The sequence below is a fragment of the Gorilla gorilla genome, chromosome 9 (genome assembly GCF_029281585.2).
Source record: "Gorilla gorilla gorilla isolate KB3781 chromosome 9, NHGRI_mGorGor1-v2.1_pri, whole genome shotgun sequence".
NCBI lineage: Eukaryota > Metazoa > Chordata > Mammalia > Primates > Hominidae > Gorilla > Gorilla gorilla.
This window is the reverse complement of record NC_073233.2, coordinates 8,381,443-8,503,338: the sequence shown is the minus strand read 5'-3', so window position 1 is coordinate 8,503,338 and position 121,896 is coordinate 8,381,443. Positions and strand designations below refer to the sequence as shown.

Here is a 121,896-nt window from a genome sequence, read left to right as displayed (position 1 = left end):
TGGGGAGGCATGTTAAAACATCAAAGACTTTTGAGTTCAAAGATGTCAGAGGGCAGAGGTTGCGGGCCCCAGCTGCCCTCTGTTTAACCTCAGACCCAAAAGGGAAAAGGGAACCGAAGGGGGAGCGGCCCTGTCCCTGGCCCCATCCCCGGCCCCTCTCTCGCCTCTGATCCTTCTTCCTGGCTCTCTGCAGACAGCGAGAGTGAGAGGGCCCCAGTGTGGCTTCAGCCTCCGCACAGGCCCTCTCTCCCCTCCCCTTTTTTTGCAAAAGCAATGGAAAACAAACACGCTCTCCTGCCCCCCCAACTCCCCACCTCCCATCCCCAAAATCAACCCAAGAACTCCGCCAGCCTGCTCAGCGCAGCGGGAAAACCGGAGTGGTTGCCTGCGACCCAGAGCGCCACGCGAAAAATAAATTCCTTGTTTTATGATGGGAGGGGAAGGTGGGGGAGGAGAAGGAGACAGAGAGAGAGAAAAATAATTTTTATTATTTTCTGTTATCATTTTCCTAGGGCTGTTTTGCCTGGGTACCACAGTCAGCTGTGGCCCAAGGCCCACCCCTGGGCCTAGGGCAGAAAAGGGCTGGAAGAGGTGGAGGAGGGGCCAAAGGAGGAGGAGGAGGAGGAGGAGGCGAGGAGTGTAATTGAAGCTGGCTGTTGGCCCAACCACCAACTTAAAACAATAAAGCCAGAGGAAGTCCTGCAGGACAGAGAAACAGGGCGAGGGGGTGGGTGGCCAGGGGGGCAGGATGGAGAGGCCAGAGTCGCGCTTGGGACCCAGCTTTCCTTGTAGGGAGGAGGCCCCGTGTCCCAGAGGGCACAGGGAGCTGAGGGCTTTGGATAACAGAGAGCAGGGGCGGTCAGTGGCATGGGTGGGGGTTTGGCCTTAGTAAGCAACCTGGGGGCTTGCAGGCCAGGGAGTCAGCCCAGGAAACGGCCCTAAAGTGGGGCTCCTGGGAACAGAGGGACATACTCTTCGGGTGCCCCGGGTAGCTCCAGAACTGGCTGGGTTGGTTGGTCCAGGGGTCCCATGGCCTGGGCCTCCTTCCCTGGTACTAGGGCCATGGATGCTGATGGGTAGGGGTGGAGGGGGCCCTTCTAAAGAGGACTGGCTGCATCCCCATGGGACCTCAGGCCAGGGTGCACTGCCCACCTTCCAGGCCACCCTTGTAGGGCTGGGAGGCCCAGAAGGAGGGCAGCAGCCCTCTCCCCAGCCTGCCACCCACCACGCCAGAGGCCCTCAAGAGGATGGGTCCATGCCAGATCCCCTGCCCACGCCAGACCCCAGAGCCGCGCCTGTGTTGGGCAGGGCGGGTGCTGCAGCACCTTCTGCGGGGCTGCAGCGCTGGAGCCAGTGGAGTTCGTGGCCAGACCCCAAGGCAGTCCTTCCCGGAGCATCCAGGTGCACAGGACAGGAACCTGACTCCCTGTGTGGGCAGGAGCTTCATGCACCCTGGAAGCCCAGGGCCCCGGCCACCCCATCCCCATCAGCCCACAGGCGCCTTCCCAGGCAGGGCTGGGCTTCCAATCCCATCAGGGAGACTCTGGCCAAGCTAATGCTTCCCAGGCCAGGCTCCCCAGGGGACAAAGCGGGCAGGGCTCATGCCCAGCTGCTCACGCCCACGTCCCCAGCCTGTTCTCCGTGTGCCGCTCCCCTCCCGGGCCTTAGGGTCCTTGTTCCCACGACAGAGGGCCTGGCCCCTCTGAGGACCTCGGGCTCTGGAGACAGCACCTGTTCATGCCCAGCTAGAGCCACAGCAGGGCGACTTGGTGAAGGGTCCCCAGGGCATCCAGCACCCAAGAGCAGGGAGGGGCCTGAGAGGCTGAGGGGCAATCTTGATTACCCCCAAAGCGAGGCACAGTGGGACTCCCTTTGGAGGTCAGGGGTGCCCATGGAGAGACCAGTCCTGGGAAAAGGGGCATTTTCAACTGGCTGACGAGGAGGGGTGGGAGGCTGGAGGAAACAGGCCAGGCAGGCCAGAGGTGGTGGGAAACGGAGCGGGAGGTGACGAGTTCAGTCTTCTTGGACTGCTGTCAGAAAGTACCACAGCGTGAGAGAGAGAGTCCGAGGTCAAGGTGCCGCGGGGCGGGTTCCTCCTGAGGCCTCTTTCCTGGGCTTGCAGACCCCGCCATCTCCCTGTGTCCTCACGTGGCTGTTGCCCTGTCAGCGTCTGTGCTCTGATCTCCGCTTATAGAAACACCAGTTGGACGGGCTCAGGGTCATCCTAATGATTCCATCTTAACTTGGTACCTCCTTAAAGATCCACCTCCAGACAGGCCCATTCTGAGGTTGTGGGGTCAGGACTTCCGTGCCTGGGCAGAGACACAGTGCAGCCCTTAGCAGTCCGTGCTCCCAGAAGCCTCGCCATGGGGCCAGGAGAAGGCCAGGCAGGCACAGGTGAAGGGAACACCAACCATCTGCAGGTTGCTGGGAAGAAGGGCAGGAGGGGAGAAGGGCCCGGGGAGCGTGGCTCTGGGCAGCCAGGCCACCTGTCCCACGGGTCCTGGAAACAGCAGCCCAGAGCCCAAGTGTACCAGGCCACGAGGACTCGGAGGGAGAATGTGGGTGAGGGCGCGGGTGGCCGCCAAGAGTGAGGTCCAGAAACGCACAGGGGGCCCAGGGTCCTGGCTGGGAAGGCAGAGGCGGCCTCCCCTCGGCCAGCAACGGTGCAGATGCAGTCGGGCTGAGCAGTTGGAAGCCACGGCGTGGGAAATGGCCCAGCCAGAGCCGGATGTGAGAGGGGACCCAGGAGAGGCTGCACGTGCAGAGACGTGGCCCATCCACCCGGATCCTGCGGGCCTTGGAGGATCCAGACCCCTGACTCACAGTCACGCCACAGGCCAGGTGGGGACCCGCCCGGGGAAGAGACAGGAACTGGGGAGCTGCCTCCAGGTTTCCGAGCGCGCGCGGACAAACGGGTTCCCGGCGGCCGGCTCCGGGCTTCAGGTCTCCCTGCCTCCCCTAATTGTCCCCGCATGAGGCACAGAGGAGGGAAGTGAGTTAACGCAGAAGTTTCCTCCAAGAAAGCTCATCAGAAAAGCCCAGATGGAAAAATCCGCCTCCATGGAGCCCTTGGAATTGGAAGTGATTTCTTTCTGGAAATATGTACCCTGAGGGGTGAGGGAAAGGACAGGGCCTGCACGTTCGTCAAGACGGAGACTGTTGGCTCCACACACCGTGAGCCCCCTCCCCAGGGCCGCCTCAACCCTTTCCTTCACCCCCTCTCACATCCCCTCAAGGGGAGGGTCCTGCCGGCCAGTCCGGGTCAAGGTCCACGGTCCAAGGTGGGGACGCAGCCTCTGCCTGTGAAAGAGCTCCTCCCCAGACCAGCAGGGCCACAAAGCCTGGGACCTTCCACCCTCAGGGTCCTCCCCACAGCTGCCCTCCCTCTGCCAGACCAACAGGGTCACACGGGCCGGGACCTTCCTCCCACAGCCACCCTCCCTCTACCAGCCTGCACCTGCCACACCCCATCTCCATGGAGGGGAAGTCTCCCTGAGTTTAATCCGAGTGCATGCTGTGTGTGCCCGCAGCAGGCAGCAGTGGAAAGCACTAAAGTGTGGCTCTGCCCCCACCCCTATTTATGGACAGAGACACTAGGGCTGGGAGCGAAGAAATGATTTGCCCCCAGGGCAGCACGTGTGTCAGGACAGGGTAGGCGCTCCTGTGTGGAGAGGTGCCCCCCTTCCCTCTTGCCCCTCGTGTGGTCCTCCCTCACTGTACTCACCCCAAGATGGTGGGGTGCAGCCGACATGCGTGCATCTCTGCACAGTCACCATTCTGGGAGGGTGGTCTGAGTATGGTGTGGGCAGGGTCTCCTCCAGGTGACTGGAGACCCAGGCTCCTGCAGCCTTGTGGCTCTGCACTCCTGAAGCTGCTGGAGGTAGAGGGAGCAGAACGTAGAGGATCCTTCTGGAGACTGTTACGGACCAGATCTGAGAACAATGCAATCACTTCTGCTCCCAGTGAGTGGGCCGGGCTCCACGCACAGGGCCGGAGGACACGTGCAGAGAGAGTGGTCCTCACTGGCCCTCACTGGCCCCGGCGGCAGCATCCACCTCCCACCTCCAAGCCCTTGTCCTCGTCTCTCTGCCAGCCCTGCTCCTGTCTCCGTGATGATGGCCTTTTCAGGCGGGGCTGGCCCCACTCGGGGCTCATGAACGCTCTCGGCCCATCGCTGGGTGCCCCTATGTGCTGGGCTCCGAGTTCTGGGACAGGGCCCAGCTCTGCTGCTGGGGATATAACAGATCCAAAGAAGACAGTCTCCGTGCTCAGGGAGCTTCTGGGCTGGGTGGGAAAAAGGGCTCCACCGGGAGCAGTTGGGTGCCAAGTGCAGCTGCTCCCCAGAGCCTGGCGAGCAGGAGGCAACCCCACCACAGGAGGCCATGTTGACCCAGTCCCTGGGACTCTGAGTGCAGCCTTGGTGGCCAGCTTGAACCATGTGCAGTGGACGCTGGGCAGAAAGGGACCTAGTGGTAAAGACCAGATGGGCAGCCCGGCACAGACAGCAGGAAGGGCCACAGAGACAAATGCCCCATTTCCTGGCCAGCCCCACGCGGGAAGGTGCGCATGGGGAGGGAGGGAGGCAGGAGAGGCAGCCGCATGGCCCAGCCGCGGGTGACTGTGGACCTTGCCCCAGCCTTTCCAGCCCCAAACCCCCCAATGTGCAGCCTCAGCCTTCAGGAATGTCCTGTCCATGGCTCAAGCTGCCAAGGGGAATGGACAGGGCCCAGGAGCGGGGGCCCAGGCAGGTGGCCGGCGGCTCTGACACTTTCCTGGCCGAGGTCTGCGTCCCCTGCGGACGTTGCTGGGGCGGTGTGGTGGGCTCCAGCGTCTGGGGGTGTGGGATAGTTTCCAGGCCCCAGCCCATCTGCTCAGGCCCCACTTGGAGGGCCTGTGTTGTTGAGATGTCTGAAATATTTGTTTTCTAAAGGATTAGCTTCCAGATGATTCTGGAAGGGGCCAGGAACGATTGGCGTGGAGGGAGGAAGGAGGCCCTCGCTCCCTCTTGAATCTGGACCAGGAAGGCGTCCTCTGTGCCTTGAAAAGCCCAGGCCACGTCCTCCTTTCTCTAAGCCTTAGTCAGTCCACTTGCTCATCTACTGATCCTTTCATTTATCCAACAAATATCCCTTGAGCTCCTGCTATGAACCAGACCCACGGCCAAGGGCTTAAAACCCCCCCTGGTCAGATAGCCCTTTCTCACCAAGCAGGGAGCAAGGGGCTCTCCTCCGCGGGGCATGTCCTGCCCAAGCCCCTGCCCTGGCCTTCACGAAGCCACTCCGACATGTACACCCCTCCCACGTGGTGCCTGTTCTCTGGGACCGCACTGTCAGCCCCAGACAAAGTCTGGGCCATTTGTCCCCTCTGTCCACATCCCTCTACTCACGACCTCTAGGAGCCTGGCGAGGAAGAGGAGGGCCAGCCACCTTTCCTACCAAGAGACTTCTCCAGTCTTCCTGGCTCAGATCCCACTGGCATTGGCGTGCTGAGATTCCAGATAGTGGCCACTCCTGTGGGTGGAGGATGGGGGTCCTGGGGAAGAAGATGGCCCGGACCAGCCTGGCTGGGGCCTGTCCACGAGTGGGAGAAAGAGGACCTGAAGACAGCATGGCTTGTCTTTGACGGGGGAGGGTCTGGCTCTGGGGGGCTGTGAGTGTTTTGGGAGAGACGAGAAGGCAGCCCTGGAGAGGGTGTCCTGGGGCCACCTTGCTTGATGTCAGCGTGAACCTAAGGAAGCAGGGGTAGGAAAGTGGGGATACAGGAGGACTTCAGAGTCAGGAGGAGGAGAAGTCCCCTGAAGAGAGTCTCTAAGAACTGTTAGCACAGAGAACAAGAGAGAGAGAGAGAGAGAGAGATCCCAAAGAGAAGACCAGCAGACAGAAAACAAGGCTGGAAGGGACAGAGGCCCAGGGACACTGCGTTCCCAACTTGGAAGCAGCAACTGTGTCCAGCCCAACAGACACCTCACAAACCAGTGGGGTCCTTGAGTGAGAACACAGAGCTCGTGGCAGAAGGTGACAGTCTTCACCCCAAAAGGAATAGCTGGATCCACAGGCCCTGGATGGCCGGCAGCAGGGGCACCAGGCTGAGATGTGCTGGTGGGGGAGGCCAGCAGAGACCAGGTGGGGAGGAGGGCTGTAGGGTCAGCAGAGGCTGGGGAGAGGGCTGCGGGGTCGACAGCAGAGAGGCCAGGAGCCAGCTGTGTGTTGCCAAGATGGCAAGTCACCAACACCATGCATGACATCCTCAATGTGACTGACAGCCAGGACCAGCCCCATTAAAACTCCAGGCCTCCAAAGACAGGCCAAGGCCCTCAGACACACCCAGAGGTCCAGGGGCACAGGCAGGCACAGGCCGGGTGTCAGCGGGCACAGGATGAGCCAGAGCTGCTCCGCAGGGACCCCCCAGAGCCTCCCATGTGTGTATTCTGGGGCCCACCATGGCAGGCTGCCTCAATCCTGCCCCTTTCCAACTCTGAACTCTGAGCAGCTAAGAGCTCGCCAGGCTGTGCACCACACCGTGAGCTCAGGCCAGAGGGGAAACCCCACAGCAGGCCCAGCCCACACCATGCACAACGTCCTCAACGTGGGTGACAGCCAGGACCAGCCTCACTAGAACTCCACACCTGGATTTCCCCAGGACTGTCTCTCTTCTACCTGCCCTGGAGGTGAGTCCCAACCCCGTCTCCTTTCCCTCAGCCAGCCAGTGAGGAGTTGCGTGAACGCCGGCTTCCCTGCTATTTTGTGGCTGATTCCCAGGGGAACTCTCTCGTGCAGAAAAGTGAGGCTCAGAGAAGTGGAGGGGCTCAGGCTTCTCATCAATCCTTGCTGGATGAGCAACTACTCCCAAGCCAGTGACTTAAAAGAGCCGTGACGTGAGCTCTCACAGCTCTGCAAGCCAGGATTCGGGGCAGAGCTTAGCTGGGTACATCTTCTGCCCGTGGGTGACCGGCCAGGCTCCGCCATGCGGCTGCCATCCACCAGAAGCTGGGCTCAGCCGGTCGGTCCAAGTAGCCTTGCCCTCTGAATCTGGCATTCTGGTGCCCTTTCTAGGAACTCTCTCCACACGGCTAGCTTGGGCTTCCTCACAGCATGGCATTCTCTTGACAGTGAGAGCCGTACGTGGCTTTTCATGGGGAAAAAAAAACTAAGGCTTCTTAACGGTCAGCTTTGAAGTCCCAGAGCAACATCCCACTGCATTTTATTGGTCAAAACGCACCCAGATTTCAGGAGAGGGGAAATAGATCCATCCTCCTGGCGTGAGCAGAGGTGAAGGTTCCTTGCAAAGGGAGCACGGAGTAGGGAAAAGACTGTTACCGCGTCCCTGTAAGTGGCATGCACGGGTGCCGCAGAGGCAGCTGCGGCTGGGTCAGTGCACCGACATCAAGGAAATGGCAGCAGACAGAGTCATGGGTCAAACCGTCAGCCTCGTGACATTTCGCTCCATTCCTTCTTGGGCTGAACATCTTATTTTGCTCCATTTTGTGATCCCTGAGATGAAGTGGCTCTGTCAGGATTCAATCAGAGAAGCACCACCTCCTCACGGTCAAAGGGCAGGGGCTTTGTTGGAAGGGATCGGACCTTCTGCCGAGATGGAGCTCCAGGCTGTCTGTGAGACGCTACTGCCCAGCTCTGGGGCTGGGCCTGAAGCCAGCAGGACAGGTGGTCAGGAAAGAAGATGGGCAGGAAGTGGGAGGGGGCAAGGGCCACCTGGACTTCGTGAGGCCACACGTGAACCCACGTGGACAGTCCAGAGCCCTACATCTGTCTCTTACCACTTTGTGCTACATTGAATAATGTTCCCCGGAAATTCATGTCCACCCAGGACCTGTGAGTGTCCCCGGAAATTCATGTCCACCCAGGACCTGTGAGTGTCCCCGGAAATTCATGTCCACCCAGGACCTGTGAGTGTCCCCGGAAATTCATGTCCACCCAGGACCTGTGAGTGTCCCCGGAAATTCATGTCCACCCAGGACCTGTGAGTGTCCCCGGAAATTCATGTCCACCCAGGACCTGTGAGTGTCCCCGGAAATTCATGTCCACCCAGGACCTGTGAGTGTCCCCGGAAATTCATGTCCACCCAGGACCTGTGAGTGTCCCCGGAAATTCATGTCCACCCAGGACCTGTGAGTGGGGCCTTCTGTGGACAAGGGCTTTTGTGGGTGCAACCAAATAAAGACAAAGTCACACTGAATTGAGGCGGGGGGAAGCATCCATTCAATGAGTGTCGTCCTTGTAACAAGAGGGAAATTTGCACACAGAGACAGACACACAGTGGAGGAGGCCGTATGAAGACAGAGGCAGAGACTGGAGCAACGCAGCCACACACCACAGGACGCCTGGAGCCCCCAGAAGCCAGAAGGGGCAAGGAGGGGCCACCCTAGGGCCTTGCGAAAGAGGGCGGCCCTGCCCTCCTCTGGGTGGTGAACCTCTGGGCTCCAGAGCTGTGAGAGAGTCCATTCCTATGGCTAAAGCCCCCCAGTCTGTGATCACTGTCACAGCAGCCCCAGGAGTCAAACCCCTCCAATCCCAAAACACAGGGGACATCCGGAGGAGCAAGCACCCCTCACCAGGGGGCCACAGACACCCGTGGCCCAGGACTCAGAGGAGCTGCAGGCTTAGGGCCCAGGGCCAGCAGGCTGAGCCAGGGACGGTGACACCAGGCATGCGCAGCAGCAGCACCCAGGCAGCACCCCAGCAGATGCAAATGTGGTGGCCGCTTCCACCCACTGGTCACGTTGCAGCCGGGTGAGTCTGCGAGGGCTGCCGCAACAAAGCGCCACAGACCAGGAGGCTTAAATGAGGGAAATATATCCTCTCCCAGTCCTGGAGGCTGGAGTCCGAGATCAGGGCTGCTGCAGGGCTGGGTCCTCCAAGGCCTCTCTCCTTGGCTTATAGATCCTGCCTTCTCCACGTGTCCTCACGGGGTCATCCCTCCGTGTGTGTCTGTGTCCTCCTCTCCTGTTCCTATAAGGACACAGTCCTATGAGACTGTGCTCACCCCTGCTCACATCAGGAGAACGGTCCTGTGTCTCCTCTCGGGACCTCATCTTCATGCCTCCCCCTTGGTTACCCCACGGTCAGGACTCAGCCACCAGCGTGAGCCCACACACCGGCTCTGGAGTGGTGGGCACAGGTGAGAGGGAGGTACAGCTGCCATGGCCAGGAAACCCCAGGACGGTCCTGAATGGGCCCAGAGCTGGCTTTTCTCTGTCATGGAGAGAGACATGAGAGGGTCATGAGGGTGAAGATCGCCAGCTCCCAGGGTCAGGGCCCAGCCTCCTTCCATCTCACTGCTCCGGCCTCCTCAGTTCCTCATGGAGTCTGTTTAGTGCCTCTCCAGAAAAGATAAGTTGAAGCCCTGACCACCAGCATCTCAGAGCACGAACTCATTTGGAAATAGGGTCATTATAGACGCAATCAATCAGGTCAGACTGCAGTAGGGCAGGCCCTGAATCAAACATCATGGTGTCCTCACAGGTAGAGGAGAGGCACGAGAGAGCAACGCTGCATGAAGGTGCAGGATGAGAGCATCCTGGAAGATGGGCACGGCTGGGGTGACAGGTCTGGGAGCCTGGGAACACTGGGAAAGTCGGCCAGCACTGGAGCCTCCCTTAGAGCTCGAAGAAGGAGCCAGCCCTGACCACCCCGACTCTGACCTTCTGGCATCGAAACAGGGAGAGACGCATTCCACGTGGTTGTTCCAATCAAGCCAGGTTCTGGGACTTCCTTATGGCAGCCTCAGGGAACTGGCAAAGCCCAAGTGGGCTATCCCATTACTTATATCTGGGTAGGTCCCAGCCACAGGGGAGAGAGAAGAGAAAGCCCCTCTATCTAATGACACGCTGTACCCGTGTCTCACCCGGGTGACGTGCCGTACCCATGCCCCTATCCAGGTGATGTGCCGTACCTATGTCCCACCCGGGTGACATGCCATACCCGTGTCCCACCCGGGTGACGTGCTGTACCCGTGTCCCTATCCAGGTGATGTGCCATACCCGTGTCCCTATCCAGGTGACGTGCCGTACCCGTGTCCCACCCAGGTGATGTGCTGTGCCCATGTCCCACCCAGGTGACACGCTATACCTGTGTCCCTATCCAGGTTATGTGCCGTACCTATGTCCCACCCGGGTGACATGCCATACCCGTGTCCCACCCGGGTGACGTGCCGTACCCGTGTCCCTATCCAGGTGATGTGCCATACCTATGTCCCACCCGGGTGACGTGCCATACCCGTGTCCCTATCCAGGTGATGTGCCATACCCGTGTCCCTATCCAGGTGACGTGCCATACCCATGTCCCACCCAGGTGATGTGCTGTGCCCATGTCCCACCCAGGTGACACGCTATACCTGTGTCCCTATCCAGGTGACACGCTGTGCCATGTCCCTATCCGGGTGACACTCTGTGCCATATCCCTATCCAGGTGACACACAGTGCTCATGTGTCTATCTAGATGACAGCACTGTGCCCACATCTTTATCCCGGTGACAGCACTGTGCCCACGTCCTGTCTTGGTGACATCACTGTGGTTATATACCTGTCCATGTGACATCACTGTGCTCACATCTGCCTCCAGGTGACAGCGCTGTGCCCACATCCCCACCCAAGTGCTCTGGGCACCTTGGCTGGGGCTCTGGCCACTTTCATGTTGGTGCCACCCTGTGTGTGGATCATAGCACCCAGGCACTCACCATTACCGTGGCCAGCACAGACCAGACCCAACCCCAGTAGTCCTCAAAACTAGGTCCCCTGCCGCGTGCGGTGGCTCACGCCTGTAATCCCAGCACTTTGGGAGGCTGAGGCGGGCGGATCACAAGGTGAGGAGATCGAGACCATCCTGGCTAACACGGTGAAACCCCGTCTCTACTAAAAATACAAAAAATTAGCCGGGTGAGGTGGTGGGCGCCTGTAGTTCCAGCTACACGGGAGGCTGAGGCAGGAGAATGGCGTGAACCCGAGAGGCGGAGCCTGCAGTGAGCCGAGATCGCACCACTGCACTCCAGCCTGGGGGACAGAGCGAGACTCTGTCTCAAAAAACAAACAAACAAAAAAAAAAAAAAACTAGGTCCCCTGTGCTGTGCTGCTGTACCCCAGCAGTCGCTTCACTGGCAAGACTACTCTTAGCAGGTGGAAGCAGAAACTCCGCAGCTCCCGGTCAGTCCTATACAAATGCAAATGCCCCATTAGAAAGCAAATAGCCCGAGGTGTTTGCCTGCTCCCAGGCAAAATCTCCCAAATCTTCCTCCGGGAATCAGTGAACAGAAGACATGTCCATCACCCCCAGGAGAGTAGTGTCTGAACCCGTCTAACCGCCCAACAGGTTCTCCCTGCCGCCAGTCTGGACAGGGCTGCTTTATCACAACAGGTGAATTGCAATAAAGTTTAATTCACACAGAGTCGGCCGTGCAGGAGACCAGAGTTTTATTATTACTCAAATCAGTCTCCCAGAAAATTTGGGGATCAAAATTTTTAAGGATCATTTGGTGGGTAGGGGGCCAGTCAATAGGGAGTGCTGATTGGTTGGGTCAGAGATGAAATCATGGAGAGTCAAAGGCATCTTTTTCTGCTGAGTCAGTTCCTGGGTGGGGGCCACAAGACTAGATGAGCCAGTTTATCAATCTGGGTGGTGCCAGCTGATCCACCCAGTACAGGGTCTGCGAAACATCTCGACCACTGATCTTAGGTTCTGCAACAGTGATGTAATCCTAGGAGCAATTTGAGGGGGTTAAAAATCTTTCAGCCTACAGATGTGTGACTCCATGACTCCTAAACCATAATTTCTAATCTGTGGCTAATTTGTTAGTCCTGAAAGTCTAGTCCCCGGGCAGGAAGAGGGTTTGTCCTGGGAAAGGGCTGTTATTGTCTTTGTTTCAAAGATAAACTATAAACTAAGTTCTTCCCAAAGTTAGTCCAGCCTGCACCCAGAAATGAATAAGAAGGAAAGACAGAGTTGGTTACGTCAGATCTCTTTCATTGTCATAATTTTCTGTTATAATTTTTTTTTTTTTTTTGAGACAGAGTTTCGCTCTTATCATCCAGGCTGGAGTCCAATGGCTCGATCTTGGCTCACTGCAACCTCCACCTCCGGAGTTCCAGTGATTCTCCTGCCTCAGCCTCCCAAGTAGCTGGAATTACAGGCGCCCACCACCATGCCCAGCTAATTTTTGTATTTTTAGTAGAGATGGGATTTCGTCAGGTTGGCCAGGTTGGTCTCGAACTCCTGACCTCAGGTGATCCACCCACCTCAGCCTCCCAAACTGCTGGGATTACAGGCATAAGCCACCACCGCCGGCCGATTTTCTGTAATAATTTTTGCAGAGGCGGTTTCACCAGGAGAACCAAGCATTAATGCGCTGTGGCTGATGTGTAGTAGGGCGGCATTTCCCAATGGGAGAACCCTGGGGCTGTCTAGGAGCCCATGCATGGCTGGGAGCCTAATCCCAGGGACACCACCGATGACAGCTCCCATAGCACGTAGGACAGTGGATACTTGGAGGCAAAGAGAAATCTCTGTTCTGCAGTGGTCATGACTTGGACCCCGAAGAACTTGAGCCCAAGGTCCAGAGGGAGACCCTCCCAACACGGCCTCCAGCAGGAACAGGGATCATGGGAGCCTACCAAGCACAGCGCACAGGTATTTCTGGAGGCTTCCCATTCAGTCTTGGATGCCAACCTCACCAAGGGCGGCCCATCTTGCTGACCTCACCAAGGGAGGCCCGTCTCACCGCCCTGATGGCGCAGAATCGGCTGTACGTGTGGAATCAGAAGTGGCCGCGCGGCGGCAGTGCAGGCTCACACATCACAGCCCGAGCACGCCTGGCTGGGGTTCACCCACAGAAACGTCCCAGGTCTCCCAGGCCAGGTGCCGCATTGGTTCCCGAGGGTTGTCAGAGATAGACACTCATGCGAGTAACATCGGGCTACGTGTTTGATTCACCCCAGGGTGCACTGTTGAAGGTTGGGGAGATTGGAGGAGATACTTGGGGGACAATGAGGTGTCCCAGTTCCTTGGATGATGGGGATCTCGGCCTCAGCGTGAGACCCCTCCTACAGGGTCTCTGGCAGGCACAGAGCCTGGGGGCTCTTGCATAGCACATGTGTATTTCTGGAGGCTTCCCCTTCGGTCTCACTGCCCCGATGGTGCAGAATCGGTTGTAGTTGTGGAATCGGAAGTGGCCGCGCGGCGGCAGTGCAGGCTCACACATCACAGCTCAAGCCCGCCCCAGCTGAGGTTCACCCGCGGAAACGTCCCGGGTCACGCAAGCTAGGTGCCGCAAGGTTCACGGGGGTCGTGAGGGATAGAACACTCATGGGAGCCACATTGGGCTACGTGTCTGATTCACCCCAGGGTGCACTATTGAGGGTTGGGGAGATGAGAGGAGATACTTGGGTGACAATGAGGTGTCCCCATTCTTTGGATGATGGGGATCTCGGCCTCAGCGTGAGGCCCCTCCCACAGGGTCTCTGGCAGGCACAGAACCTGGGGGCTCTTGCGTAGCACATGGGTATTTGTGGAGGCTTCCCCTTCTGTCTCACCACCTGGGTGGCACAGAATCGGTTGTAAGTGTGGACTCAAAAGTGGCCGCGCGGCGGCAGTGCAGGCTCACACATCACAGCCCAAGCCCTCCCTGGATGGGGTTCGCCCGCGGAAACGTCCCGGGTCACCCAAGCCAGGTGCCGCAGGGTTCTCGGAGGTCTTCTGGGAATAGGACGCTCATGGGAGCCACACCACGTCTTCATATCGGGCCATATCCACAGCCCCGTGGCCCTGGGTCACACTCTGAGGCCTTCAGTGTCATGGCCTGGGACTCAAGTCACGCCTACCCGTGTGATGAGCACAGCGAATTCCGCCAAAAGTTTATACTTTCCACATCCATCCCAGAGCACAGATCCGACTAAGGACAGCCCCCAAATCCCGAGCCTTTTTCTGAACTGACAATTGCCTCCCCAGTGAACACTCTGAGCTCGTCGATCTTAAGTGGCCAGACATTAACATTCCCATTCAGTGCAGGTTTGAGATGCTAATTTAGGAGCTTGAGATGCTAAAGAGCTGGGAGCGCCACTGCTGCTTTATTCTGGGGTCTAGGATCCTTGTGTTGCCTGAGATAATCTGCGAATATGGGTGCAGCAGACACCCCGCGGTTTGTGGAATCGATAAAGGATGGGGATCGATGGTGTTTGCGCACCGTGCGGCCTGTGCCCAATTGCCTGCCTTGTGCTGTGGAATCTGTACACCTGGCCAACATGTGCCTGTGTGAGCCTGACGGTGCATTTTCCAGAGCCTCACCTCGGCTCTGCCCTGGAGGCTCTGTGCTGCTGGAATCAGACTCAAGGACCTCATCAGAGGACCGTGGCCCCATATCACCTGGGTCAGGCACTGAAGTTGGGACAGGAGAGCAGAGACTTCCAAAATGAGGGATCCCTGTGTTCTGAGGTGATCATGACTGGGACCCAAGGACTCAAGCGCATGCTCCAGAGGGAATCGTTTCCCACAAGGCCTTTGGCAGGAACAGGGATCCTGGGAGCCTGCCAAGCAGAGCGCACAAGTGTTCCTGGAGTCTCGCTGCCCAGATGCCACGGAATCAGTTGAAGGTATGGAAACACAGGTGGCCACGTGGTAGCAGGGCAGGCTCAGGCGTCATAGCCCAAGCCCGGCTACCTGCGGTTTGCCTCCAGAAACATCCCGGGTCAACAGGCCAGGCACCGCATTGGTTCGCGAGGGTCATCCGGGGTAGGACCCTTGTACGAGCCACATCGGGCTACGTGCCTGATTCACCCCAGGGTGCACTGTTGAAGGTTGGGGAGATGAGAGGAGATACTTGGGGGACAGTGAAGTGTCCCCATTCTTTGGATGATGGGGATCTCGGCCTCAGCGTGAGACCCCTCCCACAGGGTCTCTGGCAGGCAAAAGAGCCCGGGGGCTCTTGCATAGCACATGAATATTTCTGGAGGCTTCCCCTTCAGTCTCACCGCCCGGATGGTGCAGAATTGGTTGTAGCTGTGGAATCGGAAGTGGCCGCGTGGCGGCAGTGCAGGCTCACACATCACAGCCCGAGCCCGCCCCAGCTGGGGTTCGCCCGCGGAAATGTCCCGGGTCACGCAAGCCAGGCGCCGCAGGGTTCACGGGGGTCATCAGGGATAGGACATTTATGGGAGTCACATCGGGCTACGTGTCTGATTCACCCCAGGGTGCACTATTGAGGGTTGGGGAGATGAGAGGAGATACTTGGGGGACAATGAAGTGTCCCCATTCTTTGGATGGTGGGGATCTTGGCCTCAGGGTGAGACCCTTCTTGCAGGGTCTCTGGCAGGCACAGAGCTGAGGGGCTCTTGCATAGCACATGTGTATTTCTGGAGGCTTCCCCTTCAGTCTCACCGCCCGGATGGCGCGGAATTGGTTGTAGTTGTAGAATCGGAGGTGGCTGCGCGGCGGCAGTGCAGGCTCACACATCACAGCCCGAGCCCGCCCCAGCTGGGGTTCACCCGTGGAAACATCCCAGGTCATCCAAGCTGGGCGCCACAGGGTTCACAGGGGTCGTGAGGTATAGGACACTCATGGGAGCCATATCGGGCTACGTGTCTGATTCACCCCAGGGTGCACTGTTGAAGGTTGGGGAGATGGGAGGAGATACTTGGGGAACAATGAGGTGTCCCAGTTCCATGGATGATGGGGATCTCGGCCCTAGTGTGAAACCCTTCTCACAGGGTCTCTGGCAGGCACAGAGCCCGGGGGCTCTTGCATAGCACATGGGTATTTCTGGAGGTTTCTCCTTCGGTCTCACCGCCTGGATGGTGCGGAATTGGTTGTAGTTGTGGAATCGGAAGTGGCCGCGCGGCGGCAGTGCAGGCTCACACATCACAGCCCGAGCCCGCCCCAACTGGGGTTCGCCCGTGGAAACGTCCCGGGTCACCCAAGCCACGCGTCGCAGGGTTCACGGGGGTCATCTGGGAATAGGACACTCATGGAAGCCGCACCAGATCTTCAGGTCGGGCATTATCCACAGCCCCGTGGCCCCGGGTCACACTCCGAGGGCTTCAGTGTCATGGCTTGGGACTCAAGTCACGCCTACTTATGTGATGATCACCGTGTGTTCCACCAAAATCTTACATTTTCCACATCTATCCCAGGGCACAGCTCCGACTCCGTCTAAGGACAGCCCCCAAATCCCCAGCCTTTTCCTGAACTGACAATTGCCTCCCCAGTGAACACTCTGATCTCCTCAGCCCTAAGTGGCCAGACATTAACATTCTCATTCAATGCAGGTTTGAGGTGCTAATTCAGGAGCTTAAGATGCTAAAGAGCTGGGAGCGCCACTGCTGCTTTATTCTCTGGTCCAGGATCCTTGTGTTGCTGGAGATAATCCACTAACGTGGGTGCAGCAGACACCCTGCGGTTTGTGGACTCGGTACGCGGTGGGGATCCTGATGGGGTTAGGATGCTCGATGGCTCGGGTGTGCTCCACGCTCAGGGATCATCATGTCCGGCCGGCGGTAGTTGGCACGTGGAGAGGTGAATTTGCCCACAGGTGTTCCCCGTGCCTGCGCATTGCCGGCAGCACCACCGGATCCTGCGCTAGCCCCTCCCACAACGCCTGGAGCAGGAGCGAGGGGCCTGGGGAGCCGCCTTGCCTGGTGCATTTGTATTTCCGGAGTATTTCCTGAGTCTCCCCTTGGGTCTTGGGTGCTGTCCCCAGTAAGCCCATCTCCCAGTGATGGCACAGAATCAGTTGTGGCTGTGGATACAGAAATGGCCGAGAGGCGGCAGTGGTGACTCACATCACAGTCTGAAGGTGACCCAAGGCTGGACTCCACTTTTAGCAAAATGTGGGAGTCTGCCTTGGTCTCCTAACTTGGGGGTCCACTCATGGAAAAGCCTGAGAATTTTCATGCCATGGAAATTCCCCCATGTTGTGGGGTTCACCCACGACAAAGCCCGGCGGTCAGTGCTCAGCAGGCAAGCACTCAGCCCCTCCCGGTGGGGCCATGGGAACAGAGGGTTTGCCGAAGGCGCGGCCAGCCCTTCCACATCCCAGAGGGCCTGCTGGGTGATTGGACCCGTGAACTCTGGGTCCCTTGGCCCTGGTGCCCCCCTTCACGGCTTTGACACTCGAGACTTGAGGTGAACCCCAGGGACCGCAGGGCCCCAACAACCCTCACCAGAGGCCAAGGTGGTGACCGACGGACCCACAGCGGGGTGGCTGGGGGAGTCGAAACTCGCCAGTCTCCACTCCACTCCCAACCGTGGTGCCCCACGCGGGCCTGGGAGAGTCTGTGAGGCCGCCCACCGCTTGTCAGTAGAGTGCGCCCGCGAGCCGTAAGCACAGCCGGGCAACATGCCGTCTTCAGACAGGAAAGTGGCCGCGAAGGGGACCGGGGTGCCCAGCGGCTGTGGGGACTCTGTCCTGCGGAAACCGCGGTGACGAGCACAAGCTCGGTCAACTGGATGGGAATCGGCCTGGGGGGCTGGCACCGCGCCCACCAGGGGGTTTGCGGCACTTCCCTCTGCCCCTCAGCACCCCACCCCTACTCTCCAGGAACGTGAGGTCTGAGCCATGATGGTGGCAGGAAGGGGCTCTCTGTGCCATCCGAGTCCCCAGGGACCCGCAGCTGGCCCCCAGCCATGTGCAAAGTATGTGCAGGGCGCTGGCAGGCAGGGAGCAGCAGGCATGGTGTCCCCTGAGGGAAGACAGTGGTCTGGGAGGGAGAAGTCCTCGACCCTGAGGGAGGTGATGGGGCAATGCTCAGCCCTGTCTCCAGATGCCAAAGGAGGGGTGCGGGGAGGCCGTCTTTGGAGAATTCCAGGATGGGTGCTGGGTGAGAGAGACGTGTGCTGGAACTGTCCAGGGCGGAGGTGGGCCCTGCGGGGGCCGTCGGGAGGGCCCTGCTCTGATTGGCCGGCAGGGCAGGGGCGGGAATTCTGGGCGGGGCCACCCCAGTTAGAAAAAGCCCGGGCTAGGACCGAGGAGCAGGGTGAGGGAGGGGGTGGGATGGGTGGGGGGTAACGGGGGAAACTGGGGAAGTGGGGAACCGAGGGGCAACCAGGGGAAGATGGGGTGCTGGAGGAGAGCTTGTGGGAGCCAAGGAGCACCTTGGACATCTGGAGTCTGGCAGGAGTGATGACGGGTGGAGGGGCTAGCTCGGGGCAGGGCTGGTGGGGCCTGAGGCCAGTGAGGAGTGTGGCGTAGGCGCCCAGGCATCGTGCAGACGGGCGACATCAGCTGGGGACGATGGGCCCGAGCTAGGGCTGGAAAGAAGGGGGAGCCAGGCATTCATCCCGGTCACTTTTGGTTACAGGATGTGGCAGCTGGTTGGACGAGGGGAGCTGGTGGGCAGGGTTTGATCCCAGGGCCTGGGCAACGGAGGTGTAGCTGGCAGCAGCGGGAAGGTGAGGACCCCATCTGCCGGGCAGGTGAGTCCCTTCCCTCCCCAGGCCTCGCTTCCCCAGCCTTCTGAAAGAAGGAGGTTTAGGGGATCGAGGGCTGGCGGGGAGAAGCAGACACCCTCCCAGCAGAGGGGCAGGATGGGGGCAGGAGAGTTAGCAAAGGTGACATCTTCTCGGGGGGAGCCGAGACTGCGCAAGGCTGGGGGGCTGTGGGCCCATTCCAGGCAGAAAGAGCAAGAGGGCAGGGAGGGAGCCCAGGGGCGGCCAGCGTAGGGTCCAGCACGTGGGGTGGTACCCCAGGCCTGGGTCAGACAGGGACAAGGCAGGGGACACAGGACAGAGGGGTCCCCAGCTGCCACCTCACCCACCGCAATTCATTTAGTAGCAGGCACAGGGGCAGCTCCGGCACGGCTTTCTCAGGCCTATGCTGGAGCCTCGAGGGCTGGAGAGCGGGAAGACAGGCAGTGCTCGGGGAGTTGTAGCAGGACGTCACCAGGAGGGCGAAGCGGCCACGGGAGGGGGGCCCCAGGACATTGCGCAGCAAGGAGGCTGCAGGGGCTCGGCCTGCGGGCGCCGGTCCCACGAGGCACTGCGGCCCAGGGTCTGGTGCGGAGAGGGCCCACAGTGGACTTGGTGACGCTGTATGCCCTCACCGCTCAGCCCCTGGGGCTGGCTTGGCAGACAGTACAGCATCCAGGGGAGTCAAGGGCATGGGGCGAGACCAGACTAGGCGAGGCGGGCGGGGCGGAGTGAATGAGCTCTCAGGAGGGAGGCTGGTGCAGGCAGGGGTGAGGAGCGCAGCGGGCGGCGAGCGGGAGGCACTGGCCTCCAGAGCCCGTGGCCAAGGCGGGCCTCGCGGGCGGCGACGGAGCCGGCATCGGTGCCTCAGCGTTCGGGCTGGAGACGAGGGTGAGTTTTTCCCCCTCTGCCACCCTCAGCCCCCACCCGCCCCTTCCCACACAACCAACACGTTCTCCCCACACGACTCTCTCGTTCTCCCCACAGCCAGGTCTCCAGCTGGGGTGGACGTGCCCACCAGCTGCCGAAGGCCAGGACGCCAGGTCCGGTGGACATGCCAAGCAGGACATGACATGGTCTGGTGTGACGGCGAGGACAGAGGAGGCGCGTCTGGCCTTCCTGGTGAGCGTGTCTGCCCTCCCTGCGTCAGGACGCGGCCCTGCCCAGACCGCCCCGCCGGGCCACCATCTCACTGCCCCCACCTCTGTCTTCTACAGAACACCTTAGGCTGGTGGGGCTGCGGCAAGAAGCGGGTCTGTTTCTTTACTTCCTCCACGGAGTCGGCACGCTATGGCTGCCCCTCTGGGCTCCCAGAACCCACAACATGAAAGGTGAGGGGCTTCCTGCCACACTTGGGGTGGGGGGCACGCGAGAGGAGCTGAGTGGGACCTCACTCCTTCCCCATCCACAGAAATGGTGCTACCCAGCTCAAGCCTGGGCCTTTGAATCCGGACACAAAACCCTCTAGCTTGGAAATGAATATGCTGCACTTTACAACCACTGCACTACCTGACTCAGGAATCGGCTCTGGAAGGTGAGCACCAGCGCTCCTTCCGGAAGCCTCTAGGCCCCCGAGCACCCTGCCCCCATCCCACCCACGTGTCGCTGTCTCTAGGTGAAGCTAGAGGAACCAGACCTCATCAGCCCAACATCAAAGACACCATCGGAATAGCAGCGCCCGCAGCACCCACCCCCCACCGGCGACTCCATCTTCATGGCCACCCCCTGCGGCGGACGGTTGGCCACCAGCCACCACATCATCCCACAGCTGAGCTCCTCCAGCGGGATGACGCTGTCCCCACCACCTCCCTCTTCTTCTTGTTCATCCTTCTGTCTCTTTGTTTCTGAGCTTTCCTGTCTTTCCTTTCTTCTGAGAGATTCAAAGCCTCCACGACTCTGTTTCCCCCGTCCCTTCTGAATTTAATTTGCACTAAGTCATTTGCACTGGTTGGAGTTGTGGAGATGGCCTTGAGTCTCGGTGCGAGTGTGCGTGAGTGTGAGCCACCTTGGCAAGTGCCCGCCCAGGGCCCGGCCGCCCTCCATCTGGGCCGGGTGACTGGGCGCCGGCTGTGTGCCCGAGGCCTCACCCTGCCCTCACCTAGTCTGGAAGCTCCGACCGACATCACGGAGCAGCCTTCAAGCATTCCATTACGCCCCATCTCGCTCTGTGCCCCTCCCCACCAGGGCTTCAGCAGGAGCCCTGGACTCATCATCAATAAACACTGTTACAGCAACTTGTCTCAAGGACTCTGGAATCCGGGCTGTGGGCATGATGTGGGGGAGGCCAGCCTTGGGCAGAGGGGGGCTGGGGGGCATGGGGAGGAGTACATGAAAAGGGGGATGGGGGTTCCAGGGTTGGGGATTCTGGGATGGGTGTGGCGCAGCACACACCAGGGGTGGGGTGAGCAGAGGGTGTGTGGACCTCAGGGGTGCAGGGCAGGCGGTCAGCATGCAGTGATGGCGGTGGAGGGGCTTCACAGACTGGGGGAGGCCTGGGCTTGCAGAGGGGGCCTGCGCTCTGAGGCAGGGGTCGGGGACCACCAAACCATCCCCGAGCGAGTGCCTCCTGTCGCCCCAAAGTCCCATCAGAATGACGCCTTGGTGCTGGCCCCAGACCCCTGAAGCCCGGGCTAGGTGACTGGGGTAGGGCTGGCCATGGCCGCTCTGGGAGGCCCACAAGGTGCTCTGGGCGACCCCACCCCAACAGGGGCACGAACCCCGCGCCAGTCCTGTTCCTGCTCCCCTTTTGCTGTGGGTGGGAGCCGGGGCCACCCCGGAGGGACGGCCCTGCACAAGGAGCCAGGGGGTTGGGGGGGAGCCGGTGGGCTTCTCAGTGGGCAGGTGGCCTTGGGGCAGAGGTCCTAAGGAGGCCAGGGGACCAGGAGGAGGGAGGAAGGAGTTGAGGGTGGCCACAGGGAGGAGGTGAGGGAGGAGCGGGAGGGCCCAGGGTGAGGGGCTCCCAGGGTCTTGCTGCTGGATCTCCAAGAACCCCGGCGTGCAGGGGTTCGCTCCCCAGGTGCCAAGGCAGCCCACTCATGGGCTCGGGGTCAGCTTCCCCGCAGAGGCCAGTGGCCGGCAGCTCCCTCAGCCAGGCCTCCCAGCTCCCGGCCCCTCACTGTGCAGGCGCTGGGAACACAAGGGGCAGCCCCTGGAAATAAGGGTGGGGTCCCGGCCTCCCCATTCCTTCCCCCTCCCCCCTGCCTTCCACCCCCATTCCCAGTGCACAGAGCTGTCAGGAAAATTCCTCCCCAACTGACAAAGAACAGACAGGAAGGCGGTTAGGGACGCCCCTCCCCTACCGGCCCAGCCGCCCTTGGGGTCTTGGTGTCCAGGGCGGAAGAGCAGGGTGGTTCCCCACGCCCCTTGGGTCTGGCCTCCCCTCTGCACCCTCTCTTGCCCCCTCCCCATCCAGCTGTGGGCCCTGCGGACTGTCAGAGACCGAGGGGTTTCCAGGGACACACTTGTGTGCTAAAACCTGGGCGGGTGGTCACCCCCCAGGATGCATGTAGACATCCGGTGAGGGAGTCTCTTGAAGCCTCTGGGATGGTGCCCCTGGGACTGGCTGCCATCTCATGGAGGAGGTCAGAGGTCGCTGGGGCCAGCCCAGGGTGAGGCCGCATTCATCTTCCTGACCCTACAGGCCAATTTGACTTACCCAAGTGGGTTTTGGCCGGCAGGATGAAGTAACCCATCCATTACATGTCAAGAGTTAGGTCTATAAACGGCCTTTATTATAAACACCCAACTCTGCAGGAGGTTTACAAAGCGGGGCTCAGGAGATAAAAGCCGGCTTCCCCAGGTGGCGGCTGCAGGGTGCAGCAGGCAGCCCCAGGGGTGCCCAGGGTGGCAGGGCAGGGGAACCGTAGGGAGGGGGAGAGGGGCACCCAGAAAACCTCTCCTGGGGAACATGGAAGACTGCCCACTTCAAATCCCTGCCTGGGGAAGGACACATGGGAATGGGGCCAGGGGAAAAGGCGGGCCACCTCGGGCCTTCGTCACCTGCGTCAGCTCCTAGGGATTGTCTCCTCCTGGTCACCTGGAGAGAACAGGCGTGCTGGACACGTCCACATCTCTGGGCCCAGGGGTGTATGAATGACACGTTTGCTCTGGAGTTTCCACCTGGGAGCTGCATGGGGACAGGGCTGCTCCTTCTCACACCCGCTGGGGAAGGGACACAGGCCTCTTGGTGGCCCCCACCATCTCCCAGCACTGCCCATGGCTGTGCCCACGCTGGTTGCCCCCTGAGAGCAGGACGTGTACGCAGGGGCAGCGCCTACCTCTGGGCAGCCCAGGTTTCTCTGCTCCCTGCAGCGGAACGGGCTTCCTAGGGCAGTTCCCGGGGTGGTGTCCCTAGGGCAGCCCCTGAGTGCTGGATGGGTCTGGGCCACAGGCCCTGAAACAGGGAGGTGGTGGGGGCAGCGTTCAGGGGGCTGAACCTCAGGGTGAGGCGGGCAGGCGGGGAGCCACAGGCCTGGGGGCCCCGCAGCAGGTGCTCAGCCTCGGAGCCTCCTGCCGCACCCCGGGGCGGGGGCTGGGAGCCCGCCCAAGCCCCTAGCTCTGAGCGACCTGCCAGGTTGGAATGTGTGTTTATCTTTGGCCCAACCCGATTTCCTGCTTTTTAGAAAAGGGGCTTAGAGAGGGTTGTTAGACAGGCTCCGGGCACCCCAACACCCAAAGGCACTTTGAAAACGCCCCTGCACTGACTTCAGTGCGGAGAAGCAAACGGGCTGGAATTTCACTCCCGAACCCCAACATGGGGGTGGCGGGGCCGGGGTGAGGGTTGTGGCTGCCTGCAAAGGTGCCAGGAAATCTGGGGAGGGAGGAACTTCCACCGTTCAGGGAGACCCTGAGGGTGCCCCGGCTTCTGGCCACATCCCAGACCCTGTTAGGCACCGAGGTCTTCACACCCAGACCCTCCACCCACCCAAGTTTCTGTGGCACGTTTAGGTTGAGTGAAGACCAAGTCATCCAGTTAGAGAAGAGGACTTGAGGCGTGTGCTGCTGCTGTGGCCGCGCTGGACCCTCAGTGCACGCATCTCCTGGCCAGTCCCCTGTGGCCCTGTGGGCCGCCGGATGGCCTGTGCAGCCATACACACCCGGGGCACGTGACCTCAGCTATCTCGTCACCGAGGACGTGCATCCACAGCTGTGCATCTGTGCCTGGGAGCGGGGTCTCCACTTGCTGGGTCTCTGCCTGCTGACCAGTTAGCCTGCCCTTCCGGGCTGTGGAGGGCGTGGGTCCTGTCCGGCCCGGAGATGCTCCGCGGGGTGTGTGTGTGATCGTGGCCCTGTAGCGGGGTGGTGTTCCCTGGAGGGTGGACCCCTGAGCCTGGCTGTGTGTGGTTCGTGTCTCAGCATGAATTCCGTGACCCAGGAGCACGTTTTCAGGCAGGGATTAGGGGCAGCTGGGTGTGGGATGCAGGCAGGGCACTTGGTATACCACCGAATGAAGACAGAAAATCCCAACTCTACGAAGGAAGTGAAGTCCCTTCAACAGGGATAAAGCGATGTTTGGGGTCTGACTACGACGCACCCTGGGAAGTCTCAAAGAAAACAGTTGGGGCCTCAATGAGGGTAGCCCCCGCTCCCCGACCCCGAGCTCCCAGGAAGATAAATGATTTCCTCCTCTCTAGAGATGGGGGTGGGATCTGAGCACTCAGAGCTAAGGGCACAGTGGGTCCGGGCGGGGGCCCTCCTCAGCCCTCCCAACATGGGGGCCAGGAGGTCAGCCCCTCAACCTGGACCCCGGCTGGGTCTCAGGGAATGGCCTCCCCCAGTGGCCCAGCTTGCTCGTGTTTTCAGATGGGTGTGCACGTGTGTGTGTGTGTGTGTGTGTGTGTGTGTGTGTGTGTGTGTGTGTGTGATGCCTGACAAGCCCCAGAGAGCCAAAGACCTGAGTGGAGATCTTGTGACTTCCCAAAAGGGGGATTGGAAGGTTCGAGAAGGAGCTGTGGTCAGCCTTGCTCTCCCTTAAGGCTGCGGTAACCACACTAGGCATAGCATAGGCCTGCGCCCCGTCCCTCCTTCCCTCCTCCGCGCCTCTCCTTTCTCCTTCTCCCCCCTCTACCCCGCTCCCTGGCCTGCTCCTGGTGACACCGTTGGCCCCTTTCCAGGGCTGAGGGAAGCCAGCGGGGGCCCCTTCCTGGAAGCCCACCTGCAGGCCGGCTTGCTGGGAAGGGGCTGCTCTCGCGGAGGCTCCCGCCCGCCCTGCAGCCGTTTCCTGGAAGCAGTCGCTGTGGGTATTCTGTTCCTTGTCAGCACTGTGCTTGCAAAGAAAGCAGACACTGTGCTCCTTGTCCTTAGGGAGCCCCGCTCCATCACCCAACACCTGGCTGGACACAGGCGGGAGGCCGGGTCCGCGGGGAGCGGCGCGGGGCTGGGGCCGGACCAGTAAACACACACGGGCGCCAGGCACTGCAGGCTCCTCCTCCTCCTCCTGCCCAGCGCCTCTGCTCACAGGCACGTGCCAAGCCCCTAGGCCAGGAGGCCCAGCAGTGGGTGCAGAGCAAGCTCCTGGGAAGGGGATGCAGGGCGGACCCCTGGGGAGAAGGGCTGGCAGGGCTGTGGGGGACGCTGACCGTGGGCCCCACATTGCAGAAACCTGGCTGCCTGGCTGGAAGATGGGGGAGATGCCAAGCCTCTGAGGCAGCACAAGCAGGGTGCATGGAGGCTGGGGCGCGGGGAGGCTGCACTGCAGCATGCACCCCAAAGCCCAGAGGGAGTGGAGACCAGGCCCTGGAATCGAGAAGTAGAAAGGCGGCTTGGAGGCCTCGGAACCGGCTGACCTCCAACAGAGTGGGGCCGGCCCTGGAGGCAAAGAGGTGCCCGGGGTCCGGCCCTGCCTGGGGGAGCTATGTGTCATGGGCAGCCCCAGGATATGTAGCCAGCTCTCAGCATATGGACCCAGGGCAGGGCTGCAAGGCAGGGCAGAGGAGACAGACAGGGGAGCAAGGAGCAGAGAGGGGGCCTCAGGCTCTCCCAGGAGGAACATTCTCCCGACAGGAGGAAGAGACGGCCCAGGGGTGACTGTGGGGAGCCGTGGTGGCAGCTGGGGTCGTGGCAGATGGGAGAGAGGCTGGCAAGGTGAAGGTGCAGAGGTCAGGGCTCTGGGGCCCACATGCCTGTGGGAGCGGCAGGCCCAGGGCTCTCCGCCACTCCCCACTCCCACTTGGCTCATAGGCTGGGCCCAAGGGTGGGGTGGGATGAGCAGGAGATGGGGCCCAGGGGGCAAGCAGGGCCCCAAAGACATTTAGAAAAACCGGTTTATGCAGGCAGCATTCAGAGCAGGCGGCGTGCGTGGCGGGGGCCCTGGGAGCACAGAGAGGCACACGTAGGGCCCCTGAGGGGCTCCCCATTGGCCGGCAGTGACATCACCCCTGTGTCAACAGTGATGTCTGCAGCTCCGGCCAGCCAGGGTTTATGGAGCGAGACCCAGCCCGGCCTGGGCCCTCACTCCCCAGGCCCACACACTAGCCCACTGTTCAGGGTCCAGGGTGGCGGCATGGCCTGGGGGTCCTGGCACCGCTGCTCCTCTGCCCACCCTAACTTCCCGGCATGGCGGCTGCTCCCTCTGAGCGTCCCCAACCAGGAAGTGTGGGGCCAGCAGGCCTGCCGTCCTCCTCCTCTTCCCTCCAGAGAGAAACTTGGAGGTCCTGGGGCTGGGGGCGCTCATAGCCCTGTGACACAGGTGCATGGGGTCAGGGGTCCCAGAATGGCCTCTGGGAAGGACCTCAGCTGGGCCAGCGGCTCTAGGCTTCAGGGGTCTGTCTGCACAGGGGCTAGCCCCTCCCAGACCTCTGTGAAGCCAGTACCGGCCTCCCCTCCCTGCCCCGTGCTCTGTCCGGTGCTTCCTGGACTGCACTGCGGGCCACTGGTGAGAGGGTGGACAGGGAAGGGCCGCCATGGTGCCTGTTCCTGCCCACCTGGCTGCGTGGTCCTCTCCAAGTAGGGACAACCCTTCTGAGGGCATGGGGGCACCCTGGGGTTGCCAGGGCCTCCCAGAGCCCTGTGAGCCCCTGGGGGGTCTGGCCTGATGCCCCCCTCCGCGTCCAGGGCAGGCTGTGGCCCAGAACCCCAGCTTCCCAGCAGGCCGGTGTGCGGTGGTGACCCAGGAAAGGCCTCGCCTCCACTGAGGGACCACCGACCTCTGCCAGGCCACAGAGACCCCCAAGGAGTCTGAAGGCTGGAGACCCGAGGCTGGGACCAGGTGGGACTTTCCCACGGAGCCGCCCCCAGGCCCAGCTGGGGACATGTCCCCCTTCTCTCCAGACACACCCTGCCTGCCACCATGACACATCGGCCTGTTGGGGGTCTCTTTTAAGTGCTTGCCACTCTGAGGTGACTGTCCCTTTCCAAAGAGGTTTCTGGGGCCCAGGTGGGATGCGTCGGCCTGAGCAGGAGGATCTGGGCCGCCAGGGGCTGGGGACTGTCTCCTGGGGAAGGAAGCGCCTGGGAGCGTGTGTGCTGACCCAGGACCGTCCAGGGAGGCCCGTCTGTGGGGCAAGCGGGAAGGGAGCGGCTGGAGAGGCTTGGCCGCCCCCGCCCTGCCTCCCATTCCTTAGCTCCATGCCTGTCAACCTCTGTCACCCAGTGAGTGATGTCCAGGGGCCCTGGAAAGGTCACAGCATGTTTGAGCGGGGTGAGAGAGAGGGGAAAGGCGGGGGCGGGGAAAAGTACATGGAGGAAGCTCTAGGCCCAAGGAAGGAGAAAGGGGTCTGGGAGGGAGGGAGCCACTGGGGCCGCCGGGAAGGTCCCTGCCTGCTGCTGCCACCCAGAACCCTCGCCTCTTAGCTAGCCCCCGCAGCCCCAGCCTTTCTGGCCTGTGCCCCTCTCCCCCATCCCCAGCTGTCCTGTGCAACCAGGCCTTGGACCCAAACCCTCCTGCCCCCTCCTCTCCCTCCTCACCCTCCCCATGCAGTGGTCTCCAGCCTGGCTCTGCCCTGCCGCAGGTCCCCTCCCCTCATTCCAGGCCTAGAGCCTCCAGTCCCGGTGGCCCCCCGCCCGAGGGTGAACGGCCTCACCCTGGGTCGTGGGACAGAGGGCACGTTCACCAAGAGTGGCTCCCAAGGGACACGTGGCTGTTTGCAGTTCACAGGAAGCATTCGAGATAAGGAGCTTGTTTTCCCAGTGGGCACGGAGCCAGCAGGGGGGCTGTGGGGCAGCCCAGGGTCAAGGCCAGGCTGTGGGGCTGCAGCTGCCTTGGGCCCCACTCCCAGGCCTTTGCGGGAGGTGGGAGGCGGGAGGCGGCAGCTGCACGGTGGCCCCAGGCGAGGCTCTCAGCCCCAGTCGCTCTCCGGGTGGGCAGCCCAAGAGGGTCTGGCTGAGCCTCCCACATCTGGGACTCCATCACCCAACAACTTAATTAAGGCTGAATTTCATGTGTCCTGTGACTTGGGTAGACAAAGCCCCTGTCCAAACGGGCTGCCAGCCTAAGGCAGTGGGGACGGCGTGGGCGGCGGGCAATGGGGGAGATGGACAACATGACCGAGGGTGTGCGGGCGATGGGGGGAGATGGACAACAGGACCGAGGGTGTGCGGGACACGCATGTCACTCATGCACGCCAATGGGGGGCATGGGAGGCTGGGGAGCAGACAGACTGGGCTGGGCTGGGCGGGAAGGACGGGCAGATGGGATCCCAAGGACGTGGAATTTCGGACCTTCTGCCCCCGCCCTCTCTGCTGAGCCTAGGAACCTCTGAGCAGCAGGAAGGCCTTGGGTCTAGAGCCTAGAAATGGACCCCCACGTCCACCTGCCCAGCCTAGACCCCCAGCATTGAAGGGTGGTCAGAAAAAGCTTCCCAGACGTCCTGTGAGAGGAAGCCACTAAGCGGGATGGACACCATCGCCCACTCCACCCGGCCCTGCCCAACCCTGCCCAGTCCAGCCCAGTCCAGCCCAGCCCTGCCCTTCCCAGCCCTGCCCAGCCCAGCTCATCCCTGCCCTACCCAGCCTAGCCCTGTCCTGCCCTGCCCAGCCCAGCCCAGCCCAGCCCAGCCCTGCCCTGCCCTGCCCTGCCCTGCCCTGCCCTTCCCAGCCCTGACCTTCCCAGCTCTGCCCAGCCCAGCTCGTCCCTGCCCTACCCAGCTCAGCCCTGCCCTGCCCTGCCCAGCCCTGCCCAGCCCTGCCCAGCCCAGCCCTGCCCTGCCCTGCCCTGCCCTGCCCAGGTCTGCCCAGCCCAGCCCTGCCCTGCCCTGCCCAGGTCTACACAGCCCAGCCCTGCCCTGCCCTGCCCTGCCCAGCTCAGCCCTGCCCACCCCAGCCCAGCCCAGCACAGCCCAGCCCAGCATGCCTTCTCTGGCTGGAGAGCACAGGCTTGACCTTAGAAAGAGGCTGGCAACGAGGGCTGAGGCCACCAGGCCACTGCGTGCTCATGGGTCAGACAAGCCCAGAGCCTGCTCCCCTGCCACCCATCGGGGCTGTCACTGCCAGCATGCTGTGGATGTGCGTGGCCTCAGGGCTGCTGGCTCCAGGCTGTCCCCGCCCTGGCTCCCAAGGCCACCCCTCTTATGCCATGAACCCTGTGCCACACCCACCTCTGAGCTGTCCCCGCTCCTGCCACCTGCACCCGCTGAGCAGCCCCCTGTGTGTTTCATGAGAGTCTTAGCAAGGAAGGGGAGCTCTTCAATCTTGCCAGTCAGGGTGCTGTCTGCTGAGTAAGTGTCCCCATGCTGTGCCCCAATGTCCCCATCCTTTGGCAAACAGCCATCAGCCTGTGGATCCTGCACTCCCATGCGGTGGGAGAGGGAGACCTGGGCTCACCTGAGCCTCCCCACAAGCCAGGGAGAGGGGCTGCCCAATGGCGGGAGGCCCCCATGGGTCCCAAACGGCAGCTGCCTGCACTCCTACCCAGGAACTTTGTCTGTTATGAACACTAAGGAATAAGGAAGGGGGTGAGAAAGAAGGAAGAAAAGGCGGTGGGGGGCATTGCGGGGGGCGGGGAGGGTGTTTGGAAAGTTCCAGAAAAGAGTCACTTCACCAGAAAGGCCAGAAGCTCCCCGTGCCCCCAGCCCCTGCTCGGCTCCGAGGTGAAGGACTTGGAGCGTCGACGCTGGCGTGGGGACCAGCTGTTCTCCTTGAGTTTGCTTCCTTCAGTTCCTTCTGGGCCTCGCCCACCTCTTCCTGCCACACACACACTTTTTTCCTTTTTAAATTGTTTTATTTGGGGCCAGGTGTGGTGGCTCACACCTGTAATCTCAGTATTTTAGAAGGCCAAGGTGGGCAGATTGCTTGAGTCCAGGAGTTGGAGACCAGCCTGGGCAACATAGTGAGACCCCATCTCTACCAAATATCCGCCAGGTGCGGCGGCACGCACCTGTATTCCTAGCTATGTGGGAGACTGAGGTGAAAGGATCGCGTGAGCCCAGGAGGTTGAGGCTGCAGCAAGCCATGATCATACCACTGCACTCCAGCCTGGGCAAGAGAGTGACACCCTGTCTCAAAAAAAAAAAAAAAGTAGAAAAATTTATTTTAAAAAATTGTTTTAACATTTGAGTGCTACAACTGTCCAAGGAGGAGCAGACGGCCCGTGTCAGACAGCCTGAAGCCTGACCGTCTGCGATCAATGGCCCCGTGGCCAGCTGTGTGCAGCAGTTTGGCCTGGCCTGATGCCTCTGTCCTTGGCACCAGCTCACAGCCCGTGCCCATAACAGACCTGGGGCACTGAAGGAAGGGCAGATCCAGCCCCCACCTGCCCTGGGTCTGAAGATCTCCCAGGAGGCTCCATGGGGTGCCTTGAGTGGGAGGGGCTGGCCGATAGCCTTGAGGAAGTGGCACGGACATGCAGAGAGGGGCATGTCCCAAACTCGGGGCGCTGTGGCCTCCAGCTGCCAGGAGGTAGATGTGTTCTGACTTCTGGGTTCCCACCACCAGAACTGCAGGGGATATGACAGCAAGCTGGACTTGGGGAGACATCTCTGCTCGAGTGCACGTTGGCCTGATGACGACTGCTCTGGGGTTCACGGGTTCCAGGCTCTGCCCGGGAGCCTCATGCAAACTGGTCCCGTTCTACAGACGAGGAAACTGAGGCACAGAGTGATTACGGCTGTCCCTGAGCTCCTGCAGCCAGTAAGGTGATACACCAGGATGTGTTCCCAGGTTGTCCGCTGGGCTCAGTAACACAGTCTCAACTGCCCTGTGACACTGCGTGTGTCTGTGCTCGTGGGGAAGGTGACCAGAGGCCCCCTTTCCTCCACGCGGTGAGCCTACCAGCAAGGAGGCAGTCCTCAGGTGTGAGGATGAGCCTTGTAGTAGGCACAGAGAAACAGGAGGAACCTTCTAGAAGGTGAAGCCTCCCACGGCTGGGACTCTTGGAGAAGGGCGGATCTCTGTCCACTCCTGCCCACTCCCCAGCACAGACAGAGCAAGCAGGACAGAGGGCCCAAAGTCCCAGGACACTGCAGAGCTCAAAGGAGGGCAGAGAGCATCGCCCCACATGGGCGCCGGGAGGAAGGTGGGCGGGGTGCTCAGGGGCCCCTGGCTGTCCTGAAGTTTGCCTCAGAGAGGTGTGGGCTTCTCCTCCCTCCCATACACAGTGTCTCTGAGGATGAACTGCCGCGTGCCCGGCGGGGATGCCATCCCTGGCCCTTGCTGAGTGCCTCTGGGACGAGGTCAGCTGAGCCTGCCATCCTAACTCAGATACCATCTCACTCTCCAAGTCCCTTCTCGGTGAGACGGGGGGACTTGCACCCACCTCCCAGCCCCCACACACCTGAGGGGGTCCCCGTTCCCCTACCCTGTGGCTCCACCACGCCCCACGCATCCTACCTGAGGGACAGAGGGGACTGTGAGATGCCCCCCACAGGCTGGTTTTCCTCTTTCACCCATAACGGGCCCAGCAAATTCTCACCTCCAGAGGCCAGGTCTGCCCCGCAGGTCTTAGGAAATACAGCCCTACTTCCATCCAGCACACCAACCCAAGGAAGTGCCTCGGAGTCCTGGGGCCCGAGGGGGGCCTGGCCTTGGTCTCACAGCGCCAGCTCCACCTGGAGAGGAGTGAACTCAAGCCAGGACGCCCCATCTCCACAGCGGAAACCGTGTTGCCGGCTGCTCCCTCCTGGGGACTCTGGGCCTGGGGTTCCTGTGGGAGTTGGGGGGATAGCTGAGTCCTATGGAGGTGCCCCTCTCCTCCCCGCCCAGTGGAGCTTGGGGTGGGGACAGGCGAAGACAGGGTGAGAAGCACGGGGCATTCCCCCTCCACATAGCGCTGAGAAACTAACGGAGCATCCAGAAAACGGTGCCCACTTCCGCGTGGAGGCGGATATCACGGGCACCAGCTCCAGGTGACCCTAGCAAAGCCGGAGAACAAGGGCCAGGGTGTGCCACAAAGCCCGTGTCCGCTCCCTCCCACCTGGGACCACTGTGGCGAGGGGAAGGGAGCGTGGTGGCCCTCTCCTGACTCCTGAGGCCTGAAGTCCAAGCTCCCGGCCCTCAGGCAGGCCAGGGTCTAGATACCGCTGCCCCAAACACACCCCCCCGTCCCAGCCCGCAGGCTTCCTGCAGGATCCCCCGGTGCACCTGGGGGCTGAGGAGAGTGAGCAGGGCGCAAAGAAGCTTCGTCGGGAGGGCGGTCCCCACCCGCCTTGGACCCCCGGGGATGGTGTCCTGGGGCCTGGGCTCAGATGGGGCCTGGGCTCAGATGGACCCTGGGAGGAACGGTGCAGGGGCTGTTTTTTGCTCCAAGAGGACATTGCCTCAGCAGAGGGCTGCCGAGCTGGGAGGACCCACAGTGCAAGGCCGCACAACCCCCTAGGAAGCCTCAGAGCCTTCAGGTTCCAGGCTGAGGCTGTGGGCGTGGACCCTTGTGCAAACCCCACTGGAAGAAAAACCTTACAGCTCAGGAGGAGGGGCCCCACCCGCTCCCAGAGCCCATAAACGAGGGGTGGTGCCCACATGAGGCCTGGGGAAGGGTTGGGGCTGGGACACCCCCTCACCGCCCCCAGATACCCCAGGCAGCCCCTCCCTCCACAGAGAGACCCACTGGGCCTGACCCTGCCCTGGGCACAGGGTCGAGCCAGGGACGGCCCGTGGGAGAAAGACGGCTTCATGGGCCGCTGGCCAGGCCAGGTGCGTCCTTCCCCAGTGCTAGGTGGCAAATGGGGTGGGGCCAGAGCCTTCTGGCTAGGGAAGACACTGGCGTGGTTGGTGTGGCAGGGGCAGCGAAGGAGGGTCAAAGGCCACTCTGGCCTGGAAGAGTCCCCAGCCACCTGGACGGGGGTAGCCAGGCCTGGTCCCTGCCCCCACTCTCCAAGGGGTCGGGGCAGCCGGGCAGAGCCAGTAAGTGTTTGTTTTCAGATGACATTTGTAAAGAAAAACAGCCTCCCACACTGCTTGACCCTGTGTCTGGAATGTGGGGAGGCAAACAGCTGTGCCCTTCCCAGACCCTGCACAGCCCCTGGTGGGGGCAGGGCCCTGGTGGGAGCAGGGCCCAGAGGTACAGCCTGGGGAGGCACCGGCCATTGCGGTTGGAGCGCGGCAGCCAGGCTCTGGGCTCTGTTCCGGGCCTCACTGTGTCCCCAGTGGGGTGCCGCCACCACCCCCGCAGCCTGGGCCCCGCCGGTCAGACACCCGCAGGGACAGCTTGTCTTGGCTAGCTGGCTACAGCACCTCGCTGGAGTCCAGCAGACACGCGCTCCCGTGCGCACGCTGCGCCCCAGGCCAGCCCTCACGCCGCTGCTCCTGTCAGGCCCCCTGCCTGCCGTGGGCTGCTGGCTGCCTTAGCCTGCCCCAGCTCTCTCCGCGCCCCTGCCTCCAGGGAGCCCTCCTCGAGGACTCCAGCCACCCAAGCTCAGCAGGGCCAGCCCGAGCCCCTGCCCCACCCAGCCTGTGTGGAGGGTCCTCAGCCCCCTGATCCCCCAGACCCTCCAGGCAGAGGCTGGGTCCCTGGGGCTCGGGGAAAGCCGGCTCCATGGCCCCTGGCCTGGATGATTTCCCAGAGGCCCGTCCCCTGCCAAGTGTCTGGTGACCCTTGTTCCTGCCTGGCTGCCCATGGTCCTTTGTGCGACCCCCGCCCACAGCCCAGGAGCTGGGCAGGAGACTCCGATTGGGCGGCAGCAGAGCCATCCTAGGGCTGCCCCTGACCCTGGCCCTGACCCTGCTCTGGAGCCTCGTTTCCAAATCTTGCCTCATGCTTTCGCCAGACCCCCGTGGCCCCTTTCCCTGACCCTGGAGTGCCCCTGGGGCTTCCTGGAAAAGGCCTCTCCTTTGCTCACTGTTGGGTGCCGGACTTCACCAGCATTGACCACCCGAAGGCGCAGGGACACCCCCCCAGTCCCTCTCCTGGGGGTCCCATCACCAGCTCCCCATGGGCAGGATATCAGAAGAATTCTCTGCACAGGTGCTCCGCCCCTTCAGGCACAGGGGAGGGCGGCTCAGGGGCCAACGGCAGACATTGGTGCCTGCCCCTGCAGCGGGGTGCCCCGTGCTGAGACAGCGCGCACGGGGGACACTCCGGGCCTCGGTCCGCCCTCCATGTGGCAAATGAGGTGCTCGGCGGGGCTTCTTAACTCTTCACCCTGGGCTCCCCACGAGTCCCTTCTCTTCCCCTTGGGGGCCCCGGCCCCAGGTCCCCAAGGCCTAGACCTGCCTCTGCCACCCTCAGAGCAAGGATGCGCTGCAGAGGGAGAGGGGCTGCAGCTCGACCCCAGAGCTCCAGCTTCCTGTCTCCCAGCCCACAAATCACTAAAGGCCGTGGGTCCTGGGACATCAAAGGCCCAGGAAGCTCCTTGTGTTGAGTTAAGCATAGTGGAGCAGAGGCACGGAGCTGGCATTTCCCACGCTTACGACCACTCTGCTACGGGCTGGGGTGGGGCTGGGAATCAGCTTCCCCTGCGCCCCGCCATCCCTTGTCCAGAGGGACCCGTGGGAAGGCCAGGGTGAAGAGGTAAGAAGCCCTGCCGAGCACCTCATTTGCCACACGGAGGGCGGACCGAGGCCCGGAGCGTCCCCCTTGCGCGCTGTCTCAGCATGGGGCACCCCGCTGCAGGGGCAGGCACCAACATCTGCTGCTGGCCCCTGAGCCGCCCTCCCCTGTGCCTGAAGGCCCAGCACTTCCAGGGCTGCCCGAGCTGAGGGCCCGTGCAGAGAACTCTTCTACACCCCACAGAGGAGGCTGAGCAGGCCCCAGGGGGCCACCACACAGCCATGCCTGCCCCTCTCCTCAGTGGGTGTAGAAAGCTCTTAAATGGTGGAAAAACAAGGGCATGGCCACATTTCACAGGCGCAGAAGGTTCCAGAAGGAGTGAAACAATGGCATGGAGGGAGCAGAGCCCGGGCCGGTGGGGGCACAGGGATGAGGCCAGTGAAGGCCACGGGTTGGGGGGTGCCCTGAAGCCAACGACCCCATCCTTATCACCTGTGTCTCTCTGCACACAGCGTCTCGTCTGCAAAGTTAGCTGAGCAAACGCCAGGAGCCAAGGGTCGAGGCAACGACATCCATGGGGCCACTCCACACCCCCTCTGCCTGCCCCCTCAAGACCTGCTTTCCTGGTTGAAATCCAACTCACGACTTGCTCCCGGGGGCCCAGCAGCCCTACCCAATGGAGCAGCTGCACCCACAGTGCCCAGCTTCCCAGGGGGACAGGGGCTTGGTGAGCCTTCCTGCCCCCACTGGAGCATGGCCGGAGTGATTTTCTGCTTCTGCTGCAGATCACCCTGGTGGGAGCAGCTGTAATCGCATTATCCCCAGTTATGCCTCCACTGGGCACTGGGGTAGGGACAGGACTGCCAGGACACGACTCCATTTACCTAACGCCAGTGGAGCCCTGGGGGCTCTCCTAGGTCCACGGGGAGGGGTGGCCATCTCTCTAGGCCCAGGGACCCCAGGACAGGGGTAGAAAACCACGGGAGAGTTAAGGAGTTAAGGCCAGAAGGGGCCAGTCTGGCCAAGTGGGGCAAAGCTGTCCACCGTTGGGCAGGGCATGACTGAGGGGCAGTGTGGGGAACAGCTGCTCATCTCACCCAGGCCCATGCCCGTGATGAACGGTGTGACTACCCCCAGGATCAGTCGGGAAGCTTGGCCCAGGAGCCTGTGCAGACCTAACAGCCAGCTCCAGCCCCGAGGCAGGGCAGCTGTGCTCCAGAGGGCTCCCGGGGCCGCACTGTCCCTCCCAGGTGGACACCCTCGTGGCACGTACGCCCCTGCTCTCAGCCCTCTCCTTCACTGGATGGAGAGACTCGGGACCCGCAGAGGTGGGTGGAGGGCAGAGGAGGAGCTGGTCTGAGACGCAAGACGTGGCCTGTGGATTCTAGGAGCAACTGGTGGCTTCCAAGGTCCCCCACCCACTCAACACATGTTCCCAAACCCCATTTTGCAGATGAGGATGATAGGCTCAGCACAGGGGCCCATGTCTCTGTCACCAGGCAAGGTGGGGGGCTCTAGGGCCAGAATCGCTCCCACCTCCAGCCGGGGGTCAGAGGTCTCTGGTTAGCAGCCGAGGCGAGCGGGACACAGGCTGAGGGATGGGGACAGCTGCTCGCCCGGCACAGACAAGGCTCCCCTCCCCATGCTGGAGACCCCGGCTGCCCCATCAGTCACGGCCCACCCAGGACCATGCAATCATCCTCCACTTCTCCTAATCCTCCTGCCAGCTTCTTCCCAAGAGTCCAAGCAGTTGGATGCATTTTCTAAATTCTCAGGCCACTGCTGTTTCCTCCTCAAATTCCTTGTCCCCCACCCGTGGCCCCCTCCCAGCCATGGGAAAGGACTGCTGCGGCCTCCCCACAGGCCTGTGCACGGGTGGGGCTGCGTCCAGGCAGCTGTGAGGTACCGGGGATCCAGGGGTAAGAGCCCCGATTACAGGGGCGTCATGGGAAAGTGGCGAGGGGAGGCCACCCAGGGCCCCCACCACAGCCCCGCTCCACATCCTCCCCTGATCTCTGGCCCTGGAAAGAATCAGATGGGACCCCCAGCAGCAGTCACTTGAGTCCCACTGCCACCGGCTGTGCTGAGGATGCCCACTGGGCCATGCTGTGGCCACCTGGCTTGCAGTGTGGGCACCAAGGTATTGGCCCAGATTCCTACCCATCAGAGCACCAGCACAGGGCCGAGCCAGTGCCACAGAGCCCCTGGGCGGCAGCACGTCCTGCACGTCCCATAGACCGGCCTGCCGGGAGGGATGGGTGCTGCCCAGGGCTCCGTGCCCTCCCGGAAGGGGCTACAGTGGGGCTGTTTGCCAGGTGGTGGCTCTGACGCAGGAGAGGACAGATGGGCAGAGCCCAAGGGCAGCCCTGGCCAGGTGCATACAGTGGTGGCTGTGACGCCCTCTCCCACGCCTGTCTCTGGGTCCAGGAGGAGTGATGATCTCCAGGCTCCAGAGGACTAGGAACAGCAGGCAGGCTCGCTGCTGATAACGGGGCCTTCTCCACCTGGTGGGGAGTGATGAGGCAAGACCGGATGGCAGGCCCCAGGCCTCTCCTCTCCAGGGACGGCCATCATCTCCTCGCCTGTGCAGGTCTCAATCAGTCAGTGATTACGCAACCAGCCCTTTATCGCCGGTTGTGAAGATCTGGAGGACATGCGAGGCCCCGGGGCCACAGCCTTCCCGCATGGCTGAGCGGTAAGCTGTGCAATTAGCCCTCAGGCCGCCGTCGCCAGGCCCTGCCTTTGTTCCTCCACCTGCCGCCCGCCCGACGCCTCCCACAACCTGGCCAGCCTGCTCTTTCTCCCCCTCCACTCTGACCCCTTCCTCCTCAGGGCCCTGACATGCAGCTATCTGGCACCCAGTTTCAATACCCTTTTCTTTTTTTTTTCTGAGACAGAGTTTCGCTCTGGTTGCCCAGGCTGGAGTGCAATGGCTCGATTTCGGCTCACCGCAACCTCCACCTCCCGGGTCCAAGTGATTCTCCTGCCTCAGCCTCTGAGTAGCTGGGATTACAGACATGCGCCACCACGCCCAGCTAGTTTTGTATTTTTTGTAGAGACAGGGTTTCACCATGTTGGTCAGGCTGGTCTTGAACTCCTGACCTCCGGTGATCCACCCGCCTCAGCCTCCCAAAGTGCTGAGATTACAGGCATGAGCCACCGAGCCAGGACTTCTTTTCTTTTCTTTTTCTTTTGTCCCACCCTCAACTATCCGTTTCATTAAAAAATTCAGAATTCTCTCCCCTGCCTGCCAGGATGGGACCCAAAACTCGGGCAATAAGCCTGCCCGAGTTGTGGCCCTGGGCCTGTCCCCGACAAGTCACCCTACGTTTTCCATTCCACCATCCTCTCTGCACTTCAAGCACCGTGAACCCTCTCCCACCTGCCTGACCTCGCCGTCTCCAAAGGAGGACCCTTCTTGTGTCATCCCACCCTCTCTAGGCCCGCCGTCTGCCTGGGGGCTGCCCTGGTGGCTGTGCTGTGTCTTCCACTGCTGTGCGCACGGTGCTGCCTGCTCTTTGCCTCAGAGGCACTGGAGCCCATGGGCTCGGGGGGGTGTGGCCTTCGAACACTGTGAGTCCCCACATCTTGCCTCCAGAGGCCACAGCTGGCCTGGGCCAAGCCTGGGCCACTTCCTCTGCAGTGACCAAGGGCAGGGCTGCCTCGAGGGTTTCGGGGCAGGAGAGAGGGAACAAATCTCCTGGAGGCAGATGGGGGCCGCAGGGAGGCTGGAGGCCTCGAACCCCTCCCAGAGAGCCAGTGGAGGGATGTTGCCTGGCAGATGGGAGATGGCAGGCGGGTGCTCCAGGGGCTCCTCCCTCCTTGTAGCACCTTGGACATGTTTTGTTTTATTATGGTGAAAATATGTAACAAAACTAGCCATTATAGCCATTGAGCCACTGAGCCACGGAGCCACTAAGCCACGGAGCACACACATCGGTGGCACTCAGTCCATTCTCACTGCTGTGCAGCCATCGCCACCATCCACCTCAGAACTCCTCCCTCTTCCCAAACTGAAGCTCCCTGAAGGTGCCCAGCCTCCTTGCCAGTAGATGAGATGGGGAGGCAGCCCTGCTCGACCAAGGAGGCAGAAGTCTTGACTGTTCTCCCTACCGTCCCACGGGAAGCACCTGCAGCAGGGCCCTGGCTGGACAGACGGCCACAAGGGGTGTGGTGCAGTGATCGGGTGCCCTGGCCTGGGCAGGAGAGTGGCGCCCTTGGCCTGCCCAGCCCCTGCCCTGCGGCCCGCCTGACAGCCGAGGGGAGCTTCACCTTCCAGCCTCTGGCTGTCATTAGCTGCTCCCGGTGGGAGGTGGGACCGGCAGGGGAAGCTCAGTCCCACAGCCAGTGAGGATCCAGGCTCACGCGGAACCACCTGGACCTCATTATTCTTAAGTGGTCCAGTCTGAAAGTTTGGGAAGAGGGGAGAAAAAACTGCCAATCCCCAGGCCTGGGGAGCCCCGCCCCCTCTTCAAGCCAGCACTGAAGCCCCGGGGGCTTCAGCCACAATGGAGAGCTAAACCGGGCCCACCCCAGGGCCCAGGAGGGGCATCTGTAGAGGGTTCAGCCCCAGGAGGACTTGGAGGTCAGGCAAGCCAACAGGAGTTCAGAGCTTAGGAGGGGTGAGAGGTCAGACTCTGGTCCTTTCTCATCACCTGGGGTCCGTCTGTCCTTCCAGAAGGTCACCTGGGGTGTCTACAGTCAAGGCCAGTCTGACAGGTGGGATGGTGCTTCCCAGCGACCCCACCGTGAGGAGAACCCTGCTGCGTCTCCCGGCTCTCCACCCCCAGCACAGGCCCCGGGAAGCCTCCAGCTGATGACGACACCAGGACGGTGCTGAGTGGACTCTGGGGCCAGCATCACAAGGCACCCAGAACCCCAGACCACCCAGCCACACCCCAGGCTACGAGGAGGGGGCGCTCCGGCGAGGCTGGGGTGCCTTCAAGGTGCATCCTAGCAACATCCTCCACCTGCAGGAGGGACACTCGGTCACAGCTTGAGGAGGATGTGCTCAGACGGCATAGGAAGGATTTGCTTAGACCCCTTGGGGAGGATTTGCTCAGACCCCGTGGGGAGGACTTGCTCAGACCCCGTGGGGAGGACTTGCTCAGAACCCGTGGGGAGGACTTGCTCAGAACCCATGGGGAGGACATGCTCAGAACCCATGGGGAGGACATGCTCAGACCCCGTGGGGAGGATTTGCTCAGATCCCGTGGGGAGGACATGCTCAGACCCCGTGGGGAGGATTTGCTCAGATCCCGTGGGGAGGACTTGCTCAGACCCCATGGGGAGGACTTGCTCAGACCCCGTGGGGAGAATTTGCTCAGACCCCGTGGGGAGAATTTGCTCAGACCCCGTGGGGAGGACTTGCTCAGACCCCGTGGGGAGGATTTGCTCAGACCCCGTGGGGAGGACATGCTCAGACCCCGTGGGGAGGACTTGCTCAGACCCCGTGGGGAGGACTTGCTCAGACCCCGTGGGGAGGACTTGCTCAGAACCCGTGGGGAGGACATGCTCAGACCCCGTGGGGAGGACTTGCTCAGACCCCGTGGGGAGGACTTGCTCAGAACCCGTGGGGAGGACATGCTCAGACCCCGTGGGGAGGACTTGCTCAGACCCCGTGGGGAGGACTTGCTCAGAACCCGTGGGGAGGACTTGCTCAGACCCCGTGGGGAGGACTTGCTCAGAACCCGTGGGGAGGATTTGCTCAGACCCCGTGGGGAGGACTTGCTCAGACCCCGTGGGGGAGAATTTGCTCAGACCCCGTGGGGAGGACTTGCTCAGACCCCGTGGGGAGAATTTGCTCAGACCCCGTGGGGAGGACATGCTCAGACCCCGTGGGGAGGATTTGCTCAGACCCCGTGGGGAGGACTTGCTCAGACCCCGTGGGGAGGATTTGCTCAGACCCCGTGGGGAGGACTTGCTCAGACCCCGTGGGGAGGACTTGCTCAGACCCCGTGGGGAGAATTTGCTCAGACCCCGTGGGGAGAATTTGCTCAGACCCCGTGGGGAGGACATGCTCAGACCCCGTGGGGAGGACTTGCTCAGACCCCGTGGGGAGAATTTGCTCAGACCCCGTGGGGAGGACATGCTCAGACCCCGTGGGGAGGGCTTGCTCAGACCCCGTGGGGAGGACTTGCTCAGACCCCGTGGGGAGGACTTGCTCAGACCCCGTGGGGAGGATTTGCTCAGACCCCGTGGGGAGGACTTGCTCAGACCCCGTGGGGAGGATTTGCTCAGACCCCGTGGGGAGGACATGCTCAGACCCCGTGGGGAGGACTTGCTCAGACCCCGTGGGGAGGATTTGCTCAGACCCCGTGGGGAGGACTTGCTCAGACCCCGTGGGGAGGACTTGCTCAGAACCCGTGGGGAGGACATGCTCAGACCCCGTGGGGAGGATTTGCTCAGACCCCGTGGGGAGGACTTGCTCAGACCCCGTGGGGAGGACTTGCTCAGAACCCGTGGGGAGGACATGCTCAGACCCCGTGGGGAGGACTTGCTCAGACCCCGTGGGGAGGACTTGCTCAGAACCCGTGGGGAGGACTTGCTCAGACCCCGTGGGGAGGACTTGCTCAGAACCCGTGGGGAGGATTTGCTCAGACCCCGTGGGGAGGACTTGCTCAGACCCCGTGGGGGAGAATTTGCTCAGACCCCGTGGGGAGGACTTGCTCAGACCCCGTGGGGAGAATTTGCTCAGACCCCGTGGGGAGGACATGCTCAGACCCCGTGGGGAGGATTTGCTCAGACCCCGTGGGGAGGACTTGCTCAGACCCCGTGGGGAGGATTTGCTCAGACCCCGTGGGGAGGACTTGCTCAGACCCCGTGGGGAGGACTTGCTCAGACCCCGTGGGGAGAATTTGCTCAGACCCCGTGGGGAGGACTTGCTCAGACCCCGTGGGGAGGATTTGCTCAGACCCCGTGGGGAGGACTTGCTCAGACCCCGTGGGGGAGAATTTGCTCAGACCCCGTGGGGAGGACTTGCTCAGACCCCGTGGGGAGAATTTGCTCAGACCCCGTGGGGAGGACATGCTCAGACCCCGTGGGGAGGATTTGCTCAGACCCCGTGGGGAGGACTTGCTCAGACCCCGTGGGGAGGATTTGCTCAGACCCCGTGGGGAGGACTTGCTCAGACCCCGTGGGGAGAATTTGCTCAGACCCCGTGGGGAGGACATGCTCAGACCCCGTGGGGAGGACTTGCTCAGACCCCGTGGGGAGAATTTGCTCAGACCCCGTGGGGAGGACATGCTCAGACCCCGTGGGGAGGGCTTGCTCAGACCCCGTGGGGAGGACTTGCTCAGACCCCGTGGGGAGGACTTGCTCAGACCCCGTGGGGAGGATTTGCTCAGACCCCGTGGGGAGGACTTGCTCAGACCCCGTGGGGAGAATTTGCTCAGACCCCGTGGGGAGGACTTGCTCAGACCCCGTGGGGAGAATTTGCTCAGACCCCGTGGGGAGGACATGCTCAGACCCCGTGGGGAGGACTTGCTCAGACCCCGTGGGGAGGACTTGCTCAGAACCCGTGGGGAGGACTTGCTCAGACCCCGTGGGGAGGACTTGCTCAGACCCCGTGGGGAGGACATGCTCAGACCCCGTGGGGAGGATTTGCTCAGACCCCGTGGGGAGGACTTGCTCAGACCCCGTGGGGAGGATTTGCTCAGACCCCGTGGGGAGGACTTGCTCAGACCCCATGGGGAGGATTTGCTCAGACCCCGTGGGGAGGACTTGCTCAGACCCCGTGGGGGAGAATTTGCTCAGACCCCGTGGGGAGGACTTGCTCAGACCCCGTGGGGAGAATTTGCTCAGACCCCGTGGGGAGGACATGCTCAGACCCCGTGGGGAGGATTTGCTCAGACCCCGTGGGGAGGACTTGCTCAGACCCCGTGGGGAGGATTTGCTCAGACCCCGTGGGGAGGACTTGCTCAGACCCCGTGGGGAAGACATGCTCAGACCCCGTGGGGAGAATTTGCTCAGACCCCATGGGGAGGACATGCTCAGACCCCGTGGGGAGGACTTGCTCAGACCCCGTGGGGAGAATTTGCTCAGACCCCGTGGGGAGGACATGCTCAGACCCCGTGGGGAGGGCTTGCTCAGACCCCGTGGGGAGGACTTGCTCAGACCCCGTGGGGAGAATTTGCTCAGACCCCGTGGGGAGGACTTGCTCAGACCCCGTGGGGAGAATTTGCTCAGACCCCGTGGGGAGGACTTGCTCAGACCCCGTGGGGAGAATTTGCTCAGACCCCGTGGGGAGAATTTGCTCAGACCCCGTGGGGAGGACATGCTCAGACCCCGTGGGGAGGACTTGCTCAGACCCCGTGGGGAGAATTTGCTCAGACCCCGTGGGGAGGACTTGCTCAGACCCCGTGGGGAGGACTTGCTCAGACCCCGTGGGGAGAATTTGCTCAGACCCCGTGGGGAGGACTTGCTCAGACCCCGTGGGGAGAATTTGCTCAGACCCCGTGGAGAGGACATGCTCAGACCCCGTGGGGAGGACTTGCTCAGACCCCGTGGGGAGGATTTGCTCAGACCCCGTGGGGAGGACTTGCTCAGACCCCGTGGGGAGGATTTGCTCAGACCCCGTGGGGAGGATTTGCTCAGACCCCGTGGGGAGGACTTGCTCAGACCCCGTGGGGAGGACTTGCTCAGACCCTGTGGGGAGAATTTGCTCAGACCCCGTGGGGAGGACTTGCTCAGACCCCGTGGGGAGAATTTGCTCAGACCCCGTGGGGAGGACTTGCTCAGACCCCGTGGGGAGAATTTGCTCAGACCCCGTGGGGAGGACTTGCTCAGACCCCGTGGGGAGAATTTGCTCAGACCCCGTGGGGAGAATTTGCTCAGACCCCGTGGGGAGAATTTGCTCAGACCCTGTGGGGAGGACTTGCTCAGACCCCGTGGGGAGAATTTGCTCAGACCCCGTGGGGAGGACTTGCTCAGACCCCGTGGGGAAGACTTCCTCAGACCCTGTGGGGAGGATTTGCTCAGACCCCAGGCAGGCATCATGGGTGCGCCCAGCCCGGACCCCAGACTGGTAGCTCCTACCACACGCGGAGTAGCAGAGGCTGGCAAGAGGGACTCAGGACTCGGGCTGGGGACAGAGGGCCCTGCACAGCTCTGGGGTCCTGACCCAATCCTGCATTTCCATAGAGAGCTGCCTGGGCACCCATGCTGAGGGTCCCTGCACCCCCTGGTGTATCAGGGACCCTTCCCCCACCCCCTATCCCCCGCCGCTGAGACACAGGAATGTACAGGATGGCTGTGAGGGGAGAGGCAGGCCCAGGGTGCAGCAGGCAGGGCTGGGCAGGGCTGGGGATCTGCAGGAGGTTGGCCCTGGAGATGGGACATGTCTGGACCCTCGGTGTCATCACTTCTATGTTTTGACCACTGAGCAAATATACACTAAATGAAGCACAAATTAGCCAAGGGGACAGTCGACTCTGTCCTTTCTTCTTAATCCCTCTGGCTCAGGGTTTCCCAGCCTGGACAGCCTGTCCGAGGGGAAGGCTGCCCAAGGGCACACGGGCATCCGTCTGGGGACATTCAGGCAGTGACCAATCCCTGGCCGCCCTGGTGTGTGCCCGGCAATGTGGGCCTTTTCCCAGCCAGCCAGTCGGGGAGCGGCCGCTGTGGGTCCCTGAGTCTTAGCCAGAGGGTCAAGGATAGGACAATGATGGAGACCCGCATGCGGCCGCATCCATGGGTAAAGGAGGCGGAACGGAGGACAGCTCTGCCATCCCCTCAGCCAGCCATGAAAAGCAACCCTTTCCCCTAAGGCCCCAGCACCAACCTGGAGGCCACCATGGGCTGGAGCCCAGCACAGCCACCATCACATCTTGGCTGTCCAGCTCAGGACAGCCAGTTCCAAGGCATCCAGGCTGGAGCTCCGGGGGCGGAAGAGCACAAGCTCCTGAAGAGCCTCTGGTCCAGCCCTGGCAGCGAAGGGCCAGGTGAGAGCCTGTCGAGGGCTCTGAGGACTCCAGGAGGGACTGGCTGAGGACACCGGTGGGGGTAATACCTCCCCCTCCAATGGCCGCTCGCAGGAGGCAATTCCCAGAGCCCCGCTCCATGGGCCACCAGGTACCCAGAGCCTCATTTAGAAATGGCCATGCCTCCCCACAGGCCCCCGCTCGGATCCTGGTGCTTCAAATGTCCTGTTGTGGTCCCAGGGAGGAGCAAAACCCCCTCCCAGTCAGGAAGCATCCTCAACCGCATCTAATTCCAGATGCTACCTCCCACCTTGGCTTTCCAGGAGACGGAGAACGGAGCCGGCCCCTCCCCAAGGCCCCGAGGCCCAGCAGGGCACCCCTCCGAGCAGATAAGCTCACCCCTGTTCCCAGGACAAGCAAGCTCCTGCTGAGGCTCTGCTACTGCTAATTGGCCCTTGGGATAAGCAGACCTGTCCAGGAAAGAACCCTCTCCCTGATCTCCCAGCCCCAGCCCCATCCGGCCGGGAGTTCTGACTTAAGCAAATAATCAGTCCAGGGAATTGGAGGCTCAACAGAATCGTCCTCCAGGAATCTGGTCTTCGTTCCTCCACCCTCCTCCTCCCGTCTCCGCCCAAGGTCTTGAGATCAACAGCAAGGTTTTGCACTCGTAGGGGCTTCCCCGAGACACCCTCCAGCCTCAACCCAGAGGAGATGGGTGCCTGGGCCGTGACCCCTCACACAAGCGGAACAAGCCCAGAGAGGACACGGGAAGCCATGCGCCCGGCCAGCTGGGGTCTGCGATGGACTCAGTGGGGTCCGGCCCTCCTCACTCCAAGGGGCGCTGGGAGCCGACCCGGTGAGGGAGGGCATCCTGGGAAAGTGACAGGAATCAGGGAATGGCCCTGGGGCTCCGGACCTCTTCTGATGGAGTCATTCAAGGCCCTTGGCAGAGCTGGGCATCCTCTGAGCCCCGGGGAATAAGGTCCCCTCACTCCACCACAGAACAGCATCTGGGCACCTACCTGTTGGCCATGGGCAGAGCAAAACTCTCTCCTGGACCCCAGCGCCCAGAGCCCTGGCCTTGGGAGGGAGCTGTGCATCCTCAGGAGCCCCCCCGGGCTGCCCCCCACCACCCTGCAGGCAGCTCACCCTCCCACCCCACCAGCTGCAGGTGCGGACACGTGTCTTCTCCTTCCCCAAATGCTCATTCTGTACCTGCTTCGGGAGGGCAGTCCTGCCTGCTCACAGCCCAGCCCTGCCCGAACTCCTGGCCATGCGTGGAGACACACGGGCGTTAGAACATGGCATCCCGGTTCCCTTCTATGTTCAGGAAGACGACACCCATCTGGCTGAGGGGATGGCAGAGCCCCTCTCCCCACAGCCCCCTCTGCAGTGCAGCTCTCCTTTCCTCTCCCCGCATGCCTCTTCTCGAGGGCGGCCCCTTCTCTCCATCAGGATCACCCTTCCTGGGCCTCTGGGGTGCACCGGGCGGGCGCTGTTTCCCCCAAGCCCTCCCTTCCTCCCTCGGGGTGGGGCCCTTTCCTCCAGGCTCTTCTCCGTCTCCTGGTCTCTGCCATCTCCCAAAACCCATTCTATTTCTCCACATGTCTACCTCGTCCCCCATCCGTCTCCATTCTCCTAGTCTCCCGCCTGCCAGGCCAGCCCTGGCACCAGCCACTTGGCAGCCTCCTCCTCCTCCTCCTCCCAGAACTTTCTCTTTCCTTCCTGGTCCCATCTCAAACTGCAGCAAGCTGGTCGGAAGGTGAGACCAGGCTGGGAAGGAGCTCTGGGCCACGGAGATGGTGGCCGGGGGAGGTATGGGAGGTGGGAGGGCAGGCGGGCCAGGTGGGGAGCAGGGCATCTTGCCATGGGAAGGGCTGGAGGAAACACTGCATCCAGGGATGGCCAGAGCTCGCCTGGAGCCCCTGAAGGTCTTGCTTTTAGAGCCAAGTGGGGCTGCTGTGTGGCCAAGCCGGGCGAGTGGCCCCATCCCGGGTCCTGGGCTCCTGGCGTCTGCCCTGGAGCCCACCATGTTGCAGTACTGCGTGGCCATCCATTGCTGCTCTCTTCACTGTATAACCGGGGGTTCCCTCTGTGCCCCTCAAAGCCCCAACTTGCCTGGACTTTGGGTCTGCAGCTGGCGCATGGGAATCTTCCCACATGGCAGCGTAGGGTGACTATGGAGCCGACACCAAGGCTGCCAAGGTCTTACTTGAGTAGAAGACTTCCATCCTGAGCGATCCTGTTGGCCGGTCCTCCGGATCCAGCCTTCCTGGGGCTGCGGCCACCCACAGGGCTCCAAGCGGGTCTGGGGTCCCTGGTCCCCCAGGTTGACCACCCCTTGCTGCAGCTGCTCCAGAAACAGAGGGTGCTGCCCTGGCCATTTTGCTCCTTGCTGGGTGTCTGGGAGGGCTGCGAGGGGAGGAAGAAGGGCAGGGAGAGGTGAGAGACCCGAGAGAAGGGGGAAGGAGTCTCAAAGGAGGGGAGGGAGGGCCGGCCAGCACTGTGGCGCAGTGTGCAGGAGGGGAACATGGCAATGCCCGGCACGAGGTGGGGTGCGGGGCAGCCCTGGAGCCCTGGCTGCCTCTCCCAGCAGTGGGTCCGGCACTAGCTAGCCAGCTGAGCTTGCTGTGTTTGGAGTCTGCAGAAAGTGCTGCCCCGCCAAGCCCCACAGGCCAAGCCAGGCCCGAGGGACAGGAAGGAGCATGGGGCCTTCACTCGCTGCCCAGCCCGGGGCACGGCCGGCCCATCTCCCATTTCCAGGGCATCCGGGGACGGGCACGCCCCGGATACTTACTGCCCTGTCACTGGAGGTTAGCATCCTCCCTCGTCCGGTGCCCTGCCCAGGTGGCTGTTACCTCCCCTACCTCCCCCAAGACCCTGAGCAGGGGGAGAAAGAAAGTGGACAGAGGCACCAGACCTCCTGACCTGAGTGTGGTCCCCGCTTTGTTCCCCCTTCCTCTGCCCCCAGTTCTCACTGCGAAGGAGGAGAGGGCTCACCTGGGGTGGCCCCACGTGCCTGCCAGCCTTGGTCCAAGACTGCAGAGAAGGGGCCCTGAGGAGGTGGGGAGGAACCCAGAGGCAGACCCTGAGGGTCTTCCCTGAAAGAGGAGGGCTGGTGGGCAGCAGGAAGATCCGGAATTGTGCCCTCAGCTGCCCTCTCTATCCTGACGTGTCACCCGCTAAGGGTCACGGGCCAAGGAGGGACCGGGCAATGTCCGGGAGCCATAGAGTTGGGATGGCCTGGCCAGGCTGGGTGTGGGGTCTGTTGGGGATCCCAGGTGAGGGGAAGGAATTGGGAGTGGACCTGGGCCCGAGGCAGGTTGGGTGGCTGGTGCAAGGCAGAGGGCTGGCCCCGGGGGCATTCTGTCCTGGTTCCTCTGTCCCCTCATCCAGTTCGTGAGCATCCCTCGTGGAGCGGGCCCAGGGAGATCACGGGCAGCGGGCGGGCAGATGGAGTGCAATATCCCCCAAGGAAAGTGTGTTGTGAGGTGGTGGAGGGCAGGGCCGGAGAGGCCCCAGCTGCGGAGCAGGACGCTGGAGGGCGCAGGGCAGCCGAGCCAGGGCCCGGGGCAGCCGGAAAGTGGCACTGTGTTCTTTCGGGCCGGACCAGAGCCCAGGCAGTGTCAGGAGGTGGATGGTGTGGAAGAGAGAGGAGTTCCAGGGGCGCACTGGGGGGCCCTCTGTGTGGCTGGAAGGTGGAGGGGCGCTAGGTGGAAGGGCTGGCTTTGGGCTGGTGGCTTGGGCTAAGGCAGCCTTGCAGGGGCTGGCTCCTGAACCCACGCATGGCGAGAAGTATGGGCTGGAGCAGCCACAGCATTGGGGAAAGACAGATGGGAGGGCTGGACAGGAAGCAGGGCTGTGGCCAGGCCAGGGCCCCGGGAGGACAGGGACGAGTGGTGGACGTGAGGGTGCAGAGGAGCAAAGTCCAGGACTTGGCCCGGATTGGGATGCTCAGGAGGCTGGGGATGCTCGGAGGAAGGCAATGGGGGAGCCCGGCTGACTGCCCCACCCCTGCCACCCTCAGCTCCCTCTGCCCGCCAGGACTCCCGGGCTCCATCAGGTGCCCCAGCACCCTGGCTGCGACATAACGAGGTGGGACAGTGTCAGCAAGGTGACTTCTCGTGCCCCAGTGTTTGCAAATCCCCAAAATGACCCAATAGACACGCTCAAGGCTGGATTTTCCAAGAGGGCCCCTTCAAGCACCAAAGGACACAAAGAGCAGGCCCTTCTGAGTCTGCGGCCCACAGATGTCAACACGGACCCCGCACCCCAGGACCACCTTGGGCACAGAGCGGCTGGGCCCAGGAGGCTGGCCTCTCCCGGGGATCCCACGGCTGGCCTGCGGTGCTCCAGCAAACACGTGCAGGGCTTTGCAGAGCCCCGCACAGAACAAAGAACAAAATGGGGAGAGCAGGGCCTGGGCTGAACGGACCACGGGCGGGTGGGCGGAGGGGCACAGCGGCATGGCACCCACTGCCAGGCCGAGGGCAGCTGCAGGGGGCTGGGCTGGAGCAGACCCGGGGTGGGGGTGGGGGCTGGAGGAGGCTCTCACGGCCGGAATCAATAACTCACACTGGGGGAGGGCGGGAGACGTTTGTGGCGGAGCGGGGAGGGGGTGCCGGACAGGGTGTCCCTCCACCCCCAAGTTCAAAGTTTTATGGCAAGCAGGCTTGACTTCCTCCCGCGTCCCTCCTCTCCAGGTGTTATTTGAAAAAAATACTTTTCAAACTACATGCTGAAAACTTCAGCATGAAAATTTAATGTCAGAAACTCTGTAATCTCTTTCCCAGAGATAAGACCCAGCCCCTCGAGGAGGGGCGAACTCGATCCCTCTAACACAGAAAGCAGACGCCAGGCCGGGAAGGCAGGGGCCTGGCGGCCTCGCTGGGGGAGGCTCAGGCTCGTGCTCCCTCCCTCCCACCCGCGGCTGGGAGGGGGTGACTGAGAGAGGCCCTGCAGGGATGGAACTGCAGGGCTGGGGCGAGGGGTCCTGCAGGAGGGGCCGTCCTAGTGCAGCCTGCAGGCTTCGGGCCTTCGGAAAGCACATCCTGCCGCTCTCCCGCGTGCACCCCGCTCCCCGGAACTTGGAGTGGGTGCCGCTGCTGCCAAGGCTCGGGTTTCCATGACAGCTGAGGCCCCTGGCCCTCTCACTCAGACCCTAACTTAGGCCTCGCAGAGGGCTCAGGTTGTGGACAGCTAAGCTGGGGAAGGACAACGTGGCCACCACCGCCCACGGCCTTTCTGACCGGCAGTGCCGCCCTGGGTTGGGTGGTGGGGGCGTCCTGCACACACAGCTCCTGAGGTCAAGCCTGGGTGTGGGGGTCTTGGACTCTGAGCTGCCAGGCCCGCCAGGTCCAGGCCTCAGGGAGAGGGGAACAGAGCTGCCACACACCCAGCTCTTGACTCGATTTCTCTGTGGGTGACAGACATAACTTCTCCAAGCTGTTTCCAACAGCCCCCACCCTGAAGACGGCCTCCACCTCAGACATCAGACAACGCCCCGAGCCCCCCCTGCCCAGGGCCGGGAGGGCAGGCTGCCCGGAAGGAGGGTGGGGCTGCCCGGGGGCTGGGTGTGCGCTCCAGACCTGTGTTCTGGGACTGCATTCCGGGGGAGGGGGTGGTGGGAAGGCGCCATGTGGAGCAAACCGGCTGGGCTGGGGGCAGGAGGCCCCCCAAGCGGGGAGAGGGAGGCGTCCGACCGACCACACTCCTCTGCTGCCCCCACCAGGCAGGCCGAGGCCGGCGTCCCTGGAGACCGGGACCTGGTGGCCCAGCCCAGCACTCCTGAATGAGCCTGAGGCCCCCGTGTCCTGAGAGGCAGGGGGCTCCCTCCTTTGTAGCGGAAGGAGACACAGGCCTCCTAAAGGGGCCGGACGCCTGCCCAAGGCGGTAATCGCCTGGAAGCTCCCAGAATGTGGGTGTGGGAGAGGCCAAACTGCTTTCTCCCCAAACCCCAAGATCCTGGGTGACCCTGAACCCGGGCCTGGGGACTTGGCCATGTCTGCCCAAGCCCCCTACCGGCACCCCCATGTGCTTTGCGTGGTCCGAGCCCAGCGGGTGGGGCAGGGCTGGCTTGAGGCTGCCGAGAGGGTTTCTCCCCCACCGTCCTGCCCCCTCCAGGGGACGTGGAGAGCCAGACTGGTCTGTTGTCCTGTGTTTGCCTGCCTCTCCCGGTGTTGCCGTGGTGATGACACCAGGCATGGCTGGGAGGGGTCATACCTCAGGCAGACCAAGAGTCCTGCGTGTCCACCACAGACGGCACCCCTCAGGATGCCCACGCCCTGGCCCCCGGCTCCCAGGCCTTGTCGAGAATGTTCCATGAGCCTGATGGACAGGCACGAGGTCCAGCGTGTGAGGCCCAGCCCGCTGCTCCGGCGCCTGCCCTTGCATCCCCACAGCACCCCGCCCAGCCACCCTGTCTGTCCTCGGGGGCCCCCCAGCCGTCTCAGGTCCAGGCTGCTGGGTGTGAGAAGCGCCCTGGGTTTCTGCTGTGTCCCTGCCCCCTGACGAGGAGCGCTTCTCTTCCTGCACCCACAGCCCCACACAGCCCCTCCACGCCCCAGAGTCCCCCAGCCAACCCAGGGTCCTATCTGCTGCTTGCAGCTGAGCCTGCGGCGGGGGACCCCAGGCAAATATGAGGAAGCCTGGGCAGAAGGTGGCCCCTGCAGAAGCTGCTGCCCACGTGCCCCCGCCCCATGCTGCCAGGAGAGGCTCGGACCTCAGCAACTTGGGGGTGGCAGAAATGGTCTCTGCATGACCAGTGCGGCCCCTTCTTAGCCCCTTCCTGGGGGTTCCGGAGGGCCTAGCAGCTTCCCTGGCTGGGGGCTGAGGGGCCTCCGGGCGGCGACTCTTGGAAAAGCCTGAGGTCAGAAGAGTTCAGAAACGGCCGTGCTGGCTGGGTCCTCTTGACTGATGCGGACAACTGTGTCCCATCTCCCTGAGCTATTTCTGTTTTCGCAGGAGTCAGGGGAGGGCTGGAACTCCGGCTTCCCGGCATCCCGGCGGGCAACCAGATACCCTCAGATAAAGGGCATTCCTGGAGGCCTTCATCACGCTCCCCGGGCAGCTGCTGGCCCCTCACCCTGCACAAGTGGGCATGTCCTCCCTGAGCCCCGAGGGAGGCTCGGAACACATAGTTTCCCTGTTATGTACCAGCTGAGGGGCCCGGGTGGATTTAGCTGGGGTGAGGCCCAGGGGCCCAGGCGAGCAGGGGATGTTCTGGTAGGGAGGACATGGCTGAGATGGGAAGAGCAGCTGGTCCTAAGCCCCATAGGGCCCCCCAACAGGGCCCCCTCAGGGCCCCGAGCCTGGGTTTTATTTTGGGAGGCACCTTCTAGAGCGTAAGCTGCCTCATCCCGCGGGCACGCGTGGGGTCGCCCAGGACCTAGGAGACCCTTCAGCCGGCTGTCCAGCTCCAGGACTCTGGGTTCCCGGGAACCCTTGGGGGCTGATGTTCTGAGCATGTTTGCCCCGCAGTGTTCTCAGCCACACCTGCACCCTAGCAGGATGCCAGAGGGCTTTTCCCAGACTTCAGAGCTGAGGCCCAGGCCTGGCGGGCGCCCCCTCCTCCAGCAGGACGGAAACCAACCATTCACTCAAGCCACGAGCACCCCATGGGCTGCCCTGAAGAGCTGTTGGGAGGAGAGGGTCCATGATCCCAGGCTCTGAAGACCTCTGTGCCCAGCAGCGGGGCCTCTGGAGGGTGAGGAGGGATGCGTATCAGGAGCAGTCCATTGCCGGCTGGTGGGGTTTGTTTTGCTAAACCGAAAGAAAAACAGCAGCAGCAGCACAGAGCCCCGGGGCAGCTGACCTCCTGAAGCCAGGCAGGGTGCCTGGGCAGGGCCCCGAAACCACAGAGGAGCCCCAGCCAGCCCTCTGGGGAGCAGGGTCAGGCACCCCGACAGAGGGTGACCAGGACACACGACCCGGCGGCCCTGCAGCCCCCCAGCACCTCCTCACTGGGGACCAGCCTGTCGGCAGGAGGCAGCCCTGGGGGTCGGGGACACAGTCCCAAGGAAGGCTAGGACCTGGAACGCTCCTTAAGGGAGTGAGACACCCCTGGGGGGCAGAGCTAGGCCCTGACCAGGGTGGGGAGTGCGGAGGAGCTGAGCTGGCTCCAATCGGTGCATGGCTGGCTGTCTAGGGGCAGCACAGAGGGAGGTCCCATCCCAGGCCAGCAGTGGCAATGCCATCTCTGAAAAACGGTCCGTGCCATGAGGCCTGAGCCTCCGGTGCCCTTGCCTGGCATGCTCTGCCACACCGTGGCCGTATGAGGGACAGACAGCGCGGGACAGAGTCCCACCTGGCAGGGAGGTGGCGGGCTTGCCATGCGCCAGCAGGCACCGGGGGAGGAGGGGCTGGGTATCGGGGGCGGGGACCCTCAGGGCGAAGCTCGATGTTAGGCGGACTTCTTCTGGAGGCCTGTGTCTCCTGGGCAAGCATTATCATCTCCACGTTTTATTTTATTATATTATTATTTATTTATTTATTTATTGAGACAGAGTCTTGCTCTGTCACCCAGGGTGGAGTGCAGTGGTGCAACCTCCACCTTCCAGGTTCAAGTGATTCTCCTACCTCAGCCTCCCGAGTAGCTGGGATTACAGGCGACCACCACCACACCTGGCTAATTTTTGTATTTTTAGTAGAGATGGGGTTTCTCCATGTTGGCCAGGCTGGTCTCGAACTCTTGGACTCAAGTGATCCACCCACCTCAGCCTCCCAAAGTGCTGGGATTACAGGCATGAGCCACTGCATCTGGCCTCGTCTCCACATTTTAGACAAATCAAGACAAAGTGACAGCCAAGGGCCTCAGGGTTGCAAGGCAGCAGCTCAAAGTGGAAACCCGGACTCCTGGCCCCTCACCTAGGCCGCACACCCACAGCCAGGCCTCCCTCCCAGAAGCCGCCACCAGGCCTGCTCCTGGGCCCCAGCTTCCTGTGCTCCCGGTCCAGGCGGTGGCCATTGTCTGCCAGCCATTAGGAACCAGCTGGGGGAAGTGCCATGCCCCAGCCCCTGGGCAGCCCATGTGTCCCTCCTACACCCGTGGGCAGGGCCCTCGAGTCCCAGGTCCCAGTGGCCAGCCATCGGTCCTCTCACTAACCGCAGGATGGCCACTGAAGGCCAGAAGGTTGGGGGCCTTGGGGGCTACCCGAAAATCTCTCCCACCATGGCCCAGGCCCATGGGCGTTCTGCGGCTCCAGCCTGTGGCTCGGGGTGGGGGGTTGGGGGGCTGGGTTTTCTGACCCCGGTGGTGGTGAATGAACAGCAGAGCCCTGTCTGCGCCCCTGGCCTGCCGGCTCGCTGGCCTTCCTAATGAGCCTGTGTTTCCAGAGCCCTTTGATCTGGGGCTTTAATGACCATCCCCTACCGAGGAGCCACCAATCAATGGGTCCGCCCCCTCCCCAGTGTGTGCACAACCAAAGCCGGGCTTATCCAGGCCCCCTGACCGGCAGCCCTGAGGCTGAGGGCTCCCACTCCCGCCCGGGGTCACCAGGATGTTCTCAGGTGGCATTCCAGGTGGGACGAGCCCAGCTCCTCATCAATGCCTCGATGCCCACGGCCAGGCCCAGCTGCCCTGGGGTCATCTGGGCACCTTCTGGCCCATGATGGGGGAGGGAGTGGCCGAGCGGCGCTGGCTCCCACCTTCGGGCACCGGGGGGTCTGCTCGGAACATGGAAAGAAGACAAGACATGGTCTCAGCTCTGACTCAGGGCATGGGAGCAGCCTGTGCTTCACACGGTCGGTCCCCCACTCTGCTTGGGGGGCCCTCCCCCCGAGCTCCATCCTGGGTGGGCCAGGGCCCTCTCCCCGTGGGGTCTCCAAGCCCCAACACTCAGTCCGCAGTGTCCGGCGGGTGTGCCATCCATACTGTCCCGCTGGCAGGAGCCGTGCCCTCCGCTGGCCCTGAGGAGACCGCTGCTGCTGTTCCCGCCACTGGGGACACCCTGACTACCAAGGCCGGCTCTCCTCCCGTAGTTAACAAAGTGGGGGGCGCAACAGGCTGTGTCTCCAATGTGGCGATGGGGGGACCCACGCTGTCCCTGCCGATGGGGAGGCGAGGGCCGCAGGGCAAGGCGGGAGCCCCAGGGGGGACTGCGGGGGTCCAGCTCTTTGGGGCCACCCTTCCCCCAGGGCACCCCTCACTCGCGCCCACGCACGCGCAGACGGGAAATGAGACCTGCGAGGCTGGGCTCGGCCCTCCCCCTCTCTGGCAGCAGGCATGGGGTTTTATGAGTGCTACAAATCAGATCTCACACAGTTTGGGGCTGACACGGTTTTGTAAGAATTATTTAAGGCCCTGGCCGCCGGTAAAGTCCCAGGGAGAATGGGGCAGGGCGCACCCAGCTGCTGGGGCCGTCGGAATTCCAAACACTTCGTAAAGCTAAGGTATGAGCCGCGAGCACCTTGTTCTGTTTAACAGGCTGCTTCACCCCTGCCCTGGGCCGCGCGAGGGCTGCCGGGAACACCTCCCCCAGGCCAGGAGGAGGGGGCCGCCTGCAGCTGTGAAAGCTGGGGCCTGCCTGGGCGGCCCTGGCTCCAGGCTGAGAAGCTGAGAGGGAGTGAGTTGAAGGGTTGGCCCCACTAGCATCTTCTCCCAACCCCGAAGCACTGCCCAGGGTCCTGCTGTCAACCCCACACACGGGGCCTGAGCCGCTCCTGGTGGTCTCCTGTGCTCCATCCTGGGCCCGGCTCGCTCCTCCTGGGGTCTGCGGCAAACTCCCGCAGGCCGGGACCATGCCCAGTGCCCACACGCTGGGAGCACGGCGGTGTCCTGGCCTGGAATGGGCCTCACTCGGCATCTGTGACTGGTCAGTTCTGCCGGCCGAGCCTGCTAACTGGGCCAGGTCACGGGCTCAGGCTGTCCTCTGGCTACTTCCCTACTACTTCCCTTCAGTGGGCCCAGGCCAAGGCGGGGAGCGCAGATGTGCCCAATGTCACCACTGCCAGAGGAGGGACGGCCATGTGGGTGGCCCGGGGCACCCCAGGTACACCCCAGGAAGCTGCTCATGGGTACCCATTGGTGAGGAGGGTGCAGGGGGAGGCACACGCCAATTCATCAACCTCAGGGATGCGTTCAGGTTTCTATCCTGGGATATTTGAGCACTTCCATAATTATCCAAATACCAGTGTCGTCTCGTACTGACAGACAATGGCACCCTTCCTTCTGCGACCAGTGCTAAAACCCATGACACTGTCATCACGCAGAGTGCTGAGCAACCGTGCTGAGAATACGGGACGCATGGACACGAAGCCCTCCCAGTGAACCTGTGGGAAGGAGGCGAGCAGCATCGCGTGACCGGGGCTGGCCCGGCTAAGGGGGCTCTGCGCAGCAGGGCCATGGGCTCCCCAATCTGGAGGGGAGGTTGCTCACTCATTACCTGGCCTCTCCACCCACTGAGCGCCCTGAACCAGGCCTCTGCCTCAGGGGTGCCCTCAGGGGAACTCAGAGGACTGTGCAAAGGTGGGCTTCGAGTCCCTGATGCTGCGTGGAGGGCCTCTGCCGTGCAGATGCCAGGCAGGAAGGAGTGGAGAAGCAGGAAGGGGCGTTACTGTCGGACCCAACGGGCCCATCCCTTTCCAGCCCCCAAATTCCCTGGGGTGACGGGGCCTGGACCTGTGGACCCGTCTCTGCGGGAAATGTTTGCTGCAGGCCCCAGGGCTGCACCCTCCTGGGACAGGCTGCGGACCCTGCACATCTGAGCTTCTATGAATTCCACGTAGAATTCCATGGGATTTCTGGAATCTTCTGTCTCATGTCTCTCAGTGAGGGAGGATGGCAAAGAACGTCAGAGGGAAGGATGGGGTAGCGGCTCTGTCCTGGGCCTGAGGGACGTCTCTGAAGGCCAGCGCCCCCAGCCTCCCACCATGGGCGCCCCAGAGCAGGGGTCACTCTAGCCATGGGGTGAGCCCCCTAGGGTCTCAGCTTTGCAGAGCTGGGCCCAGGCCAAGGCAAGGAGTGCAGATGTGAGGGGGAGAACGGTGGGGGGTCTCCCACCCTCTCGCAGAGCTGGCCTTGTGCAGGGAGAATGCAGGCCTGGCCGGCCCTCCCCATTGGACACAGCGTCAGGGCCCCAGCGTCCACGGAGGCCAGGGCCAATCAAAGCCAGATGTCGGAGAAACAAGAAAAGCTGACTATTTTGACTAGAAAAAGCCCTATTTACAAAGAAATAATGAAGCAATTTGGGGGGACTGGTGCTGGGGATGATCTCAGACAGGGTGGGGTGGTGAACGCAGACGCCCAACAGGTCACTCAGGGCCCGCGTGTCCCCACCCGGCGTGGTGTGGTCTCAGGCCTCGCAGGGTGCGGCTCCTGCCAGGCTGAGCTGGGTGGGAACCTTGAGGGACGTCCCCTCAGACACCCAGACCCAGGAAGCAGCCGTATCTGGAGGCGCAGGAGAGGCTGGAACACGGGGGCCCCAGCAGTCCTGTCCACCCGGCATGCCATGGCAAAGTGCAGCATCCACTATAGAGAGCATCCTAGGGCAGGCAGAGGGGTGGAAATATGGTCAAAGAGAAGAATTCTTGGCCTTGAAAGGACTCTTAGCCGGCTACGGAGATGAGACGGGCACTCACGTACACTGTAGCCCAGGCCCTGGCCACCACACACAAGGCACTGCAGGCATCGTGCTTGCTCCCAGGGCCCCAAGACGCAGAGGCGACAATGCAGGGAATTCTGGGGGTGCGGAGCTGTGAGCGGTGCTGGAGATAGAGAGGAGGGGACTGAGGGTGCGGCACCTGGGGAGGAGGACAGAGACACGAAGATGGAAGAGAATGACAGGGAAGGGAGCATGCACAAGGCGGCCAGAGCCCTGGGGCTGGGCACCTCGGTCCAACCCCTGAGCCCCAACCCGAGCCCCAGCCCAGGCCAAGCTCCCAGCGCCCTGCAGGAACCGCCTGGGGGCCAGCCCAAGAGCAACACACCATCCGCATCCACGCCTCTCCCCAGCTTCCAGGCCACTCGGGAGCCCACCTGCGCCCCTCGTGAGAAGCGGCCCAGGAAGATGTCGCCTTCATGAGCACACCATCCAGAGCTTCACAGGAGGGACGTCTGTGGAGCCGGCCCCATCCCTCGGCCGCCCTCAGGCACCTCTAGAGCCTGGGACAGTCACTTCCTCAGTGAGGCCACAGCAGCCTCACATGCACACCCCAGGCAAGAAAATGCCCGATCCCTCCAAGAGGAATGGCAAGTTCACATCCACGTAAAAATGTGCACACACGTGTGCACCACAGCCTTGCTCACGAGAGCCAAAAGGCAGAAGCCGCCATGTGTCCACTGATGGACGGCGGATGAACACGCGGACCGTTCACCCAGTGGAGCACGACTCAGCCACAGAGGGAAGGAGATCCTGGCGCAGGCTGCGACATGGGTGTGCCCTGAAGATGCCACACCAAGTGAAATAAGCCAGACACGAAAAGCCACACAGACCCTGAGTGGTTCACTCCTGAAACATCCAGAACAGGCCAATCCAAAGCAGACCAGTCGTAGCCAGGGGCAGAAGGGAGCAGGGAGCTGGGAGCTCCAGCTAAGGGGTGCACGTTGCTTTCTGGGTGATGAAAATGTCCTAGTAGGCTACACAACTCTGGGAATATACTAGAAGCCATTGAGTGGGTGGATTGTAGGGTATGTGAACTTCATCTCAATAAAGCTGTTTTTTAAAAATAGAAAAGAGCATCCCAAGGCCAGTGCTCTCTCAGATCACTGCAGCCACAGGCCTCCTGCTCTGGGGGACCCACCATGGCCAGGCAGGGATGCCAGGCGGTGCTTGGCTCACGCCACCTGCCCACTCAGCCAGGCCCTGGCCAGGAGCACCCACCAAACCCCGAGGAAGAGGATGGCAGCCTGGCTTTCCCACCTGGCCAAGCTGACTTCCTGAATCGGGCAGTCACTCACTCACTCGTTCACTCAGCTAATACGGCTGATGGTTGCAGGAAAGGTGGGAGGTGGGAGGGCAGTCCCAAGATGGCAGCCACTACAGCTACCTTCAAGGGGCTGGCCTTCTCCAGCCTGTCCTCACTTTAAGCCCTGGGGTGGACCAGGAGGAACCGCTGTGTCCCTGGCTTTCGTCCCCTGCTGGAGGCCAGAAGATGGGAACCCCCAGTGCAGACAGGCGACCGCGAATGTGACTTCAGGTTCTAGACTGCAGAGGCGTGTGTTGGCTTGAGGCAGAGGGGCCCAAGGAGGTGGGTGGGGGCAGAGGAGGAGCCCAGGGAGCCAGGGCCAGGAAGAGCCCACTCCTGCCCCAGCACCTGGTTGCTCATCTGCCGCCAGGTACGGAAGTGATGCCATAGATGGGACACTATCAAGCCGCCCCAAGAACACCGCCAGCTCCCAAAGAGGAGAACCAGATGCCCCAGATGCCCTCAGGAGGCATCTGGAGGAGCAGGAGAGGCTGGAACACGGGGCCCCAGCAGTCCTGTCCACCCGGCATGCCATGGCAAAGTGCAGCATCCACTATGGAGAGCGTCCTAGGGCAGGTGGAGGGGTGGAAATATGGTCAAAGAGAAGAATTCTTGGCCTTGAAAGGACTCTTAGCCGGCTACGGAGATGAGACGGGCACTCACGTACACCGCAGCCCAGGCCCTGGCCACCACACACAAGGCACTGCAGGCATCGTGCTTGCTCCCAGGGCCCCAAGACGCAGAGGCGACAATGCAGGGAATTCTGGGGGTGCGGAGCTGTGAGCGGTGCTGGAGATAGAGAGGAGGGGACCGAGGGTGTGGCACCTGGGGAGGAGGAGGACAGAGGACAGAGGGGTTTCTGCTCCATTCCGGCAGCTTGGCTCTTACCTAGAGCTGCCAGGGCATGGGCTCCTGTGGGCCGTAGAGCTGGGCCCATCGTGGCTATAACTCATCAGCACAGAGAAGTGGGGCCGTCCAGCTATGAGCACAGCCCGGTGCAGTCCCGAGGGCCCTCCACCCCTTCCCATGCACGCAGCGTGGCACTGCCTGGGCCTTGCATCACCCCTGCATGGCAACAAATGAACATAAATGGGGGCACGGAGCAGCGCTGTCGGCTCTCTCCCTCGTCCTGTTGCCTTTGTCTCTGGCTGTCCCCGACCCTGCTCCTAGCTGGAGATGTCCACGAGGGGAAGGGCTGTCATGTTGGGGGCGACCGAGGCAAGGCTGCGGGCCCACTTGCTATCTCTTGGGTCAGGGTCCCTCTCCCACTCCTGCCACGCTGAGGATGTCCAGACACAGGCAGGAGTGGTCCTGTCAGCCTTGGGAGATGAATCTTTCCGGGCGAGTTCCTTCTGCAGGAACAGCCTGTTTGGCTTGGACAGGGGTCTTGCCCAGGTGTGGGGGTGGTGAGGTTGACGCCCGGGCCGGAGGGGCCCTGTGAGACCCTCTCTGGTCCCCACGCATGAAAGAGCCTGTGTGAGCACATGTGCCACTACAGTGAGCCCTTGTACTGGGGAAAAGACAGACCTGCCCAGGTGCTGCTCCCTCCCTCCCTGAGCCTCCAGGCAGGAGCAGGTCACGGGAGCTGGTGCGTGCAGCTGGTCCCTTCTCTGGGCTGTGTGTGTGCCTGGGGTGGTGGGAGCAGACCCCCAGCTGAACCCGAGCATCCCACTCCACCCAGGGCCCTTCCTGTGGGCCCTCCCCACACGGCCCTGGTTGGCTACCCCGAGCTCAGCTCCATGGGTGCGGCACGCTGGGCTCTTGGAGAGAGGCCGAGCCTTCCAGACCCTGAGTGGGGCCGCCTGCCCACCCCAGCCTGCTCTGTGCTCCTCTGCAGCAGGCACGTGAGGTGGGTGTGGATGCTTTGGGGAAGCCTATCCAGTGACATGGCTAGGTCACGCCACACGCAGCTGGGACAGATACCCGGGGGCCTCAGTTCTGACACCCGGCTCAGACCAGAAACCATTGGTCAAGTCAACGACCCAGAAAGTGGGGTCTTGTGTGAATCACCCACCCCCGCCGAGGACTGGCAGCCCTGTTTCTCACGCTGGACCGCCACACGCCCGTCCCTATCCTCCATTCTTCAAGAAATGCGCCCAGCCTCACCCCGTGCTCATCCCCGCATTTTGGTCTTGCCTCCATCTGGGCACTCCCTGGGACTGGGCCCAGGCCACGCACTTGGCAGGCCCCTGAGGCTATTATCTCCCCTAAGGCCCGGCCCTCAGCCAGCCCCTTTCCGGGATCAGTGGGCTGCCATGCAGAAGGAGGCCCAGTGATGACTGGGGAGTGAGGGAGCCCCCGGTGTGCTGTGGAGATGGGGGTGCAGTAGCTCCCCAGCCCCTTTCTCCTCCCTGGCAGGGAGGCCTGTGGGAGACATGGGGGCTGCAACGGGACAGCACAGGCCGGGGTGAGACAGGGCGGGAGGAGGATCTGGAGGCCGGGGCGGCTGGAGCCGGAGTCAGGGCTGCGTCTGGGGGTGGCGGCCGTGATGGAGTGTGCCTGGTGCGCCGGCCGCCAGCAGGGCTGCTAACGGCCCCTGTGTGCGGGGCTGGACGTGCCGTGGATGAAGGATGGGATTCCTCTTCCCCTGCCGTGAGTTAGGGTCCTCAGAGCTCTAGGCCCCATGAATTATTTCTCTAAGGAAAACACAGTTGACTCCATTTCTCCGGCTCCACTTCCTGACCTTCCCCATCCCTCTAAATCAACACTGAAGGGTGAGCTTGCCCGGGCCTTCACCCCCTAGCCGAGCGCTTCCCCCGCCACACCCCCTCCTGCCTGCACTCTGGGCTGGGGGAGGGGAGGCTGAGCCAGCTGCCACGCCATCTCCTCTTGCAAGACCCTCGGAAGGCTGCCCAAGCAGAAGGAAAAGCCAGGACCCTCACTCAGACCACAACAGGCCCACGCTGCAGATCGGGGTTGGTCCTAAGTCCACGTGACACCTGTGTTCTTCTGAGCATTCGCACGGCAAATTACACGGCAAACCCAACTTCGTGCAAGAAAGCCGCGCCGTGGGCTTTCCCCCAGACGCCCGAGTGCGGCTCCGTCCTGGTCAGGGTGGAGCGCAGATGGCTCCTGACGTACACGTGGGCCCTGGTTTTGATTTCCAACCCCAAAGCCGGAGCTGCCCGCACACAGCAGGGAGGGGGCCTTGCTCTGGCCTCCATGTTGGGTTTTCTAGGGAAGCACTGGAACCAAGGACAGACTAAGAAAAACAGAGGAGCCCCCAGGCCTCTGCAACCCGTCCGGAGGACGCACCAGCTGCCGCATGGAGACGGGGCCAGAAGGGGCTCTGGAGGCCCTGGGCCTCACCAGATGCAGGGGTTCTGGGAAGAGGGGCTGGAAACCTTCCGGGCTCCTTGGAAGGTTCTGAATAAGACATCATTAAAACCAAAAATCAATTCTGTATCCAGCTCAGGGCCCCCTGGAGGCTGCCCCGGCTGGCCTGTCCAGCTTTGCTGGAACGGGAACCCAGGCCAGTCTGCCAGGTTCAGGCCCCAAAAACGGCGGCCGGGCAACCCCCTTTTGCTCCCACAGGCCAGGCCAGGCTAGGAGAGGCAGCACAGAGCCTCTGGCAGGGCCACAGACTTCCATGCAGAACCCTTTAGACAAGAATCAGAGGCAGGGGCCGTGCGTCCTGACCTGCCCTGGGCCGACAGAACAAGGGTCTAGACCCAGGCATCCACCCAGACACTGCGAGGCCACTGGGCACCTCCAACAGGATGCTCAAGCCCACCCTCTCCTCTCTCGACCTGTCCACCCCCAGGGCCGAGAAGCCCACAGAACTGTTTTGCAGTGGTTGCTGGCCACACCTTGCCCCCTGCCCTAACCACCTTTCCAGGCTGGGTCCTCCCTGTCCCCTAGGCCCAGCCCCGGGCCTGTGCCCGACGGCACCTCTCCGCCATGGCTCTCCTGAGACACTGCTGCCCTCGGATCCCTTCCCGGCCCTTCTCGGTTCTTGCTGCTAACAGTGCCAAACCGAAACCCACAGGCGGGCCGGAGTTCCCTCACCAGGCCCCCTGAGGGCTGCTGACCTGGCAGCCCCTCCCCAGAACTTCTGTCCAGGCCAGGCCGTTCTCTCACCCGGCGCTGCCCCGTGCTCACGCTGACCCCTCCATTCCTCCCGACGCCTCTGGGCTCAGGCTCTGAATGTGGGCGCTCAGAACTATCTTCTGGGTCTTTTCACCTGCGTGTCTCATTCCCCACCTGGCATGCAGCTCCGAGCCTGTGTGTGGCCCTCTCTCTGGCCAACCCACCTCCCCAGCATGGGGCCACCACGTCTCAAGTCCGCCCACCCTCAGTTCCCCGTCAACTCAGAGACCAGACCCCGGCCGCGCCCACTGCCCAGACCCTGGGAAAGCGGAGCCAGGCCACGTGGCGCTCAGAGCTGGGGGGTGGCTGCTGCGTGTCTGGCACCCAGAGACCCAAGAGAAGAAGGAAGCAGAGCTTCCGGCTCTTTCTCCTGCAGCAGGACTTTTATTTAGGTGTCAGGACTGCTCTGCCACAGCTGCCCACCTGGGGCGCGTCCCTGCTGGCCGCCCCGTCACAGCCCGAACCAGCTGGGGACGCCGCCCCGCCGCGGGTCGCTGCTCTGCCTCTGCTGCCTCTCCTCCTCGAGCATGCTGTAGAGGTCGTCGGCAGCGCTGCCTTCAGGGCTCTCGTCTTTCTCGGGAAACAGATCTGGGAACGTGAAGGTCTGTCCATGGGCCTAAGGGGGAGAACAAAGGCTCCAGCCAGAGCTGCAAAGACTCCTCGGCAGAGGGGTCCGTGGGGGAGCCTCATGCTTTCTGGCAGCCACTTTCTGCCGGCGCCGGATTCAACTGCTCAGAGGTACCTCCCTGGGCCTCCTGGGGCAGCGTCCCTGCCTGGAATGTAAGCACCCCCACAGCCACCGGCCCCCGGCTGTCACACTGCAGCAGAGGCCACAGCTCCAGGACAGGGCTGCTTTCCCCACCATTGTCTCTTTAGGGCCTGGTGTCTGCCCCCGCCCTGGGTGCACCCATTTACTAGCACGGGGCCACCTGGTTGGTGGGGGGCAGAAACAAGGCATGGAAAAACATGACACAAATCACGTCTGGTACCATGCTGAACCTGTCCATCCAAAATGCCTCAGGCTCTACTCACATTAAAGCTCCCCCTCCTCCCAGCCCAGAGCCTGGCAATTAAAGTGAACATCACGTACGAAGAAACATGCACGTGCGGCAGCTGATAAATCAGGACCCGCTCTGCCAATTAACTGGTTTTACATCTTCTGCTGAGAGTTCAGAATATGTCCGTGTCAGCCAAGCCCCAGCCCAGGCCACAATATGTGGCTCGGGTTCACGAGAAGGAGGGGATACTGCTCCTTGGGGACCTAAGCAAATACAAGAAGCCATCTTAACTTGCTAATGATTACTAAGTGCTCCAAAGCTAAGCGGCAAGAGGCAGAAAGAGCAGACCAGAGGAGAGGGAAGAGAAGAGGGAGGAGCGGGCCGGCACATGCCAGGGGCCAGCCGCCCTTCTGTTTCCGGACGGGGGGAGGAGGAGTGAGGATGGCACCCAAATCTGGAACCCTTTAGTGAGTAAAATCAGTCAGGTACACTTGGCTCTTGCAGACCCTTGTTGTGTAAATAAATCTGGATGTGGGCAGGCAGCCAAGTATGATCTGAAACAGGCCCAGATCCCACCCTGCGAGGGAGGTGTATGCACCCTGATCCCTGGCGCAGAGCGCAGGGGCTGGCGGGGAGAGTGGCACTGCGTGCGCCGTAGCCGGCCTGCAGGAGGATTGCCTTACACAGCTCTAAACTTTGCGTCTTTTAAAATACCAAGGGGCAGTCGTTTACATGTGAGGCTGACTGCCCAGAATGGGAGATTTACCTTTACTATATGGAGGTGACTCTGCTAGGTTTCTGAGGCAAGGGGAACCCAAAATGACAGTTTAAAGCACAAACATGGCCATTTGTCATAGCTTCGAGAAGAAATGGGGAAAGGTGGTGAGAGAAAATCCGTTTCTTACAGGAGACAAACACCGTTTCGGGATGCCAAGCATGGTTTCCCAGGGGCTTCCCCTTTCTAGAAGAGTTCACCTTGTACCTAAAAAAAAAAAAGCCCTTGATCCTTCCAAAAAGGAGAGAGACAGCTGATCGGGGTAAAGAACAGGAATGGAGAAAAATGTCCCAATGACAAGTAAACAAGGCAGCCCTGCCTTCAGGAATCCCAGGGCGCCCTGGGGGCTGCTGCCTGCCTGGACCTGGAGGCCGGAGCCCCGAGCACGGAGCTCGGCCCAGCTGGCGGCAGCGGCTTGTTCTGGAGTTGCCTCTCATGTCGTGCGCCCTTCATTCCTGCGCCGCTCAGCATCCACACAAGCCTCAGGGCAGCGGGCGGTCAATGGTCTTTTTGTTGTGTGGGTCACTGAGGCGCTGCTTTCAGCTCCCAGGACTTTGGGCCAAGGAGATGCTTATCAGGTTGTCGGAGAAAAAAATGTGGGACTCCCACCATGTGGGACAGGGCCTTTCCACTGCGGCCAACTCCAAATAAAGTGGATAATTTTATCTTTCTAATGCTCCCTCCCTGGGCTTTGCAATTAGCAGTGATTCTAAGCCCTGGCGCAGGGCCCAGGGGGACACGCTGAGCAAGGTCTCAGCAGACACGAGACAGGAAAGGGCCTTGAGAGTCCCCTTTGCGGGCGGACAGGGACCAACGGCCAGGGCCCATTTCTAGGCTGTGCAAAGATCTGCTGGAGTTCAGGAAGGGGGGTAAGGACCCGTTACAAATTTTAATTCTGGAACAGGAGGAACCATGCCCAACTGGGACCCTTCAGGCTCCCAGTTGCCCTGCCCTGTCTCTGGCTGCCTGGACTTCACAGAGGGAGAACGACACGCGGGCAGCAGCTGCAGACACCGGATCCCGGAGCTGCTGGGTTCAGTTTTCATGGGAGGTGGGGCCCAGAGGAAGAACGCAAGGGCTCGGATGACTTGAATGCCACTTGTAACCGTAGCTGCCTCTGAAGTGCCCGTGGCGGTGCCGGCACACGGGATGTCCACCCACATGCCATGACAAAGACAGATGGGCCCGACTGACACTGAGCACACAGAGGCCTTTATGAGGCCAACGGCTGCTCTCCCCACCTGGATTGGCTGATTTCATGCACAGCAAATATTAGGCCAAATTATTCCGGGGGCCCCTGTTTAGAACAACAAATGTGACTGTTTTTCAGAAAAGCTGCCATGCTAACTTGGCCTTTTTAACAAATTGCCTCCTTAGCCCCAAAACAGGCCGGCTGGCCCAGGAGGCGGTTTTCTCCATCGTGTGACTGCCATCTAGTGGCAGGGGCCGCCGGCTTGGCCTCCAGGGACCATTTACACCGGAAGACAACCCCATCCCCACCCAGTAAGGCCAGCCCCAGGGGCAGAGTGGGGAGGCCCAGGAGGCGGCCGGGGCAGGCTGTGGACATCTTGGCCCAGAGAGAAAGTACCTCTGGGTTTGCCTGGGACTCAAAATGAAGAGCCCGAAGAAAGGCTTTGAAACTGTGGGTCTCACTCCTGACAAGTCTGGGTTTCAGAAACTGAGGGCCCAGGCAATGTGGGGTGAGGGTTCTTCTTCCCCAGAGCCCCCCAGGATACGTAAGAAAGCACCTGCTCAGAAGCAGCCTGCTGAGCCCTAACAAGTACGTGGGACCTGCTACCCTGCAATGCAGGACATGGGCCTCAGCCAACAGCCCGGCCAGCCAGACCTGCCTTGGCACCAAAGACCTTTGCCCTCAGGGGCCTCACACTCTGCCTCCGAGGCTGAAACCAGCCAAGGACAGGCTCTACAGAGGCCGGGGCCTCCCATGCTCAGACACCCTGGTGTGCGTTGGAGTTGAAACCCACTAGGCCTGTGATGGCTGCCTTTGCCCACAGAGAATTCAAACTTCAAAATCACAAAATGGCTGGACGCTGAGAAGTGCCCCATGTGCCCCGGTGCTCACGTGCTCCCAGCGCCACCACTAACACCCCCAAGGCCGTGACGGAGCATGACCTTATGTGGAGCCTGCCTCTGCGCTGAGGCCCTGAGATCCGGCCTCACGGGGGCTCCCTGGGCCCCAGCGCAGCGTCTCCGGCACAAACATCCCCAAGGACACAGTTGCGAGGAGCCCCTCGGAGGCCCCGCTGGGGCTGGCCAGCTCACACGCACCAGCTGCACGTAGGCGACCTTGTAGTCCGGCTTCTTGATCCTCACGTTTCTGTGATCTCTTCTCTTGTTAGAGCCTGCCGGAAGGGAGTGAAAAAAAAAATCAGAACTTTAAAAAAATCAGAACTTTAAAAAATTACATCCTCAGAGGTCAATGCCACTAAAACGAATCTCTGCTCTCTTAAAAATGCAAATATGTTTTTAAAAACTCAAAAAGGCGATTTCTCAGGGAAATGGGCACTGTAATCAAACGAGCCAGCACAGCAGGCTCCCAGGCTCCTCCCTTCTCCGAACAGAGGCCAGCAGGTTCTCAACAAAGGAGCGGATGCGGCACCAGCCAGGGCACACGACAGGGGCTTATGGAACAGACAGCGCTTTGCTCCCCAGCCTCAGCCACTGCAGTCCAACCTCGGGGGCTGACGGCAGGAGTCAGGGCTCAGAATGGACCCCAGGCCAGCCCAGTTGAATTCTAATCCCTGCTCTGGCACGTAAGCACCATGTGACCCTGACAAGTCACCCTGTGCCTCAGTTTCCCATGAGCCAAGTCAGACCAAGACCCCCATGCAGTAGCTGAGGCTGTGGCTCGGCGAGGTGGGCATGTGGCACAGATGGGCACAACACCAACAGGAGAACCTCCCGTGGGCACTCACCATGCTGCACCCGTGTCCGCACAGCAGCCACGGGCACGTTATAGATGCCCTCGAGGTAATTCCTGAGGTCCACCCTTGTCATTCTGGAGGCGAAGGAGAAAGAAAACGGCATCTTAACCAGGCTAAAAGCCAAAAATACTGTCCCAGATGCACAAGCACCCAAGGCTGAAAGGCCGACAGACCAAGACCCACAGGGGGCAGGGAGGAGGGCTGGGTACATCAGCGGCACTAGTGGGGCCAGGCAGCCCCGGCAACACCAGTGCTGCTGGCTGCAAGACTCCCTACTCTGGGCACACCAGCATGGGATGGCAGTGGCACAGACCCCACGGAGTGGGAGCACTGCCCAACCAACCCCTGGCCTGCTCCACAGCCCCACATGGCTCCCTGCTCCGGGCAAGTGCCTGTGAGAGGAGGTGACAGTCTCTGCACACTCCTGGCTGGCAGGTGCCCCACCTCGTCTGCCCCGGGGCCCAGTGGCCGCATCAGGGTTAGGCCTGCTCTGCGGCTGATGGGGCTGATGCGGTTCTAGGAAGTACCTTCTGGAAAGGCCTGCCTGGCATTCGGTGCGTTAACTGCAAGTTCCCTCTACTGCAGAACCTCACGGTCACTGCCAATTCAGCTTCTGGGCCCCTGCAGGCTGCACAGGCCTGACCTCCGCCCCCAGGGGAGCTCACGCTGCTGCCCCGCTTGGCTCACGTCAACCCTGAGCTGGGGACCTGTGAACTTAAACACTACAGAACAGCACCCCAGTTTTGCTCGCGGGGACTGTGCATTTCTCTGAAGGTCAAGCAGGCTCTTCTGAGCGGTTCTGCACATCACGGCCTGCTCCCAACCCAGCCTCTCAGGGCGCCTCTCCTAAAAAGAAGTTGCAAGAACTCAACAGAAGACGCGAGCACAGATGTCCAAATTTTAAGGCTTCCAGTGAAGCCCTCCCCGGGTGGAGGGCGGCGTGCAGCCTGCCTGCCGGGCTCCACACCTACGGGTACTCCATCAATACTTGCCGGGCAGGGCCGCCTGAGGTGCCTTCCCAGCAGGAAGAGGCTAGCACGTGAGCACAGTTGTTTTAACTCAGGACCCAGGCCCCCCTGAGGGCACTCTCCCAACCCAGCGGGAAAACTTCCGGGCTCACTCCACGGGGATCCCCCCGAGGGTGCTTCCCAACCCCAGCCGGAATCCTCCCGGACTCACTCCATGGGGATCCGGAACTGCACGGTGTCCTCGGGCTGGGCCACACCAGGCCGCACCAGCTGAATGAAGAAGTTGGTTCGGAACACCCGAAGTTGTGGGCCACCCAACTGGTACAGGGGATACCTGTACAGAAGAGATTGGGTCCACGTCACACACTCAGGCCAAGGCAGCCCGACACGCCAACCCTGCAGACCTCCGAGTGTCCACTCACAACAGGGTGGGCAGAAAAGGGGGTAGCTAACACTGCGGATCCCTGAGTGTCCACTCACAACAGTGGTGGGCGGGAAACAGGGTAGCTAACCCTGCAGACCCCTGCGTGTCCAATCACAACAGGGGTGGGCGGGAAACGGGGTAGCTATCAGCAGGTCACCACCCAAGGACACAGAGGTCCCCACAGCCCTTTTCTCACATGGGCCTGCCAAGGTGGACGGCCAGTCCCTAGCATCGACTTAAGGAGCATGCGCTGTTGACCCCCAAGGTCAGACTTCAGAAAAGGCCAATGGACAAAAATCAGAACCCCGCAGACAGCATTCCCCCAATAAGCTGATTGCAAGGCTCAAAGACGTGTGTTGGGGCACTGATACCCCTGGGAGAGCAGACCCCACGCGGCCGGCCCACTCTCCTGCTGCTCAGGTGAAGTGGAGCTGCAGAGAACCACACACCATGGGACAGAAAGGCCAGCTCCGCACTCTCCCGGTGGCAGCAGGGCCTAGCTCCTCGGTATGGAGAACGCAGGCTAACCAGGCTTAGGCTCCTGGAAGACGGTGCTGCCAAGACTCTGATTCAGTACACTAAATGTGAGTTGAGTGCACCACACCCCAGCACCCCACTAAATGCCAGCAGAGGCAGATGGAGAGGTGCCAAGTGGCCACCGCAAACTAGACCGGCACGCTGCCTGGGCTGGGGGGCCAGGTGACGATCGTGCAGAATCTCTAGCCAGTTGGTTTCATGCATTCTCCCACGTTCAGCTGGGTGGACAGGCAGCACCGTCCTGCCGTCCCCCACCCCCGTTCCCGCCCCTGCCACTGCCGGCACACCCTGGCTCTATCTGGGCCTCAGAGCTGGGGGGAGGAGGGGCACAGGAGAAACTCAGGCCTGCTGGGTCTCGGGGGATGTAGGGTCTGAGAGCCCAGGTGCAGGTCTTGGTGGAGGGGGAGCACAGGGGCTCTTGAGGGGTCTCTGGTGGCCCTATCTGAGGCACTGCACATGGCCCTGGCCTTGGGAGCACCCAGCACCAAGTTAAGAGGGACTCCGTGAGGCCAACGCTGCCCCAAGCTTCACATGAATTTCACGCTGGCCTCTGCCTGTCTAGGGAAGATGAGGAGGAAGTGAGGGTCAGAGGCCTTGGGTGGGGTGTTCCTGAAGGGCCAACAGTGGTAGGCAGCACTGAGCCTCTGGGCCTGAGGGCCTGGCAGGGGCCAGGAGCTGCTGGGAGCTCTCAGAGGCAAGGCGCCTGTAACAAAACCCGATCACTAATCATGTCCACCCCAGGCCTCCTGATGACCACACTGACACATGGCAGCCTGGTGGCCGGGCCAGTGGGGCTGAGTCTTCACTCACCCAACTCCAGCAGAGCCTCCTCTTGGGCATGGCCTTGGCCTTTCCAAGCCTCAGAGTGCAGCCTTCAGGGGTGGGCCCCAGTGAGAGGCCGAGAAGAAAGGGTGGGCTCTGGAGGTGGAGGGGCCTGACTTGTTTTACCCACAGGTTCAGGCTAGCCATGGCCACCCGAGGGGCTCACACATTCCCTCTGGTGACCAGCTGTGGGACTGCAGGAGTGGAGACAAAGTTTGGGGACTCCCAGTAAACAGTAGAAAAGAAGGTTCAACAGCTCCCAGGCCATTAATTTTCGAGTCTCCAGGCTTGGGGCCTGAAGGGCACACTTTGCTAAGGGTCTGAAGGGCCATGTGTGGGCTTGAGGTGAGAGGCTGGCAGGGGTTGGGCCAGGACGATTCACTGTCCTTGTTCCCACAGGCCAAGCCTCTCCAGGCTGGAGCGCCAGCTGCCTGTGCATGGAGCCTGCAGATCTGGAACAACCTACACTGTCGACACCCAGGGCCCCAGGACAGGGCTCTAAGGCCTCTCTTTTGTTCTCGAACCCTTGTAGGTACACCAGCCCTCAGTTCCCTCAGTCCCACTCTCCCCGGCGAGCACCCCAAGCACTCCGCATGGGATTTCACAAGCACCTCCACAGTAACCTATCTCAAGTAGAACTCTGCACTAACTTCTTCCTCAAAACACAAAAACCTGGCTCACTGCCACCAGCCTGCCTCCCCACGGCCCCACGAGTGACTCACCCAGGATCCCACCCTCTCAGCACCCCCGCCCCAGCTGCATCCAGTCCACAGCAAGTCCAGTCAGCGCTCCCTGCAAAGGCTCCCTGGCAACAGGAGTGTGTGCACTGCTGGGCGAGCGGGCCCCGCTGCCTCCAAGGCAACCACACCTGATCCGTTTCCAGGGGCCCACCACCCTTGGCCCTTCAGGAACACCCCACCCGGGTCCTCTGACCCTCACTTCCTCCTCATTCTCCAGGGACAGGCGAAGGGCCAGCGTGGAATTCACGTGAGGCTCAGGGCAGTGTTGGCCTCACTCAGACCTTTTCTTCCTTGGTGCTGGGTGCTCCCCAAGGTCAGGGCCACGCGCAGCACCGGTCCCAGATGTCTGCTGAAGGTAGCCTCCTCCATTGGGGGTCCCACCTGCCACCCTCCCCTCTCTCCCCAGCTATGTGCAGGGGCCTCCAAAGCCACATCCTGGCCCCTTGACCGTCCCTCTCCAGAAACACTGATTACTGTTCTCCAAAACCCACCCGGGAGCCCACATCTACTGATTACGCCTGAGTCATTCGTTCACCAAGAAAAATGCAGGGCTTCCTGCTTCAATTTGGGGAGGGCGAAGTGGTGCAGGACAGCGCCCCGATGGCCCCCTGGGAATCCAGAGAACATGCAGAGTGGGCGTGGGGGGTCTGGGCTGAGCAGAACCGGGCCTCCCGCCCTGCCTGTCCCAAAGCCCTGAGGGCTGCGGTCAGCTGCCCTTTCCCACTCAAACCCAATCTGGATTCCCAGCTCCTCTGCCTCAGGCCGCGCCCGCGCTGCGGTGGGGGCCGCCCGGGCCTCCCCGCCTGGACCCAACAGCCGACGTGGCCCCCGCCCCGTGACGATCAGAAACGTCTCCAAACAGCTCCCTCGGCCCTGGCTGCGGGACCAGCCCCGGGCCCGAACCCGGGCCGCCCTCCCACTCCCCACGCGGGGGCACCGTGGCCTCCATGGGTTTGGCTCGGACCCTCTGTCCCCAGCCCGGCCACGCCCGCCCCCTGGGGTTGCCCTAAACCTGGCGGGGGGCTCCTCCGCCACCCGCCTCGCGTGTCCCAAGCCATGACAGGGGGTCCCGGAGAACCCTGCCTCGCCCGGGCCAGGAGGGGACCCAGGGACGCCCACCCTGCTCCCCGGAGTCCGCGCGCCCTGTGGGGTCCGTCTGCTTGTGACACTAAGGGGCGCCCCGCGGCGGGGGGGTGACGACCCCTACTCACACCACATTCCGCGCCATGGCGGCCACGCGCGCTTCCGGGGCCCGCGAGGCGGAAGGAGCAGCGCGCCCGCCCCGCACGGCCGCCGCCTGGCACAGCGCCCCCTCGCTTCCGGAGGCCGCGCCGCCCGCCCCGCACGCGCCAGCGCCCGTGCCGCCCGCCCGTGCCGCCCGCCCGTGCCGTCCCCAGCCCTGCGCCCGCCCCGCCCCGCTCCGCCTTCTCCTCCCTCCCTGCCCCCCTCCTGTCCCGCACCCCACGTTCCTGCCCGCCCCGACTCCCACTCCCCGCGCCGCAGACTCCACAGGACGCGGGGCCGCAGCAGTCCCGCCCCGCACTCCCGGCCCCACAGCCTGAAGCCCGGGCCCGCGCCCCTGCTGCTCGCGCCCCGCCCACGCCCGCACCCCTCCCAGCCCCAGAGGCCTCCCGCCGCCGTCGCACTCTTTCGGGCCTGTCTGCCCTGCCTCCCAGGACCCCGGCCTGCACGCCCCCCACACCCGTGCCCCTGCCCTTTGGCAGCCCCAGGCCACAGCCTGGCCCCGCACCGCTGCGCTTGCAGCTGCTGGGAGCTGGAAGTGGAGAACCGGGGCTGTAGTGCTGGGGAGGGCGGGTCCCCGGGTCTGGGGTCTGAAGCCCCGCTCTCCATCTGGCTGTTTTTACCCGGGAGCCCGGAACCCCAGGGCCCCTCACCTCGCCCTTCTGGCCAGCCCGGTTGGCAGCCCCCACACTGGCCACACCAGCCACGCTGTCCATCCTCGGTGCTCCCACCACGCCTCCTCCAAGAGGGCCACTGGCCTCTCCAGGCCTTGCCGTTTGCTCACCCCCTCTCCACCCTTCTGGCCAGCCCCCTCCAGCCTCTGGCAAGGCCCTCTCTACAGGGACCCCCGTCCAAGGCCCAGTCCTCACTCCTTTCCTTGGGTAGTGCTGGCCAGGAGGGCTGCTGGGACCTTTCGGGAGTAGAGGGCAGCAGCCTCCCTCCCCTGTCCCCAGGCCTCTCCCTTCTCCTCTGGTTTCCTCTGCCTGGTGGCTGGATTCAGGCCACTTCTCAATCTATCTCTTTAACTGCCCGTGCCCCCCACCCCCAAGCCTGGCTTGTTCCCGCACCCAACAGCACCCTAAGTGTTCTTCAGAGAAAGAGGCAGGGGTGTCATGCTTCAGAGCAAGAAGCGGGGCCATGGGTCCTGGTTGCTGCTGGGGGCAGGGGGCCCAGGCTTGCAGGTGGGAACAGGGCTGCGGGAGGGCACTGGGGTTGATGGAAATTCAGGAGGAGGAGAGGGCACTGTGCCCCTCCAAGGGCCTGGGCCGGGTAGGGCTGGAGTTCCTCCTGATGGGTGGGTTTGAGTGGAAATGACTCCAGGGGGTCTATCTAGCATGAAGGCATTGAAGCAGGATGGAGTGAGAAGTGGGACAGAGTGGGCAGGGAAGGTGGTGGCAGCTGTCCCCACTGTTGTCCAGGCCTGCGTGGGGTGGAGAAGCTCCAGGCTGCCAGTGGCAGGGTCCCAGGAGGCTGGTGACCAGACAGGCCTTTGCCCAGCAGCAGGTGCCCTTGGCCAGGCCCAAGGAGCAGACCGCAGGACAGGGATGGAGCTGGAGAAGGGGGGTCCTGGGGCCGGGGGTCCTCAGGCTTCCTTTTATGTTCATGCAATGCTGCCTTTTTCGGCAGCCACATTATGCAGTGTGCTTAGAGATATGTGGCTGCTGGAAGTTGGGTTCAAAGGTGTGGGTGGCTGATGTGGAGAGGAGGGTGATTGGAGGCCGAGCTGTGGGTCACGGGTGGGTGCTGCTCAGATCACTGGGGCTGCTGGAGGGCAGTGGTTGAGCTAGGAGCTGAGGTCCTTCCTCAGGGCGAGGCAGGGGTGGGGTCACAATGGAGCAGACCGCTCACCACTCCTTCCATCCCTGCTTCTCTGCTAATCTGCTAATGGGATCCTCCGGAAGGCGTGCTAAGTATGGGGGGTCTCTGAGATGCCTGGGGAGCCCGTGGGGACCTCCTCTTCCTCCTTCCCACCTGCCATTGAACACAAATGCCAGCGCGGCTTCCGCTCTGCCTGCCTCTCCTGAGATCAATGGTCTGCATGGGGTTGAGGCTGCCAGATAAATACAGGCCCAGTTAAATCTGAAGTTCAGATAAACAACTAATAAATTGTCACTTTATTTTTATTAGTTTATTTATTTGAGACAGAGTCTCACTCTCACTCTGTCGCCAGGCTGGAGTGCAGTGGCGCGATCTTGGCTCACTGCAATCTCTGCCTCCCGGGTTCAAGCAATTCTCCTGCCTCAGCCTCCTGAGTAGCTGGGATTACAGGCGTGTGCCACCATACCCGGCTAATTTTTGTATTTTTAATAGAGACGGGGTTTCACCATGTTAGCCAGGATGGTCTCCATCTCCTGACCTTGTGATCTGCCCACTTCGGCCTCCCAAAATGCTGGGATTATAGGCGTGAGCCACTATGCCTGGCCCTTATTTTATTTTATTTTTCATTTTTTGAGACAGGGTCACGTGTAGCCCAGGCTGGAGTGCAATGGCACAGTCTCGGCTCACTGCAGCCTCCACCTCGTAGGTTCAAGCAGTTCCCCTGACTCGGCCTCCCGAGTAGCTGGGATTACAGGTGCGGGCCCCCACGCCCAACTGATTTTGTATTTTTAATAAGGATGGGGTTTCGCCATGTTGGCCAGGCTGTTCTCGAACTCCTGACCACAGGTGATCCGCCTGCCTCGGCCTCCCAGAGTGCTGGGATTACAGGCATGAGCCACTGCACCTGGCCCAATAATTGGTCCTTTTTAAGTAGACCTTATCTTTTAGAGGAACTTTGGGCTTACAGAAAAATTGCTCAGGGAGTATACAGAGTTCCCACAGACCCCTCTCCTTGAGTGCCCCTCCATTATTAACATCTTGCATCGTGTGGTGTGATCTGTTCCAATTGATAAACCAATACTGATGCATTACTGTTAAGTCCAGAGTTTACCCCCAGGGTTCATCCTTGCAAAATGTCCTTTAGCCACCACTATGGTGTCACACAGAAGCGTCACTGCCTGAAAAGCTGCCTCTGCCCTGCCTGTGCATTCCTGCCTCCCCCGGCCCCTGGCAGCCCTGGCTCTTTCCACTGCCGCCTTGGCGTTGCCCTCTCCAGGCTGTGGTATCATTGGAATCATACAGCACGTAGCCTTTTGAGATTGGCTTCTTGCCATGAGTGAGATGCAGCTAGGGCTCCTCTGGGTTTTTTTGTGGTTTCATAGTGCATTCTTTTCGGGCCAGATACTGTTCCATTGTCTGGATGTACCTCGGTTTATCCCTTTGCCTACGGAAGGACTTCTTGTTTACTTCCAAGTCTCGGCAGTAATGAATAAAGCCTCTGTAAACGTGTGTGCAGGTTTTAGGGTGGACACAAGTTTTCAATTCATTTGCAGAAACACCCAGGAGGGCCATTGCTGGTTGTATGGTAGGAGGACGTTTGATTTTGTAAGAAACTGCCCCGCGGTCTTCCAAAGTGGCCGCACTGTTTGGCGTTCCCACTGCAAAGGTGGTGCTTCCTGCTGCTCCATGTCCTCACCAACTTCTCATCGGTGTGTCGGGACATGCTTTTCTGTTTCCACCTGCTAGACCTGAGCCAGGAGCCCCGCTGCAAGGGCAGCCCCTAAACTGAGCTTTGCGAGTCAGGCTGGGGGAGCTGGGGCGTTTTTACAGTGAGGGTCCCTGAAGGGTTTTAAGGGAACGTACGAGTTCAGCTGGGAAAGCACTTTGAGCCTGCAGATGAGAATCAGGTCATGGGGGAGAAGGGCCGTTCACACATACACTCACTCATTCATTCATTCATACAGAGGGTGGGGGGAGGGGCTGTTCACACATACACTCATTCATTCATTCATACAGAGGGTGGGGGGAGGGGCTGTTCACACATACACTCATTCATTCATTCATAGACTCATTCATTCATCCCGCTAGTAAACGCACAAAAGGTGCAAACACTTGTAGCGAAATCACTGTAAGCACAAACCAGTGAGCCACCATGTTCAAATGCAGGTTTTCAAAGATTAGGAAGAAATGGCAACCCCTAGCACCTACTTGTGCCAGGCCCTGGCTGCAGATCACCAGCTCTCACCGTCCAGGAACCAGACAGCGCGGGGGAGGCCAGACCCAGGCACCAGGATCCCTGGGGCAGAGCAGGCAGGACTCACAGGAGAGGCACAGGCAGCTCAGAAGGGTTGTCGCCAGCCCTTGCCCATCCTGCAGGCCACAGCGTGGACCACAAACCCTCCTTGCCTGCGTCCAGCATCCTCAGACCCTGTGTACCAGCTGGGTGACCATGGCTCTGGGAATGTGGCTTGCTCACATCCACAAAGCCATTGTGCATTACACCAGGATAGAACCCAGAAGACACCACCCCCCCAAACAGCCTGCGGCCCTCCCCAGAGCTGTGATAGACACACCCATTGCCCCAAAATTGTTCTCGTGCCCTGTGTGGCTCCCCATCCCATCCTGGACCTCCCAGTCTCAAGCAAGCAATGTCCTGGTCGGTTTCTGCTTTTGTATATGTGTGTGTGTGTGTGTGTGTGTGTGTGTGTGTGTGTGTGTGTGTGTGTTTTGAGACAGGGTCTCACTCTGTTTCCCAGGCTGGAGTGTGGAAGTGCAGTGGCACAGCAAGAGCTCGTTGCAGCCTCAAAGCTCCTTGCAGCGCCAGCCTGTGATCACCAGCCACACATGTGGCCACCTGGCATTTCTCCCAACCAGAAGAGAAGGCCCCCCACCCACATGGGAGGCTGCGTTTGGACAGGACCAGGACAGCAGGCGGGGGTGTGTTGGTGCTGCCCTGACGAAGCCCTTCAGAATCAGCTGCCATTAGAGACTTCTTGTCTCCCCATCAGCCCCTCCCTCTCCCTCCCCCCTCCCTCCTACCTTCCTCCCCCCCTCCCTCCCACCTTCCCAGCCAACCTGGCCCCTTTGCTGCAGCAGCAGAGCCCCTCCCAGCACCTGCTCCTGGTGGCTCAGGGCTCAACAGTGCCTCCATTCTAGGAGTCCCATCTTAATCCCAGTTCCCCCCACCATTCTTGGCCTCCTAGGCACCCTGCTCTCGGGTGCCACAAAGAGGGGGTGGCAGAGGTAGTCAGCCTCTCACATGGCATGGTCGGGGGCCTCTGAGGGTCCACGTGGGCCTTCTTGTGCCCCTGTAGCACGTGGGCTTCCTGGGCCGCAGGGCCTGGGCACGTGCTGACCCCGCATACTTGCCACGCCCTCTTCCCACGGAGGCCTCATTCACCCACCTCATTGAAAACTGCAGCCTCGGCCAGGCACGGTGACTCACACCTGTAATCCCGACACTCTGGGGGGCCGAGGTGGGTGGATCATTGAGCCCAGGAGTTTAAGTCCAGCCTGGGCAACATGGTGAGACCCTGTCTCTACAAAAAATAGACAAGTGAGCCAGGTGTAGTGGCGTGCGTGTATCGGTTGCTCATATTTCTGATTCCAGGGCTTGGCTGCTTCTGTCTGTCGCTCATTTTTTCTGCAGGCTGAATTATGTCCGGCTTAAAATTCTTACCTTGCGGCCGGGCACGGTGGCTCATGCCTGTAATCCCAGCACTTTGAGAGGCCGAGGCGGGTGGATCACCTGAGGTCAGGAGTTGATCGGCCTGGCCAACAGGGTGAAACCCTGTCTCTACTAAAAATACAAAAATTAGCCGAGTGTGGTGATGCGTACCTGTAGTCCCAGCTACGAGGGAGGCTGAGGCAGGAGAATCGCTTGAACCTGGGAGGTGGAGGTTGTAGTGAGCCGAGATCGTGCCACTGCACTCCAGCCTGAGTGACAGAGTGAAATCCGTCTCAAAAAAAAAAAAATCATATGTTGAAGCCTTAGTCGCTAATACTTCAGAATGTGACTGTTTTTGCAGATGGAGTCTTTAAAGACATAATTAAATTAAAATGGAGTCACATGGGTGGGTCTTCATCCAATAGGACTGGTGTCCTTATAAGAAGAGGAGATGAGGACACAGACACGCACAGAGGGATAGCCCCGTTGGGGACACAGGGAGATGGTGGCATCTGCAAGCCCCGGAGAGAGGCCTCAGGAGGAACCAGCTCCGCAGCACCTTGATCTCAGACTCCAGCCTCCAGGACTGTGAGAGAATAAATGTCTGTCATTTAAGCTGCCCAGACTTGGTGCTTTGTTATGGCAGCCTGAACAAATTACTTAGGGTGGGAATGTTTTCCTTACGTGTTTTTCCAAATGTCTTTAATGTATGAATGACATGACTCCTTCTCTGTCATACTTGATTCAAAATATTTTCCCAGTTTTGTCATTTGCCTTATACTTTTTAAAACCACCTTCGTTGAGGGTGTCATTGACATGCAGCCATTGCCATGTTTAAACTGCACGATTCCATCCATCTTAATCTACATAGACAGCCATGAAGCCAGCCCCATCAGGAGACAAACACCCTCATTGCCCCAAAATTGTCCTCGTGCCCTGTGTGGCTCCCCATCCCACCCTGGACCTCCCAGTCCCAAGCAACCAATGCCCGGGTTGGTTTCTGCTTGTGTGTGTGTGTGTGTGTGTGTGTGTGTGTGAGAGAGAGAGAGAGAGAGAGACAGGGTCTCACTCTGGTTTCTGTGTGTGTGTGTCTGTTTGAGACAGGGTCTCTCTCTGGTTTCTGCGTGTGTGTGTGTGTGTGTGTTTGAGACAGGGTCTCACTCTGGTTAGTTTCTGCGTGTGTGTGTGTGTGTGTGTTTGAGACAGGGTGTCACTCTGTTTCCCAGGCTGGAGTGTGGGAGTGTGTGTGTGTGTATGTGTGTGTTTGAGACATGGTCTCTGGTTTCTGCTTTTGTGTGTGTGTGTGTGTGTGTGTGTGTTTGAGACAGGGCCTCACTCTGGTTAGTTTCTGCTTGTGTGTGTGTGTTTGAGACAGGGTCTCACTCTGTTTCCCAGGCTGGAGTGTGGGAGTGTGTGTGTGTGTGTGTGTGTGTGTGTGTGTGTGTTTGAGACAGGGTCTCTGGTTTCTGCTTTTGTGTGTGTGTGTTTGAGACAGTGTCTCACTCTGGTTAGTTTCTGCATGTGTGTGTGTTTGAGACAGGGTCTCACTCTGTTTCCTAGGCTGGAGTGTGGGAGTGTGTGTGTGTGTGTGTGTGTGTGTGTGTTTGAGACAGGGTCTCTGGTTTCTGCTTTTGTGTGTGTGTGTTTGAGACAGTGTCTCACTCTGGTTAGTTTCTGCATGTGTGTGTGTTTGAGACAGGGTCTCACCCTGTTTCCGAGGCTGGAGTGTGGGAGTGTGTGTGTGTGTGTGTGTGTGTGTGACAGGGCCTCGCTCTGTTTCCCAGGCTGGAGTGTGGGAGTCTGTGTGTGTGTGTGTGTGTGTGTGTGTGTGTATGTGACAGGACCTCACTCTGTTTCCCAGGCTGGAGTGTGGGAGTCTCTGTGTGTGTGTGTGTGTGTGTGTGTGTGTGAGACAGGACCTCACTCGGTTGCCCAGGCTGGAGTGTGGGAGTCTCTGTGTGGGTGTGTGGGTGTGTGTGGGGGTGTGACAGGACCTCTGTTTCTCAGGCTGGAGTGTGGGAGTGTGTGTGTGTTTGAGACAGGGCCTCACTCTGTTTCCCAGGCTGGAGTGTGTGTGTGTGTGTGTGTGTGTGACAGGGTCTCTGTTTCCTAGGCTGGAGTGTGGGTGTGTGTGTGACAGGGCCTCACTGTTTCCCAGGCTGGAGTGTGGGTGTGTGTGTGTGTGTGAGACAGGGCCTCACTGTTTCCCAGGCTGCAGTGTGTGTGTGTGTGTGTGTTGGGGGGGGGGGCGTTGAGACAGGGCCTCACTCTCTTTCCCAGGCTGCAGTGTGTGTGTGTGTGTGTGTGTGTGTGTGTGTGTGTGTGAGACAGGGCCTCACTCTCCCAGGCTGGAGTGTGGGAGTGTGTGTGTGTGTGTGTGTGTGTGTGTGTGTGTGTGTGTCAGAGCCTCACTCTGTTTCCCAGGCTGGGAGTGCAGTGACACAATGAGAGCTCCTTGCAGCCTCAACCTCCTGGGCTCAACGGATCCTCCTGCTTCAGCCTCCCGAGTAGCTGGGACCGCAGGTGCCCACCACCACACCTGGCTAAGTTTTTTATTTTTTTTGTAGAGACGAGGTCTTGCTATGTTGCCCAGGCTGGCTTCAAACTCTTGGGCTCAAGCGACCCTCCTGCCTCCACCTCCCAGAGTGCTGGGATTGCAGGCATGAGCCCTGCACCCAAGGGTTTGTGCTTTTTTACAGTGTTACAGAAAGGACATCCTGCAGCACGCACGCACTCCTTGTCTGACTTCTGTCGCGTAGCGTAACTATTCTGAGATCCATGCTTGCTGCTGTGTCTGTTGTAAACACTCATTTTTATTGCCACAGCATGGGTACACCCCAACCCGCTCATCTGTTCGTCTCTTGGTGGACATCAGGGTGGTTTCCAGTTTTGAATGATGGAAAGTAATGTGGCCATTTACATTCACACACAGGTTTTCAGAAGGACATACATTTCCTTTACTCTTGGGGAGAGACCTAGAAATAAAACGACTAGATGCCGCGGGAGGTGTGTGTGAAACTTGTTCAGAAACGGCCTAGCTCTCATTTCTTGTTGCAGTTGGAATGGTTCATCTCGCTGACTTTGGCCCTTCCTAGCCGTGGAGGGTGCGGTCTGTGATTTTGGCTTGCGTGTCTCCCGGGACCAGGGGTGCCGTGCAGCTTTGCATGTGCTACTTCACCACTGATACATCTTGTTGGGGGAAGCATCTGTTCAGATCTTTTGCCCGTTGCTGTAAAATTGGGTTATTTGTTTTCCTATTGTTGAGTTTGAGAGTTCTTTCTTTTTTTTTTTTTTGAGATGGAGTTTTGCTCTTGTTGCCCAGGCTGGAGTGCAGTGGCGCCATCTTGGCCCACTGCAACCTCCGTCTCCTGGGTTCAAGCGATTCTCCTGCCTCAGCCTCCCAAGCAGCTGGGACTACAGGCATTTGCCACCACGCCGGGCTAATTTTTGTATTTTTAGTAGAGGTGGGGTTTCACCATGTTGTCCAGGCTGGTCTCGAATTCCTGACCTCAAGTGATCCGCCTGCCTTAGCCTCCCAAAGTGCTGGGATTACAGGCGTGAGCCACCATGAGAGTTCTTTGTATATATTCTGAATCGGTCCTTGATGAAATAGATTTGCAAAGATTTTTCTCCTGGTTGGTGGCCTTGTCCTCTCACCGTTAACCATCTGAAGAGCAAATTTTAAATATTTTTGATGAATTTCAGTTTGTCAATTTGTTCTTTTAGGAATTGTGCTTTTGGTATCGTGTCTGAGAAATCTTTGCCTTATCCAGAGTCATAAAGATTTTCTCCTGTGTTTTTACGGCTCCAGCTTTACATTTACACCCACGATCCTTTCTGAGTTAATGTTTGTGTATAGTGTGAGGCATGAATGCAAATTATTCTTCTTTTTCTTTTTGCATATGGAGATCCAGTTGTTCCAGAATATGAAATTGCTGCAGCATGGTTTCTTGAAGAAGCTACAATTGTGCACCGAGTCGCCTTTGCACCTTTGTCAAAAGTCTGAACCGCGCCTGGTGGTGGGTGCCTGCGGTCCCAGCTACTTGGGAGGCTGAGGTGGGAGGATCCCTAGAGCCTGGGAATTTTGAGGCTGCAGCGAGCAGAGATTGCACCACTGCACTCCAGCCTGGGCAACAGAGTGAGACCCTGCCTGAAAAAACATCATCAGTCTGTGTGTGTAAGCTGATTTCTGGACCGTTTTCTTTTGGATCTACTTGAATATTTTTACACCAGTATCACTCAGGTTTTGCTTACGCTGGTCTTATATGAATTCTTAGAACATTAGCTCTTCAACTGTGTTCTTTTTCAGGATTGTTTTAGCTCTTCTCCTCCTCTGCTTTTCCATATGTGTTTTAGAATGGACCCGGTAATTTCTATAAATGCAGGGAGAGTTGACATCTTAACAGTATTGAACTTACTAATCCACGAACCTTGGATGTCCCTATTTATTCAGGTCTTCTTCCACTTCTTCCAAGGATTTTTTACTCTTTCAATTTGGAGGTCTTTCACTGACCTCTAAGTATTGTCTATTTTTATACAGTTAGGAAGTGGTATTTTTAATGTAAATATCTGATAGTTGATTACCATTTTATAGAAACACAATGGACTTTGTATATCAGTCTTGTTATTCCACAACCTTGTTAATCTCACTGAGTAGTTCTTGCAGGTTTTTCTTTTGTTGTTGATTCCGTCGGGTTAGGTGGTCACGTTATCTGTAGATAAGATTGTTTTCTTTTTCCTTTCTCGTCTGTATGGCTTTTATTTCTTTTGCGGGCCTAATTGCACGAGCAGGAACCTCCAGGTCAATGTTGGACGGAGGTGATGAGGACAGACATCCCAGCCTCCTTTCTGTTCTTAGTGAGAAAATGTTCAGTCTTCCGCCATCGGTTGTGGGGTTTTCATAGATATCCTGTATTAGGTTAGGGAAGTTCCCTCTATTCCTAATTTACTGAGTGATGTTTTTTAAACAAATCAGGAACCGACGTTGGATTTTTCAAATGCTTTTTCTGTACTGTTAAAAGAAAAACCTTAGACAAATTAAATTTAACAGAGTTTAATTAAGCAAAGAACCACTCGCTAATGGGGCAGCCCCCAAACCAAAATAGGTTCAGAGAGGCTCTGGTGCTGCTGTGTGGCTGAAGATTGGTGGACAGAAAAAGGAAAGGAGGCACAGAAAACGGGAGCAAAGCACAGAAACCGCCAGAGGGGCTGCAGCTCCACGCTTGCCTTATCTGAACACGGTTGGAATGGCCAGCACCCTTGATGAGCGGAAACCTGGTGAGTGGCACAAGGGAAGGCTTCAGTCTGTTTACGTCTCCAGTTAGGTTTCAGTTCACGGTGGATGGAGAAGGCGGAACATAAAATATGTCAGGAGGCAGCTTTACGCCAAGCTTAATTTAACGATTTCCCCCTTTAGACGCTGATGTCCCTGTCGCCATTGTAAATGTACTTGTTTGGTCCCAAGCCCCACTGGGAAATAGCAGAACAATGGGTTTCGTAAGTGGGAACGAGGACCTCGGGTTATATTTTTTTGTAAGGGATAGAGAGGAACCTCCTTGTGCTGGAATTTCATGTGCTCAGAAAAACAAACCCTGGTCTGCCTTAGGACCTATCTGCTTCCGTAAAGCTTCGGTTTGATGGTGTTGCGTTTAGCTTGCGTGACTCCATGTAGGTTTGGTCTGGTCCGTTGGGGCCTCTTGCAGGAGCTCAGTCCAAAACAATGGCCTCTTATAATTTTGTTTAAAAATTCCCTGCCTTTGGTCAGGTTCTCGTTTAGTGGAAAGTGTAGCCAAGCCTTAGGGCCTTGGCACCACCCTCAGTCACTACCGCTTCCAGCTTCCGGTCACAGAATGTCATTCGTACCTAGGTTACGACGTCCTCATGGCCTTGTGTTTCTTTGAGTTCTTGTTGCTCCAGTCAAAGAGACACCATTTAGCATCCTGCAGATGGCTGCATACAAACATTTAAAACTCCAGAGAGAATGCAGAGCACCAGGGAGACGAGTATTATGACCATCAGGAAGATCATATTTAATACCAAGAATGTGAAGCATGCTCCTTAGGTGGGGTCCCATGAACCAAACCAACGAAAATCAAATAGATCAGAGAGTGAGCTAGATAAAGAGTCTACTCATTTCAAACAAGCAGCCTGTTTGTTAATCCCCTACAACCGAACCTTTCTAATACCTGATACATTCCTCCATGTGCCACCAGAAGCATCGGCAACGGCACAGACACTCCTCTGTTTAGCTAGTAAGGAATCCAGAGCAAGTCTATCATCCCACACACCTTTAGCAAGAGAATTTAAAGACTGTTGTGTAACCATAGACTTTGGAGTAGAATCTGTTCCAGAGCCAATTACGAGGGATACTTTTTTTTTTTTTTGAGACGGAGTCTCGCTCCGTCGGCTGGAGTGCAGCGGCGCCAGCCATCTCGGCTCACTGCAACCTCCACCTCCTGGGTTCAAGCGATTCTCCTGCCTCAGCCTCACGATTAGTTGAGATTACAGGCGCCCGCCATCATACCCAGCTTATTTTTAATATTTTTAGTAGAGATAGGGTTTTGCCATGTTGGCCAGGATGGTCTTGATCTCTTGACGTTGTGATCCACCCGCCTCGGCCTCCCAAAGTGCTGGGATTACAGGCGTGAGCCACCACGCCCAGCAGAGGGATACATTTTAAATCTTTGCCTCATTTACTCCAAACCATGGAAAAAGAGGCCTCACAAACAATGCCCATCTAGAAGAGTGAAGCTCCTGCCAGAGTTCTCTTTAGGCTGTGATGCAGAGGAGTGGACCGATGTTGTTTGTGATTGATTGGGAAGCAACAAAGGCACCCTCAACATTTTTCACCCAGACCGGGCACAGGGGCTCACGCCTGTAATCCCAACACTTTGGGAGGCCGAGGTGGGCACTTGAGGTCAGAAGTTCGAGACCAGCCTGGTCAACATGGTGAAACCCTGTCTCTACTAAAAATACAAAAATTAGCTGGGCTTGGTGGTAGGTGCCTGTAATCCCAGCTACTTGGGAGGCTGAGGCAGGAGAATCGCTTGAACCTGGGAGGCAAAGGTTGCTGTGAGCTGAGATCACACCACTGCATTCCAGCTTGGGCAACAGAGTGAGACTTGGAGTGAGCTAATTTTTTTTTTTTCACCTACATTGGCCCTTCGTCTTCCAACTGTCAAGGCAAAAGGTTGTCCACATATAGGATTGGCTGCAAAATCCTCCACAAATAAAAGTATACCCCATGAGTGCACATAAGAGATCCCTTTTTAGTTCTATTATTCAGAGGCATGACAGTCTCAAGTTCTTGGGAAAAAGCTGTCCATATCTGGGATGCCAGCTGCTTCTGGGGAGAAACTTCCCTGATTAGGTTTACCTTAAAATCTCCAATGGGGCTGCAGTTGCTAGAGTCTGGCGATGCCCTCTTGAGCGGTGAGATAACGAACCCAGGGTTCAAAGTCCTAAAATTTCACTGCAGTGTGGGTGGCAAGGGCAGTCTTTCTGTGATACTCTCAGAAAACCAAATGTCTGGGTTCTAGACTGTGAAGCGTTTGATAGGGTCCTCAGTGGACCATGAAAAGCTTTCTGTACCTGGTGAAAATATACTTAGGCATAATGCATTAAGGCCTAGGAGGCTTTAGCCATATCAGAGTTGAGGAGTGGAAGATACATGAGGTTCCATATAGGACTTCCAGGGACTATTTCATAAGGCACCAACTTATGTTTTCCACTGGAAATGGACCCGACGGCCATCCACCTGCAACACCCTTGACCAAGGCAGCCCAGTTCATTCAGTTCCCTTGCTTAATATTATTGTATCTGTAACAAGTTATTAACAGTTTTACCACTTGAGCAGTGAAACAAGTACGTCTATCACGGGAGATTTCTCAAGGGACGTCCCATGAGAAAAACAATTTTCTAATAATCTTTTAGCTACTGCTATAACATCAGTGCTCTTGCCTGGGAAAGCTTCTATATAACCAGAAAACACGCATTGAAAATGACAATTGAAGGAAATCCCTCCAGCAATGTTTCAATGGCCCATCAAGTAGCAGAAGTGTAATGGAAGTTTCGATTGTCCTCCCAGGATTATGGGTTTGGCAGACCAAACATTGGTCGTAAACCATTTTAACAACTTACAACGGTCACCATGTCAAATATATATATATGTATATTATATATACATATATATATAATTTGGATTAATTTCTCTCTTCCATGATGAATCATGGAGTGCAGAGCATTTAATAGTGGAAGCTTCAAGGACACAGGGAGGACCAGGTGGCCATCTTGGCTGTCCATGTGTCCATGCTTGACGCTGGACTTGATATCTTCTTAAATACCAATTTTGTTTCTCCAGTTCAGGTGCATAGCACTGTTTATTAGAAGGGTTATCATAGGTAATTTGACTTGGACGATGGATTTAATTCAAATTGGGTATCTAAACAATATCAGTACTGGCTGATTTAGCATGAAAAGCTGGCAAAGTGTTTTCTTGGTATTCAATTAATTTTTGTCCTGCCCAGGTTAGCAATTTTATAAACCAGTCAATCTTTCCATTACAGTTCCGGGAATTTTTACCCAGTCCAAATGACATTACACTAAAGTTATCAGAAGCCTATTCAAGAGGGCTTATCAGGGTCCTTTCTCTCCCTTCACGAACCTCCTGGAGGACTCAATATTGTAGGATTGTGCGTGTTTGTGAGGAGTTTTCAGAAAGTCAGAAAAAAGCAATTAACTCTGGAAATGATGTAAAATGGTCATGGTTAAAGAACTGACAAGGAATTTTGATTATTTCTGTGGCCTACAATAACTTAACTGTAATTATGAGTGACAGCATATACCCAGATGTATCAGAATTTTAGGAACGCCATACAATTTTGGAGCATATATTAATGACGTATTCACAAACAATATCTCAAATAAGGTTAAACATCATTTCTTATTTGGCAGTGCTTCCCATGTAATTTAATTTATCAAATACTTCTGTCTCTCTCTTTTTTGGATACTATAGGGGCCCTTAGTAGCTCTCTCCACTGGGAAAGGCTGTTATCGTCTTTGTTTTAAACTATAAACTAAGTTTCTCCCAAAGTTAGTTCAGCCTACTCCCAGCAATAAGCAAGGACAGCCTGGAGGTTAGAAGCAAGATGGAGGGGCCAGGCACGGTGGCTTACGCCTGTAACCCCAGCACTTTGGGAGGCCGAGGTGAGCGGATCACAAGGTCAGGAGTTCCAGACCAGCCTGGCCAATATGGTGAAACCTCATCTCTACTAAAAAAAATACAAAATTAGTCGGGTGTGGTGGCAGATGCCTGTAATCCCAGTTACTTGGGAGGCTGAGGCAGGAGAATCGCTTGAACCCAGGAGGCAGAGGTTGTGGTGAGCCAAGTTTACACCATTGCACTCCAGCCTGGGCGACAAGAGCAAAACACCATCTCTAAAAAAAAAAAAAGGCAAGATGGAGTCAATTAAGTTAGATGTCTTTCACCATCTCAGTCAAAGAGACAATGCAAAGGTGATTTCAGCATTTTCCTAAATATTATCAGATACATGTAATATAGAGAGACATATAGTCATAACAGACACAGATAGAAACAGATCTTACAGATTTCAGAAAGAATTTTCATTTGCCAGCTTTCAAACAGTTTTCTTTTCCCCCTTTAGACTATCAATCTTCTAATTACTTGTTTTATCATCCTAAGCAATCGTTAGCTAGGGAACAATTTGCCTTCAAAAAAGATAACTCTTAGGTCAAACAAGGCAGAAAATGTATATATGAAAAGTACAGAGCTGAGACTTTCAGCTTAAATACTGTACCATCATCATTTGCTCAACCAAGAAAAAAGCAAGGCCCAGTGAAGACAACATGGCCAGGAAAAACACGTTAAATAAAGGTAAGACTTGTGATGTAAATTTAAAACAAAGGCATGTCCCTCCCAGACATTGCAAATGGAAATGTCTTGTGGAGATGTAAATTTCTTTCACAAAATGGTTTCAAGGTAGCTGTTGAATGTCAGAAAGGTGCATTTTAGTTATTAGGCTGGTTGAAAAGTAATTGCAAAAACCACAATTATGGCCGGGCGCGGTGGCTCACGCCTGTAATCCCAGCACTTTGGGAGGCCGAGGTGGGTGGATCATGAGGTCAGGAGATCGAGACCATCCTGGCTAACATGGTGAAATCCCGTCTCTACTAAAAATACAAAAAATTAGCCGGGCATGGTGGCGGGCACCTGTAGTCCCAGCTACTCGGGAGGCTGAGGCAGGAGAATTGTCTGAACCCGGGAGGCGGAGCTTGCAGTGAGCCGGGATCGCTCCACTGCACTCCAGCCTGGGCGACAGAGTGAGACTCTGTCTCAAAAAAAAAAAAAAAAAAAAAAAAAAACCACAATTACTTTCACACCAACCTATGGATAGGTGGTCCTTCTAATGTGGCTACTGCTTCTTAGCTAAAATTACTGAGTACAGGGTGGGGCCCATTAACGAATAAGGCAAAGAAAGCCTTCCCTCTGCCTGGGCTCAGCGTGGGTGGATCTGAAGAGACCTGCTGGATCTGAGAGACCTTTTAGACACACTTCATCTAGGATAGCTTTCTGTCCGGGATAGTAACCAGGCCAAAAGCTCAGCAGATTCATTTTTTCTTATCAATTGGTCAACTAAGCTTTTTATTTGTCTTAATTAATTTATATTTATTATCTTATTTTGTCTTTATCTTATTTGACAGGGTGTTGCTCTGTCACCCAGGCTGGAGTGCAGTGGTGCCATCATAGCTCACTGCAATTGTTATAGGAGAGGGGTCCTGATCCAGACCCCAAGAGAGGGTTCTTGGATTTGGATCCTGTGCAAGAAAGAATTCAGGGTGAGTCCACAGTGCAAAGCAAAAACAAGTTTATTAAGAAAGTAAAGGAATAAAGAATGGCTACTCCATAGACCGAGCAGCCCCGAGAGCTGCTGGTTGCCCATTTTTTGGTTATTTCTTGATGAGATGCTAAACCAGGGGTGGATTATTCATGCCCCCCACCCCCGCTTTTTAGGCCATACAGGGTAACTTCCTGACGTTGCCATGGCATCTGTAAACTGTCATGGTGCTGGTGGGAGTGTAGCAGTGAGGACGACCAGAGGTCACTCTCGTCACCATCTTGGTTTTGGTGGATTTTAGCCGGCTTCTTTACTGCAACCTGTTTTATCAGCAAGGTTTTTATGACCTGTATCTTGTGCCGACCTCCTGTCTCATCCAGTGACTTAGAATGCCTGGCCATGTGGGAATGCAGCCCAGTAGGACTCAGTCTCATTTTACCCAGCTCCTGTTCAAGATGGAGTCGCTCTGGTTCACACGCCTCAGACACAGCCTCTGCCTCCCGCCTCAGCCTCCTAAGCAGCTGGGACTACAGGTGAGTGCTACCGTGCCTGGCTAATTTTTTTTTTTCTGTAGAGATAGTGGGGAGCTGTGGAGCGGGGGGCGGGGGGCGGGTGTCTCACTGTATTGCCCAGGCTGGTCTCAAACTCCAGGGCTTAAGCAATCTTCCCACCTTGGCCTCTCAAAGTGCTGGAATTACAGGCATGGGCCACCTTGCCAGGCCTCATTTGCCTTTTGTGCAGACACTCTTAAAAGAGGGAGTAAAAATACTGAAATCATTTTAGAAGCTTCTTCACATCAATTGGCATCCCTGATGAGGCTAATTAGGAGCCCTTGTTTTTAGGTGCACTTCTTAAAGTGCAGTGGTGTTCACCTGGAACATCCCACCGTAATTTTCATTCACCTTTAGTAAGATGCCACCATTTCTGTAAACATTTGCCGCGTCCGGGACCTAACACGTACGGACATACGAGCCAGAAGGGGCTCGGTTTTTCAGAGATGAAGGATCCCATTTTACATTAAATCTTGGCTTTGGCTCTTAGATCCTCATGATCAACTGAGCAATGATTTTTCCCTGCCTTAGTGTGCAAGAAAAAGAAACCAAGAGAGTAGAACACGAACATCATTGTGAATGTCCAAAAGCTGGAGTGTGCACCTCCTGCAGTCCTGCCATTTACAGCCAGTTTCCGCCTGACCCAGTCAAGACACACAAGGCCTCTAACTGGATCCAAGCCAGTGAATGATCAAATCAGATTCCATCCTGGACCCAGTCCAGTTTCTGTCACGACTTCTGAACCCAGTTTAGATAAAAAATTTGCTCAAGCAAACTCAGATGGCTCAAAACACACATCCATGGAGCTTTGGAATCCAAGAGAGAACTTCCCACGATCTCCAGCTGCTCTGAGAGAGCAGAGGGCACAGTGGGCCCTGTAGGTCCTCCATTGGTCAGTCAGAGCTCCTGGGGGCCGCTGGAAGCTCTACGCCAGATCCACTTCTGATGCCATCCGTTTAAAGAGAAAACTTGGCCGGGCGCAGTGGCTCACACCTGTAATTCCAGCACTTTGGGAGGCCGAGGCGGGTGGATTGCCTGAGCTCAGGAGTTCAAAACCAGCCTGGGCAACACGGTGAAACCCCGTCTCTACTAAAATACAAAAAATTAGCCAGGCATGGTGGTGCATGCCTGTAATCCCAGCTACTCCAGAGACTGAAGCAGGAGAATTGCTTGAACCTGGTAGGCGGAGGTTGCAGTGAGCAGAGGTGGCACCACTGCACTCCAGCCTGGGCAACAGAGCAAGACTCTATCTCAAAAAAGAAAAAAAAAAAGAAGAAGAAATTTAAGGCCAGGTGCAATGGCTTACATCTGTACACCTGTAATTTCAGCACTTTGGGAGGCTGAGGCGGGTGGATCACTTGAGGCCAGGAATTCGAGACCAGCGTGCCACCACGCCCAGCTAATTTTTGTATTTTTAGTACAGATGGGGGTCTCACTATGTTGGGCAGGATAGTCTCGAACTCCTGACCTCAGGTGATCCACCCGCCTCGGCCTCCCAAAGTGCTGGGATTACAGGCGTGAGCCACCGCGCCCGGCCGCTTTATTCTTTTAATCTCTGCAGAATCTGTACTCACGCTGCCTCTCTTGTTCCTGATATTGGTAATTTCTATCCTTCTCCTCCTTTCCCTGGGCCCTTCCCCATCAAGTTGGCTAAAGGTTTATCAGGATTACTGATATTCTTAAAGAACCAAGTTTTGGTTTTCTCAATTCTGTTCTATCATTTATTGTTTTCTGTTCTATCAGCTTCCACTTGATGTTTACTATTTCCTTTCTTCTGCCCACTTTGGGTTTAATTTGCTTTTCTTTTTCTATTTTCCTTAAGCTGAGAGCAAGGTCATTGCTTGAGACTTCTTTTTTTTTGAGACCGAGTCTTGCTCTGTCACCCAGGCTGGAGTGCAGTGGCACGATCTCAGCTCACTGCAACGTCTGTCTCCCAGGTTCAAGTAATTCTCCCTGACTCAGCCTCCCGAATAGCTGGGATTACAGGCACACACCACCACACCTAGCTAATTTTTGAATTTTTAGTAGAAACAGGTTTTCGCCATGTTGGCCAGGCTACTCTCAAACTCCTGAACTCAGGTGATCCGTCTGCCTCAGGCTCCCAAAGTGCTGGGATTACAGGCGTGAGCCACCGCGCCTGGCCTTCTCTCTCTTTTTTTTTTCTGAGACAGAGTGTCACTCTGTCACCCAGGCTGGAGTGCAGTGGCGTGATCTCAGCTTACTGCAACCTCCGCCTTCTGGGTTCAAACGATTCTCGTGCCTCAGCCTCTCTAGTAGCTGGGATTATAGGAGTGCGCCACCACGCCTGGCTAGTTTTTGTATTTTTGGTAGAGACGGGGTTTCTACCAAACCCTGGTAGAAATGTTGCCCAGGGTGTTCTTGACCTCGTGGGCTCAAGCAATCCTACCACCCTGGGCTCCCAAGGTGCTGGGATTACAGGCGTGAGCCACCACACCTGGCCAGTTAAACCATATTTCTTACAGGCAGCACAGAGTTGGGCTTTGCTTTTTTATCAATCAGACAACCTCTGCTTTCTTTTTGTGGGGGGGACAGGGTCTCACTGGCGTCCAGGCTCGAGTGTATTGGTGCAATCACAGCTCATGGCAGCCTTGACCTCCAGGGCTCAAGGGATCCTCCTGCCTCAGCCTCCCAAGTAGCTGTGACTACTGGCACATGCCACCACGCCCAGCTAAAGTATTTTTTTTTTTTTTTTGGAGAGATGAGTTCTCCCTCTGTTGCCCAGGCTGGTCTTGAACTCCTGGACTCAAGGGATCCTCCTCTACCAGCCTCTAAAAGTGCTGGGATTACAGGTGTGAGCCACCGTGCATGGCCCCTCTGCTTCTTAATTGGGGAGTTTAGCCCATTGATATTTAATGTGCTCACTGGTATGGTTAGGTTAGAGTCTGTCACCTTGTTATTTGCTTTCTATTTGTCACATCTGTTCTTTTCTCCCCTTTACTCTTTTTCTGCCTCCTTTTGCGTTCATGAGAAGTTTTATTCGTTACATCATCTTGTTTGCTGGCTTTTTCGCTGTAACTCTTTGTTTTGTTATTTTAGGGGTTGACTTAGGGTTTTTAGTTGTTAGCTTTAACGTCCCACAGTTGGCTCTGAGTGACTGATATTTCCTCTTTTTTATGGGTCACCCTTTCCTGCTTCTTTGTCTTTTTGATAATTTTTTATTGGAATGCAGACATTGTAAACTTTAACTCGGGTGGGAGCTAGATACTTTTATATTTCCACAAATATTCCTGAGCTTTGTTCTGGAATGTAACTGTTTATCTGCAAGCAGTTTGATCCTTTCAAGTATTACTTTTACCGTTTGTAAGGGAGGTCTGGAATAGTGTGGGCTAACTATTCCCCACTATGGAGGCAAGCTGTTTCTGAGCCCCCCAACGCTGTGCGTGATAGGGTTTTCTGCTGTGGCTGGTGGGAGCAGACACAATTCCTAGGTCCATGCGAGCACCCGGCACTGGTCTCTGTAGTCCTTTCGGATTGTGCTTTCCCGCCTTGGGACGTTTCCCCTGGGATGTGCTGATGGCTCAGTCCCTAATACTCCAGGGGGACTCTCGGGTCTCAGCTTCTCTCTCTGGGCAGCTCTCTGAGCTTCACGCACTTCAGCTGCCTGGTGACCCCCAGCTCTGTCTCATCAGCTCAGGGACTCTGTGGGCTCCACCTCAACTCCTGCTTCCCGCACTGAGGCCTGGAAACCCACCAGAAAGTGCATGGGCAGCGAGAGGCCCCTGAGGCCAGTTCCCAGCCCTGGAAGCACTGTTGTGCACGGCCCACGTGTGGGGTCTTGAGAGCCACTGTGTTGTGTATTTTGTCTGCTCTGTTTTGCTGTTTGGTTATTTCATTGTGTTGTGTATTGTGTCTGTTCTGTGTTGCTGTTTGGTTGTTTCATTGTGTTGTGTATTTTGTCTGTTCTGTGTTGCTGTTTGGTTGTTTCATTGTGTTGTATATTTTGTCTGTTCTGTGTTGCTGTTTGGTTGTTTCATTGTCTTGTGTATTTTGTCTGTTCTGTGTTGCTGTTTGGTTGTTTCAGGCAGGAAGATAAATCCAGTCCCTGCTACCCCATCTCAGCCAGGAGTGGAAATCTGCCTTTTAATTTTGGTGGACATGTTTGGATAGACAGAAACTTGAAATGGTGAAGTGGTGAAATGGGCTGAGCTGCCCTTTTCTTCCATCACGTTTCCGTTGTTCTAAAGCTGGAAACATTGTTCCCCAGCATGAAAGCACATGAGTGTGCAGCACACATCTCTCTAGCTTATTTATCTGTTCGAGATGGAGTCTCGCTCTGTTGTCCAGGCTGGAGTGCAGTGGCGCAATCTTGGCTCACTGCAACCTCAGCCTCCAGGGTTCAAGCGATTCTCCTGCCTCAGCCTCCCCAGTAGTTGGGATTACAGACTCCCGCCACCATGCCCGGCTTATTTTTTTATATTGTTAGTAGAGACAGGGTTTTGCCATGTTGGCCAGGCACATCTCGAACTCCTAACGTCAGGTGATCCAACTGCCCCGGCCTCCCAAAGTGCTGGGATAACAAGCGTGAGCCACCGCACCCGGCCTCTAGCTTTATTTTTAACCATTTTTTTTTCACATGTCGTGGCCTCTGTAATTCACCTGGAATGTATTTTGGCATTTGATGTGGAGAGCAAATCTCACTGCCTTTTTTCCTCCCCAGTGCATACCTGATTTTCTCGACCTCTTTTATGAACTATCCCCGCCAGACTTCCTCCACCCTGCCACCCCCAGGTTCCCGTGCATACACAACATTGCGGGATAGGTATTGTGGAATGAGGATCCGTGTTACAACCTACAGAAGATGTGGCTGTGAAGTCAGGAGTCACGGTCTCAGAGTTGACTGCACTGCCTCGTAGCTGTGTGACCTTCAGGATTTTGTTCAACCCCCTCTGAGCTTCAGTTTGCTCTCTGGGAAGACTCCAAGGATAAGAGCATCTACCTCCTCAGCCTGCTGTGAGAGTTACGGGGCCAGGGCCAAAGACGCTTTGTCCGACTGCTGGTCTGCGGGCAGCTCTAAATATGAATCTGCTACATCACCTTCACTTTTGAATTCGGCTCTGATGTTCCAAATGTTCTTGGCCGTTCCTCCGTGTTTCTCCTGTATGAATTTCAGCTTCTTTTTGCCAAGTATCTCCCCACCCCCGCCCACCCCCACCCCCAAATAAACTCACTAGAATGTTGGTTGAAAATCTGATAAGGCTACACATTGATTTGGAAAGAAATGATTTTTTGTGAGAGTCAAACTCCCTACCCATTTTTTTTCTTTTTTTTTTTTCAAAAGTTTTTTTCTTACATTTGTCATTCAAGTTTGTCATTTTCTTGCTACAGACTCCAAACACTTTTCAAGAGGACCATCGCTAAGTACTTTATACTCTTGTTTGGGTTTTTTTAGAGTAAAAAATGTTCAAATTCTACTTTATCTTCTAGCTGGTGGTTGTTGGAAGATAATTTTAAAAACTGATTTAAAATATGTATTTTGCATCTGGCCGCGTTCCTGAATTCTCTCATTCTTTCTGAAAACTCTTCCGCCGACTCTCTGGGGGCTCCTAGGAATGTGCTGTTTTGGCTCCTCCTTTCCAGAAGTTATACGTCTCATTTCCGCCTCACATCATTGGCATTGTCCTTCATTTCCAGACCAGGGTCGAACAGTAATGGTAAAAGCAGGCATCCTTCTTTGGTTCCTGTCTTGGACTGGAACGCCTTAGTGTTCCCCCAGCAAGGGGAGATAAAGGAAGTGCTTATTTATAGTTTTCTATAGTTTCTTGAGCTTTCGTGTTGTTTTGCTTTCAGAAACAAGAATTGACTTTTAGCAAATGCCCTTCCCCCTATAGTTAACAATTAGGAACTGTTTAAACTATGCCAGTAGGCATAAATAAAGTTAGGAAGAGCCCCCATCTACCCAGCCCCCACTTAGCTTAAGAAAAACAACATGGCTGGGCATGGTAGCTCAAGCCTGTAATCCCAGCACTTTGGGAGGCTCGAGTCCAGGAGTTTGAGACTAGCCTGGGCAACACAGTGAGTCTCTACAAAAAATACAAAAGTTGGGCCTGGGTACGGCGGCTCACACCTGTAATCCCAGCACTTTGGGAGGCTTGAGTCCAGGAGTTTGAGACTAGCCTGGGCAACACAGTGAGTCTCTACAAAAAAATACAGAAGTTGGGGCCGGGCGCGGTGGCTCATGCCTGTAATCCCAGCACTTTGGGAGGCTGAGGTGGGCGGATCACGAGGTCAGGAGATCGAGACCATCCTAGCCAACACAGTGAAACCCCGTCTCTACTAAAAATACAAAAATTAGCCGGGCGTGGTGGCACGCGCCTGTAATCCCAGCTTCTCAGGAGACTGAGGCAGGAGAATTGCTTGAACGCGGGAGGCAGAGGTTGCAGTGAGCCAAGATCGTCACTGCACTCCAGCTTGGCAACAGAACAAGACTCCGTCTCAAAAACAAAAACAAAAGTTAGCCAGGCATGACAGTGGGCACCTGTAGTTCCAGCTACTCAGGAGGCTGAGATGGGAGGATCACCTGAGCCTGGGAGGTTGAGGCTGCAGTCAGCCGTGATGGTGTCACTGCACTCCAGCCTGGGCAACACAGTGAGACCCTATCTAAGAAAAAAAAGAAGAAGAAGAAGAAGAAATACAACATGATGGCTTCATCCGAGTTGAGGGCTCTGTGCAGTTCCTTTGTGGTGGAATCCTCTGCTCTGCTGGCAGGGACGTTTCATCATAAGTGTGTGTTCTGTATATCCAGGTGCAGGTGATATTTTAAAATATAAAACTGTTGTTTAAATTTCATGTAAGTAGCATGATTTTTCCTTTTGCAACTCTTTCACCCCCACCCCAATGTGGTTGCTGTGTCCGGGACTTCGCCATTGGTGGCTCACAGCCGCAGGTCAGCTGTAATTGTGCAGAACCCATCTATGAATACACCACGGTGTACCTGTCCATTCTCCTCTTGGCGAATGTGTGGAGGTTTTCTGATTCTTTGCAGTGACCAACAGCAATCTGTGCCCAGCAATGCAAATGCCGGACTGAGGGATGCACCCTGCACGCTGGCCAAGATGTCACTGGGCGCCATTGTGGTGTTTTTTTTTTGAGACGGAGTCTCGCTCTGTTGCCCAGACTGGAGTGCAGTGGTGCGATTTTGGCTCACTGCAACCTCTGCCTCCCAGGTTCAAGGGATTCTCCTGCCTCAGCCTCCTGAGTAGCTGGGATTACAGGCACCCGCCACCACGTCCAGCTAAGTTTTGTATTTTTAGTAGAGACAGGGTTTCACCATGTTGGCCAGGCTGGTCTCGAACTCCTGACCAAGTGATCCAGCCACCTCAGACTTCCAAAGTGTTGGGATTACAGGCGTGAGCCATCGTGCCTGGCTGGGGTTCTCTATTTTCAAGACACCCTTTTAACTTTATAAGTAATCAATCAGGTGGTTCTTGGAAACTGAACATTCTGACCCCCGTTAACTTTCACCTGCGACTTGGGCGTCCAGTGATAATCCTTGTCTCAATCAATGATCCCATCAGTGGTTGCAAAATGGTGCATTCTTAACGCTATCATTTCACCTCCGCTGAGCTGGTGTCCTGCAGAAATGAACTTTTCCTTCTCCAGACTGATGTTTATATTTTGTTCATCCACTTTGCCGTTTTAATTTGGTTTCCCCTTTCATGCATGTGCTGACCATTCAGGTTCTCTTCTCTGCCAGCTGCCTGTCACCCCCTCTCGCCCATTTTTCTATTCAGTTGCTTGCCTTTTTTCTAATGGTGTCCTACCTTCTTTTTAGATAGTGAAAACTAATTCTTGATCAGTGATATGTGTTACAAACATCTCCTCCCAAAAGATGGCTTGTTTTTTTTGGCTTGGTTTATGGTGTCTTATGATGAAGAGAAGTTCACTTATTAAAAACTGTAGTTATTTCTTGTTGAATTTACCAATCTCTTTATTCTCTGGTTTGTGGTTTTTACATCTTGTTGAACAAATGTTCCTTGCTACTAGCCGGGCGCAGTGGCTCACGTCTGTAATCCCAGCACTTTGTGGGGCTGAGGAGGGTGGATCACCTGAGGTCAGGAGTTCAAGACCAACCTGGCTAATGTGGTGAAACCCTGTCTCTACCAAAAATACAAAGATTAGCTGGGTGTGGTGGTAGGCGCCTGTAATCCCAGCTACTAGGGAGGCCAAGGCAGGAGAATTGCTTGAACCTGGGGGACAGAGGTTGCAGTGGGCAGAGATTGTGCCACTGCACCCCAGCCTGGGTGACAGAGTGAGACTCTGTATCAAATTAAAATAAAATAAAATAAAATATAAATTAATAAGTGGCACGATCTCAGCTCACTGTAGCCTCTGCCTCCCGGGTTCAATCAATTCTCCTACTTCAGCTTCCTGAGTAGCTGGGATCACAGGCACCCACCACCACGCCTGGCTAATTTTTTTTGTATTTTTGGTAGAGATGGGGTTTCACCCTGTTGGCCAGGCTGGTCTCAAACTCCTGACCTCAAGTGATTCGCCTGCCTCGGCCTCTCAAAGTGCTGGGATTACAGGCGTGAGCCACTGCGCCTGGACCTCCCTTCTGTTCTTAGTTGACCAGAATGTCTATCTATGAGTGGTGTTATATTTTATCCAAAATTTTTTGTAGTCTTTACATTCTTTATGTGTTGTGAATCACTACATCATTCAGTTTTCTGATGTACAACTATTATCACATTAAAAAGAACCCCCAAGGCCAGGAATGGTAGGTCTCACCTGTAATCCCAGCACTTTGGGAGGCCGAGCTGGGAGGATCACTTGAGGCCTGGAGTTTGAGACCAGCCTGAGCAAGATTGTGAGTGAGACCCCATCTCTTAAAAAAAAAAAAAAAAAAGCCAAGTGTGGTGGTACATAGCTGTGGTCCCAGCTATGTGAGAGGGTGAGGTGGGGGAGATCGCTTGAGCCCAGGAGTTTGAGGCTGCAGTGAGCCAGGATCTCACCATTGCACTCTGGCCTCGGTGACAGAGCAAGACCTCATCTCTTTAAAAAGGTAAAATTAAAAAAATAATAATAAAGGACCCCCTTGGTCATAATGTAATTGAAAAAAATTCATGCTGTGTTTTGCTTGGTAGGAGGTTTAACTACTGGTTCCTTGTCTTTTTTTTTTTTTGTCTTTGCACCCCTGATTGGGAATGCAAGGTTCAATGTCTTTAAAATGAATTAGTCTATGCAAGGTTTGAACTTCACTTTGAGTCAATTCCATGTTCTATTTCTCCTGGGAATGGGCTGTTTTGCTCAGTTTTTAAATTGTCATAAAGTTGTTTATGGGATTCTTTCACCACAATGTCATCTCTGCAGCCTTCGTCATTACGTTCCTCTTTTCGTCGACATTGCTTATTTGTGTCTCTTCCTCTTTCTACTAATTTTTTTGCCAGATGTTAGACTATTTATCAGTTTTTTCACATAAACCATTTCTAAATTATTTATTTATTTTTAAGCCAGAGTCTCACTCTGTCGGCCAGGCTGGAGCGCAGCAGCGAGATCATGGCTCACCGCAACCTCCGCTTTCTGGGCTCAAGTGATGCTGTCACCTCAGCTTCCCAAGGAGCTGGGATTACAGGCACCTGCCACCACGCCTGGCTAATTTATTTTCATTTTTTGTAGAGATAGGTTTTTGCCATGTTGCCCAGACTGCTCTGGAACTCCTAGGCTCAGGTGATCTGCCCTCCTCGGCCTTCCCAAAGTGCTGGGATTACAGGTGTGAGCCACTGCGCCCGGCCAACACAGCAGCAATGTTTAATTTTGTTGATCTTCATTAATTTTTATTTTTCATTCTATTAACCTCTTATGTTTCTTATTATTTCCATTGTTTTCTTTCCCTTGGTTTTAGTGTTTTGTTCATTTCCTAATTTCATAAATTAGATACATACTTATTAATACTTTCCCCTCTCTATTTTTTTGTTCTGGGGTAATCCATACTTTGTTTTCTTTGTTTTTTGGTTTTCCTCCTTTCTTTTTTTTGAGACGGAGTCTCGCTCTGTCGCCCAGGCTGGAGTGCAGTGGCACAATCTCGGCTCACAAACCTGCCTCCCAGCTTCGCGCCATTCTCCTGCCTCAGCTTCCCGAGTAGCTGGGACTATAGGCACCCACCACCACGCCCAGCTAACTTTTTGTTTTGTTTTGTTTTGTTTTGTTTTGTTTTAGTAGAGACGGGGTTTCACCGTGTGTTAGCCAGGCTGGTCTCGATCTCCTGACCTCGTGATCTGCCCGCCTCAGCCTCCCAAAGTGCTGAGATTACAGGCGTGAGCCACCGCGCCCGGCCCCCGCTTTCTGATATAAGCATCCAGGCCTCCCATTTCCCTCTGTCTTGTTTTAGCTGCACCCAGGGCTTTGCTCTGGGGTCTCCCATTCTCCTTCAGTTCCAGCCTCACCCACTCTCCCTGACCACGTCCCCGCTGATCCCTGAGCTATTCAGGTGTGTTTTTACTTTCTAACCCTTGCTGAAAGGGCCGCCTTCTAGTTAGTTGGGTTCTGACTTGGCTGCAGAGGGCAGACAGTTGGCTGGGGCATTCTCGTGTCCATGGCCAGCTTTGGTCACTGTCTCCCACGCGTCCTCTGGTTTGGAGGCTCTGCTTCAGTCCCTGTCTGTTCCACTAAGCCAAGTCGTTTCGTTCCAGTCCTAGACGCCTCACCCCGCGCTCTGCGGTGAGCACGAGCTGTGCACTGGGATCATGGACTCCTTTTCCCTCGCCATGCTGCCACGGGCTCCCACTGCACTCCCAGTCCCAATTGCAGGATGCGTGGGGGACGGAGCCCCTGTCCATGGGTGGTGACCACCTCTGTGCCCAGCATAGCTGCTTGCCTCCTGTCCATTTGGTGCTCCTGGGGGGCCTTTCAGAACCAGGCAGCACAGCAAGACTGGTGACATCCAACCAACAGATTTCACCCGGGTGTACCCCGGTTCCCACCTGTGCATTACCCAATGAACACACCTGGTTGGGCGCAGCATAGCTGAGACTCCCATGTGCAGGCCTGCTGTGGGGGTGCAGGCCCACGGTGCACATTGGTGTGTGTTGTGGGGTCACACACCTGGGATGATGTTTCTGTGTGTGTGTGTGTGTGTGTTGTAGGGTCACACATCTGGGATGATGTTCTGTATGTGTGTGTTGTGTGTGGGGTCATGCACCTGGGATGTTTCTCTGTGTGTCTGTATGTGTTGTAGGGTCACGCATCTGGGATGATGTTGCTCCTTATGTGTGTGTGTGTTGTGTGTGGGGTCACACACCTGGGATGATGTTTCTCTGTGTGTGTGTGTCTGTGTGTGTGTTGTTGGGTCACACACCTAAGATGTTTTTCTCTGTGTGTGTGTCTGTGTGTGTTGTGCAGTCACACACCAGGGATGATGTTGCTCTGTGTATGTGCCTGTGTGTGTTGTAGGGTATATACACCTGGGGATGTTGCTCTGTGTGTGTGTGTGTGTATGTGTTCTGGGGTCACACACCTGGGGATGATGCTCTGTGTTGTGGGGTGTGCAAACCTGGGGAGGATGTTGCTTTGTGTGTGTTCTGGGGTCACACACTTGGGGATGATGTTGCTCTGTGTGTGTGTTGTGGGGTCACACACCTGGGATGTTTCTGTGTGCTTGTGTGTGTGTGTTGTGGGGTCACACACCTGGGATGTTTCTGTGTATTTGTGTGTGTGGGTTGTGGGGTGTACACACCTGGGAAGATGTTGCTCTGTGTGTGTCTGTGTGTGTGTTGTGAGGTCACACACCTGGGGATGATGTTTGTGTGTGTGTGTGTTGGGTGTACAAACCTGGGGATGATATTTCTCTGTGTGTGTGTTGTGGGGACACACGGATGATGTTTGTGAGTGTGTGTGTGTATGTGTTATGGGGTCACACACCTGGGATGTTTCTGTCTGTGTGTGTTGTGGGGTCACACACCTGGGATGATGTTTCTGTGTGTGTGTGTGTGTGTGTGTGTGTGTGTGTGTTCTGGGGCCACACAACTGGGATGATGTTTCTCTGTGTGTGTGTGTGTCTTCTGGGGTGTACACACTTAGGGATGATATTGCTATGTGTGTGTGTTCTGGGATCACACCCCTCGGGATGATGTTGTTCTCTGTGTGTGTGTTGTGGGATAGGACATCTGAGATGATGTTTCTGTATGTGTGTGTCTGTGTGTTGTGGGGTCACACACGTGGGATGTTTCTGTGTGTGTGTGTCTGTGTGTGTATGTTGTGCGGTCACGCACCTGGGATGTTTCTGCGTGTGTGTGTATGTGTTGTGGGGTCACACACCTGGGATGTTTCTTTGTGTGTGTTGTGGGGTCACACACCTGGGATGTTTCTGTGTGTGTGTGTGTGTTGTGGGGGGTGATGTTTCTGTGTGTGCATGTGTTGGGGGGGATATTATTTGTATGTGTGTTGTGGGGGGTGATGTTTCTGTGTGTGCATGTGTTGTGGGTGATGTTATGTGTGTGTGTTTTGGGGGGGTGATGTTTCTGTGTGTGTGTGTGTTGGGGGTGATGTTATGTGTATGTGTGTGTGTGTGGTGATGTTTCTGTGTGTGTGTGTGTTGTGGGGAGGTGTGTGTGTTGGGGTGATGTGTGTGTGTTGTGGGGGGTGATGTGTGTGTGTGTTGGGGGTGGTATGTGTGTGTGTTGGGGGGTGTTTTTGTGTGTGTGTGTGTTGTGGGTGATATTATGTGTGTGCGTTGGGGGGTGATGTGTGTGTGTGTTGTGGGGGGTGATGTGTGTGTGTTGTGGGGGGTGATGTTTGTGTGTGTGTGTTGTGGGGTGATTGTGTGTGTGTGGTGGGGGTGTTATGTGTGTGTGTTGTGGGGGGTGATGTTGTGTGTGTGTTGTGGGGGGTGATGTTTGTGTGTGTGTATTGTAGGGGTTATTGTGTGTGTGTTGTGGGGGTGATTGTGTGTTGTGGGGGTGATTGTGTGTGTGTTGTGGAGGTTGATGTTATGTGTGTGTGTGTGTTGTGGGGGGTGATGTGTGTGTGTGTGTTGTGGGGGGTGATGTTTGTGTATGTGTGTTGGGGTGATTGTGTGTGTGTTGGGGTGATTGTGTGTGTTGTGTTTGTGTGTGTATTGTGGAGGTGATTGTGTGTGTGTATTGTGGGGATTGTGTGTGTGTTGTGGGGGGGTGATGTTATGTGTGTGTGTGTGTGTTGTGGGGGGGTGATGTTATGTGTGTGTGTGTTGTAGGGGGGTGATGTTTTTGTGTGTGTGTGTGTGTTGGGGGTGATGTGTGTGTGTGTTGTGGGGGGGTGATTTTGTGTGTGTGTGTTGTGGGGGGTGATGTGTGTGTGTGTGTTGTGGGGGGGTGATTTTGTGTGTGTGTGTGTTGTGGGCGGTGATGTGTGTGTGTGTGTGTGTGTTGTGGGGGGTGATGTTATGTGTGTGTTGCAGGGTCTGCACATGTGTGTGATGCTATCTGGAGGTTCTGTTTTGTCCTCTGGGTCCTGGCCTTGTCCCCATCCCCATCGCAGACTGAGGGGGCCGTGCTGCTCCCCCCCATCCCCCGCTCCTTGGCCCCCATCCCCAGCAGCAGAACTCCCAGATGTGGCCGACCGCCCCTGAGTCTTTCTGGGGGCCGTTCTGGACTCCAAACCTTCCTCTGTGAATATTTTGCTGTACAAGTCTCTGCGTCTTGATCCAATTTCTATGATTTATATTTTCCATAATTTTCTCTGGTCAGGATTTTCAGATTTACGACCCGCGTGCGCTCTGCTGTCCTGCGTTCTGGAGAAGGCTGTGTCTTCCCTGCCTGCTGTCTGCTGGGAATGCACTCTCCTGCACTGTTTTTCCCCGACCAGGGCCTGGGGTGCACCCCTCACGCAGGAGCCGCTTCCGCCTGCCTCTGCCTTTCTGGGGGGTGGCAAAGTCTCTTTCGCAGCCCTGCCCTCCTCCCTTACCCCCTCCCGAGGCAAAGTTTCTCTGCCCCCAGTGGATTGACAGCTGGCGCAGATGGACGGGGTCTGGGGCTGGGGGTGAGGACTGCAGATCATCCCCTTCTGCACAAAGACCCTATGGGAGTGGAGAGTGGAGGGGTCCTATAGGCTTGGGCGGGGATGGAGCCCACGTTTTAGAGGGAAAAGCTGTGGGCAGCGTCTGATGGGCATCCAGGCACTGCCCTGGCCATAGCAGCAGGTGGCACGTGCTGGCCAGTGCCCTCCTGAGCTGGCCCTGCGCGTACTGGCCAGTGCCCTCCTGAGCTGGCCCCGCGGATGACCAGGACGCTGTGCCATTGGCTAGCCCCTACCTGCCTCCCCTCGTGTCCTCCGGGGCCCCCATGCAGAAGCAAGTACACACTGTGAAGGGGGGTCTGCAGCTTTATTCACAGGCCCCAGGGGATGAAGACAGCAAGGACAGAGATGTGGGGGACGCCCCGGGATGGCCTCTCCACCCCCAGGATTGTCAGGGAGCCCCTGACAGGATTGTGGGGGCTGGAGGATGTGGAGTCCCACGAGCGGCCCTGGTGTGCAAGAGGGCAGAGGGTCTCTGCCTCGAGGGGCCTTTCTGGCCTCTCTACTTCCAGCGCCCGCCGACTTTGCCCTTGGCTGGGGTCCCAGCCTTCTTGCTGCTGCAAATGGGAAGCAAGTGATCCTTCAGGGTCAGGGCCTCTGGCCATGCCCCTCCTGGTCCCCCACCCTGGGCGGACTCTCAGCCCGACCCCAGGCTGCTCTCAGGGCACAGGCCCGGCCCAAGCTTGCGGCGCACACCCAGCTTCAGTCCGGGCAGTGCCCACTCACCTGTGCCTGGCGGGCCTAGGTCGTTAGTGTGGTTAGGGGGCTGGCACGTGAGCCCGGGGCACCCTCCCTCTGTCCTCCTTTCTTTGCCTGAGGTACCACTGCAGACAGACCCCCGAGCTGGGGAAGACTGTCTTAGCAGATAATGATAATCCTAGACACTTGGCCTCGAAAGAGCTCATGCCCCTCCAGACGGTGGCCTCTGAGGGGCCCAGGAGCCTGCCCCATTTGTCTGAGGTCTTCATGTGGCCACGAGCCAGGAGGAGCTGGGTGCGGGTGAGGGACGAAGGCGGGTGGAGGACAGGAGTGCTCCGGCCCGCGAGTCCGGCCCCATTCAGACACAGCTGCTCAGCAGGACACCTGGCTGGCAAAGGCCGTGCCCTCACACATGTTCCTGGGCACCCTCAGCACATGCACACGTGCACACACGCAGGCACATGCACACCACGCCGACTGCCCACCCTCAGAGGGGCCTGCAACGACCCCTGATGGCACAACAGGGAGGCCGTGAGGTCACGTGCACCACGGAGGAGCCTGCCCTGGGCGCCGCAGGGAAGCCAGGGCTACAGGAGGAGGGAGAAGAATCCCAGAAAACATCGAAACTCCAAGTAGCCCCCAAACACTGCGATCCTTGGCGAAACAGAACTGGCTGTGCAGCTGGGCTCCATGACAGGATCCCCAGCGTGGCATCGCCGGGGGCACCCTGGGTGCAGCCCCATGCAGGTGGTCGAGTAGCTGTGTCAAGGGATCCCACAGCCCCCAGGGACACGATTTTATGGCCGAGGTTTTACCATCCTGAGGAGTCCATGATTTTGCCCAGCATCACAGAGGGGCTGATGATGAAGCCCTGACTGCTTAATTCCCTGTCCTAGGTCCCCTTGGAGGGTGGGACACTGGCGGGATACCCTGGGGCCTAGGTTGGCCACACCAAAGGCCCCCCGAGTAGCCCCTTCTAGGGGTCCCCTGGGTGCCCTCTCCCTGCAGCCAGTGCCAGACTCGGGGCGAGGGCGTGACAGGCAAGCCCCATTGGGATCCCTCCTCCTGACTCTGCCATCCCCCAGGGCTCCCCTGTGTGCAGGAGAGGGAGGAGGCTCCGGGTCCCTGGCCACAGGCCTGTGCATGCTGTCCCAGGTGGCCTGGCCGGGTTAGTCTCGTTACTGCCCTGCCGAGGCCAGCCACCACCGGCCCTTGTTAGGGACTGGCTACAGCGGCTGGCCCCAAGGGCCCCTGTGCCCAGTGCGGAGCGAGGACGGCAGGGCTACTCACTGCTTCTGGGCCTGGTCAATGCGGCTCCTGAGCGTGGTGATCTGTGAACAACATGAGTGACTCACTGCGACGACCCGAGGGCCAGGCCTGCGTGTACTGGGTGAAGGCCTGTCTCCACCGCAGGGTGGGCTGGGCTGCGCGACCCAGGGCTGCTGGGCCCCCATGAGGGCTCCTCGGCTCCCTTACTGTCTCCTGGCTCCTTGTGCAGGGGGACACCGTCCCGTGTCCCCTGGGCTCGTGCCTGGACTTACTCTTGCCAGCCTGTACTGGCCTGGACTGCCACACACAGCAGCCCATAGCTGGCCACTTACCTTCAGCCTGCCGCAGGATGTGGGGCGGGGGCTACGGAGCGTGGATGGGGCCGGGGAGGGGTTGCAGGTGAGGCCTGCGGACCCCTCCTTCTCAGCTCCAGCTCCCTTCAGCCGCTGAGCCCAGAGCTCCGAGCGGCCCTGCTGCTCCTGGGCCAGCCGCTCCCGCCCTCGTGCCTGTGCCCAGGGGCACTCTGTGGCCGCTGCTGGCTTGAGGCGGAGCTCCTGGGAAGGTGGGGGCCCTTCCTTGCTTGCCAACAGGGCAGCGGCCACTGGGAGCCCCCGGCTGCAGGCACGAGGGGAGAGCGGGGACAGGAGGAAGGCTCCAGGCCCCCTGCCGCCAGCATCCTGAGCGATCCAGGTTTTTGCCATGCGAGAGGTTCACCTCACCGTGCAGCGCACACCCACGGGCCTGGCCCAGGGCGGACCCGGCTACTTACAACTTGGCCAGCATCTGCACTCTGGCCCGGACATTCATGATCTAGAAAGACCAAGATGGTTACAAGGCTGGATGGACGGCTGGGGCATCGAGGCCCCGCTGTGGGCTAGCTTGGCCTGGTGATGGCTCTCCAGGCTCTGGAGCCCCTGGGGGCCTGCTGTGGCCGCATCTATCCAAAGCCAGTGGGTCCCTGACTCAGCTCTGGGAACACAGCATGGGAAGGGCCTGGGTCCTGTGCCGTGAAGCCCATCTCAGGGCCAGCCCCTCTGGGAGAGCCCCAAGGGTGAGGTCAGGGCTGTCCCTCATGCCTGGACCCCCTGGGGACAGCTCTGGGAGGGAGTGTAATCGCCCTGCCTCGGAGGGGAGCTCTTGGAAGCTCAGGTGGAACAGGTGGCCTGCCCAGAACCCCCGAGAAGGAGCTCAGATTTGCCCGGCTGGCTTGGACTGGTCGCCCCACACCCGCTGCACCTGGGTAAAGCACAAGCCCCGTGGGCACAGCCGCCCTCCCCTGGGGCCTCTGGCGGTGCTGGAGGGTGGACATCGTGGCCTTGATGGTGATGCTGGAGTGTCTGCATTTGCCCCGAGCACGCGGATCACCCATGGCTGCACCCCTCACCCCTCGCCCCTGGAGCCCAAACGGGTGTTTGGGAGGGTGGGAAGCAGCTTGGCTTCCAACCTAGGTCCCACATTGTACCCCAGTCCCTGAGGCCGCCCGGGCAGGCTGCCTTCCCCAGTCCCAGCTTTGTCTGCGGCGATAGTGCCTGCATGGGATGGTGGCTCTGCTCCGTCCCAGAGGGGCACAGTCCCAGGCCCCTTTTCCCAGCCACGGGATGCAGTGTGTCACCCCTCTCTGCCTGCCCTGAGGGAGCAGGTGTCTGGGGCCCTGGTGGAAGCCAGAGTCTGGGTTTGTGGAGGAGGCTCTGTGGAAAGGACGCCCCACACCAGACGGACTCGGTGCCCCGGGGCTGAGCTGGGTGATGATGGGGACTTTCTATAAGCTTAAAGGGGTTCCGAAAATGAACCCTGAGTCCACTTGGCCATGGCTGCTCTGCCACGACAGTCCTCTTGGCAGGGGTAACCAAGGCCGCCCAAAGGGGCCAGGTTCATCGCTCAGGGTGCTGCATGGCCAGCCAGGAGGACGGGCTCTGGCCACAGTCCCCAGCAGGAAAGCAGCCTCAGCCAGGGGTCCATGGCAACAGCCTGTTTGGGCCTCTCAGGGCCCAGGTCCCTGGGGTGGGCAGGTCCAGAGTTTGGTAGGGACGTAGGGAGGTGGCTGCTCTGCTGGTGGGTGAAAGCCGCTAGGGCCCCAGGGCCGGAGGTGCCAGGACTCACATCATATTTCTGGCGTTTCAGCTTCTCCCCAAACTCGAACTTGTCGATCTCCAGCTGGTGCAGGGTCTCCCAGAGCTCCTTGGCCTTGTCCCTGGGGCAGAGGAAGTGGTGAGGCTTCGCTGAATAAGCCCCAAAGGCAGGGCCAGGGCCCTGGAGTCCTCCTGCAGCCACTGGGGAGCACAGTCCTTGGCAGCCTGAGGAGCAGTCGGCAGCTCCTGCAGGGGCCACCCCATGGGGATGAGCCCCAGAACACCCACCCCTCACCTCAGTTTGTCTTCACCGAGGTGGTCGATGTTGAGCGGCTTGCGTCTCTCAGCCAGAATCTTCTTCTTCATTTCCCGGGCCGTCTGCTTCTTGCCTCTCTTCTGGTCAGCCTGTAGGGGACAGGCCCAAAGAGAGGGGCCTGGTCTCAGGAGGGCACAGGGCGTAGCCCACACTGAAGGCTGCCACCGTGCTCCCAGCAGAGGCACACACCTTGGCCAGGTAGCTGCTGTAGTTGGCTCCCATGGAAGACAGAGCTTTCTTCTTCTTCAGGTCGTCCTCTGCCCTCCTCTTGGCATCCTCCTCCTCCCTTCTGGCCTTTTCCTCCTGTGGAGACCCCATCCCCAAGATGCTCAGGGATGGAGAGAGGGCTATGCTTTCTGGGCAGGCTTTAGGGACCCACCATGGGCTTAGAGCTGTCTGGAAGGGCCCACCCTGGGCTTAGAAATATCTGGAAGGAAGCTCCAGGTCTTGGCCAGGATTTGTTTTCTGGCAAGGGGTTCTGCAGGGCGCCGGGGCCTTAGCCAGTGGCTCTGATCATTGGCCAATGACAATGGGAACCCCGGGAGGAGGAAGGCCTCAGCCCCCTGCATTTCTCTGGGCCTGGGGCTCATTCTCTGATGAGGCAGCAGTGCCCATGGTGCCCTCACCGCCAGTCTGTTCTGGCGCTCCCTCTCCTTCTCTGCACGAATCCTCTGCTGCTCCGCTCTCTCCGCACGGCGCTTCTCCTGCAGCCAGAGAAGGGGGTCTGCTCGGCCCTGTCCCCGGCTCCTCCAAGGGAGTCCACCAGCCCCTGCTGCAACCTGAACCGCCCCACTCACGATTCTGTCTTTGAGAGCGACCAGCTCCTCCTCCTCCTTCTTCCGGGCTTCAAAGTGGCTGTCGATGAGGGCCTGGAGCTCCATTAGGTCTTTGTTCTGACGCTTCTTCTGGATGTCCTGTGGGCAGGGGCAGTGGGCGTGAGCCCCACCCCTCTCTCCAACCTCTGCCCTGCCTGGCCTGCCTTGCAGCAAGAGGTCCCTTCCCTTGCCCCAGCAGAGAAGCCCTGACTCCCTTGGCCACCATGAAAATGGCAAGTGGCAAGGAATGTTTTGCCTTCTCCACATTGCCATGGCTGCTATCCTCATAGGGGCCAAGGGTGGCCTGATTCCTGAGCCACACAGCAGGGATAGTGCCCAGCCATAAGGTCCTCAGCATCCTTAGGATGGACTGGCCCTGACTTGACTCTGTCATCATCCTCAGAGATGCCCTGCATGGGCCTGGCAGAGAGAAGACTGCAGAGTGAGAGAAATTGTTGGATAAATAGATAGGCCTGTGAACAGATGAACTGATGAATGGGTGGATGAGTGAGAGAGGATGGAGACAGATGACTGGGTGGATAGATGGATGATTGGAGAAATGGATGGATGGATGAATGGATGGATAGGTAGATGGTTGGAGGAATGATTATGTGGATTAATGGTAGAGGATGCGTGGATGGTGGGTGAGTGGGTGGGTGGGTGGATGGAAGGATGGGTGGGTGGATGGGTGGGAGGGTGGATGGAAGGATGGATGGGTGGGTGGGTGGGAGGGTGGATGAGTGGATGGTTATGTGAGTGAGTGGATGATAGATGGATTGATGGATGGATGAGTAGATGAATGAGTGGTATGAATGGATGGAAGGATGGGTGGATGGGTGGGTGAGCGAGTAGGTGAGTGGAGAGATGAGTGAGTGGATAGGTGGGTGAGGGTATGGATGGGTGGTTGGGTGGGTGGATGGATGGATGAATGGGTGAGTGGATACGTGGCTGGTTGGATGGATGGAAGTAAGGCAGGATGGATGGATGGATGGATGGATGGAGAGATGGATGGGTAGGTGGGTGGTTGGGTGGATGAATGGATGGATAGATGGTTGAGTGGCTGGGTGGGTGGGTGTATGAATGGATAGGTGAATGGGTAGGAGCTTACATGGGTGGGTGGATGGATGGATAGAAGGATAGATGGAGGAGAAAGGAAGAGAGATGTTTATTCTTAGAGGGGTTTCCTCTGGCCCAGGAATAAGTTATGGTAGAATTGCCCAGACCCAGGAGGCTCCGGCTATGGCTGCTTGGGAGGAAGTGACCTTCTGAGGCCTAGATCCCAAAAGCTGGGGTGTGGGGAAACCGTGGCCATGTTAACCAGAGTCCTGTAAACTTACATCGAAGTCCACTTTCTCCCCTTCTGGGATCTTAGGAGCAGTGAGTCTGAAGAGGAGACAGAGAGGCCCGTGAGCAGAGACCCGGAGACCCACCCCAGAGGGTCAGCCTGGCGCTTTCCCCGCTGGCCCCTGCTGACCCTGGTGCCCTCCTGCTCTGGCCCCCAGCCAAGGATGCCTGCCTAGTGGCACGTTTGCCCCAGCTTTATTCTTATGAGGTTTGTAGCCCACCATCCTGAGAGTGGCTTGAGCCCCTCAAGAAGGCTTCCGCTTCCAGCGCCACCGTCTGCCTTTTGGCTTCTGGCCATTGCAATGTCACTGCACCCCAGCTACCAGGGAGGGCACCTCTGTTTCCTCCTCAAACAGATAAACAAATGCAGCCATGTCGGGTGAGAAGCTATGGCCACTGTGGGTGGCGGTGGCCTCCCTGGGCAGGAATGGCTGCTGCGAGCCTGCGCCTTTCCCCAGCCCCTCTTTCATCTTTCTCTCTGGGGGCCCAAAGGAAGGAGGAGAGGGGGCTGGGAAGAAAGCAATCTGAAGCGGAAATGAGGCCCCCTCTCCGGCTGGGTGTGCAGTCCCCTCCTCTCACCAATACATTCCAGATGCAGCAAAGAGTTAAAACAACAACAATTTTTTCCAACAAACCATAGAAGAAGGTGGAACTAAATATCAATCAGAAACTGGAGCAGGAAAGGGTTTCCTAAGCTCAGGAGCACCAGAAGGTGCCTCTAAGGGAAAGAAGGCCAGGTGACACCACGCAAATGAAAAACGTATGTATGTGGAAAAAAAAAAAAAAAAAAAAACGGAAAATGGAAAGGCAAAAAAAAAAAAGACTAAAAAAATTTTTCAGCAAATACAGAGAAGACTTATATCCTTTATGCAAACTGATGACTAAGAAAACACAGAGATTCCTCCACCAGGAGACAAATGAGCAATGGCCGTAGCTACGAGTTCTCAGAGAAGAGACGACCCATCCCAAACTCAGGGAAACGCTGGCCCCGAGTGACTGTTAGGGCGCAAAGCCAAAGAATCATGAGGTGCCGTTTCTCATCCATCAGAGGCTGCAGTGTAAAAGCACGTTCCCGTCCCTGGGTGAGGAGGGTGTGGGACATAGACCCGCTCACATCCCACGTAGGAGACGGCGTTGGCCAGGCCCTTGTGGAAAGCAATTTGGCAGTGGATGTCAAAGCCTTAAGAACATTCATACTCTTTGACCCAGTAATTCCAGTTCTGGGAATGTGGCCTACGGAAATAACCCTAAAGACGGAAAACGCTTTCCAACCAGCGTTATTTATGATAGTAAAATATTGGGGAAAGTCGGCAATAGGGGAATGGTTAGGAAAATTATGGTTTGTCCAATTGATGGAATATTATGTGGCCATTCAAAATATTTAAGAAGACTGTGTAAAAACATGGAAAAATACTTATGAATAGTGCTAAATTTTAAAAAAAGCAGAATTCAAGGCCGTAGAGACGGTATGATGTTTGAAAAACAGGGCCGACTTTAAATCTTTTTTTTCCAAGCGCTATGCGTGGAAAAAAGGAAGAAATAAGGCTTTTTATTTCTTTCTGCTCTTTTCCACAGTCTGGCTGGCTGGGTGGGAGAATTATAGATGACGTTTTTTCTTCATTTGACTTTTATATATTTTCCAAATTTTCTTTCATGAGGTGTCTTATTTTCATAATGAAAACACAAACAATTTTTCTAAAATGAGAAAATATCTCATGATCCGGCATTACTGTACTTAAAATCACTGAAAAATACAGTGCAAAGGGTGGGAATATGCCGGCTGTACCCTTCAGATGTTCTCACTCTTCTTCTGAGAATCTGCAATGCTCCCCAAGTGGGAGCCAACAGTGAGTGTGTGTTAAGATGCTCTAAGATTCCACTTCGCACAGAGCAACACGCAGGCAAGAGCACTCGAGAGATAAAAGGGTGAATCACGTAGCGAGTGCTGTGGCTTGTGAATACCGATCAAAAGCAGAAAAGTCAAAAGAGCTGCATTAAAAAAACCAACCCACGAAGTGCTCACAAGCAGGTGCGATGAGGACAAGCTCCTCTGAATTCTGCCCCAAAGGGGAGCAGGGGCCCCTGCACAGTGAGCTCTTCTGGACACGGTCAAGGTGTCATTCTGAAGTGGGTTTCTGGGCTGAGTCCCCCACCTTTCTCCACTTCCGGACTCACTTTCCTGTCGCTTTTCAATCTAGGACTCTGGGAGTCTTAGAAGTATGGCAGGGCTTGGTGTGGTCCCCCGAAGGCCGTGGGGTGTTGCGGTGGCCAGACTCCCTGCACCCGCTGCCCCGCCTTCCTTCCTCGACTCTCTCCCACCCACCTCTCCTCCCTCCTTCCTCATCAGTAGCCTCCTCCTGCAGGAAGCCCTCCTTGTCTGCACTGGATGACCCTGGGCAAAATCACACCCTGCTGGGTCTCCCAAGCCCATCTCCCAGGTGACCCTCATCCCTCCCACCCTGCGCTCTGAGCGTCCCTCCGAATGCAGGCTCCAGGCATCTGGCCCTGGCCCTCTCCTCCGCCTCCACCACGGAACACACGAGGCGCTGGGCCTGCCAGGACCCCATACTCACTTGACCACCCCCACCCCAGAACACACTCAGCGCCGGGCCTGCCAGGACCCCACACTCACTTGGGTCTCGGTTTCTCCTCTGGTCCACACAGCACCAGCGTGGGGAGAGGGACACCAGCGTGGGGAGAGGGAGAGAGACAGCCTGGGTGAGACTGGCAGGCCTGCGGCCCTGGGTTCCCCTTCACTGAAGGCCGCCGTCCTTTTCAGCTGGGCGTACCCCCAACCCCCAGAAACAAGAGGGTCCTGTTTCTGCTCTAGGCCTGCAAAAGCCCTGGCAGGGTCGGAGGGGAAGAGCTCAGGGCCTGGGGCCGGGAGGAAGGGTGAGGAAGAGGTAGGGAAGAAATAGGAGCGAGACAGGCCACGTCCTTGAAGGCTGGGAAGGGAGGAGATGGAGGAAAGAGGACAGGGGCTTGGGAAGAAGATTGGGAGGAAAGGGGCTTGGGAGAAAGGGGAGGGGGGCGTGCCTGGCCCGGGCTCTTGCACTGCTGGCTGGTCCCGCTTACTCCCCCTCCGCTGTGTGGCAGAAGCTCGGAGCGGTGGCACCCGCGAGGCCCTGGCAGCTCGACCCCAGCGGCACCGTGCGGAGCAGCAAGGCCTGGCCCTCCGAGGCCCCGGTGCCAGGGGAAGAGAAAGAGGGCAGAGGGAGAAGGAGGCAGGGCAGCGAGAGACCCCAGCCTGTCCTCTTTCCCTCACGTCGGCTAGAGCCAGGGTCCTGCACCTCCGGCGGCGGGGACGGGCCCTTACCTTCCGCGTCCTCCTCTGCGGTGTCTTCCAGGTGGCAAAAGGCACAAGCACACATGCAAGAGAAAAGCCAGCGCGGCTGCGGGGGAGCAGTGGGCAAGGGGCCTGTGGCGGGCAAGGGGCCCACCCCTCTCACTCGGACACTCTCTTCTCCAGGGTGTGCCTGCAGGGCCCTACAAGTGCCCCAAGCTGGGGCCGGTGAATCAATGCCTGGGGAGGGGGTGGAAGGGGCTGGGTGCCCAGTGGAGCTCCTGCCTGGAAGACCTAGTGGAGAATAGGAGGGACACGGGGACCTCGAGGGGCAAGGTGGGGGGCTAAGGGCACTGGGTCTCATCTGTCCCCCCGGTCTGTCCTCTTGGGTCTGGCAGGGCCAACCTTGGAATCTGAGACCCTCTCCACCAAGAGGGCATTGCAGCCGGGGTGGGTGCAGCCCCTTCGCTTCGTGCTTCCCGGAGCCTGACCCCTGCCTGTAAAGGCTGTGTTACTGGGTGGAACCCAGCAGTTCATGGAATGACTACAGCCCTCAGGCCTCAGGAGCCTCTGCCGGCAACGTGATGTCTAACTCCTTGCTGGTCTCAGCCCCAGGAGCCCCCGCCTGAGTCCGGAATGTCCACCACAGCCCCCATCCACAGGCCAGGAGCCCAGGCGCGCTCATCCCTGACCTCCCTGGGGCTTGCCCTCTGACTGCCACACGGCTGCTGTCCTGAGACTGGGCCCCTCTGGGACCCCCCTGCTACCTCTCCCTGGCCACCTCTGGGGTCTGCCTGGCCTGCCCTGGCCACCCTAATAAGGGGTCTGCCTGGCCTGCCCTGGCCACCCTAATAAGGGGTCTGCCTGGCCTGCCCTGGCCACCCTAATAAGGGGTCTGCCTGGCCTGCCCTGGCCACCCTAATAAGGGGTGGCTTCCTTTAGGATACACTCTGCTCCTAGACCCTGAGGTGGACCTGGCTGGCCTGGCCCAGCTGGGGCCCAGGAGGGGGGTCTGCCGCTGGCCTAGTGGCACCCGCCCATCCTGTCCCTTCAGTCCCTGCTCTGGGCCTTAGGTGGCAGCAAGGCCGTTGACACACGATGCCCTCGGCCCTCCGAGTCTGACCCAGCGCTGTCCCCTGCACTTGGCTAAGGCCAGAAGGCCTGGGCCCGGGGGTGGGGGTCCTGCCTTGCCAGTGCCTGGCCTGGGGTGCACTGGTCCTTGAGTCCTCCTCGCTGGCAGATACCTCGGTTGCCTGGGAGCCCGCTGCACACCACAGAGAGCCCGCCAGCGCTCTCGGTTTTGCAGGTGGGCCTGAGGTCACCCGTTCCGGATGCCTTGGGGTGCATGTGCACCGGGAGTGAGCGGTGGGGCATCCTGAGCGTTCCAGCCAAGGGCCCAGAAGGAACAGCGTGGTGAGGACAATGAATGGGCTGCCCGCCCTGGCCTCCCTGACTTAGTGGTTTTGCTGGACGCAGTGCGTGGCTGAGGAGCCCCTCCGGGTGGGAAGGCCGGCCAGGGAGGAGGGCGAGGTCGGGTGGGAGGCTGAGTACTTTCGGGGAGCGAGCACACAGCCAAGCGGCAAAAGCTGTCCTGCGGCCCTGCCTCCTCTGCTCCTGCCCCACCCTCCCCTGCTGTCTGTCTGTCCGCTGGCCTCAGTGCTGGTTCCAGAGCGGCCCAGCAACCCTGTCATCCCCACAGGCTATCTCCTGGACACCTCCCTGCATGGCTGGAGTCCCATCCCCCTCCCAGCATGTCCCTTCTTGTCCAGGGGCCTCTCCGAGGCTCAAGTCACGCAAGAACTCAGGCCCAGCAGGGAGGAGCCCCTCAGCCCCACGGCCCGTGAATGGGGGGAGCTGAGAAGCGCTCCCCAGCTGGGGCCCCTGACTTGAATGTGCAGCTCTCTGACCTCCACCCAGTACAGCCGGCCCCACTACCAGGGAGGGCAGGCCCACCCAGGGGGCCTCCTCACTCCGGGTGTGTCTGGCTCGGGCCCAGGCAATGGGTGGGATGCTGGGACCTGACTGGGCCTTTGCACGCATGGCCCCTGGCTGTTCCGGGTCCCCAGCGTCCCCACCTTGGGCCTCAGCCTGCCTTTCTGCTTCACTCCACTTGCCCCTCCACCCTCCCTTCCACCTCACCCCTCCCTACCTTCCCGCTTCTGGCTTGCTAACTGGGGCAGGGTGGAGGCCTCTCCTGCGCTCTTCCCACCCCACCCTGGTGGATCCAGAGGGTCCCAGTGGACCCCAGCACCGTCCTCCCAAGGCCTGCTCTGCCTCGGCCTCAAGGCTGACCACCCCCACCTCCCACCTTCCTGTTGGCAGCCCAGGAAGAGCCTCATTGTCCCCAGGCTATGGAATCAATCCTCTCTGCCTGGGAGACACAGAGGAAGCCTGCACCGCACCGACCAGCCCTTCCCAAGCCAGGGTCTTCACTCTGTCCCCAGCCCAGAGGCCAGAACGGGTTCAGTTGTTGGTGGCAAACGTCACAAGGGGTGGGCAAGAGGGAGTAAGCAAGAGAGGACAGAAGGGAGGACGGAGACTCTGGCCTGGAGGCTGGGGAGCGCCAGCGTACCTTCTTGAACTTCCTCTGCAGAAGCAGCATCATGGTGGGCAGAAAGGGCGGGAGGGAGAGAGAACCAGTGTGAGTGGTGGCAGCGCAGAGAGGAGGGTGGGCAGGGCCGAGGCGGCGGAGCGAGCAGGCCAGGCTGTGCAGGGTTACGCGGCCCCTCTTGTTCCTTCTTGGGTCCTGCACCCCCCACATGGCCACACGTGCCCATGTGGCATTGAAGTCATGCACGTACCTGGTTCATGAACTTCATGGGCCAAGGAGGCCACGGAACAAGAGGCAAAACCGCGGGTCAGAGGTCAATGGAGAAGGGTCCGAGGTTAATGGAAAAGCGGCCCGTCGCCACTCGAGGCCGAGGGTGGGGTGCGTGCGGGGAGCGAGCAAGACACGGTCAGAGTTAGCCCAGGCACGGCCACCGCCCCAGTCCCATGTCCCCAAACCCTGCTCTCAGCATCTGGGAGCACCCCAGGTGGGGAAACTGAGGCTCAGAGGATGGCCGGGAGCTGTGGCTCTTGTTCTTGGTGGAGCAGGCTCAGTACTGGGGCTGGGCCTTCCTTTGCTCGCCCCCATCCCCTGTCTGTCCTGGGGCGCCCCCAGAAGGGTGTCCGTGCCTCTGGCCAGGGCACCAAGGCCCATGTGCGAGGTTGTAGCCTGGCCGGGTGGCACCAGGGGCCCACAAAGGCAGTGCTGGTAGCCCTGGGAGGCAGAGCCACGGATGGGCCATGGAAGGCGTCCCTAGGACCCCCACTTCCTGCCATCCCAACGCTGGGGGCCCACTCGTTCTTTCCCTGATGGAATTCTTTCCACCCTCCAAGGGTGCTGGCAGCCCTGGGCACCAGTGATGGCTCTGCCTGCTGATCTGGGCATGGGACCCCAGCCCTCCCATCTGCTCCCAGCCTGTGTGCACCTCAAGGGTCTCACAGCAGAAGGCTGTGAGGGGGCCTGGGGGGCTGACGAGGGCATGCTCACGAGGGAGCTGACTGTGCCAGGCTGCAGGGTTCTGCCCCCAGCCGCCTTCTCTCCCCTCACTGTGTGCTGTCCCAAGATGTGGCGGGCGTCCTGGCCAGGCCCAGGGGTCGACGCCACCACAGGCTCTGGACTGCCTACCCTGGGGTGGAGGACTAGGGTGGGCCTACGTGTCCCCTCTGCCCCATGCTTGGGGACACCCTGCTGACCAGCAGCCCAGCCTGCACCTGCCCGGGGAGTCCCTGGCCCTACTGTCTGGGGGGCTGTGGGGAAGGGGGCCCACCCTCGAGACCCCATTCTCTCTCTGGTCAAGCATTGGCTGCGGTTAGTGGGTTACATTAGGGCCACATGTGGGGGCCCCTTGGCTGGCTGGTACCTCGTGGCTTCCCCACCCTCTCCCCCTCTCCCCCACCCCCATGTGGGCTCCAGCCAGGCCCCGGGCCCCACATGGGGACAAGAAGTCCTGTGTCCTCATACCTTCCTCATGGACTTCTGCAGCTGAGGAGAGCCGGGGGTTGCAGGTGTCAGGGGGAGAGAGGAGAGGGTTAGACAGGGGCACACAGCAATCCTTAGAGGCGGGGTGGAGGTCAACGTTGGGTGGGGCGGGAAGGCTGGGGAGTGGGCATGGGGGCCGGGGCCTTGGACCCCACTTACCTTCCTCCTGGGCTTCCTCTGAGAGCCGGAGAAGCCAGGAGCAGATGAAGGCGGTGTTGGGGGAGAGAGGGAACAGAGACAGTGATCAGAGTGTACTCAGACCGCAAGGACAGGAGGCCGGCTGGCCGGGAGAAGAGGGCCTGGGGCTCGCTTGGCAGGGGTGAAAGATGGGGCTCAGTCCTGCATCTCTGGCCAGCCCCGGGGAGCACGGATTCCCACCAGCAGAGCTGGTCACTGTCAGCTGGGCTGGGCCTGGCCCCTGAGAGGGGTTCTGAGGCCCCTCCCACCCTCCTGGGGGCCTGGTATTCCCATGCCTGGAGGCGCTTGTGCACAGGGGCCCTTTTTAAGTCCTGCTCTGCAGGTGACACAAGTGAGAACGGGGACAGAACCCACAGGGCCTGCGGGAAGCCCCGGCTCTGAGTGCACCCGGAAACAAGGCTGGCACTGAGGGGTCTTCAGAGACATGTTGCATGAAGACCCTTCCGTGGCCTCCCGGCCTGCCACGTGGCTGCCCCAAGAGAAAAGATGGCTCCCCAGTGCCATATTTCCCTCACAGAAATGAGTCTTTCCACCTTTTCGGCAGAAAAATAAATGTTTTGCTCACGTTGTTAGGGTAGCCAAGTGTTTTCAAAATATTTTCAAAACATAGCACTCAGGACTCCTCACAGGACAGCCCTGCCTGCTAAGGTTGCGTGAACGTGCTCCCCAGTTGAGCGGGTGCCAGGGATTCCAGGGCAGCGCCGTCGGCCTGAGAACCGCCACCCCACACGGTTCCCAGGTGCGCCCACACCCGCCCACGCCTGCCCGGGCACGATGGAGACGCCCACAGACCACACCTGGCCAGCACAGGGAGGGGGCTCCAGGCTCCACCCAGGGTTACAGCACAGAGTGGGGGGTGGTATGGAGGGATGGAGACACAGAGAGAAAGAGATGGAGATGGAGGTGGAGAAATGGGGACAGAGAGGCCAAGAAAGACAGAGACTGAGAGAGAGAGAGGCAGGGAGAGACAGAGACCAAGAGACTGAAAGATACAGAGACAGAGAGAAGCTGAGAGATACACGGGCACACAGAGAGACAAAGTTGCCAAGAGAGACACGGAAAGGAACTGGAGAGAGATGGAGAGACTCTGAGATGCCAGGAGGGCAGAGATAGAGAGGCAGAGAGACAGCAGCACTGGGCACGCGGGGCACCCGGTGTTAATGAGAGTGAGGCCTTCATGACCAGCCCCAGCGAACTCCACACACCACGGCACACGGAGGATGAAGGATTAATGAAGGATCATGAATGCATATTAATCGATTAAAGAGACAGGGGTTAGTGATGATTTAACGACTCATTCATCATTAATTAAGTGATGGCCTCATTTATCATTAATTAATGATGAATGGTGATTGTTAACGACTAATGATGAGGAAGATGGAAGGTTGATTGACAAGCTCAAGGCGGCCTGGAGCAGCCTGGGGAGGGGGTTCTGTGAGCGCCACACGGGAGAGGGGGGTTAAGTTCCAAGGAGGGGCTGGGGGGGCTTCCGGTGGTTGCCAGAATTACCTTCTTCTTCGTACTGCTCTGCATTGGGACAGAACAAAGAGGGGAACCACGTTAGAAGGGGCAGCCCGTGAAGGGAGGAGGAGGATGAGAGGCCAGTGTGTCCCGGCCCTGGACAGGCCAGCGACTGCCCCTGCCCAAGAGCGTGGAATCAGGGGTCCTCGGGCCCAGAGGAGGCGCTGGGGAAGGCAGAGGCTCTGGTGATGATGGTGGTCCTGGATGCCCACGTCCCACAGTGGGCATGAGAGAAGCGGAGAGACAGGACCCAGAGCCTGACCTGCAGGCCCCTCAGGACCATGTGGCCACATGTTGGGGAAAAGACGAGGCCCCCCAGTCGGACAGCTATTTTCCGGGGGTCACTCAGAAGCCACCCATGGGATGCAGCTGATGTAGGGCTGCCAAGGGGGCACATGGTATGCACAGTCCAGCCCCCTGCCCACGTGTGACCCTTCCTTCTAGAGCAGGAAGTAGAAAGAAAATGGATGTTACACTTACCCTCCACCTGTTCACTGTGGGGCAGGGAGAGAGAGAGAAAGAAAGAGAGAGAGGTAGTGAGGCTGGGCTTTGCTTGGACTTGTGCAAGATAGCGCATGCTCCAGCCCCACAGAAGCCAAGGGGCCAGGGTCCCGAGCCAGGCAGGGGGCAGCCACCAGCTGGGTACTCACACTTCCTCGTCAGACATGGTGAAGGTGGGTGGTTTCTGCAGAGAGAGATTCAGAGAGAGAGAGAGAGGATGGAAAGAGAGTTACGAGCTGCCTGGGTGTAGGATGGGGGATGGGGTCTTGGAGCAGCACTGTGGGGGACCGCGGGCAGGGTTTGGGGGCCAGCTCTGGCCTTGGGTGAGTCTACCTCCTTGGGCGCCCCCTTTCTCCAGGGCTCCTGGCCCCTCCCAGTTCTTGGCGCCCCAGACTCTGTCCCCTCTTCCTGCCCTGGCTCCAGCCTGCAGCTTGGAATCTTGGAGCTGGACGGGATGTTGGAAGGTCGTGGCGTCCACCCCCACCCAGGGCAGACATCCTCTCCGTGGCGTCCCCTGAGGAGGGTCATCCAGAATGCAGGCCGTGTGCCGTCCAGCCCGCTCTAGGCACTGGAAAGGTCCCGCTGATGGAGCTGAAACCTGTCTCTGGGTGTTCTCTGCCCAGTGGGTGTAGGTGGGGTCTCCCTGGGAGCCCCTGGATGACCGAGACTGGCTCCCCAAGATGAGTAATCTGCTCACCCTACCATTCCCCATGAGAACCCCTCTTCCCTATTTGAGCCCAAAGCTCCCTTCTGTGCCTGTTTTCCTATGGGGTGCCCAGAGTGTGTCCCACCACACCCCTCTGAGGACCCCTCCTCCAAGATCACAGAGCAGGGAAGCTGTTCCTTCTTGTTACCCCTGTCCCCTCAAAACATTGAGGCTGAGCCCTAGAGCACGTTGCATTGGGTCTGGGCTGCTTCCCGTGCACCCCCCGGGGCCGGGCTCTGTACAAGGCATACTTGGACTGCAGGAGCCCACAGAACAGCCCCCCCCATTTCCCTCCCTGTGGCCGCTTTCCCTGGTCCCGGGGATGCTCTGGGTCTGTCCCTGTCTAGGGGAAGCTCCGTGCCCAGGACTGGCTGCCCTGTCCATGTGCAGTGGTGGCGCCAGGCCAGCATGCTGGGGACCGTCTCTCTGTGAGCTGGCCACCATGCACACTGGGCGGCCAGGCCTGGGGAGGCTCTGAGCAGCTGCACCGGCATGTTGGCCAGGGTTTTAGAAAACAAAGTTCATTACAACACAGTACAGATTACTCGAAGACAATAGTTACGGTCCCCCCTGGGAGTGTTGTATAAGAAAAACACACGTTCATCAGCTAAAAATGCATCTACGTTGCACTGCTGAGGTGGGAACTGTTTTCCAAACCCTCTGTCAAGAATGTTAATTTTCCCAGAGCAACTTAAGCTCCATGCAAAATTACCCAGCAGATAGCTGTCTTCCAGGCAACGGGGGTAGCTTTTTCCTATCCCAGAATCTCTTCCTGAGACTCTGCTGCCCCTCAGGTTAAGCCTCTTGTAACTGCCACGGCTGGGCCAGGCTCTCCTCAGTCCTCAGCCCCACCAGCCAGTGTTGTCCAGGCCCCCGGTGTGACCCAGTCCCAGGCTGCCCACCAGCCCCTCGTGCTGTCCTCCCAGCTGGTTCAGGCCCCAAACCCCACAGACTCCTCTAGGGCCATCCTCTGTAAGGAGGAGGAGGGTCAGTGAAGGGAGGGAGCGGAGCCTGGCCCCGCCCTGCTGTGCCCACCCCAACGCTGGCGGGGCTGACACCTGTCGGCTGCCACAAGATGGGGGCAGCGTGGCCCTCGCCTGGGGTGGGTTATTTATAAGGAGCCAGTGGCAGCTGAGGTGTCCAGAAATAGGCAAGACATTTCTGCCCAGAAACCCAAGACGTGGATGAGGCGGGTGTGACAGCCCAGCCCTCCTTGGGCCACAGCTGCCCCCTCACCCTCGGGCACCCAGGCCCTCCCCAGCTCCTCATATTTCCCTCCTGTCCCCCCAGGCCAGAGTCACATGGGTGCCCCGACACCCCCAGGCAGGGTGACTCAAGGCCCCCCGACGCGAGGCGGGGAAGGCCCACTCTCCAAGTGGGGAAACTGAGGCACCTGGTTTTCTGCTGAGCGCCTGGAAGCAACACAAGGCTGTTCTGTTCTCCCCCAGTATGGCCTGTGTCATTGCCTCTGTTGCGGGGAGGGGCTGGTGGCAGGGGTGTGCTGGGGGCAGGGGATGGCATTTCAACAGCTGAGAAGCAAAGCAGGTGTCCAGTTAGTGCCTGCCTCGGAGGGGCTGCGTGAAAATAACCTATGCGGTCAGTTTCTTTGGGCACGTATGCATCACCTTTCCCTCCTTGGGAGGTGACGGGGCCAGGGCAGGGTGGGGAAGCAAGAGCCGCTGCCCCTCGCTTGCTGTGGCCCTGACCATGCCCCCAGACCTGTTCTCCACCCAGCCAACCTTTGCTTTGCCCCATGTCCCTCCGTGGACTTCAGGAGGGGCAGCCAAGGCGTGATCAGACGGCACAAGTAAGGGGACCGTGTCCAGGGCAGGGAGGGTGGGTGGGGGCTCTCACGAGCGCCAGCTTCTCCAGCCTCCAGCCAGGGGGACGCGATGAAGCCCAGTCCCTCACTCTTGCCCCGTCCTGCCCGAGTCCAGCCCCTGTCCACTTCTGTCCTGCACCTGGGGGATGCGATGAAGCCCAGCCCCTCACTCCTGCCCCGTCCTGCCCCAGTCCAGCCCCTGTCCACTTCTGTCCTGCACCTCCAGGTGCTGGCCCCCATGGCTGCGTGGGCTTTAGACGCCCCCACCCCAACGCACTCGGGCTGGCCATACAGGAGCCCCTGCCCTCCAGTCCTAGTTTTCGTCTCTACAAAATGGCGGTGTTGGAGGCCCAGGTGCGAGAGCTGCATGGCAAGGCCAGGACGGGCCCGGGCAAATGTCTGCATGGCGACCACAAGCTGGCAACCTAAGCCCTGGAGCACCCCTGCACGGCCTCTTCCCTGCCGCTCACACCCCACACCTCTGCCTCCTGCCCTCAGGCCACTCCCTAGCACTGGGCTTCCCTGAGCCCGGACTTGCCCCCTCCTGGCCTCCCACACTCTGCCTTCTTCTGCATTCTCCCGGTGCTGAGACCATCACGCCACCGTGTCCGCATCCCAGACTCTCCGGACGCCGGAGCAGCCACCTGGGGGCTCCGAGCCATGATGCTTCGAGTTGAGATGCTCGGCACCACACGGACCTGGGACCTCAGCGCCCCAGGACCCCAGAGTGTCCCTGGAACGAGGGGCTGTCCACCCGCACGCAGGAGGCCCCGTCGGCCCCAGTCCTGGGTGGCTGCTCCTGCCT

At 58.7% G+C, this 121,896-nt stretch overlaps 3 protein-coding genes, 1 long non-coding RNA gene and 1 other non-coding gene across 11 annotated transcripts; 3 read left to right on the top strand and 2 right to left on the bottom strand.

Annotated features, from left to right (window-relative positions):
- Positions 1-468: 468 nt before the first annotated feature.
- Positions 469-71,713, bottom strand: MRPL23 (mitochondrial ribosomal protein L23). Of its 4 annotated transcripts, XM_055355151.2 has the most exons (7): positions 71,592-71,713; positions 68,069-68,191; positions 66,881-66,963; positions 66,234-66,307; positions 46,393-46,592; positions 3,728-3,877; positions 469-2,312 (listed from the first exon to the last, which is right to left on the bottom strand). In XM_055355151.2, the coding sequence occupies exons 1-7, from the start codon at positions 71,606-71,608 to the stop codon at positions 2,255-2,257; spliced, it is 705 nt and encodes a 234-aa protein (XP_055211126.1). In that variant the 5' UTR covers positions 71,609-71,713; the 3' UTR covers positions 469-2,254. The 4 variants fall into 4 exon arrangements, with proteins under 4 accessions (XP_055211126.1, XP_030872256.1, XP_030872257.1 ...); XM_031016396.3 differs by lacking the exons at positions 469-2,312; positions 3,728-3,877; positions 46,393-46,592 and adding an exon at positions 62,534-62,787; XM_031016397.3 differs by lacking the exons at positions 469-2,312; positions 3,728-3,877; positions 46,393-46,592 and adding an exon at positions 62,534-62,787 and having other exon boundaries at positions 71,500-71,621.
- Positions 17,972-20,638, top strand: LOC129525318 (uncharacterized). Its single transcript, XM_055355152.2, has 4 exons — positions 17,972-19,295; positions 19,392-19,526; positions 19,622-19,735; positions 20,020-20,638. The coding sequence occupies exons 1-4, from the start codon at positions 19,097-19,099 to the stop codon at positions 20,250-20,252; spliced, it is 681 nt and encodes a 226-aa protein (XP_055211127.1). The 5' UTR covers positions 17,972-19,096; the 3' UTR covers positions 20,253-20,638.
- MIR675B (microRNA mir-675b) lies at positions 18,971-19,083 on the top strand. Its single transcript, NR_106518.1, has one exon. It is a non-coding gene; the product is annotated as a microRNA mir-675b (primary transcript).
- A 10,284-nt stretch (positions 71,714-81,997) lies between the features above and the next one.
- On the top strand, positions 81,998-93,716 carry LOC109028824 (uncharacterized). Its single transcript, XR_002007797.1, has 4 exons — positions 81,998-82,384; positions 87,827-87,961; positions 88,341-88,493; positions 93,190-93,716. It is a non-coding gene; the product is annotated as an uncharacterized lncRNA (long non-coding RNA).
- A 9,097-nt stretch (positions 93,717-102,813) lies between these two features.
- Positions 102,814-118,066, bottom strand: TNNT3 (troponin T3, fast skeletal type). 4 transcript variants are annotated; one of them, XM_019036476.4, is made up of 12 exons: positions 118,051-118,066; positions 116,503-116,520; positions 116,326-116,346; positions 111,666-111,684; positions 109,027-109,072; positions 107,672-107,788; positions 107,501-107,578; positions 107,064-107,177; positions 106,854-106,963; positions 106,590-106,680; positions 104,511-104,551; positions 102,941-103,078 (listed from the first exon to the last, which is right to left on the bottom strand). In XM_019036476.4, exons 6-12 carry the CDS (start codon positions 107,753-107,755, stop codon positions 103,024-103,026), a joined length of 573 nt encoding a protein of 190 aa, XP_018892021.2. In that variant the 5' UTR covers positions 107,756-107,788; positions 109,027-109,072; positions 111,666-111,684; positions 116,326-116,346; positions 116,503-116,520; positions 118,051-118,066; the 3' UTR covers positions 102,941-103,023. The 4 variants fall into 4 exon arrangements, with proteins under 4 accessions (XP_063566947.1, XP_018892018.3, XP_018892021.2 ...); XM_063710877.1 differs by lacking the exons at positions 116,326-116,346; positions 118,051-118,066 and having other exon boundaries at positions 102,814-103,078; XM_019036473.4 differs by lacking the exons at positions 116,326-116,346; positions 116,503-116,520; positions 118,051-118,066 and adding an exon at positions 113,561-114,459 and having other exon boundaries at positions 102,814-103,078.
- Positions 118,067-121,896: the final 3,830 nt, after the last annotated feature.

Excerpts from the sequence above, each read along its gene's own strand:
- LOC129525318 (XM_055355152.2), top strand. The coding sequence starts at position 19,097 with ATGGGGCGAGACCAGACTAGGCGAGGCGGGCGGGGCGGAGTGAATGAG. Across the intron at positions 19,527-19,621 it reads AGGCGCGTCTGGCCTTCCTG|AACACCTTAGGCTGGTGGGG; the intron begins GTGAGCGTGTCT and ends TGTCTTCTACAG. Across the intron at positions 19,736-20,019 it reads CAGAACCCACAACATGAAAG|GTGAAGCTAGAGGAACCAGA; the intron begins GTGAGGGGCTTC and ends CGCTGTCTCTAG.
- MRPL23 (XM_055355151.2), bottom strand. Across the intron at positions 66,964-68,068 it reads CAGTTCCGGATCCCCATGGA|AATGACAAGGGTGGACCTCA; the intron begins GTGAGTCCGGGA and ends CTTCGCCTCCAG. Across the intron at positions 2,313-3,727 it reads CTGCACCCCACCATCTTGGG|GCACGGAAGTCCTGACCCCA; the intron begins GTGAGTACAGTG and ends GTCTCTGCCCAG.
- TNNT3 (XM_031016356.3), bottom strand. The coding sequence starts at position 112,680 with ATGAGACCCAGTGCCCTTAGCCCCCCACCTTGCCCCTCGAGGTCCCCG. Across the intron at positions 107,579-107,671 it reads TCGCTCTCAAAGACAGAATC|GAGAAGCGCCGTGCGGAGAG; the intron begins GTGAGTGGGGCG and ends CTCTGGCTGCAG. Across the intron at positions 106,681-106,853 it reads CTCGGTGAAGACAAACTGAG|GGACAAGGCCAAGGAGCTCT; the intron begins GTGAGGGGTGGG and ends CCTCTGCCCCAG.